Here is a 118,964-nt window from a genome sequence, read left to right as displayed (position 1 = left end):
TTTTCTTTTTTCTCCTTTCTACAAAATGGGTTCCATCATATGCAAGCATGTTTCAATTAATACTATTGTTTAGTTGCATTATTTTTCTCTAGTAAGTGCGAAGTTCATGTTCAACTCATATAGATGATGATGAGATGTTATATTTTTGTTGAGTTTGATAACATGAATAATTCATTTGATATTAATACGTAAAATCAGATGCTATAAGATTGAGGTATTGATAATAATAAAAATATTCTCTTAATCATCAGGTGATCAGAAAATGTAATCAATAACTTTGAATTCGATATCAAGAAAAACGGGTCATGAATCTTTAATTAGTAGCTGATCAAGAAAATGGAACTCCGATGGAACTACAGCTCTTGTTCTCTCACGATGGTATAACTTTCAAACCAATTTTGCCGCGTCTATAGTTTAACACCTTTTTCTTTTGTTTTTCATTTTTTATTTTATTTTGGTGTCATATCTGTAGGCCCAAATATACACCCAAGGGGAAGAGATGACCATGGGGCCCATCGGTCCCCTTCAATGAAGAAGGACCCCAAGTGCGTGGCAAAGTTTAGGCATTTTAGATACTGCTATTGAAATAGCCCCTTTAGTTATATTTTTTGCTACTCCGCTTATTTCATAAAGTATTCTATCAAGTTTAACGATAGCTACCCGATATTCAGGAGATCCTTTCCCCAAAAAGTATGTGTGTTTGGAGGTCCAAATGTTGAGCAGCTCAAGAACTGGGACGCACTTTTTTCGGCCCAAGGCACCTTATAAGTTGTAACCTATAACAGTTTGGTCATTCTCTTTCCATTAAAAATTTGCAATAAAGTCATTTAATACTACGGTCTAATGATATTCTTCTTCACTTGTAAGTGAGAGGTCTTAGGTTCGATTCTCGTCAAAGGCGAATCTGAACCACACTATTGCTAACCTATTACAAGACTAAGCCAACTCATTCTTCTTAGTGTAGATAATATTGTTCGTTAAAGAAAAAAATTGCAACAATAAAAATCCAAAAGTTTAAAGTTACTGATCAATATTATAAATTGTTTGGTCTTATCATAATTTTTGAAATTTGGAATTTTTTTTTAAGTTAAAATGCTCGAAAAATTTAATTGAGATAATTTAAACAAAAACTATTTGAATAAAAGATTAACAACAAAAGACAGAGCCTAAATTCGTGGTTTTTCGAGGGAGGGTCCTCTTTTTGCTGTGGTTGTTGTTGGACTGCGATGAGAGCGTGGGCCGGATCAATGGGCGCCCAAAGGAAGGCCCTCAGCCTCAAAGGTACATTTGGAACATATCGATCAAGTAAAATACTGAAAAGTGATCGATATTAAATTTAATAATTAGTTAGCGTAGATAAGCCAACCTTCCGACGTCAGCTGGGTACTCAAGTTGGCCTGATAAATGAGTTATGTTTATATGAATTTTGTATTGTATTTTAGTAAGTACAAGTTTGATATTGATGTGTTTTTATAAAAAAAAAGTTGAGTTCAAAAATATGTTTAGTAAACATTTAAAAACAATTTATTTTCGTAGTTTTGGATAAAAAAAAAAAAAGTTGAAAACGTGAAGTAACAAAAATGAGTTTATTCTTACAACACAACAGAAACAATTTTTTTTTTCAAAATACTGCAATACCAAACCAGCCATAAGTCATATCATGTTAAATTTGTTATTTTCTCAATTACTTAACAAGTGACATGATGATGACTCTTGTTGTTTCGAGTTGGATTAACAAATCACGCAAAACATTAGCACCCATTTTGTGAGTGACTCCTCCGTTGTCTTCGAGTGTAAGGTTTATAGCAATAAAAATTAGAATGTGTTATTAGTATTCCAAAAATCTCATTCTACACTCCTCACAATTGTATTTTTCTTTTTAAATATAGAAAGTTTGAAATGCATAATGAGAATTTGAAATGCTAATAACAATTCCCTCAAAATTTAAAAAGTTAAGTTTATTAAAATAGTGACGTCATAAAAATGCCACACAAAAAAGTGGATGCAGAAATTTCAACTCCCATTTCAGCCACAAAGCGAATATCTAATAGAAAGATCTTGAGCCTCTCGTTGAATGCTTGCCTGGAGCCGTCCACGTTCTGCGACACATGGCAGCTTGTCGAATTTACCAAAACACCCTCCAAAACTTGTGGACAAAAACGATTTACTGTTATTAGCCATGGGGATGGGGCCCAGCTACGGCCTAGAAGCATCGTTTCGCTCCTGCACACGTGCCCGCGGACAATAGAATTTGGGGCGGTCAGTGGAGATGACGTGGACAAAAGCGCATATAGAAAGAGAAAGTGCACCAAAACTCCTCAGTTTCAACCTCATCTCTTTTATTTTTATATTTTTTTATATTTCTTTATTTTTTAATTATTAATTTGGATTTTTTACGTAATCCACAACTCTTGGCCTACCTTTTTGTTTCTCTGTCCCACTCGCTTGCTATTTTGGGTGCGAGATATTTTAGCGTTTATCCCACACCACAAAATATCATTCGCAGCTTTTCTCATTTTTTTTTTATTTTTTTAATTTTAATTTTTAGCTGGAACTATCTTATTTTTTATTTTATTTTGGAAATTTTTTTTTCCTTCACATGCTGATTCATGGTTGCTCCACCTTCTTGGTGCCCGTAGTGACGTAGGGTACGTACAATTTCACACTTGAAATTCATCTTTAAGATTGATATATATCTAGATTTATGTATCCAGAACTTATGAAATGAAAAATCCGAACCACTCAATATTAATTTTAAAAACTTAAACGGCCTGAATCTCTTTATCCATCTCTTAACCATCCAAAATCCTTTTTTTTTTTTCCTTCTAGTAAGCTAGGCCTTAGTAAGCAAATCAAAGGAATTGTCAAGCTGGGGCAAGCTTAGTTGGTTTTTAGCAATATCGATAAAGCGGAAAAAACATCCTACTGTTGATAATTACTTTTTAAGTAATTTATGTGTTGTCTAAGGTTTTAAGATTTCTTGGTTTTCCTGTTTTGAACACGAGATCTCAATCCATGTTATTATAACATTCTTTTTAACCCACAACATTCTAACTTCAAACTGTTTTCCTTTATTTTAGTATAATTTAGTGTAAAAAATCGTTCGTACTTACCAAATAAAAATTGAAGAAAGATAAATGAATGATGACTTGGAATTTTTCTTTCTCAAAATTATCTAAACTGAATGATGATTTGGAAACTTTTGGAGAAAGAAGTGAGTTGGCTGATAAAGAAAGTGACGTGTGAGCCATAAAAGCGCGAGTACAGTAGCTGTAGTGTTTCCGCTGCGAGTAGAGCTTCTGGTATCTGGTGGCGTAATTATCCAGTGGTGGCTGAATTTTCTCGCACCCAGCGGAGGAAGTCAAGACAGACGCCCGCCACGTGCCGACCGCCTCCTTCATCGACAGCCACAAGATTCCATGGAATTCTCGAGCTTTCTATTTTCTCACCAAAACAAAAAAATAATTAAAATTAAAAATACATAAAACAAATCCAAAAAGAGATAAAAAACAACGACGATTCTGACGTGGCACCTCCTGGTTTCTTCTATTTTTCTCATCGCACACACTATTCACCACTCTCCCTCTAATACAGTCTCTCTCTAGAGCTTCCTCTCTCCTCCTCATTTGCCTTCTCCTTCTTTATTTTTTCAGTATTTTTATCACTTGGGTTTTTGCCGTTTCTGCCATCCAAGTGAAACCCAGTCCTTGTATCCTTTTCGGAAGCAAGAAATCGACTCCAATTTTTGAGGACCGGGGAGCTGTAGGAGGCATGGAGGGGTTTTTGTGAGAGTCAAGTTTTAAGAAATGGACCGGAGAGCTCAGAGAACCGGGTGGTTGAACCGAAAGAGTGTAGATTTATGAGTATTTTCCTGGTGTATGAGTGTGGGGAAGAAAAAGACAAGGTTTTGCTGTGGTTTTTGCAAGCTCAAGGAGTAAGGAGAAACGGTGTCGTATCGCGGAGAGTTGAGGAAGAGGTCTACTTTGCTTGGTGGGTTGCTTAATGGGATCTTCAGACATGGCTGCTCAAGTATGTATCCACATATTACTGAATTTATCTCATATTATAACCTGCGGACCCTGTTTCAGTGAAATTTTCTATGGGTCATCGAATTCCGTAGGGATTTGCCTTTTTTTATTAAAAGCGATATTATTACTTTAAGCTACGCTTACGGCAGGAGCAGGAGTTGAAATCCACCAACTGCTATTGGGATTTACTTTTAGTTTGGACTGTTAATTATGTATAAACTTAGGATTTGAATTTATGAATTTATTTGAATTTGGAGAATTTCTGGTATTTCTTTGAAGGGGGAGATGAATTGAAAGAACCCTTTTTCTGAATCTGTACGGTTCCTTGTGGAAATTTTTACTGTTGAAGTTTTTAATATTTATGGTAGATTTTTAATTATGTATTGCTTTTTATGTAGGATGAGTTTGGTACTGGTTCAGATGGTGTTGTCTCAGCTAGCAATGGGATCTTAGTGAGTGCTGGTGGGGTCCAGTTGAAGGATGATCAGTTCTCTAGTGGAAACGACTTTACTCCCAAGGTTTTAATCTTTTGCAGTCTCAATGTTTCTATTTTACTTTGTTATCTGTCTCGTAATCGCATTTTCTAACCAGCGTCCGGCCTAACCGACATCTGCAGGTTATTTTGTTGATCAAAATCATGATTAGTTGTTGTGAGACCAACTCCAATAGAGGACTTAGAATCATGAGTAATTGTTCTAAGACAAGCTTTATTCACTTGCCTTTTGTTTTTTGGATTTTAATAGGTGAGAAAACCATACACAATCACTAAACAGAGAGAGAGATGGACTGAGGAAGAGCATAAGAAATTCCTTGAAGCTTTAAAGCTCTACGGTCGTGCCTGGCGAAAGATTGAAGGTAAATTTTGTATGAAAAGCGTCAACAAGCAATTTATTACTAAGTCTCGGCCATAAAAAGTTGGATGAGATTGCATCTCACTTGTTGGTTTGAGCATATTTGATTTCTTGTTTTAAGGAACATCTATGATCTATCTGCTGTCTGCTGAAATATTCTGTTTTGATGACAGACCATGTTGTCACAAAGACTGCAGTTCAGATTCGAAGTCATGCTCAAAAATTCTTTTCTAAGGTTTATGCTCTTATACCATAATATCTATATCCCCATCGATTAATGTAAGTTCAATTTCGTTGACTCCAGGCATGTAAACCGTACTTGAAGGGTCCATGCTTTCCTGCTTGATGTTTATTCTGACTCCTCGGTTCTCTCTTGTAGGTTGCTCGTGACCCGAATGGTGGAAACACAGCCTCAGAAGAGCCCATTGACATACCTCCTCCGCGACCAAAGAGGAAGCCAATGCGTCCTTATCCCCGAAAACTTGTACACCCTCTTAATAAAGAGACCTCCACTGTAGAGCAGTCAGCAATGTCCACATCTCCAAATTTATCTGTTTTGGAGCAAGAAAACCAATCTCCAAAGTCAGTCTTATCTGTGATTGGCTCAGATGCAATGGGTTCAACTGATTCAAGTACACCTAGTGATGGTTTATCCCCTGATTCATCTGCTGCTGGTGTCAATAGTGGGAACTTAATTCCTTCTGAGCCCAACCCATCACTCGAGGAAAGCGGATCTACAATTAACAATTGCTCGCTTCCTAACAAGCAATTAAAAATGGTATATGCTTGTTCTTTGGCATATCTTTCAAATTTTCAAAAAGAATAAGCCTTTTATTTGATGTTGATACTCTACTGGTTGTGTTTGCTGAAAATGTCCAGAAGCTCGAGTTATTTGCCACGGATGATGTTGATGCTAGTGGAGGTTCAGCTGAGGAGGCATCTGCCCGAACCCTTAAGCTCTTTGGAAGGACTGTATTAGTCACAGACTCCCACAGACCATCTTCTCGAGCTGCGGGGGATTCTAAATCACTGCCTTCTGATGTGCAAGAGGAGAAACCTGTGCAGACATCATTACCATGTAACCATACAGATATGGAATCTGCATCCGGGAGTGTAGAACACGTTTGGGATAATTTTCCCTATGGCAGACATCAAGGCATCTACTTTATGCAATTTCAGAATCAAAACTCAAATGTAGTAGAATCTGGTACTAATGCTTATCCTGTACCATGGTGGAACATATGTCCGCCTTTTATTCCATTCCATATGCAGCAGCAGCCAGTGAATGAAGATGTTGATTCTAAGAAAGTTGAGAGGGAAGGTTCTTGTACCGGTTCAGATGCGGGAACAGCCAGTGATGACGAAATTCGTGACAAAGAAGTTGAGACACAGGGCGATCGACATGTTTCTGACAAAGAACGAGAGCCAAACTCGGTTCTTCAATTCAAGGTGAGTGCAAACTCCGCCTTCTCGGTATTAAGAGCAAGCACCGGAAAGTATAGAAAAGGATTTGTCCCGTACAAAAGATGTGTGGCCGAGAGAGACGCCAAGTCCTCAACAATGGCAAGTGAGGACAGGGATGGGAAAAGAGTCCGCCTTTCCTTTTAGTGCCCTCCTGCCGGTATTGGGGTTCCTTGTAGAGTTTTCTGGTGTTAGTCAAGACTCGAGGCCCTGCCCTTTTTTCACAGAACAAGTTAGGAACATGTTCGTGTGCCGTTAGCGTATGGTTGACAACGACGTTTATCGTTTTTGAGCTGCCACTGGTGGATGACTCAGATTGAATGCAGCCAGTAGTAGCTTTCATTTGGCCTTGGAAATTCTAATATGATAAGAAGTGGTGGTTTTGACCTCCCACTGTTTTAAAAGGCTACTTTGCCATTACTTGTATCTCCTTGTTTTACTGTTTACACCCAGGACTTGGTACTAAAGCTTTCATATTATTAATTCTCATTCACTTCCTTGTTTGTAACTGTGAATTTCTTTAAACGAGATTTTACATGACGCCCTTATCACCCCTCCCAAAGTCAAACGCCTAATTGACTTGCTAAGCTGAATAACGACTCAAATTAGTTAGTCACGGACATGACGCTGCTGCTTTAATGAATCGTCTTCAAGCTCATACTTGCCATATCACCGTCTTCGATTATGAGAATGTAAATGTTCAAAAGTTTATGCATAAGAGAGCATTTGACAATTCAGTCTGTCAAAAATAGCCCATTGGGCTTTTCTTGGGCCTTTTTAAGCCTCATTTCTCTTAGGTCTCACGCCTAGTGGGCTCGGGTTCAAGGGGATTGTTATTAGTACCGTGACAATTAATTAAATTAATTATAGATAATTAGTTGCAATCCCTATTTTAATAACAGAATTGTTATTAGCATTTCTCTTAGGTCTCACGCCTAGAAGTGTTTATTTAGTCAATTATCTATTAGTTTATCAAAAAAAATTAGAACGAAATGCATTACATGATGGATTTAACTGTGAGTGTAGAAAATATGTAGTAATTAATGAAAAAAAGATTAAACACACCATAATCATTTATATATAATGATTTACTACAATATTTTACACTTTATACATTGCATGGTAAGATACATGAGTGATTTAGTACCACATAAAGTTCCTATGAGGTTCAAAATTTTCACTATCTTCATCATCTCTATGTGTAGAGTAAGTTTATTGTGAAGAGTATTCATCAAATGATAAATCCCCAAAATAATTTTGCATGTAATTGTTAACATGCCACTCATATAAATATAAATATTTTAGCATATTATAACTAAAACATAAGTGATATATTGTGGTTAAGGTGTTGGAGGAGTAAAATGGGAGGGGATCAAATCACCTTTGTGTTTTTTTTCCCTCCCTTTTTTTCCCTTCCTTTACATCAATATTTTCGATATTTTAGCGATATTAAACAAATATTTTGATAAAATATTGCTGAAGTGTGAGCGAAATTATCGACATCGATATTTTCCGATATTATCGTCGATATTGTCGATATTTGTACGATATGTACATGAATATGTTCCGAAATTTCCGTGATTTGAAAAAACTGAAATATCCTCGATATTTCGTTGATATTATCGATATTTCAGACTATGCTCATATTAGTGAATTTGTGTCCTCCTCTCTGTGTAGGACATCTCTTGTAATTGCACATTCTAGTATTCCTTCCACTTGTATTTTGAATTAGTAGTATGCTATGAACATGTCATGCATCATCACTTTTAAATTGTTGGCAGTTGATTTTTATATTTGGTTAAGGTTTGTACTTGAATATTATATTGCGTGGTTAAGTGCAAAAATTATATGCATGTTTCACATGTTTTCGGCATATGCATTCATTAAATAGCTTGCGTTACCCTCAAGTGTCGACCAACACGTGACCATCTCTTTGTCCTTCAGACACCAAGATCAGAGTGTTTCAATTGCTAACCTATTGTGAGGTTAAGTCCATCTGTTCTCCACCTAAAATGAAGAATCAAAACTCTTAAACTTGGGGAATTGGATTCTTGATACTAAGGTGGTATTCAAATTCCTCATAAATGAAGCGCATCAGAAATCCAACTTTTGAACCAATATTACCCCCATTATTTTTTGCTAATTTCAAAACGCTCCTTGCAGATTTACCTACCCCAACCCCACCATTGTAAATAAATAAAAAGTTCAAAATGTCTTTTGGTATTTTGGTTTACCTGTAAGTGAGATATTTGGTGAGAATTGAACGTGTTATTACTAGCATATTATAAGATTAGCTCACATTTTAACGGTAAATAATATCATTTGAAAGAAAAAAAAAAAAAAAAAAAGAAAAAAAAGAAAAAGTTTTTATCTTTCCGTCTTTACCAGCAGCTGCAGTCACTATGTCTCTCTTTCTCTGGGTCACTCTCTTACTCACACTAATCCTTCCTTCAAGAAGAAAGCGAATTAATAACACCGACAACAAAAAGCCGACGACATTCAAACAAACAAGCCCAGAAATGTGGCCGGCAGCTCTCCCCCTGCTCCTCCTCCTCCTCCTCCCACTCGCGCTCACCTCTACCGCCCTCTCCCACTTCCACTCCTCCTCCTCTTCCTTCCCCACCGCTTCCTCCTCCCTCTACGACTGGAGCTCCGCACGCGCCACCTACTATGCCGCCTCTGACCCCCGCGACAAGGTGGGCGGCGCGTGCGGCTACGGAGACCTCGAGAAGGCCGGGTACGGGCTGGCGACGGTGGGGCTGAGCGAGGCGCTGTTCGAGCGGGGCCAGATCTGCGGCGCATGCTTCGAGGTCCGGTGCGTGGAGGACACCCGATGGTGCATTCCGGGGACGTCGATCATCGTGACGGCGACCAACTTCTGCGCACCGAATTACGGACTCATGGCGGAGGGTGGGGGCCACTGCAACTCTCCGAACAAGCACTTGGTGTTGCCCATCGAGGCCTTTGAGAAGATCGCTGTTTGGAAGGCTGGCAATATGGCCGTCCAGTATCGCAGGTTGGTCCTTCTGCTTTCACGCTTCGGCATCCATTTTTGTTGCATTCTACTTTACTCTTTTATTTTTATTTATTTATTTTTCCTATGTTGTCAAAATAGAATGCTTTTGGTGTCTTAAATGTGAATTATAATTGAAAATAATGTTTGAAAATTACAATTGAAAATGGTGAATTTGATTCAACACCAAGTTGTTGGCACATAAAAATCTATTTAAAACTATTGAAAATGGTAACCACCACCATGGGGTGATTCAGTTGTTGGCGTTTAAAAAATTTAATTATAACTACTGAAAATGGTAACCGCTGCGGGGTGGTTCAATTGTTGGGACGAATTTCAGGCTGGTATTTCACACGGTGCGTCTAGGTTTGTTTCTTGGCGTTGGTGAATCACACGATGGTGGCCAAAGGAGGCTGCCTCTGTGAGACTTCTTGGCCTCGGAATGACGAATGCCGTGGCGAATCCGCCAGCTGGTCCTCTTCTTCGAGAAAAAGAAAACGTTTGAAAATGGTAGCATTAGAATAGCAACTTGTCTCTACCATGCAAACAAGGTTTGTGCAAAGTGGTGGATAAAGTGTTCCTCGTTAACCCATTGCGTCCTGGTTCATACTCTCCCATTTCCGTTAGTATAGATTATAATAGTGATAATGCTTGTAATAAAATTAAAAATTAAAAATTAAAACAAGGTTTGTATCTAATTAAAACAGCTGAAAATGGTGATGGTATCTGCCCAATTGGTATTAATTTTGATTAACTGCTAGTAACACCGCTTCTGTGACGCAAATTTGGAATTAGCCTATAGGATACGATGCATCATTTGAAAGTTCTTTGTTTACTGTCTTTGTAGTGCATCTGTGGTGTTTTTTGGTAGTATCTTTGTAGTGCTTGAGTAGTTCATTGTTAGTGTTCTTGTAGCGCATTTTTAACAATTGAGTCTAAAGGTCCATGGAAGTTTAAAGTTCCTTATCCAATTGTTAGTGTTCTTGTAGTCCTTTTGTAGAGTTTTGGTATTTGTTTTGTAGGAACGCAGATAAAATTTAAGAGGCAGAACTTGTGATGTCCATTCTCAATGAATAAACGAGTGTATGTGTTGTGTACAAGTGCATGCATGTGCATGGTTGGATCAGCATTTGTTGCGATGCTTTGGCATTTATGTTTGAATCTCTGACCTGACTTCTGTCATTCTGAGATTTATTCCGCTTGTTCTTGATCATTTTGTTTTAAATAGGATCAAGTGTAGAAAGGAAGGAGGAATTCGTTTCACCATAGATGGTTCTAACATCTTTATATCAGTACTCATCAGCAATGTTGCTGGTGCTGGAGACATAGTTGCGGTGAAGGTCAAGGGTTCAAGAACCGGTTGGCTTCCAATGGGACGGAATTGGGGCCAAAACTGGCATGTAAGTGCTGATTTACTGAACCAACCTCTTTCTTTCGAGGTCACAAGCAGTGATGGCCGCACAATTACATCTTACAATGTTGCTCCCAAGGCTTGGAACTTTGGGCAGACCTTTGAAGGAAAGCAGTTTGAGTCTTAAAAGCACCATTTGACGAAATAGTGCAAGATCGAATAAATTAAAGAAGATCAATGGCCAAAATTAACAAGGGTGTGTAGGAAGTGAAAATGAGTGTGAATAGCACTATCCTATGTTTATTCTACTTTCTTTCAGTAGGAAAAATATAGTTAAATTGCAGATGATGTTGTACAGAGATGTGTGTCGAAGCTTAACTATCAAAAGGCCCCGGAAAGTAAACCGAGATGCTTGAGGTATAGGTTCCTTCCGGATTATGGTGTCATGCTGATGCTCAGGGCATGCTATAGAATTATTATAGTTCAATAAGTGTCGACTGGGTGTAATGATGCGAGACCAGCTAGGGACGGTGATAGGGGATTGGGCTAGAACTGCTCCGGTTGCTAGGGTAGCGGCTTGCGGGTCTCGGGAGATGAATTCAGTGGTCTGATAGCGGCAGGGTGTGCAGGCAAGAGTATATTTTGCAGTAGTGATAAATTTCTTTGTTCTGCTTATGGTCGATTGATCCATGGTTCAAATGTCTTGCGGAATTTTCCTCTTCGGGTTTAATCTAGTTTTGTTAGGCGTGTTTGCAATTGTGCTTGCTGGTCACAAGGGGTGCACCCCTAACTAACTTGTTCTCGTCGTATTCACGGCTACGTGCAATATTCGCAGAAATTTGCAGCAGCTAACTCCAACGAACGAACCTAATGACATATTCACTTACTAACCTGGAATTAGAGTGACACGAAGAGGAGTCGGAGCCGCTCCCATTTCCGGTCATCCCAAAACACATCAGTAATCATCAAACTTTGAGTCAGTTCGAATATTAAGCACCTGTACTTTAAATTCATCCACAGAACAAGAATCTTACAGAGAGTTGAAAGAACCAATTACATTGTCCAACAGATACAACACCAGAAGCAGAACATGTTACGCGCACACCAGAAAACACCACAGAATTTACTCAGCACAAGCGATGATGGACTCGTCAACAAAACTTTTGAAAAAATCTACACGAACATGTTCTCTCAATCGTAACAGACTTCAACCTGCTTGTCGTTCGCAAGGTCCTATGGTAACCAGAGATCGTCGACTGTTTTCTCTTACCGGTTTAAGAAAAAGACCCTAAATGCGAACACGTTAGGATTAACCCCTCCCCCACGCAACCCATTCTCAAAATGAAGTCCAACTACTAGGTTTCAATACAAGAATTATTCTTCGGGATGAATAGTTTTCCCCTTTGTCTTTCTGTTCTTCTCTTGATCATCCCCAATATAGAAAGGAAAAACCAAACGCTTCCTGAATGGCAATCATCATCTTTCTAACAGATTAATTTCGTAAGTTCGTTTCAACCTAGCCCGAAGAATGGGATAACATACAAGTTCCAAGCATCCAGTCATACTTGCAGGCAAGCAATCTGTCATGTTGTAGTATTTTGGGAGGTATCACTAGTGTTCTCTATATACTTATTTAGCTTGCTTACTTAGAGTACACTTTATCTAACAAGTTTCATAACTTTTCGTAAAGAGAGCAGCTACTTCTATGGATGCCTACTGCATAAACCTCGCATACAGGTAAACACTACAAGCTTCATGAGCATTGGATTCCTTAAGAATAAAAGCAGAACATAAGTAACAATCAGTAGCAGAAAGGTGAAGGGCCCATACATTCACAACTATTCAAAACATGGTGCAAAACCATAAACTCGCTCCGGGGTTAAAGCTAGCAAAGAAAGCACAATAGAAGCAAAACAACAAAAATTTTCGTGTCCACTATAATCTACAAAAAGTGTGAAAAGGAGCATGTATTTTCTATCCAGGAAGCTCCTTTTGAATGATTCAACAACGGATGTGTATTGTCTTGAGTATAGACTACACAATACGTGTAAGTAGATTCAATATTTATATAAATGCAATGAAGATACAAATGAATTTCAATCTCAATTACTATCTCACATAAACTATACTGAGTTAATCCGGGGCGAAGAGAGAAAACCTGGCAGAAACCGAAGATGCACGATAAAAGTAGGAAGCAAAGGAGCCAACCGACTTCCCCCATGAATCAAAAGCTCTCCCGTATGAAATCAAACCACCGAACCGGAACAGGACATATACCAAGAGAAAACAAAAAAGAATCAAATCAAAGCTTCTGGTGAGACTCGATGAGCAATGCATTGAGCATGATGTGCAGCACTGCTTCGTAAACAGGCATATCATAATGCATTCCATCGACCGTACATCGAACCCCGCAATTCCAACTCAGGGACTCAATGTCCAGTAACCAAAGGGGACCGCCGGCTTGCCGAATAAGCTTACTCTTTTGAAGCTCCTTATCATACTCGCCACGCATTGCATCAGTCATCCTCTCCCTCTTCTCCTCCGTATTCAACATTGAGTTTATCAACGTGGGCATGCCAACCCAGAACAAGTGCGGCCTCCGGGCCGAACCAGAGCCTGAAGCCGAGCTGGTTTCCGGCTTATTGGAGCCGGTCTCCAGCGAAACTGGCAACAAGGACGCCGCAGACCTCCTGAGTGATTGCAATTGAACACCGAAATCTGAAGCGTTGGTGAAGTGCAGCATGTGCCATAGCCCAGAACCCATCACCAACACATCGGGGAAGTTCCGATTTCGCTTGAATTTCGTCACCAGATTGGTCAAATTCACAGTGTAAGGAGCCCAGATGAAATCCAATCGCATCCCGATCTCACCCACCACAATCTGATAATCACTGTGCCTCTTGAACAGATCCTTGTTCACCATCTCCAGAGGCCCAGAATCCAGAACCAGACTCAATAGCGAAAGCGCCACCAGCCTCGCCTGAGAGTCTCCGGCCACCACGACCCACGAGCCGTTGAGCAGATCGGAGGCGTCGAAACGACCCAGCTTCTGAAACCCACATGCAGAAACGGCGGAGGAAGAAGCCCAAGCCCACGACTTGTCGTAATTGACGGTGTTGTTGTCGAGGGGGTTGAAATTGGGGGAAGGGGTTACCTCCCAAACGACGTCGTGGAGGTGGGAGAGGCAGGAGTCGCGGCGGTTCTCGAAGACAACGACGGAGGAGACGGTGGTGACGAAGTCGTTGACGGTGGGGAAGTAAGGGGTGAGGTGGACGCCGATGGCGAGAGTGATGAAGAGAGCGCCGCTGAAGAACAGCATCTTGTTGCGGCTGAGATGGTATCCGGCCATGGCCATTGGGACCAAAACGACGACGCACGCAGCCAACACCCCTAATTGCACAGCTCCTATCATACTACAGTTACTCTTCTCATCAGATCAAACATCTAATCGGACCAGAAAATATTTGAATTTTCGGTGCCTTGCGAATTAATCAATCTTGTATTTTCTGCGTATTGCTGTACAAAATTGACTGTAAATTTATCGACCGGCTCTGAGAGGAACGTTGCAGCGGCAACAAAACAGAGAGAACGAAGAAGGAGGAGGAGGTGAGTGGGTGTTGGGTTGTGTTTTGTGTGTATTTTACGGAAGAAGAATGATGTGACTCGTCTCGCTATCGAAGGGGTCGAATGTCAGACAATAAGGAGCACTGATGGTTGGGTTGGGGTGCGGGTGGGGGATGGGGGACCAAATTGAAATAGAGAAAGATTTTGTGCCTATTTCACATTTAGAGGTTTCTTAATTTTATGCTTAATGACAGGTGTGCCCACTAAAAGTGTTTTTGACGAACACAGATCCTCTCAGGATCCGTGCAACAGGAGCCCGAGGATAATTGGATTCGTCCCCATTAAAATTTGATTCAACGACTACAAACAAGGGGCTCTCCTAAAAGTTATAATAATTATAGTCGTTGAATCAAATTTCAATGGTTCGGATCTATTGATCCCCGGGCTCCGGTTGCACAGATCCGGAGAGGATCTGTGTTCGTTTTTGGGTCCTACTTTACTTCCCGAAACTTATTTTATTTCAGCTTGCCCTCTAAATCGGAAAAGGATCCTCGCCGGATCCTTTTCCTAGGGATCTGTTTGGACCCAAAATTATATCATCGGTCCAAGTAATCAAGACCATTGAGTCAGCAAAATTTTAGACCGTTGAATGACAAAGTGTTTGAAATGATTTTCAATTGTTATTGGGAAGTGTTATTGGCACTCCAAAATTCTCATTCTATACTCCTCACAAGTGTATATTGTGATTTTAATCATGATATTATCTCTTAGTAATATATTAAATTATTTAAACCTAATATTTGTCTAAATCTCGATTGATTCGTAGGATGATGGAATATAGGCATATGACCTTCATGCATGGTCACGGCTGGATAGTGGATATATTAGCATGGGGGTTGGATAGAATTGTTGGGGTGCATGGTCTTCATGCATGCAGAGTTAACTTGCAGATAGGATAAGTTCCAGTAGCAAATTGGATAAGTATATGCCTTAATTTGAAATTCATTAAACGGGATCAGGATGCATGGATGGGTGATGGAATTATGATAAGCTAAGAAGCTTAGGTAGGCTAGGTTTTTGGTCATGATGGGATAAGCTTGGATTAGGTTTTTATTTTGATTGAAAAGTCAGCCATCTGGAAGATAGGCTTTAGCCTATGCCACATATCAGTCTTTCATCCTACGAGTTTGAGTTTCAGTTGGTTTCTACGAAATTATCAGGCCGTTTCAAGCAAAAAAGTATGGATGCTATAAATACAGAGTCGTAGGCAATATTTAAAGCCCCTTCCAATTCAACACACAAATTGTCAAGTGCAAAGTTTTTCAACAACCTTTGAGATTTTGTCTTCTCCCCTTTCTTCTCACCAACACATATTCAGTTTGGATAAACAGCACTATAAAGGCAACCAACGACATCTTCAGTTTGGATAAACAACATTAGAGCCGTAGAATTAGCTGATTAAGGAGCACCTTCAGTTTGGATAAACAACACTACTTCGAGAACGACTGATTATTTATCCAAGTCTCGGTCGACAAGGATTTTCGAGTCCTTATTGGTAGATGTCATCTCATCAACCTTCTCGGCGAAGTGAGGTGTTACCAGGTTACTACGTTTGACACATTGAAAGCTGAATTTGATGTTGAACTTCGCAGAAATAGCAGCCTTGTCTCAGGCTCTAGAACCGCAGAAATAGCAGCCTTGTCTCAGGCTCTAGAACCCGACGGCCGAGACATGTTCCTTCCTCGGCTGCAGTTGCGATATTAAGAAATCAGCAACGCGCCCAAAGCCACATCAACATATTTTACTCCCTGGCAGAACTCAGCTGACGAGTTGGCACGCCCCGCACACAACCGAATGACGTAGTTAACTTATTAATTACTTGGCCTACGCGCCACATAGGCTAGGTAGTTTTAGGATCAACAGAATCCTAGGGATACCGCAATCGTGTCCATTCATCGTACATCATGCGATCAGAAATTATTTAAAATTTAAAATTCAAATATAAATAGTACCTAACGAAAATTGACCTCATAATGTACAATAAACGGATACGATTGCGAAATCCCTAAGATTCCTAGGAAAAGGATCCTCGAAGGATCCCTTTCCCTCTAAATCATATATTTGTGTGTTTAACTTTATTCTCTAACATTATTTCCGTTAATTTTTCTATTCATGTTGTGTGTGTGGCACCCACGTGGCAAAATAACACATAAAACTTTCGTCTTTTCGAGAGATTTTTCAGTGTGACCGTCACACGAGGTGATACACCACGTGTTCCTATATAAATGGTGGGTTATGTGTGTTAAAGGGTTAATAACTTAAAAATTAAAATTTTCCACCACTTGCATAAAAACACATGGTGTATCATCCGTATTCCCGTCACAACTAAAAATTTCTCCATCTTTTCACTTATCCCAGTAGGTAATTTGTGAGGAATAAATAGAGGTGCACTTGGTTTTTAATTTTACTTATTTTAGATATTATTATGTTTATTAAAATATATTTTGAAAAATAATGAACGTAATCACTTACCGTCTCAATATGTGAGTTTTTTTGTGATATATATTTTTTGAAATCTTCATGGAACAAGGATAATTTATGGGAAATGATAAAAATAAAAAATAAAAATAAAAAAACTCTCTCAAAAGTTGGCTCAATTCTCTGCCACCACACGCATACATATACACATGCTTGACCATCATCGAACTCACCATCTCAACGGACACCAGCCATTGAACCTGAGACCTAATGGAAGCAAGCTTCAGCACTTGGACACCACGCCAAGAAGAAGACCAGTGACAAGGATAATTTAGGTATTATGAAATCTTCACTCTTTTCACCGTCTCTCTTTATATACTAGCATATGACAACACATAAAGTGTGTATGATCATTTTTTATTTTCGTTCTTAAAATAGAAGGAAAGAGGAAGAGGGTGAGAGAGAACTGGGAGCGGGGAGAGCGGAGATAGGTCTATTTTTTATTTTTAATTAAATATATGTTAGAATTACAGGTACGCGAGGCTTTTAAAAATAAAAATAAAATGTTGTGTGATATTACATTTATGTCCATGTTTTTTTATTTATGTTCAGTTTTGATTAAAGATAGAATAGTAATTTTATAAGATTTTGGTTGACAATGAGAAATCTATTAATAGTGCAGATATATTGATAAATATTGTTTGTCATTTTTTTATGTTGGGCTACTTCATCTTTGGGGCCATGTTGGGCTTTTCAATCCATTATCTTCTTCTTAATTTAGTGAATTTTTAGGTCATAACTGGAGTATTCGATACGCTTCTTATTAAATACGATCGAGATCATACGTATCCCTCTTAGCTTATGTGAACATTTTATATTTTTCATACTAGCCGACCTCTAAGTTGAGTGAACTTTAAAGGAAAGAGAATCAAACTTGAAATCAAGTACAAAAGATAAATGTTTGTAATCAACTGAGTTATAAACTTTCTACAACTCGTGAGAATTTATAAATACAAGATATAACAGGCATGGAGCTATGTAGGGGGCTGAAATAATGGACTGTAACAAGAGAAAACTAGAAACCTTTTATAACTTTGTGTTCAGTTGTAACATCCATTCACATGAGCAGAGCCCAATGACAAAAGAAATGCAGCCTAAGCCCAATAACCTATACTTCAGTTTCCCCAAAAATAAAAAAATAAAAAAAAAAAAAAAAAATCCTGTACTTCATGAAGGTAGGGCCCATGATTTTTCACTTATCTTGATTTGTAAAACCACCTGGAATACTGGGATTAGCTAGATCCTAGATAGGTTATGGAAAAGAACTAGGATTCTCTTTTCTTTTTTCATCATCTTTCATCCGTTCCTCTCATATTCTCTTATTTTGTTTTTATCTTGCTATAAAAAATTAATATAAAATATTGACGTGACTTAATCGTGACCGTTCAAATAGAAGAGGAGGGAAAAAAAAGAAAAGAGAGAATCCTACTCCTATTGAAAATGGAAGCTTTTGCAGGGAATGGCTAAAAAAGGACTAGGCTTCCATTCCCTTCTCTTTCCATCTCTCTCTCTTACATTCTTTTATTTTGTCTTTCTCTTGCTATAAAAAATTAATATAAGATGTTGACGTGACTTAACTGTGACCGTTCAAATAGGAGGGAAGGGAAGGAAAAGGAAAAAAAAGAGGGGAGAGAATTCTACTCCCATAATTTGGTATGAACTAAAATGGGGTTTTCTTTACGTATTTCAGCATGACTATGAATATATCAGCAGACTTGCAGTCATTGTTTACATGGAACACAACGAGGTTTGCAATTTGACAAATTTGTGTGCAAATGTGTTTAGCAGGATTTCATGATCACATACATAATTTAAGGATGCCATGTGCGTGCTTTAAGTAGTATTTGGGTACACTGCAAGGAACTCTGATTCTGATATTGTGTATGTAGACTGTACCGATCAAATCTTTTATATGGAAAATTCTATGTAATGTTTTCAATGTAAATGGTTAATCTTCTATGACACAATCTTTTATATATCTTTTAAACATAATCCTTCATACAATTTCTAATCCCGCAGCAATATGCGGGGTATAAATTTCTAGTTAAACCTAAAGGCCTCGTTTGGCAGCTCGGACTGTACTGACTATTTTTGTCGGATAGGATAAATAGTCACCGGATAGTACTGACTAAATTAGTCGGGTGTTTGGTGCAGTATCGGACTAGTGACCGTATTATTTATACTGTGTTTGATATTATACTAGATAGGAGGCATCAAACTTTAAAATTTTTTTTTTAAAAAAAATGAAATCATTTTTTTGTTCCCAGGTCTCTCCGCACCTCCCAAACACCCTCCCTCTCTCTCCCTTCTTCTTCCCCGACGATAGAAGAATCCCAAATAATTGTTCCCCAGCTCTCTCCGCCACACCCCCCCAAACTCCCTCCCTTTCTCTCCCATATTCTTCTTCCCCGACTAAATAATCCGGACATTTTGGTTGGTTTTATTAAGCGGGTGTATACCGTATTATCCTATCCGACCGGTTAAATTAATCCGGTGCTTATTTAGTACGAGTGAACGCCAAACACCCGGGTCCATATAACTAATCCTATCCGATCCTTTATCCGATCTGCCAAACAGGGCCAAAAAACTTCCTATGAGCCGGCTTTCTAGCTACACTCCAAACTATAGGACAAGGGCTTTGTTGAAGCATAGTTAGCTCCAAATTGAAAACACCGGACGCTACTTAACATATTAAACTAACAAACTTACAAGAATGTAGCCTCTCGTTGAAGGGCAAAACAAGAACACCTCATAGCTAGGCATTAAAAACATCGAAAATTCAATCTCCTAATTGACAAGTAATTAATTAAGAACACACACACCCTATAAATTCCTCCACATCTTCCTCATTGTGTGATACCACAAACTCAAGACAATCATATACACAAGAGAGAGTCGATAAAGATGGCGACAGAAGATGTTGTTCTCTTGGACTGCTGGGCTAGCCCGTACTGCATGAGGGTGAAGATTGCCTTGGAGGAAAAGGGCATCAAATATGAAGAAAGAGCTGAGGATCTCTTTGGAGGCAAGAGTGAACTGCTGCTCACATCCAACCCAGTTTACGCCAAGGTGCCCGTGTTGCTTCACAAAGGAAAACCATTGTGTGAGTCAAGCATCATCGTCGGCTACATTGAAGAGACCTGGGCTTCCCCACCATTGCTCCCATCGTGCCCTTATGCTCGTTCTCAGGCCAAGTTCTGGGTAGACTACGTTGACAAGAAGGTTAGTATGTTTTTATGTACTTTTTTGTCATCAAATTTTAACTTTCAACTTTTGAGAGATTTGATTAGTCCTCCCCTCGATCAATTTTTTTGCTGTTATCAAAATTTTTATTGACTAAATGAACTCCCGCATTTTTTATGTATTCAACTCCCACTTTGAATCTTCTTTATTTCTAGCAGTTAGTTACACGATGATGTTATACACACACGCGCGCACACACACACACTATTGGTGAACAAAAATTAGATTTATATTCATTCAAATATGAACTTATCCTAAACTTTCTCTATTTTTAACAAGTAACATAGTAGTAATGTCATATTATTTGATGACCAAACTTGATGATCTTAATTATAGTGTGCACGTATAAATGTACTGACTTCATGATATTCTTGTATGCATGAAGCTGTTCGATGCAGGAGGCAATATATGGAGGACCAAAGGAGAAGCACAAGAGGTGGCTATAAAAGACTTCATCGAAGTCTTAAAGCAGCTAGAGAAAGTTCTTGGGGACAAAGATTTCTTCGGTGGCGATAGCTTTGGTTTCGTTGACATCATAACGATCGCTATAACGAGCTGGTTCCTTGCATTCGAAAAATTTGGAAACTTCAAGGTTGAAGACCACACACCAAAGTTATCAGCTTGGATTAATAGGTGCATGCAGAGAAAGACAGTAGCCAAAGTCATCCCAGACCCAGAAAAAATCTATGAATTCGTCATCAACCTCAAAAAAATGATGGGGATGGAATAGAGATCGAAAATCGCGACATCGTTGATGATCCGATTTACTAGTACATTGTGTACTTGGACTCTTAATTTCCGTTCCGATAATTTTAAAAATAAGGAACAAATAATAATTTTCGTTCTTCTTGATCAGTTGCTGTGATGTACGCGATAGAGTAGAGAATAGGAAAATCAGTCTTCTCCGGGCACACTTCTTGATCAATGTTCCAGTGCCTTTTCGTATAGCTTGTATTTAAAAAATGTTGCATTGTTTTTCTGTAGTTTTTTTTTTTTTTTTTTAACATGCTACAATATTTGAAGTTAGATAAGTTTGCTGTATTATTATGTTTCTTTTATACCGACATACATAACTTGAACATTTTATTCTACTTTTATTTTGTACTAGCTTCTTGTCAACCGTCTATGCGTGTGGAGTTGACTTTTTTTTTATTTTTTTATTATTGTTTTATCTAAATTACATATCAATAGGATTTTCTTTGTCAACTAAAAGTGAGTAAAAAAACTATTTAGTCTTCTATCATAATAAAAAAGTTAAGAGCAATAACGTAATTTACAAAACAAATTTTGTTGTTTTTTGTTTACTTAATTAAAAATAGTTGTTTTTTTCATTAAAATATATATTTATAAATAATGAATGTAACCGCCTATAATCCCACTACGTGAATTTATTTATTTATTTTTAAAATCTTAATGAAAGAAGGATAATTTGAATATTATGAAAGTTTCCTCCCTCCCGTCATACCCAACCTACCTCCTACTCTCAAATGGCGCTCTCTCCTTTCGGCGCCGTGACTGTCAATCGATCGAGGCTTTCATATCTCAGTATCTACAAGTTCCAAAACTTCCCAATATCAGTAGGGAAAGGTTGTCTGATAGCTATTTTATTTTGGGGTTTAAATTAAAAGGTCTTAATATAATGAAAAACACCTAATAAACTTTTATTAACAGTAAAAACAAAGCAGTGACATATTCTCGTAAATAAGTTTCTTTTGGTAGCTGGCAAGGGATGAAGCGGCCACATGTAAGGCAGCAAAGGAGGTTATAAAAGCTTTAGCGTTAAGAGTAAACTTTTGTTGCTTCTCCTAAACAATATATAAGGAAATATCATACGGTATTATATGTAATATATCTTGTATTATATTTACCTAGATAGGTTTGAGTCAAATCCCATTAAATATGGGACACTGATTCCTAGCCATTAATGTAGGGTTGATTAGGTCATCTCCAACCGAAGGAGAACCAAATGGTCATGTTTATCCCTATAGTCCTGCAAGAAATTATATTTTAATGAACAGTGTCAGATAATATTTTATACAATCTCCAACCGAGTGGGCTAAAGAGTCATAGGCCAAATATAGTCATTTGACAAAAAACTGCATCTCCAACCAAAGGGGCCAACTGGCCATAAGCCAAACATAACCCCTTCAATGAATAATTTATTATTTTAATTGAATTAATATGGTTAATCAATAATTTATTATTTTAATTGAATTAATATGATTAATTAAATTAAACAATCATATTAAAATAAAAGTTTTTGGATATATTTTGAGTGCCACTTGCCACAATAACGAAGAAAGCGTGGTATTCCTTGCACCTGCCACAAAATGAAGCTTGACATTCTAACGCTGGAGGGCTAGGCTAGAGGTTGGAAATGGCTAGTCCCCTGGCCTGATTTGGGGTTTTGGTTGATGGGGCCCACAAGCCCTTTGGCCTAATACTTGGTTGGAGACGGTTTTCGTGTTATTCCAAGCTAGTTTTAGCCCTATGGCCATTTGGTTGGATCAGTTGGAGATGACCTTAGTTGACTTAGTGGTGTATATACTGTACAATATACTTAAATGAAATATACGAAATTATTCAGTTTGCCAATTTCACGGCCTTTACAATATTCAATCATTTTAACATGGTATGCAAAGCATAAGGTTCTAGTGCTTGATTGCCTACATTTCAACCATCATCATTTCCAAACATCATGTCAAACACATTAGTTCAACCACCACAAAATAATCAAACCAATAACAATATCGACATGGATTCATCAGGTCCATACTATGTTCATCATTCAGACAACCCCTGTCATATGACCGTTTCAAAAAAATTAAATGGACCCAATTATCCATCTTGGAGTACATCTGTGATCCATGCTCTCACAGCCAAGAACAAAATTGGCTTCATCAATGGCTCTATTCAACCCCCCTCATCAATAGACCAACCAAAAGATATGCTTTCTGGAGTCAATGCAACACTATGATTTTATCATGGCTTGCTCAATCAGTTGAATCTGATTTATCTAAAAGAGTTGTTCATGACAAAAACGCCCAAAAGGTGTGAGAAGATTTCAAAGATCAATTTTCACAGAAGAATGCACCAACAATCTATCAAATTTAGAAGTCCATCGCATCTCTCTCACAAGGCTCCATGACAATCTCGACTTATTTTACAAAACTTAAAGGCCATTGGGATGAATTAGAGACATATCGACCCATTCTTACCTGCGATCAAACAAAGGCACATAATGAGCAAATAGAAGAAAATCAGATGATGCAATTTCTCATTGGCCTCAATGACGTCTACAACGGAGTTCGCAGTAACATTCTTATGATGGCACCATTACCTAAAGTTCGTCAAGCTTATTCACTTGTCATTCAAGCTAAAACACAACGACAAATGACATTGGGACTAACCGAAAATTTCTTAATCGATGCTGCAGTCCAAAGTTGATCGAACCATTCCTCTTTCAAGAATCTTTGCTGTGAATACTGTGATAAAGACGGACACACAATTGACAATTGTAGGACTCGAAAATATTATGGCAAGTTTTGTGACAAAAGAGGTCACACTGAAGACAACTGTAGAATAAAGAATAGGATTGAGGATTCTAGTTATAGGGGAAACCAAGACAAGAAACACATCAACAAGCCTCACTCACGTGGGTCTCATAGCAACAACCCACGTGCTGCCTTCCTTGCTGCAAATGTAGTTGTTGGGTCATTTTTTCTTGCTACCAACGCAACGTATGGTCATCACCTTGCTGCCAATACAGCAGTTACCCCCTTTCAATTGCACATGTCTCAATCAAATGCTTTGCAAAGACCTTTAGCAGAACAACTTCAACAGTTGGCCCACGTTGTATCCATGATAAATTTAAACCATGCCTCTGGTAATAACAATGTTTATGCAAACGCTGCAGGTCTATCCCATTTTACTGTTGCTTCTATTAATTCTATATTTACAAAGCCTTGAATTCTAGATAGCGGGGCTACCAACCACACCACCTTAGATTCTTCACTTTTCAATAAAACAAAACCTTCACAGATATCCACTGTTGAATTACCCACTGACTCTTCATCCACAATCATTTCCTTTGACACCATATCGTTCAATTCTGATATCACATTAGATAATGTTTTGTGTGTTCCTTTTTTTCACTTAAATCTCATGTTTGCTAGCCAAGTCACTGATTCTCTAAATTGTTGTGCCATTTTGTGTCTTGTAGCACTTGGCTACGAGGAAGATGATTTGATCGGGTAAGCAACGTGGTGGTCTTTATTACATGTTGTTGTTGCAACGGACGCCCGTCTCCTATCAAGTTTGCCATTCCTTCAATTTATGGCATATGCGACTTGGACATCCTTCACCTACTTGCCTTAAATTAGTATTTCCCTCATTATTTTCGAATAATATTTCTTTTGATAATAATTGTAACGCTTGTCCCATAGCCAAACAAACTAGACTTCCGTTTCCTTTAAGTTTTATATCAACTCATAATCCATTTGATTTACTCTATTATGATATCAAAGAAAATATGCATTAGATATTTTGCAGGATTCTGGGCTTACGGGGGCACATCCTGACAAATTTTCAATGGAACAAAATTTGAAACTCACTCTCACTGACAGAGCATTGTTAGATGATCCCCCCCAAGTAAAGAAGACTAGTTGGATGATTGATTTATCTTATTATCACCAGGCTGATATAGTCTTTTCAGTTTTCACATTGAGTCAATTCATGCATGAGCCTCACAAACCTCATTGGGATGCAGCTTTACAAATTCTCAGGTACATCAAAAGTACTCCTGGTCAAGGTTTGTTATTCCCTGTCTTTGATAATCTTGAGTTAAAGGCTTTTTGTGACTCCAATTAGGGGAGGTTGTCATGCCACAAGAAGGTCAGTTATAGGGTATTGTGTTTTTCTTAGAAATTCTCTCATCTCATGGAAATCCAAGAAACAAGACACTGTATATTGCAAGATTTAAAGGTTCCGCAAAAGGCTCCCACACCGTTATTTTGCGACAATCAAGTCACCTTGTATATTGTAGCTAATCTCGTTTTTCATGAGTAAATGAAGCATATTGAAATTGATTGTCACATTGTTCGAGAAAAAACTATAAGCTGGAATGATTAGTTTTTCACATGTACCTACATGTTTCCAGTTAGCAGATTTATTTACGAAGGCCTTGGCGGAGGATCAATTTGTGACACTGCGCGACAAGTTGGGACTTCATAATATTCACTCTCCAACTTGAGGGGGAGTATTAGGAAGTATTATATGGTATTATATGTAATATATCTTGTATTATATAAAAGAACAATACTTGACTACTCAAAGATGATTAGGTACTCCTACTCAAAATTTCTCAAAATTGTTCGTTGTCAATTTATAGAACTTCGTGTTTATAATCAAAACCGTTCATATTATAAATCACCTTATAAAGATTGCCTCTGCAAAATTTAAAAAAAAAAAAAACAATTAAAACTAAGGTCGTTTAGTCATTAAACTGTTTAAAAACAAATGAACAGTATTGGTAAAAGTATTATGAATCATCTATGTATTTGCTATAATAGATTGACTAAACGACCTTAGTTTTAATTTATTTTTTACATAGATGATCTTTACATTATGATTCATAATATGAACAGTTTTGATCATAAGCACAAAATACTCTTGTCAATGAAATATACGAAATCTTTCAATCTGCCAATTTCATAGCCTTTACAATATTCAGTCATTTTAACAAAATAAGGGGTTATATTTATAAGAACGCTGTTGCTGTCGTTTTTCACTCTATGACTTTTCATTTTGCTTTTGAAGGAAGTTGATGTCTGTTTCTTCTTACGACTCAAAGTTTCATTTTTATTCAAAGGACATCAAGTGAGATAGAAGAAGAGAGAGGGGGTGTTGAATAAATTAAAAGTGGCAGCAGTTAATACTGTGGTCCCAAGTCGGAGGTCACCGATGATTTAGTCCGCCAGCCATGGCGGATCGTGATTCATGGATGCGGTCACTCAGCAAATTTTCGTATTGTTTTCAGAAAACTTTTGTTGGAATGGCAATATACTTTTCAGAGTTTAAAAGAAGGTTAAGCTTATTGTACAAAATTGTGGGTGTCTAGAGAAAAAGAAAAAATAATTTTGGTTTTCAAGAAAGTAAGGGTGTTCATAGACATTTTTGGATGTACATGGAACTACTATCTTATGAGACTGTAAATTTTAAACTTTCAAATTTTCACATTGTTTGGTGTCAAGCAAGAACCATGGACCCTTTAACTGTGGGTTGAGTAATTTCTTTTGTGGCCTTCTATATATATGGCAGAAGCTTTGCTCATTCACACATTTTTTTCATTTGTGAACTTTTGATATTTAACTAAATCTCAATCGTACATACACTCGTGAATAAAAATGTGCCGGCGAGAATTTTCGTATATATGCATCTAAGAGATTCTTGGCCAGTTCACCTATAAATTTTTTCAATACAACAATATAGTTACAGAAAGATTTTGGTTGTCACACAATGGTTTAACCATAATAATTACGAAAGTCAAACTTAAGACCTCCCATTTACAAGTGGAGATGATTAATTACATACTAAACCATAGTAGTACATAACATTTATTCTAATATATTTACAAAGTTTGATTCAATAGTTAATGACTGAATTTTCTATTAGAACATGAACATCTAACCTAAATCCCTAAGACAAAGGTTCCATTTTCTCTGTGGGACAACCCGTAATACGCCTCTTTATGTGTGGTTTTACCGTCTCTTGAGATAAGTTTTTTCTCCTTTTGGTGTTGGTTTTACCGTCTTTTAGAGTCATATTCTACGCATTGGTGGATACTTGCATGCCATCTATGTAAGTTTCCCTTGGTTTCGTACCACTATTCCTCACCCTTTGTCACTTTGAGGCATTTTATAATTAGTGAACACTTACTCCTGGTAACCACGCTCAATGAGCGGAATTACGTACTTTTTTGCCACGCAGTACGAAGAACTACATACTATTTTCTGTTTCGTTAATTGTAGGGGTCAAGTCAAGTGATAAATAATTAATCTTCGACATAAGAAGAAAACAAGAAGCATGTGATATGCATAAAAGTGGAAAGCAAAAACTGTTAGTTGGGTTGGCTTATACCAATGACTAGAAAAGACAAAAGGAAGATACTGATTAATTTTGTAATCGGTTCTTATTAGGAAGAAAAAGAGATGAAGGAATGTGGGGAGAGTGGGGACGAGCATGTGAAAAGGACAGTCTTGAGTTACAACGCCGCCGAAATTCGTTTCCGCGGTTTCTCGTTAAGAAAAGATACTTGTTTGCACAAAGGGCCTGTAATGCCTCCAATAAGACACATCCACGTGGAGCAGAGGTTCCAAGAAAGGACAAGATCGAAGCATGGGATCAATGGAGGGAGAGCGACAAAGAAAAAGAAGAGAGAGAGAGAGAGAGAGAGAGAGATGGATTAAGCTTGTAAAGAACGATGAGAGGAATCATGCATGTTGATTGGTTGAGGAAAAACAAATCTGTAAAGTTAAAGTACAGAGAGATCTGGAGAGAGGAAATATAACAGGTGGGGGTGGCAGCCTCCCCATCTTTATTTGCTTGCGTTTTCCATCGTTGCCTTTTTGTTCTCTTATTAACAAAACCCCAAGCAATCCCCGCATTCCAACCGCTCTCTCTCTCTCTCTCTCTCTCAGCTTTGGATCTTCATATCTTCTTCTTCCTCCTAGCTTAGCCAAGGTTAGTTTTCGTGTATACAATCGTACGTATGATAGTATTATATGTAACACGTATATACGAGTGTTGTACCAATCATAATTTCTAATATCCTCTAATAACTAGGGTTTTGTGGCTGATTGATTATTGCAGGGTGCAATTCTTGATTTTGGTTGAGGAGGCTTGTCATCCAAGCTAGCTACTAACAGTTGTGCCCTTTTATTTTAATTAAGAGGAAGAAGAAGAAGGTCCATAGTATACATGGCTCCTGTTTCATTGCCTCCTGGTTTTAGGTTCCATCCCACAGATGAGGAATTAGTTGCTTACTACCTCAAAAGAAAGATTAATGGCCGTAAGATCGAATTAGAGGTCATCCCTGAAGTTGATCTCTACAAGTGTGAGCCATGGGACTTACCAGGTATACTCCCTCTGACCAGTATTTATAATTTGTTTTTCCAGTACTGTCTTCTTTCCCTTTCTTTCTCATTGTTTTATTAATTACTTATCTATTTATATATTTATTCTTTCCTTCGTTATTTTGTTTAAGTGTTAGCTTGTTAATTTGTTCAAGCACATCTCTTTTTATCTCTCACATTCCTCCCGTTAATTTCTGTCATTGATCTTCATTAATTCATTCAATCCGATGTTCGAAAATTGAGAGGCATGTGCGTAAGTTAACAAGAGTAGTGCTGCACCACCCCCTAATGTAATGCTTCAGATGAAATAACATCATTTTAGTCTTTAAAATTGTTAGTTCTCCTACAATCCCTTATTTATAAATTTGTTCATAGCAGTTTCGTGCCAAATTATTAACACGAACATAATTGAATAATTGATTATGACCGATGTTTTATGTAAAAAAGGAATTCGATCTTTTGCCTTCTTTGGGCACCCTTATCCTTTATTTGTGTTCAACTACGCTCGTATCGGAATACTTAACAATGAATTAAGTACATGTTTATTTATTTATTTTTTTTTTTTTTTTTGTAACTAATGATGAAATACTTGCTTTACTTTTGTGAGTCAAATATGCTGAACTTTTAACCTTTAAATATCCATTAGGGTTTTTAATAATAAAAAAAAAATTGAGTGTAAAGAATACTTAAAACCACCGACACACCGGTCCCTCGATCTTTAGGGTTCCTGTTGTGAACACCAAGTTTTGTAGTAAGACAAAGAAAGAACCAAGTCAAAAAAGCTAGCAGGGAAAAAGAAAAGGATTGCTTTTTGTGTGCGATAGGTATTGAGTTCCAAGCAATGCTTTCCATGCACTTCTTCCTTCACAACCCTTTAAATTCTTTTATTACATTATTGGTTCTTAATTAATTAAACTTGTGAGTGACGTGTTCCCAAGATTAGATTCTGGGCTACGGAGGCCTTGAAAAGAACAATCATATACAGTCTTAGTGTTATGTTAAAGCTTCCACAAAGAATGTTCTTAATTATTGATAATATTATATGTTGATAATTAAGCCATGCAACTGCTTGTATGTTTATCCACTTGCTACTCCAAATGAAAATATACGTTTTTGTCTCCAATTTATGATATGAGAAGCGTTTATTGTATGGATGCTTTATTTTTTAAACACGTAACAAACATCTATTAGTCAGGTACCGTCATTGAGACTATATCTTGATTGTAAGAGAGAATCGATCTCCTCCAAATGACAATGTTTTCTTAGTACTTTCTTATGTCGTCGTTGGTATAGTTATTATTTTTGTTGTTATTTTTTAGGGAGTAACGGTGGACAAACCACAATTTTAGACTATATTTTCCTGACACTTCATACCAAATCAGTAACCACATTGATTATGAAATGTGATCCCCTATAGTCATTCCTTTCTCTGGCTTTAATAACTTACTCACTGTAACCAATTTAAAACAAACTGAAATATTGCCGTATATAGGAAAGTCATTATTGCCTAGCAAAGATCTGGAGTGGTATTTCTTCAGTCCGCGAGATCGGAAGTACCCTAACGGATCGAGGACTAATCGTGCAACTAAAGCCGGATATTGGAAGGCGACGGGAAAGGATCGGAAGGTAAACTCTCAGACGCGTGCTGTAGGCATGAAGAAAACCCTAGTTTATTACAGAGGAAGGGCACCACATGGGATTCGAACAGATTGGGTTATGCATGAATATCGCCTCGACGAGAGGGAGTGCGAAACTGCACAAGGCTTGCAGGTTCAGGTTCTTTTCTAATTCTTTCTCAAAATTCACAGTTTGAAATTTCATGGTAATAAAAACCCTCATGCAATTAATTACAGATTTTTGAAACATATATATGCATTCGTACAGGACGCATATGCGCTATGCCGTATTTTTAAGAAGACTGCAACGGGGCCAAAGATAGGAGAGCATTATGGTAGCACAAGTACTACTAGTTACCAGCTAACCAGTGACCATTCATCTAGCGTTAATGAACTGTATTCTGATGGAGGAAGATGTGAAGATTTCGAGAGCTCAAGTTATCCGATGCAAATGAACAATGCATGCTCTTCATCACCAAACTTTGTTCATACAAACTCACTTGATGACATGGGTAGAAAAAGAGATGGAAAATGGACACAGTTCTTATCGAAAGACGCTTTTAATTGCTCGTCCTCATTTTCTCATATTTCTACTCATGGAAACATTCCCTACCCTCCATCTAAGGTATTATTAATTTTCATTTTAATATATATGAAAAGTTATATAGAGAAATTATTACACAGTTAGACAAAAGTTATGAATTACTAACTTAAAGCGTAAAAAGAAACAAATATAATGATTCTGTTTGAGAGTTCAACAAAAGATACACGCTAGTTTTTTTGGACAAATGCATTTCCTTTATTCGTTTATTTTCCTCACAACATTTTCCTACTTGCAGGTTGATATTGCATTAGAATGTGCAAGGCTGCAGCATCGACTCTCACTTCCTCCATTAGAAGTGGAGGATTTCTCTCAAGTTGGACTCACCGACTTCAAAACGATGCAATACTCAAACCCTGCACCTGACACCACAAATACTGAAACTGATGCTTTGCAGGAAATTCTCTCAGTTGCACATGTTTCTCAAGAAATGATCAATCAATCCAGTAATCTTGTGGATCAGACATGGGGTGGAAACTATGCTCCTCCAGCCAATGACTTTAGCTTTATGGTTGACCGAGATGCTCAGTATAATCAGATTACTGGTCACATGAATTCTATGAGATATGTGGATGACAAAACATGGGGAAATTCGTATACACGGTCAATCGAGATTGGAGACCTGGAGGATGATTTTAGGATGGACAATACAGCCGAGAATCTAAGATGGATAGGAATGTCAGACAAAGATCTGGAGAAGGTATATTACAATTTAACTTATCAACTTACCATCCATCATACTTGGCGCGCATAAAAACATAAAACCAGCTTCTTGAAAATGCACTTTGACTAAAATTCAATGATCTCTTGCTAACCCTAATGCTAGATTTCCATTTAAATGCATTACCTTCATTTGTTATTTCTTGATATTAATATACATTCTCCCTTGTGATATTGGATAGAGTTTCACGGAGGAACACAAGATAGTTCCAATAGAAAACATTTCATCTTTTCGTAGGGAAGAACAAGAGCAACAGTATGAGATTCAAGGTATATGCAAGATTTGTATTTCTTAATTATCTTTCAGGTTTACACTTAGGTTATTGCAATTCTTCTTTATTTTCGGCTAACAAAAGATTCAATTGCAGGAGAAACCGGGCATCATAGTGGCTTAATCAAGGAACTCAATGATAATGAGGCAAATGATGATGATTTCTCACTTAGTTTCATCAATGAAGACCCGAACGAGAACTTCCTCCATGATGGAAACATGGATGATTATTCGCCTTCTCCAAGCTTTGAAGTCATCGAAGAAATTCAAGTTAATCACGGCATGTTTGTTTCAACTCGGCAGGTGGCTGAAACATTCTTTCACCAGTTAATGCCTTCACAAACAGTTAAGGTCCATCTAAACCCAGTTTTCGGCCAGAACTTTTTTGTAGAGAGAGTTGTTGCGCAAAAAAAGTCTGAGGATAGAGGTTCTTTGTTTGAGAGGTCCAAGGAACTTGTGATGGAAAAGTTCGACGGAATTGCCAAATCAACAAGGCCATGGAGGAAAATTGCAAGCACTCTTGTTTGTGCAGTTACACTTATATTGATGCACATGATCTTCTCTCTTGGGCAACATATGGAAGATGAGAAATTGATGGATGCCTTCACCAGAACTACAACTGCAACTAGTGTGGAAGAAAACGGCAATTCTGAAATTAGCAATAAGAAGAAGGGACTTGGATTAATTAAGTGGAGCAACAAAAAAGAAAAGGTTTGCTTGGTTAATATAAGAGGTGGGAATAGTTGTAGTGTGTTTCTGAAGAAGATGGGGATTTTCCTCACAGTTTCTTTGGCTCTAGGTACCATGTGGGCTAACCACAATATAATTTCCCCTTGAACTCAACCATTTTATTTCGGTTCTAACAATAGTTTGTCGGTTTGGGAGAGGGGACAATTCAGCCTAACCCATAGCTATAAGTTCATATATATCTTCACAATTTGTATTGTAAATTGACACAAAATCAAGTAAGATTTGTTATCCATCTATACTAAGAGAGATTTCCTGGTTTCCATTTACTTTCTTAATCATGCCAGAGGGGAGCATAGTTTCTGACCGTGTAATTAAAATTCATGGTAAATTTTGAATAGTTTGCAGTGCAACTCAACAAAATTCAATGATAAACTGAGCCCCACACAAATTTTACAAATTTCCCTCGACCTCCTAGTCCCTATACTACTTTTTAAAAATTTGTTGAACACTTTAAACGGAAAAAGAAAGGCAGTTCCCATTTGGGGCATTGGGAAACTAAATATATATTTCGTTGGGTTGCTACTTGCTAGAGCACATGAACATTTTCACTATTGGAGATGGTGGAGAGAGTTGTGTAGTACAAATCTTTGCAGAGCACATGACCATGTGGATGAATATGTTGGAAGATAAAAAGAGCATGCAGCAAAAGTGATGAAAAGAAGATGACAAATATACATATGCAACAAAACAAGAAATAATGGTTCACGGGTCACTTACTATATATCCTGTCCTGTCCCTCCCAATTAACAATTGGGGTGCTACACATCCTGCCAACTCACACTCACGTTCTCAATTCAAGATAGTCATTTGAAGCCACCGCCAATCCACTATTTTCATAGTAGGTAATAGGTAGGTCATTGTTCATCCCATGACTTTCCCTCTCATGAATTGTGATGAGAGCATATTCTAAACTAGAAGGATTAATAGAACATGGAAGGGATATGAATCATTCAATTCCAGCTTACTTTTACTTATATTTATAGTTTGTAGTTTTGTAATATTTTCGTTTTAGTTTTTAGTTTTCATTTTTCAGAGATAGAGAGAAAATATATGAAGACCATTTAAAAATAAGACCCTCTCTGTAAATCCTCAAAGAGGCTTGTAATATGCGCTGGCTCTGGAATGGGGTAGCCTCTCCTCCCCTAAACGTTTTACAAAAATGATGGTACGAATGATTTGGGAGAAGAAGAATGAATGAAACAAATTTGTTATTAGTTATCATTTTATATGGTATTTGATACCCATTTCTTGTAACTCCCTCCTATCATCATTCATCCATTATTCTTCGTCCCTCCCATTTTGTCGTATATTTTCTATACTTCTCTAACACCAAAATAAAAAATAAAAACTAATATAATTATGTGGAGTCCACCTACATGAATGGGCACTTCTTGAGAGCAAGTATGTCATGCTCTAAATGACTGCTAATTCACAAGCAACCTATAGAGACTGGCTAGAGAGCTAAGCTAGTTAATTTGAAGAGACGTTTGCTTTGTTGTTTCGTTTGGTGGCCGGCAGATACATATGGCTTCATCTTCTTCTTCTTATAGTTTTAAGAGCAGTTGGGTGCAAAGGTTCGTCCCTTTCTTCGTTGCGGTCTGGCTTTTCTTTAGCTATGATTGCCATGGAATAATTGGAGCAAATGCAGCCACAGCGCCTGTGAAAGTGAATGGCAATATTTCAAAGGTGGTAGACGCAGTTAATTTCCATATATACTATGGACAGACTTTCAAAGTCATCAAGAATTCCATTGACGGCAAGAGCTACCTTCTCATCCAGGTACCTTTTTCTTCTTCATCTAAGCCTCTATACATCCCTACTACTGCACTACAGAGGGCTGCAGGTTAATTTGTCATTCTTCAGAATACATAAGAATATAATTAATTAAATAGTTTTACTTCTTGGAAATCATACTTAGAAACTCCCAAATATATTTTAGCTTCTCTATATTTGCTTAGCAAAAGAACCATGCTTTGCTGCTTAAAGAAGAGCAGCAAGTACCGTTGAAAATCTAATCAGAAATGAACAAGTGTTTAAATAATTGAAATTGGAAACCATGGTTCAACACTGATTCATTTGTGATAGAGTTTCAGCAGCACTTAGTGCTCTCATATCGTATTTTTCTATAATACAAATACTCGTATAGTTAAGAATCTACTCTAACAATATCCTTAATTTATAAAATGCAGAACAATACAAGGATGGCAGCAAGGACAAAATATTGTACCTCGAGGATCAAATCATTTGTTATCCCATTATCAAATTATTCAATCGATGCCGATTATTTTCCAGGTATTATTGATTGCTACGGACTCCGTATTTTTCCCTATCAAAGCGAAATAATATTGTGTGTACGGGAAAATTTAAAGAAAATTGTGTGTATGGGGACGCCACTTGTACTAAAGCAAGTAAAGGATGATGAAATTACTCCTAAAATTAAACTAGCACCTAACCCTTGTCTGGGTTTTTTTGTTTTTTATTTTTATTTTTTTTGTTTTTTGTTTTTTTTTGAAAAACGATATTATCTCTATTAATTAATGAAACCCTCTTTGTCAATCAAAAGAGGGTGAAAAGACAATTTAGTCTTTTATCACAAAAAAAAAAATGATCGGCAATAATGTGATTTCACAGATTTAAATTTTGCTGTTTTTTATTGAAACCTTACATACATGTGATGTTAAAATATCTCTAATATTTAAAATAAAAAAATAAAAAAACGAAAAAAAAAAAACCTTCCACTCCCCCCCCCCCACCCCCCACGTTCTCTCTCTCTCTCTCCCCCTCCCTCTCTTCTTCTCATTTTCTAAAAAAATGTGTTCAAACACATAAAGTGAGTAAGTAAATACTAATCTATATTAAGAAAGTGAGGGAGTGGGATGTGAGTTGAAAATTAACATGAGGAAGAGATTTCACCCCGTAAATCATGTTCATGCCCGGTAGAGATGACTCCTTTACCAGGCTAGTGTGTTCTCCACGTTACACGTGATGAACTCACGTAAAACGATACATTGGGCCATACAAAGCGCAAAAGTCGTGAACTAGTTGGATTCAGAAACGAGGTTAGCCATGCTGGATAAGGCAAGAGGGATAGCCATCCCAAATTCCCAATAATCATGGCTCAGACAAAGGCTATGAGCATCGATGTTGTCAAGAGTCGCCCCTAATGGGACTCCTAATTGGTGCACCTCATCACGTCTCTCATGGTCAACAGTTGGCTAAATGGGCGAGATTACGGAGGGTTTGAACCAACTACTTGGGAAGCGTAACTCGTTTCCTAATGAATCATCTTGAAAACTATGTCTACCCCTATATAAAGGCATGACCATTTCCTTGAAACCTATAATATGAGATTCTTTCTTCCTAAAGTCAAGTCTTAACTTAAGCATTGGAGAGCCTTTGGCTCACACCACATCAGTGTGACAACGTTTCATTTGTTTTTTTCTTTTTTGGTTGTAGAGACACCATAGTAGTTATACGTTTGTGTGAAATTTGTTCCCCACGGTACCAATAAACTAGTTTTTCCTACAACTCTACAGGAACCTTTTTCTGTTGCACATTTTTCTATTTTATGATCTTTTGTCCTTAATTCAAGCTAACTTTTAATCCCTTTCTAAACATCTTCTTGTAAAATTGCAGTTTCCTTTTTCGAGGTGAGGATTGCCAGCTCCAATATGGCGTAATTCACATACAATTTCTAAATATCTTGTATCAATTTCATTTTTTGTTCTTTTTGCTTTATTTTCTGTACCAATATTAATTTTGTTATGCAGCTCCTGGGATTACTAGGGAGCTTGAAGGGCATTACATCAAACTCTGTGGCTTCTCAATGTGTTTTGAAATTGTATGAAGCTGGAGAAATTGATTTGATTCCCAATGGTGAGCCAGAACAAGTAGCAAAATTTGCAGCACATTTCATTACCAACATTGACCAACCACAGGCTTGCAATTTTGCCTCTTTTGTTCCTTATGGAGAGGATAACCCTTTGCAGGTTAGCACGTCATGTATGTATGTAACATTACATGTTCAAGTTTTCCTATGATTCATATATGCTATGGTATTACTCTTCATCTTGTTAAATGAGATCCTAATTAAGTACAATTAATTCTCCCACTCGCTCAAATAGAGATGTTAAGAAAAAAACTTGCAAGAATAATAGTTGAAAAAATAGGCATTGTTATTAAGTTATATAGGAAAGGGTGAGATAATAGAAAAGCCAAAAGAAACACTAATGTTAAATAAAGCAAACATTATCAATTTATCATGGTGATTATATATCTTTTCTCAAGCATATATCATGGAAATTAGTTTGTCCTCAAAATTATATGTAATTTTGTGGTATCATTTAGAGTAATTAAGCGATATTTCATGTGTCCATATGTAATTTTTTTGGTTTTTTTAGAGTAATTAAGCGATATTTCTTTCAATCCAATAAAATTTGTAGCGAATATGAACGAGTGGGTTGGCAGGCCAATAAAACTTCATGCAGGTAAATCCACTTAAGAAAAACTCCAAGGAAGGAAAAAGAGGGCGGGCAGGCCAACATACCCAAATCAAGGAAAGAAAAGAAAGCAGTAAAATGCTAATATCTGATTTTTCTGTGTTCTTGATAGAGAGCAGAGTGGATCAAGTTCTTGGGAGTGTTTGCAAACGTTGAGAGCAGAGCAAATCAAGTATATGATGCAGTAAGTATTATAAATACCGTTCTCTTTTACAGTCAATAAGAAACCACTGTATGTACACTGCAAAAATATTTCATATCCTTTCAATTTCCTTATGTTTTTCATATTCCTTTTAAAATGATAGGTCGTTAATTTTTTACTTCTAAAAACCAAGATATTTTCTGTAAGCTCTAAACGTGCAGGAAAACCCTAAGAAGTAAAACAATGAACTTTACTAACTATATATAAGCTTAAGATATATTAGGATAAAAAAAATATAAATATTAAAATAGCTACCTTGTTACGACTTCACCCTAGTCAAAGACCCCATCATCGTATGCACCAATAGGACCACCAAAAGTCTTTGTGGCACTACACAGAAATCATGGGTGATCATTGGTCTGATGCTTCGGGTGAAACCAATTCCCAAGGTGTGTAAAGGGGATACATATTCACCGCAGCACAACTAGCGTTTTCAACTTCATGTTCCCAAGTTGCAAAGAACAATCCGAAATATGGCAACCTATTTCAGGATTCTCTCCGCCTTACAAACTTGCTTCCCATTGTAATCGTCATTATATATTAAAAGTTAATATGATGTTTACGCTTGCACTAACAAATCATTTTTTTTTTTTTTTTAAATTATGCAGGTTACACAGAATTATCAATGCTTAACCAAACTTGCGAAAAACAGGACATCTTTCAAACCAACAGTAGCATGGATGGAGTACGATAATGTTAGTCGCAAGCACACAAAATTTCAGAGAGCAATAATAATCTCTTTTTGTTCTCCAACACTATTGAAAACCTTGGTTGTTTGGGAAGAAAGAATTAAAGTCTTGCATGAGAAGATTGTCAAATTATTAATAGGGAATTTGCATACTTCTACGTATAACATTAATTAATTGGAGTTCATTTTTGCAGGATACATGGTCTTTTGCAAAGGAAACATACAAATTGAAGGTCAGTAATTTTCAAATTCTTTAAAATTCAATCTTTTTCAAGGACTAAAGTTCAAAAATCTCATAAAAATATAACCTAATGTGAATAAAAACAAAAATCATTTTATTGATCAAAGATGAAATCTAATTTTCTATTTTAATTATTTTAACTGACCTTTGTGTGTTCAACTTTGGAACATGCAGTATGTGGAAGACGCATTTGGTGAAAATGTGGATGATTCTATCAACAAGAATACCTACAACATCTCTAGTCCTGACGATTTGGATGCACTGCATGCCATCCTATGTGTGAGTTCACAGTATAAATTTAATCATGACCACTCAAGCCCTAACTAGTTACGCATGTCACAATATACTTACCTCAGTTTATTTCTTCATGTAGACCGTGGATGTGGTCATTGATGAAACATACACTTGGGATCCAGTTATGTACAATTCCTCAACGTTTCTGCAAAATATAAACGTGGAAGATCATTCTTGTTTTGCTTTCCTCTCCAACCAAAGCATTTGGAGATACGATAAAAGAGTTCAGAACTCAACTGCCCTTGGTAAGTGTTTTTATACATATATTGCGTTCTTTTTTATATTTAACGTTGATTTTTTTTTTTTAAGGCAATTAAAATTGGATAACGATTTGGTCTTAAGCAATTGAAATAGTAATTTCACCGTGTGCTTTATATTTTAATGAATTATTATTTTCTATACCTTGTTATCGTTGAAATATTATTTTTTATACTTGAAAAATAGTGCATAATTGGTATCTGTATTTACATGTAAAGACTGGTACAATGGAGCAATCTCCCAGCCTCAACTGGTCTTAGCAGATCTCCTTGAAGTACTGTTCCCTACTGGAAATTATACAACAACATACTTCAGGAATATTGCAAAGGTACGTAGATCATCGTCTGATAAAATCACATAAAACTGTTTTTTTTTTTTTTTTTTTTTTTAACTCATAGATTTAAGCATCTGAACATGCAGGATGAAGGGGTTGTAAACATAACTTCTGAAATGTGTGACAGAGATATCTCCTCTGCAATGGAGCCTACATTACCAGCTTGTGCATAACTTACTGGTTGCATTTTTCTATTTCAATTAGTGGCCGTTGAATTTTCCTTCTACAAGTTTTTTGACATTCTTCTGCTCTGTTGCTTTGTTCAATTACTTTTTTAGAAGTACAAAGGTATAGAAGGGTTAAATTTCTTGAAATATCATTGTTAAATCTGTTATTGTAACATGGCCAAAGGCCCACATAATACTAGTATTAGTTTTTCTGCAAGCACTTCGTATACGTAAAACGCTTTTTTTTTTTTTAAATCACAGCGTGCTACGAGTAAGTTACAGTTTTTAGTGCATTAATCTTTGTGGTCACTCATATTTGAAAAAAGAATAGAAATTGGTTCTATATTTTTTTTGCACACCCTCTAAATTCATTTGTTCTACTTACTATTGTAGCAAAACAAAATCTTGTCAATATTATTCTGTCTTGAAACTCAAAAGTTGTCATTTTACTCCCTGCAAAACAATTTTGACAGAATAGACAGAATCTCACAAGAAAAGGAATATGGAGTCACAATGTGCAAAGTGACGACTTTTGAATTGCAGGAGAAAAGTAAAATCAAAGTCGAGGTTCAATAGGCGTAACTAAAAATAAGCTTTTTAAATATTGGCATGAACTTTTGATCATATTATTACTTTAGTGCAGACGTGGGCATTGTCATATTAGTTACAGCGGATGTACTTCTCACTATGCACTCGAGTTCAAATCTTCCTCATTACAGTTTAGATTAGTTCGAACCTTCCATCACTATGTACTCCTCAATATATGAAGATCCTCGTAGGTTACTGATTCTCATATACTCTACATAATCAACAAGAAATTATTTTGATTTCACCTGCAAGTCTGCAACTCCTGTAAATGTCCAAATAAAAACCTACAAATAGAAACCTCCTAGTAAAACGCAATCCCAAACAAACTTCAGTAATTCGTCCAAAACGTAAAATCTATGCAATGTCATTGCTTGAAATTCATATGATACACAACTGCAATACAATATTTACACAAATTGGTCGTTTTAAAGATCTATAAATAACAAAACAAAGCAAAAGATGCAAGAAAAACATATAGAAATCTCGATCTGGCCAGCCTAATGGCTAAAAAGATTGTCCCCAAAAAGATCAAAGCAGATACTAAGATGCATGGACAGACTTCTAGTATATGTGTCCTCCTGATGCACTCCTGTTCCAAGACAAGTACGATATATCCCCAAGAGGCCTGCATAAAAAGGGCGAAACAATTTCAAGCACATCTCAGTAGTAGCTTGCACATAGATACAACACTGCCGATTGTTTTCGATATATAGGGACAGTAATCCGCTAAATATTGGTTTCGTAGAGGAATTGATCCATTTTAGCAAAAAGACCAGTGTAAATTTACCGTAATTGTCTAAAACAGAATCAAGTTCTAGTTGATCATTGCAGACTGTATGACCTGTGAAATAATTCACGTACCTTGGCTTGATCAGATAGAGAAGTAGGAAGGCTAGAGCCAAGAACAAACACAGCCCACCAACAGTAAGGTATGCCACACCTAGTAGATAATTCTTTCCGCCAATCCAGCTTGCGGTTGAAAGTACCAACTTCTTATTGCCACGGAAGCTGTAAGTGTTATAATTATTCTCTATTGTCACAGTTATTACAGCATCGGCTTCAAGGTCCACTTCTATTCTCCCGTATAGTTTTCTGAAAGTTGGCAATGCTGCAGTTCGCATCCAAACCATAAGATCTTCTTGTTCACTCAGCTGTTGATTGCAGAACAAGACAAGGATATTAATTTAAAGAAATAAAATAAGGATGGCAAGTAAGGGGAACAAAAGACAGAAAGTAGGTGAGGAGATTTACAGGTATGCTAGAATTCAGTTTTGCTCCTCCAATCAAACCCCCGCTCTGAAAATTCTTAGGATAGACGTCTGAGCCAAATTTGTTCTTTTGGTCACTTTTCCATGTGATGTCCTTTTTGCTGACTCCTAGTTGTTTGTTATTCACTGAAAACTTGTATGTGTCGTTAAACAAACTCCATGCAACGAGACCACATGGAACAATTACACCCTTTGCTGTATAGCGTTCAGGAGCACAGTCATCTGTTGTATTTTCATAGGACTTGCTCCGCAGTTGTTTGTCGCTTCTACTTTTAACATACCTGGAAACAATAATAAACATACTACATAAGAAACAGAATCATAGTATTTCAGAAATTCAGAACAAGAGGGATAAGGGGAGAGGGGGTCAGTGGGGGGTGACGTTTTATAGTGTGGCCTTTTCAAGTTCGTATTAAAGTTTTCTGAAATTCCTGTAATAGAAATGCTACACATATAAAATGCTACAGAAATGATGTCCTAGGTAAACTGACAACTTCATTTTTCCATCTAAATAAATTACTAAACAAATGTAGGCATCATCTGATTAGACAGAGTAGCACCTCGAATCAGGTGGCAGGTGAGGGTTTTAACTTGTCGAACATACCCCTCAAGAACAACCTACACTAGACAGAAATGATTTGGTTTCCTTTTAGTTTCAGATAACAATTACAGTTCATCATTCACATTTACGGGTATGTATCCACATGTTGCGGGAAAATTTGACTACCTATGGAAATTGTCCGTAAGGGGACCTTATGTTTATTTTCAGATGTTTGGTGCACAGTACTGGCAAAGAGAAACAGAGGTTTCATGCATTTCCTACCCTAAATACTTCTAGTCAAAGTCGGGATATTACTTATGCAACTCCAAGAGTGATGTTAATGTTACTTATGGGATATCTAGGCACTCAAATTTCTGAAAATAATATAAGTCCAGGGCTTCCCAGCTTGTGCTGAGTATAATTTAAGTTTCTCTATGACCATGTTAGCAAACAGAAACTAGGCCTCTTCCATGAATGTTTTATATCAAACAGCCATGTTCATGTTCATGTTCATGTTCATGTCCATGCCATATATATATTCCATAAGAAAAAAATGATAGTTGACAAGAAAATTATTACATACCGGCGATGATTCTGATAGAAGTGATCAAGCTGGTAGTAAATGTAAACAGGGATTTCATTTGTTTCGGTATCTGAAAAGCCACCAGTAAATTCACATTATCAGAAGTATGTCTTATCAGCCAAGAAAAGCAGATAAATGCAAAATTAGTCTAAACATAACACTGGCTGAGGATCGTACTTACAGTGAGTTTCCTAACGCATGTCTTGTTAGTTTTACTACTCTGAATGTATGCAAGCATATTATCTGCATATTTAAGAGGAATGCAATCTTTGTCATAGTGGTGGACGATTTCCACCACCTGCATGTTAAACAAGGCAAAGTTTAGTTTCATGCTCAAGAATAATCAGCCGCCACTGACCAAACTTCACGATAAGCACTGCATAAAGAATATGAAGATATATTACACGCTCTGATGCAAATAAGGAAGCAAGTCCAATTGGTATAAAGACAATGCCGATGGCGACAAATATTAAAATGACCTGAAATCCAAAAAGGAAACACGATTAGAAACCAAAACTCACAAAACTGAAGCAAAACCAACACCTGAAAAGAAAAATTTAACAAAATGCAATGTAACCTATACCGACGCTGGTGTTAAAATTGGTTTGCAAGCTGGAAGCTCTTGCTGTGTGAACTTGGAATCTGTAATGCATCATAGCATGCACCAAGCATATTACTTTCGTTAGAATAACGCTTTAACACTATCCGAAAAGGACTGGATTATGCACAATGAAAATCCAACTGCATCTACTTTTATCTGTTTTTATATGCTTTCATGAATATATGGAAAATATGTTGCTGGATTCCTAGAAGAAAAAGTTGTGGTTTCTTCATAAACCAAATAAATTACCCTAGTGGATAGAACCCTCCTTTTTAACCCATTGCATCCCATCTTCGTACCCTCCCACTTTCCCCTGGTTTAGATGAATTTAGTGCTAGATTATTCTATCGTTTGTCAAATAATTACCAAATAAAGCACAATGAAGAAATAAAACATCCACATTCAAGCGTCCAAATAGAAGTTAAGCCGAAAAAACGATGGGAAAATGAAAAATAAACCAAATTAACATAAACAGAGACATGCATTCATGCTACACAAAGCGAGAATGAAACAAAAGGGAGTTAGAAAACGAACATTTGGGTTTTCTGGATTTCTTTTTGGTAGAGGAGGTTGGATTTGAGGCTCCATCTTTTGCTTCCATCTCCACGATCCCCTCCCTCTACAATGCCACTATTATTCACACAACAAAATTTGATAAATTAAGGAAAATGGAAACAACCCTTTTGAATTCGACCAAAAAAACAAGAACCCTTTTGGAAATTTGGCAACTTTCTTTGCAAATTTGGAAGCATGGGAGGATCAAAGTTTTTGCTTTTTGTTCGTTAATCTGAAATCCCACTTACCCCTTTTTTTTTTGTTGTTGATATTTTTGTGCTTTTTTTGGGTTCTTGATTGGTGATTTAGTGTGGAAGGTTGTTAGGAAAGACAATGGAACGAAGGATATGTGTAGCGTGTGCGTTTTGGTTGGTTTTTGTTTGATTTGGCAGGAGCGCAACAACCGGTCTTGTAGCTCCCAAATCTCGACCTAGTCCTCCTACCAGTCGTATGTTTATTCTTAGGCACTCTTCTACCCTTTTTTTATTTAACGACAATCGGCATAGGCCCCAAGAAAAAAGAAGAAGGTCACATAAAAATATCATGATGTCACGAACTTCAACTACATCTGCAACTAGAAAAGAGTTTGCTAAAAAAAAGGCGAGACCCAAAGGATAATACTATCCCATTTACTCACTCTCTTAAGTGACCCAAAAAAATTATGACATGTGTAATATAAAATTTTGCTCAAGTTCATCATGTTCTTCCATCCAAACATACACTTCTCCCTTTAAACCTATAGCCAAACACATTTAGAGATGGGCAAAATACCCATAGGTATGGGTAACTGTTTAAACAACGGTTATTGGTATAAACCGTTATATCCGTGAAATTTTTGGATTATAGGTATTACCCACGATTATAAACGGGTACCCGTTTAACCGTTTATTGGTTCAATGAACATTTTACCCTTACCTTCACTCGCTTACATCTCATTTGTTATAATTTTGATTTGCGAACGGTTTTCGCTTACACGTTCATGGAATCAAGCCCTATCCAAATATACTTAGTGTGATCTCGAAAGATTACTTGATTTGATAAAACTTAGAGGATCAGGTAGAAAACGAAATCCGATTCATGGATATGCCGCTGAGTGCTTCCAACAAAGTCAGATGATTTGTTTAGAACTTTACTTGAATATGGGCATTATGGGAAATTTGGAAAAATAACCAAACTTTGGATCCCAAATAGAATAATAGCCATTTTTCTAAGTTTATGATAATTATAACCAAAAGTTGGTGTACAATTACTAATTTACCCTTAATGACTTTAAAAATTTCCTTTTTTCCTCTTAACCGTGAAAAAACTCGTCGGTGATGCCCACCTGCAAGCCTCCATCTACCTAAATCTCGCAGTTCTTCCTCCCTGCTACGTCGCCTACATTAAGCTGGAGAAAAACCCCTTTTTTCTTCAATTATTTCCCACCCAGCTGGAAAATTGGATTAGAATTCCTCACCCAAAATTATAAGTTATTAAAAGATTGAAAATCTTGGAGACCAAAGGAAGAAGATGATGTTGAACAAGCAAGTACAACCGCTATCCAATACTAGAAGTGATAATCAAAGATAAAACCTAGATGGAAAAATTTGAAAAACTTGGAAGAAAACTCAATACCGCTCAACAATCATTGAATTTAGAAAGGACAGAAAAAGGCAAAAACGCCTGTGTGAAGTAAATGATCACATGCTCATCTTTTCGCTCGCAACTTCCCTTCGGAGCTGAATTGGATGGAGATCGAGTACAACGAGTATTCAGGTGGGTTTAGGAAAAAAGAGGAAGTATTTAGTCATCAAGGGTATATCAGTAGTTTTATATTAACTTTTGGTTATAATTATTATAAAATTAAAGTTGTGACTATAATTCTATATAGGGTCTAAATTTTGGTTATTTTTCCAAATTTCCCATTAAACATGGTTATTACAATCCAGACAACACGCTAGGCCAATAGCACTTGACAAGAAAGTGTGACCCGCGCGTTACTACGGGAAGTATGACCTGCGTGTTGCTGCGGAATTGAAAATTTTATGACATATTATGATTAAAAGATATAAAAGATAATGCATCCAATGATTGTGGACCTAATAATCATGTAAATGTCATCAAACCAAAGTAAACTTTCATTTAACTAAGTTCTTAGCACTTCAGTTAAATCTCAAGTTTTAAGTAGCTAAATTTGACTAAAATTATACAAAGTGAGGAAAAAAGACAGAACAATCAGTTGCGGAAAGGTGCACATGACACTAATCCTGCAAGTCAAGTATGACTGCAAGTCAAATATGAAAAATGTTAAGAATGTAGAAGTTTAAATTATCCCTAGCATCAGTAGATTAACAATGAAGAAACAAAATTCATATAAGTTTATATTGATTGTTGCTTGACAATTCAGCATGGGAAAAAATGCAAGAAAAAAATATTGTTAAATATCATGTGAATAACAGTGAACATTACATATAGTATAACATGAATATGCATGTGCATAGTAAATACTACGCAAGAATATGCATAGGCAAACAGTAACTATCAATTAACCATTTTAATTAACACTTTAAAAAGGTTGTTTAAGTATAAAAAGATCTAATACAAAGAATAGTACACTGAATATTATTAAAAAAAAATCCATGTATTATACAGACACTATGATTATGAAAATATATATCATTTGACAATACAAAATAAAACAATGTCTAAATATGACAAACAAATCCCAAATAGTGTTTTTGACCAAAAAAATAAAGATCCTAGATGGTGTTTATTTCAGAAATCAGAAACGTTAGATTGTATGCATTGAAACAATTAACAAATTTTCAATGAGCAATACTAATTATTTATTACTTAAGATCATTAAGTAATGATTGCTCACCTTTTCATCAACCAGTATACAGTGCAGACCTGTATATTTATCAGCTGTCATCAGAACAGGCAAACTTTAATTTTTACTACCTTTTAATACCGTTATCAGTTCTGATCCAAGTAAACTAAAAAAAAACCAATTATAATTAAAGATTTATCAGTCATAGGCTAAATCAAACAATGACTGTATCTCAAGAAGTGAAAGATAATTAGTTGTGCCTAGTTTTATCTCAACACTTCATATTACATCCAATTTAACTATTACAACAATATAGCGACACACATAACATAAAAATCTGTAAACCATATAACAATAGTAAATCAAGTAATTTGCAAAAATTAGAAATGTACCATAAAAAGTAAATATCTCATCTCATACGTGTTAAAATGATTAACAAATTCTTAGTCAATCGTATCTTATTAAGACTCATGGCTGAGAAAATAAGAAGGGAGAAAGAAAGAAATGAAACATTACCATAACAAATGCTTGCATAAAAAATCATTTACTTTCCCTACATCTTTGTCACAAAGGAACTTGATTCTCAATTGTATCGACGATTTGATGTGAGAAATTCTTGTCTGCATTCAGCCATTGTGGAAGGCTTTGGCGAAGTATGCATCAATTACTATGATTGAGAGGGCAAAGTTTTTATTGCAACAACGTCCTCCACTATATTTCCTGCTAATGAAAACCCAGCTCAAAAGAATTGTAATTCAATTTTAGAACCCTACTAAATTTAGGGTTGGCAGATCCACTTAAATTGAAATACTCTAAGTTTTGTTAAAGTTTCCAATGTGCAGGAGTGTAGTTTTGCATAATTGTTTTTAGCATAAGAGTATTTTAATTCTCTCTCTCATTAGCAACAGAACAAACCCTTGACCTATATGTAGTGTGTTTTGCTGTGTGTTTTCAAGGTCTCTTAACTGTGCAAAACTTAAAATTCAAATAGTCAACGGCCATACTTGAAACTAATGAATCAAAAATTAATAAAACATATAAAAATCATTTAGATATAAACAGTATGCAGAATCGTGAAAAATAAAAATAGAGATGCACTAACACCATAATTCATGACTATTATCCAAAATCTCCAAAGTAAACATACAATGAAATAGATAGATCAATTAAAAAAAAAATTCTTGCTACCCAAACAGAAAATAAGATGCAGATGAAGCAACACACCTAAAATGGCGCGATTGGTTTCTGGACAACAGCCAAAAAAATCCAAAATGCCTTTTTAGACGATGGAATTGAAATTGAAACGGACAGATAGACGATGAGATAGAGAGAGCAAATGAAAAGGAAAATAGACGGAACAAAATGGAAGTCAGGAGAGAAAAAGGGTGCAAATATCTCAATTTTTAATAATTGTTTTGTCCATATATCTTTTTTTTTTATAATTTTTTAATGTGTTGTTTGCCACAAAGCATTGTAGGGTCGGCGTGGAAGACAAAAAAAAAGCAAAACCAAAAAATAAAATAATCAAAAGGCAAAGCAATGGGAGATAGGTGGGCTTCTCAAAATTTTTAATAATTATTTTGTGCATGCATCTAATTTATTTATAATTTTTTATTATGTTTTGTGCCATATGGATCAAAGGTGAGATGGCGACAGGTATTGCAGGGAAGCATGCGAGGGGAAGTCATGAGAGAAAAAGGAAACAAATACCTAATATCAAAAGGACAAAACGGCAAAGCCGAGCAACACGCGGGAAAAAAAAAAAAAAAAAAAAAAAGATAAAGGAGATGGGTAAAAACGACATTTCATGTAGCATCTTCAAAATGCCAAAAAAGTGGGCGTTAGATCAGGGGCAAAACCGGAACGGCACTGTTAATGAACAGTGCCAATCCGCTGAGCTTTAGTATATATAGAATTTCTTACTTATCTAGCAAGCCCAGCCCCAAAGTCTCTTCTCAGGGAATAGCATTTGATTTCCCAAGTATTATCTAGACCCAAATTGCATGACAAATCCAAACAAGCCAAATCATTAGTAATAAAATTGTTTTCACGAAAATATGAAAAATTTTACAAGACCAATTTTGGTGCATAAGGGCACGAAAATTCAGTACTAAACTCTCAAGAGGGTGATTATCCACTTTTGCAGTTTAAAATCAATTGTACTGTAAATGCAGAATCCGATTCTACTATAATATTATTAATTCCATTATTCTATGCAACTTGATAGGGTGAAGTTTGCTTTTCAACCCCCTTTTCATATCAATCCTTGATTTTTTAATATTTCGATAAAAATATCGACAATTTCGTAGATATTTTAAACACTGCTTATAAGTGACATTTTTTCTTGACAGAGAACACAATTTTAAACCAACAGGAGATTCTGTCACTGTAAAGTAGATGAGACAGAGAGAGAGACAGTTTCCTTCTTCTCTTGGATAAAAAGAATTAAAGGTGGAAAATAGCTGGTTATGCCAAAGTCTCTTCGTCTGGTTGGTTCGTTTATTTAGGGTTGCTGAGGATTTAAAATTGTTAGTTGGTTGAATTGGATTAAATTGTTATGGCAGATGAATTGAACAACTGAAAACGGTATAATAATTTAGTTAGAAAGTTTAATCACCATGTAATATTATTGAGTAAATTTAGATGTGGGTTACGCTAATTGAGCAGGCCAGTGTCCGTTTTCTCCGTCTCCTTCACTCGAGTTCAAATCCTGCTCCCCTAAACTAAGCTAAATAGAGAATATCGTCTTATCAAAAGAAAATATCCTGATTTCATAGTGCGTAAAATCACAAAGTGTCAATGAACCAACACCGAACGGTTGGATTGAAAAATATGAATTGAAACCCTCGCAAACTGTAAATTTGGTATAATTTTATTACATAAAAACAAACTTTCATGATTCAATAGTTACCAACAACAATTTTTCTTTGCAAATGAATAATAGGGAATTAATGTTTAAGAAACAGAAATGGCAGTAGTCGCGGTTGGGTAGCTCAAATGGCAATCCTCAATCAAGCTCTCCTTATTTGACCTTAACTTAGGCTCCAAACAACCTGCAATTATGGAGTGAAGAATTTTTTCAGTTTATGTTGGCCTTAGCGAAAAGATTGAAAACAAGCCGTTTGTGGCGATCGTACTCTCTACCTTTGCAATCGAGACTGTGAGCGCCTTGAGCTGCACATTAATTTTTTGTCGTTAGTTTTGGATGAACAGTACAATGTGATTAGAGAAATAAGAGAGGTCATGTTAACAGATGCATTTTAGAACGATAAGCATGCATTTAAGACGTGTTCATAAAGTTTCGTTGCTCAGGTTAACATGCCTTGATGTGGTCTGTGGTTTGGCAATTGACTTTGGCGCTGCTGGTTGTTCAGGTTCATCACTTGGGACAGGCACATTCTTCACCTGCAGTGCAACAATGCCGATTAAAATTAGGGAAGTCTCGAGCTTAATAGATTGAGAAATAGATATGGGATGCATCCGATGTATAAGCATAATCTGTAACATACCAAGTTCCTATATTGGAGATTAAAGAACATCTGGATGTATCTTTGCTTTGCCTGTTTCTGCTCTTTGTTCAACTGCCTCCAGAAAGTATAAGTGCTCCCCATGTTCAACACCTTGTTTGCATATATCTTCCAAGTGTAGCTACAAAGTTTCGATAACTTGTTTTAAATTCCATGGAAAAAGAGGTTGGTTTTTAAGCAAATAAGTATGGACACAGAGGTTGTGTATTTACCATTCGTATATGCGCTGCAAGCCTGCATTGGAAAAGCTGTCCCAATATGCAGCATCAGTCTTGGACTTCTCAAAGAAATCAGCGATTTTGTTGCTTGCTTCATCACCGTTGTTAGGATCAATATGGAAACCAGAGACCTCATCAACGATGATTTCAGCCGGGCCGCCTTGGTTGGTTGCAAAGGTGGGCAATCCACAGTTCATTGCCTCAATGACAGTCAGACCGAATGCTTCATACAGGGCAGGTTGCACAAAAGCTCCCCTTGTGTCGGCAATGCAACGGTAGAGCTCTCCATTTCGGTTCCTATCAGTCTGTGCTGCTATCCATCTGATCTGACCCCTGAGTTGGTACTTCTCTATCAGTGTATGCATCTTCTTTATTTCAGCGATTTCTTCTCTATCTTTTGATTTCGAAGGGTCAAAGAATCCACCAACTACCACAAGGTTAACCAAATTTCTCAGCCTCTTGTTCTTCCCATACCACTCAACCAACCCGGTAATATTTTTAACAATGTCCAGCCTTGCCATTGAGAAGATGATAGGTTTCTTCCGGTCTACTAGAAATCCACTGTTCAAGAGAATGGTTCAGGTGGATGTTAGATTACTTTTGATCAGCATTTGAATTCTAAAAGAATGATTTGCTAGTCCAGGACTTACAGATGTTCACTGTTATCCTCATTACTAAACAGTAGTTCTTCAATGGCAGGAGAGAATGAAGTGAGCCGTTTCTGCTTCTCTGAGTAGGGGAAATATACAGACTGATCCGCCCCAGGAGCGGCAATGTTGAATTTGGGGTCAAATACATTGATGCCAGAAACAACTCTACAGAGCCCCGGGAGCGTAAATGCAGTATGACTTTCGTATTGTCCTGGTCTGTCTTTGCTGCAAAACAACATCCAAGTACATTATGGTGTAAACTGTTATGTAATCATTTGGTAAGGGTGTCGAGTATATGAATGCTGGTTAATTTTGCTAACCTTCCTGCAATTTCCTGGTATGTGCTTGCAATGACAAAATCTGTAGCATTCATTGAGATTGTGTCAGCAAGAAATTGGCATGAGAAGTGATACTTGGGATCTAACTCCTTCCAGTTGATGTCTGAATCTTCGTACTTGGTCTTCTCCAAAGCATGAGCAATAGTTGCCTGGTTTTAACATGCTACAAGTTAGTAAATACAAAGCGGGAGAAAAATGTGTTACGGTTGTATCTATAAGATAAATTAACAGTGACCTGAGTTATCCCAAGTTTATTAGCCATGAGAGACGCCACCAAATTGCCATCTGTGTAGTTTCCAATAATAAGATCCGGCTTTCCTTCCATCAGGTAGAGGATTTTGGCAGTAGCATCCTAGTAGTTTGAAACAAGTGGAACAATTATTTTAGAGCAGAAAGTGCATAAGGAACAAAATCAATAATTGAGCACTCTAAAAGTATGAATTTAAATATCGACGGAAAACATGCCTGTGTAAACAACTCAAGATAGGGATAGATGTCAAAACGAGAAACCCAACGGCGCAGGATACCCTTTTCTGTCCTAAATGGCACCCTAAGGATGTTAGAGTACTTGGTGCCATTGATTTGTTCCAACTCTTGGTTGCACTTAGTTCCCCTTGCTTCGGGTATGAGTCTTGTCACCTATTGTAGCCAACAACTGTAGTTAGATAATGGTAAATAAACCGAACTACCTTCCAACTTCAAAGCAAATCGTCCATAGTTGTATGTGAAACACACCACAAGAATTTGAGGCTTCACAGTAAGTCCTTGTTGCTTAATTCTCAGAGTCAGTTCTTCCTCCATAGCTTTCACTTGATCCAGAATGTAAACCACCTGTTTTGAATAGCAGAGTTCAAAAAATTTTGTCTCAGTAACAAATTCCATTTGCAAGGAGACTTAGCATATTGGATGCAGTATTCAAATTTATACCTGCCCGCCTGTGTCTGGTAAGCCAAGAACATCTGCTTGGCCAAAGTAGCCATGGGGAGAGAATATTACAACATTGAATATTGTGGGAAGCCTACTGAAAAACCTATCCATGTTCAACGGGTCTGGAGCTTGAAGTACTTCTGAAAGTATTTTCATTGTCTCCCTTGTTCTTTCTGCAGTGTCTCCCCACCCCTTCTCAAAGCCCCACTCCTTAAACCTGTAAATGACGCTCGGTTTCAGATTGCAAGTTACATTACATGACACTGGCAGAAGAACCTGAGAGGAAGAGTCACCTTAGTTCAAAATTTTGGAATGGTGTGTCCTTAGGAAGTGTTGAGAGGTACACTTCCGTTACAATCAGAGCCGCCTGAAGCTTCAAAGCCGTGTTGAGGGTCTCATTTAGAATAAGTTGCTGTAAATTCAAAATCACATAAACTATGTTTCAGACCTTATCATTAGAATGAAATTGGAATTTCTCTGCATCCAATTTTATGTTTTGTAGAATTAAATTTCTGTGATTCCCATACTTCTCCTTGATGATTTAGTGAAAGTAAGTAATCCACAAGGGGTTGTGCATTCTCCAGTTTTCCAGCTAGCTTTGAAGTCATAAACTTGGTAACATAATGGATTCCATTTCCGATCGAGGAAGATAGAGTCAAGTGAGGAGTAGAGAAATCAATTGCTCTAAAATTCACCTCCAATGCATGTTCATCATTTGACCTGCAATGAAAAGCATATGGGGGTTAGGCCGGTTGGTGGTTAGCGAAGGTAGTGTGCTCATCATCATCCCTTGCACCCAAAATCAAATCTTGCTCCTCGTAGATTTGAGTAGTTTAGAATATTGTATTGTATAAAAGAAAAAACTTTAAGAAGGAAAAAAACATGTACCATTTATCATCATATAAAGCTTCTTTGTATTTCAAGAAGTCTCGGACAGTGATAGCCTCAACTGAGAGATCCTCAGAGCTGACCTTAACGAATTCCCAATATCCTGGATTTAGTCTTATTGAAAAGACAACATGTGGAGGAACAACAACAGCTTCCTGTGGATTATATTAAGTAAACATCTCATTAAGTCAAAAGTAAAACCAATAATTTATTGTTTAACGAAAATTCTATGATGCCTTGGAGTATCCTATACCCTTAACTTTTTAACCATTAAATTTTAGTCATTGTATTTTTAAATAACCAACGGTCTAACGGTTAATAATTCTAGTTAGTCCCCCAAAATGAAAGAACATATATATAAAAAGAAGTGTTTAATTAGAAACCTGAGTTGAACACAATATATAGCCAAGAACACCCTCCAAAACTTGGGTCATTTCAGCCTTGTCATCTATGACTGTCTCCATTTCACTCATCAAATGGTGAAGCTTCATGATCCTTCTTCCTTTCTCGATGTACTTTGCAAAGCACCGCTTCATGTGGTACCGGCTCTGTCTCAGGGCGTCCGGCATGGTATCAGCTATGGAATCGGAGCGTTTGACGGCCGCTGCAGAAGCCATTTTTGTGTAAAATATATTTGTTTTTAAATGCAAAGGTTTCAAATGCTTAGAAGATGAAGCAGTTTGAGGGTTGCTGAGCTTATGTTTCTGCATTTATAGGCGGCTTTCGGAATTCGTTACGTACGATGTATGCGATGCGGCTGGCTTGTTCATTGTTGCAGATTGCTTTTGGTTTCGTCAAGCGCTTTAGAAATCTGAATATTTTTTGCAAAAGAAAAGAATGTGATCTGTGTAAGTGAAGATATTCTTCGACACTCTCGCCCTTTTCTTTTTTTTTTTTTTTTTTTTTTTGGGTTGACAATTGGGCATACGTTTAAAAAATATTTATTATATAAGAATATAATAATACTATGAGACTTTAACTATATCTGCAACTAGGACGACAAAAAAAAGAGTTTGCTAAAAAAAGATTGGACCCAAACTGCATGACAAACCCAAACGAGCCAAATCATTATCAACAAAATTCTTTTCACGATAAATATGACAAGTTTCATAAGACCAAGTTTGGCGCATAAAGGCACGAAAATCCAATACTAAACTTTCAAGATGGTGATTATCCACTTTTGCATTTAAAATCAATTATACTATAAATGAAGAATCTGATTCTACCGTAATCTTCTAATTCCATTCTTCCATGCAAATTGCAGCCTAATAATCTGACACATATAATCTGACCTCGACCAAGATTAGAACAAAAGTCAAAAACCCATGCTGCCGACTAGTTTATGAGGACTGCATTGAGAGGTTGATCACTCTCTTTTTATCCTTTTTTTCCTCTCTTTAACTTATCACTTTTAATTTACTTTATATTTATTTTCAGTTGGATTAAACGCCAGAATGATTATTGGATTTGATTTCTGTTATTTTGATTACCAAGTATCAGATGATTCATATGTTTATTTATCATTTGATTTGATCTGTCATTGATATCAAATCAAAGGTGAGTGATCATATACTCCTTAGTCACCTAGTGAACAAAGAAACATTTTTGTTTCGTATTTTCTCTTTATTTCTTTGTACTTTTGTTATAGTTTCTAATCATAAGATTTAATAAATCAACTGCGATCAAATAACAACATATGGGAGGTGGAGGAGAAAAATTAATACAGTGAAAATCATAACCCCTATTCCACTAGTGGGACTGTCGGAGCATGACATGCTTAGCATATGATTTGAACAAGGATTATCTCCCTTCTTTTTTCCTTCTCTTCTCTCCTCTTGTTTGAACGCTCAAGATTTCATCTTTGGAGAAAGAGAAAAAAAAAATACAAAGAGAGAGAGAGAAGAAGAAAAAACTGTGAGAGGAAGTGAGGGAGGAGAGGAAGTGAGGGAGGAGAGGAAAAAGGGAGGGACAGAATCCCCGATAGTTATAGAGATTAGGGAGAGAGAGTGCTTAAAAAGAAGAGATTGTTAATTATACCTGCTTTTAATATTTAAAATTAAAATTGATCGATGTGAGCAGGACAAATTGGTATTACAATATCTCGTTATTTTTAATACACTGGTTGAATTGAATTAAATTGTTACGGCAGACGAATTGAAGAACTGAAAATGGTATAATAATTTAGTTAGAAAGTTTAATTAATCACCATGTAGTGTCATTGAGTAAATCTTAGATGTTGATTACACTAATTGAGTAGGGCAGTGTTATTTCCCTCCGTTTTTTAATTTCACCAAGTTCAAATCCTACTCCCTTTAAATTAAACTAAATTAGAAAATATCGTCTTCTAAAATAAAAAAAATATTACTAAGTTCATCGTGCATAAAATCACAAAGTGTAAATGAACTAACACCGAACCGTGAGGTTGAAAATATGAATTGAAAGCCTCACAAACTGTAAATTTGGTATAATTTTATTACATAAAAACAAACTTTCATGCTCCAATGGTTATGCAACAATAATTCTTCTTTGCAAATGAATAATAGGGAGTTAATGTATAGGAAACAGAAGAGGCAGTATAAGTATTGCAGTTGGGTAGCTCAAATGGCAATCCTCGATCAAGCTCCCTTTATTTGACCTTAATTTCCAAACAACCTGAAATTATGCGGAGAAGAATTAATTTTCAGTTTATGCTGGCTTTAGGGAAAAGATTGAAAGCAAGCCGTTTGTGGCGATCTTACTCTTTACCTTTGCAATCGAGACTGTGAGCGCCTTGAGCTGCACATCAATCATTTGTTGTTAGTTTTGGATGAACAGTACAATGTGATTAGAGAAATAAGAGAGGTCATGTTAACAGATGCATTTTAGAACGATAAGCATGCATTTAACACGTGTTCATAAAGTTTCGTTGCTCAGGTTCACATGCCTTAATGTGGTCTGTGGTTTGGCAGTTGGCTTTGGCGCAGCTGGTTGCTCAGGTTCGTCACTTGGGACAGGCACATTCTTCACCTGCAACAATGCCGATGAAAATTAGGGTCGAAGTCTCGAGCTTAATAGAATGAGAAATAGATATGGGATGCATCCTATGTATAAGCATAATCTGTAACATACCAAGTTCCTATATTGGAGATTAAAGAACATCTGGATGTATCTTTGCTTTGCCTGTTTCTGCTCTTTGTTCAACTGCCTCCAGAAAGTATAAGTGCTCCCCATGTTCAACACCTTGTTTGCATATATCTTCCAAGTGTAGCTACAAAGTTTCGATAACTTGTTTTAAATTCCATGGAAAAAGATGTTGGTTTTTAACCAAATAAGTATGGATGCAGAGGTTGTGTATTTACCATTCGTATATGCGCTGCAAGCCTGCATTGGAAAATCTGTCCCAATATGCGGCATCAGTCTTGGACTTCTCAAAGAAATCAGCGATTTTGTTGCTTGCTTCATCTCCGTTGTTAGGATCAATATGGAAACCAGAGACCTCATCAACTATGATTTCAGCCGGGCCTCCTTGGTTGGTTGCAAAGGTGGGCAATCCACAGTTCATTGCCTCAATGACAGTCAGACCGAATGCTTCATACAGGGCAGGTTGCACAAAAGCTCCCCTTGTGTCAGCAATGCAACGGTAGAGCTCTCCATTTCGGTTCCTATCAGCCTGTGCTGCTATCCATCTGATCTGACCACTGAGTTGGTACTTCTCTATCAGTGTATGCATCTTCTTTATTTCAGCAATTTCTTCTCTATCTTTTGATTTCGAAGGGTCAAAGAATCCACCAACTACCACAAGGTTAACCAAATTTCTCAGCCTCTTGTTCTTCCCGTACCACTCAACCAACCCGGTAATGTTTTTAACAATATCCAACCTTGCCATTGAGAAGATGATAGGTTTCTTCCGGTCTACTAGAAATCCACTGTTCAAGAAAATGGTTCAGGTTGACGTTAGATTACTTTTGATTAGCATTTGAATTCTTAAAGAATGATTTGCTAGTCCAGGACTTACAGATGTTCACTGTTATCCTCTTTACTAAACAGTAGTTCTTCAATGGCAGGATAGAATGAAGTGAGCCGTTTCTGCTTCTCTGAGTAGGGGAAATATACAGACTGATCCGCCCCAGGAGCAGCGATGTTGAATTTGGGGTCAAATACATTGATGCCAGAAACAACTCTACAGAGCCCTGGGAGCGTAAATGCAGTATGACTTTCGTATTGTCCTGGTCTGTCTTTGCTGCAAAACAACATCCAAGTACATTATGGTGTAAACTGTAATGTAATCATTTAGTAAGGGTGTCCGAACATATGAATGCTGGTTAATTTTGCTAACCTTCCTGCAATTTCCTGGTATGTGCTTGCAATGACAAAATCTGTAGCATTCATTGAGATTGTGTCAGCAAGAAATTGGCATGAGAAGTGATACTTGGGATCTAACTCCTTCCAGTTGATGTCTGAATCTTCGTACTTGGTCTTCTCCAAAGCATGAGCAATAGTTGCCTGGTTTTAACGCGCTACGGGTTAGTAAATACAAAGTGGGAGAAAAATGTGTTACGGTTGTATCTATAAGATAAATTAACAGTGACCTGAGTTATCCCAAGTTTATTAGCCATGAGAGACGCCACCAAATTGCCATCTGTGTAGTTTCCAATAATAAGATCCGGCTTTCCTTCCATCAGATAGAGGATTTTGGCAGTCGCATCCTAGTAGTTTGAAACAAATGGAACAATTATTTTAGAGGAGAAAGTACATAAGGAGCAAAATCAATAATTGAGCACTCTAAAAGTATGAACTTAAATATCGATGGAAAACATGCCTGTGTAAACAACTCAAGATAGGGATAGATGTCAAAACGAGAAACCCAACGGCGTAGGATCCCCTTCTCTGTCCTAAATGGCACCCTAAGGATGTTAGAGTACTTGGTGCCATTGATTGGTTCCAACTCCTGGTTGCACTTAGTTCCCCTAGCTTCTGGTATGAGTCTTGTCACCTATTGTAGCCAGTGGTTAGATAATGTTAAATAAACCGAACTACCTTCCAACTTCCAAGCAAATCGTCCATAGTTGTATATGAAACATACCACAAGAATTTGAGGCTTCACAGTAAGTCCTTGTTGCTTAATTCTCAGGGTCAATTCTTCCTCCATAGCTTTCACTTGATCCAGAATGTAAACTACCTGTTTTCGATGGCAGATTCAAAAAATTTTGTCTCAGTAACGAATTCCATTTGCAAAGAGACTTAGCATATCGGATACAGTATTCAAATTAATACCTGCCCGCCCGTGTCTGGTAAGCCAAGAACATCCGCTTGGCCAAAGTAGCCATGGGGAGAGAGTATTACAACATTGAATATTGTGGGAAGCCTACTGAGAAACCTATCCATGTTCAATGGGTCTGGAGCTTGAAGTACTTCTGAAAGTATTTTCATCGTCTCCTGTGTTCTTTCTGCAGTGTCTCCCCACCCCTTCTCAAAGCCCCACTCCTGAAACCTGTAAATGACGCTCGGTTTCAGATTGCAAGTTACTTTACATGACACCGGCAAATAGAACATGAGAGGAAGAGTCACCTTAGTTCAAAATTTTGGAATGGTGTGTCCTTAGGAAGTGCTGAGAGGTACACTTCTGTTACAATCAGAGCCGCCTGAAGCTTCGAAGCCGTGTTGAGGGTCTCATTTAGAATAAGTTGCTGTAAATTCAAAATCACATAAACTATGTTTCAAACCTTATCATTAGAATGAAATTTGAGTTTCTCTGCATCAAATTTTATTTTTTGTCAAATTAAATTGCTGTGATTCCCATACTTCTCCATGATGGTGTAGTGAAACTAAGTAATCCACAAGGGGTTGTGCATTATCCAGTTTTCCAGCTAGCTTTGAAGTGGTGAACTTGGTAACATAATCGATTCCATTTCCGATCGAGGAAGATAGAGTCAAGTGAGGAGTAGAGAAATCAATTGCTCTAAAATCCACCTCCAATACATGTTCATCATTTGACCTGCAATGAAAAGCATATGGGGGTTAGGCTGGTTGGTGATTAGCGAAGGTAGTGTGCTCATCATCATCCCTTGCACCCAAAATCAAATCTCGCTCCCCGTAGATTTGAGTAATTTAGAATATCGTGTTGTAAAAAGGAAAAAAAACATGTACCATTTCTCATCACATAAAGCTTCTTTGTATTTCAAGAATTCTCGGACAGTGATAGCCTCAACTGCGAGATCCTCAGAGCTGACCTTAACAAATTCCCAATATCCTGGATCTAGTCTTATTGAAAAGACAACATGTGGAGGAACAACAACAGCTTCCTGTGGATTATATTAAGTAAACATCTCATTAAGTCAAAGGTAAAACCAATAATTATTTGTTTAACGAAAATTCTATGATGCTCTGGAGTATCCTATACCCTTGAGTTTTTAACCATTAAATTTTAGTTATTGTATTTTTAATTAACTAACGGTCTAACAGTTAAAAATTCTAGTTAGTCCCCCAAAATGAAAGAACATATATATATATAAAGAAGTGTGTAATTAGAAACCTGAGTTGAACACAATATATAGCCAAGAACACCCCCCAAAACTTGGGTTCTTTCATCCTTGTCATCTATGACTGCCTCCATTTCACTCATCAGATGGTGAAGCTTCATGATCCTTCTTCCTTGCTCGATGTACTTTGCAAAGCACCGCTTCATGTGGTACCGGCTCTGCCTCAGGGCGTCCGGCATGGTATCAGCTATGGAATCGGAGCGTTTGATGGCTGCTGCAGAAGCCATTTTTGTGTAAAATATTTTTCTTTTTAAAGAGGCAAAGGTTTCAAATGCTTAAAAGATGAAGCAGTTTGAGGGTTGCTGAGCTTATGTTTCTGCATTTATAGGCGGCTTTCGGAATTCATTACGTACGACGTATGCGATGCGGCTGGCTTGTTCATTGTTGCAGATTGCTTTTGGTTTCGTCAAGCGCTTTAGAAATCTGAACATTTTTTGCAAAAGAAAAGAATGTGATCTCTGTAAGTGAAGATATTCTGGTTTTGAAAAGTAGTGTTCATTCTCTCCCACGCAACTTACTGGTATCATTCTTTCCTTCTTTGTTTCTTCTTGTATTGGTTGGCACAAGAAAGAATCTCGAACGATGGTGTCTCCACGATACATAAGTAACAAAATTCGTTGGTTTCTGTGTAGTATTTGTAAAGGGGCAATACTTGGGACGAGTGAATTTTTGCTCGCCACCCTCAAATCATGGTAATGTTCACCGTTCTATTTATAACCGTTAAATAAGTTTGAATTTTGAGATTTGCGCTTATCCACTATACGAATTTTGAAATTCAAAATTATCTAATGGTTATAAATATGGTGGTAAGTATACACTATAATTTATGATGGTGAGCAAAAATACTCCAATTGAAGTAAAACGCCATCTATCTATTGCGTTTCGCCACTGCAGTGAAACGCCGTTTGCAATCAAAATAATTGGGTATTACAAACGAGCCCATATGCTCAAACCTAAAAATCAATTTATTTTTTGGGCTTTTCTTTTCAAAGCCCACAGCCCGATGAAAAGGAGGAGAAAATGTGACACAAGATCGAATAGGCCGACACCGACCGCTGATGGAAAGACACAAAAGATCAGCCGTACACCTGGCATTCGCCGCTACAATAAAAACGAAATTAGGGTTTCGAAGCAGTTCGCGAGGGCCTATAAATTCCAGTCCTTCCAACGACTTATTCATCTCTCTCCGCCTTCCAGCTGCGTTGTTATTGTGAGTATGTAGGATTAATTATACATTAGGGTTAGGGTTTTTAAAAATGGGCGTCGAATAAACTGATTACCATCGCCGTCATAACATTGGGCGCTGAGTATGAGCCGACGCCATAGTCATACGGGTTCTGTGAATAGTTGAGGGCCTTCTTGTTGTTTGTTCTCTCGCAGATTCGGACAAGGTTTTCGTCTTTCTATTTATTCTTCGTTTATTTTGCGTGCTTTTCCTAATTTTGTGTTGAAATTAGGGTTTTTGATATGGGGGTGGATTTGGGATTGAAGTGATGCTACTTTCCCCATATGATCGAAGCTGATTCAAACCTGTGCTATTTTTAATTTCCAAGCCAGAACTCTGATCTTTCCCAAATCTCCAAAATCCACCATCTTTAATTTTTTTTTGTCTCTTCTAAATTTCTTCTGTGTTTTTTAATTTAGTGTATGTTTTATGATACTGTTGTTGAAAAATGAAAAAGAAAAGATGGAAGTGATGATTATTTCCCCAAATGATCGAAGCTGAAATAACTGAGCGAATTATATCTCTGTATTGCGAGACCACCAAGCCAGGTGTATCTGATCCATCTTCTTTATTTGTTCTTAAGATTTTGCTCAGTTTTTTGTCCAAAACTCGACTGATATCAGTTTTGTTTTCTGAGTTTGGTTATGTTTTCTCAATTTTCCTTTGGACCTTTTTGATGGGTTTGATTTGGTTGTAATCATGGAGACTGCAATTTGTCAACCATATCGAAAATAGTGTGTAAAATTTTAGTTTGTCAATTCGTTGAAGGCTAGTCATTTGTGATTTGCTGAGACATATTGCGCAGCTATCAACAGCTGATTACAGCAGCACACGCAAAATGCAATGCTGAGTGCCTTTTAAGTTTTTCGACCGCCATGGGATCACTTCAATCATGTTGAGGTCCGTGGTTAATCTATCATCTAATCTAACAACAAAAACACCATCTTCCAACCAAGACACCAACAGGATCCTCTTTGGATCCTTTTGGCGAGGATGATGCAACAGGATCCTCTTTGGATCCTTTTGGTGAGGATGATGGTAATTTATAAATCGTGTTCGTTTATTGGACACCGAGCGATCAGTTTTTGTCAAGTACTGTTTATGTTTAGTTTTAAATAAAAATATTTAAAATGATTTATAAACGCATAATTTACGATAAACGAACACGATTCATGAATTTCTAGATCCTCGCAAAGAGAATCGGCAAGGATCCGAACTCAACAAGACAGAACTGAAACAATTTCGAGACCTTAATAATTACCTTACAAGTAACTACTGCTGTCTTTCATGTTCACTCTTTCTTCCTGAACAAGCCAAGCATTTCCATGTTGTTACCAAAACTCGAAATGGAAATGTCTCCGGTCCTCTTTATCACTAAAATCACAAGAACAACCCAAAGCTCCACGATGAATCCGAATGTCATACTTATGTACAAACCCATCTTTCCATTGCCTTCGCCGACTTCTTCAACTTTGCGGTCCTTACTATTGGATCCCGATAAACATTGGGTTGCCAATGGAAGACCGCAAAGTCCCGGATTTCCTTCGTATATGGTAAGATCATTAACTCACTCAGCTTGGACAACACTTACAAAGCCAAAGCAGCTTGGACACATGCCTATTTTACATGATCAAGCAAAGCTCTACACTATGCCCCATGACCATGACACGGTTTAGCTCCGTAATACGAAAATGATGTTTGAATCAAGGACATAATATTGAGCAAAAACGAAATTAACGATACAAGAAGCAAAGATGGAAGTGATGGTTATTAGTAAAAGATGCACAATTTTGTAGGAAGAGAAACCGAAAACCAGAGCCTTCCTATATCACAGTACTACTTATTTGACTTCAGATTAGGATAGTTTATTTTGATGTGTTGTGCAAATACAGTACTAGCTTTCTATGTGACTAATTGTTTGAATTTGATCAACCGCTGCCTAAGGTTCTCGCCTCAAGCGTCTACCCCTTGACTCGCTATTTAGTTATTTACAAGCAAAATATTACCCAGTATTTCACCAGAATTCCCCAATCTGAATGTATTCTCTTAATCACATCAAAACAAATAAATGAAATAAAGAAAGCAGAAGATTTTCATTTTTGGACCGAGTTGTTTTCATGAAAGAGATAACTTACAGTTTCATCACAATAAGAAATGGAATCAACCAGGATCTTCTTATAACTGAGCCTCCACTCCACAGCTAATCTCCACCTCTCCCTTGACTGCATACTACTTCTTTCTCCCTTCTGCACAACATTAGATTTGAAAGCACAAATCTCATCTCTACAAGTGGATGACAACTGATTGAGCTCCAAAGGGGACTCGAGATTTTGGATTTTGTCAATGGCACTTGATAACAAACGATCTTCTTCAAAAGATGTCGGCAGACTCTTCAAAATAGTGTTGCACTTCTTCGATATCCATGTCATGACATACATCTCATTTTGAATTGAGAGTTGGAGTCCTGAATAAACAAGATGTCCAACAGACCTTCGCTGGTTCTGTGGGGTTGCCCATAATCGCAAAGCTGACAGTAGAGCAAAAGATGGTTTCCCGCTCTGATGTATATACAATGACTCTTTAGGCCATGAACAGGACGAATATATTTCAGGTTCCAAAGGAATAAAAACTTTGTCATTTGGGTTTCCATTTAAGAGAAAGCCATAGTGCTCAAGAAGCTCCAGATTCGTGTATGATTCCGTAGCTTAAAAGGGCCTGCATACAATAAAGAAGTATCGGTTAGAAAAATCCAATTCAAGAACTAAAAAAAACCCTAATGAAACCAAATGGATCCCAGTAATCCTATACAAGGAAGTCATAACAAAGTTGAAGTAATATGCACTCATACAGCTATAAACATTTTTATCTTTTTTCACAACAGCACTACATAGATTCAGAAAGATAGCCTAGTTAACCAGCTAATGCAGAACAGTACTACTATCCCAAACCATATCCTGGATATTCCAAAGCACCTGCAGCCAGACTACTACTGTAACGTATAATTGGAAATTAAAAATCTGATCAAAATGAAAACCAAACCATCCACACCAGATTCTCTATTCAACCATCACCAAAAGCATGACTGCATCTTCCAAGCTTTTCTTCTTTTTACTATTTCCATTTTCACCTTTTCTAACCATTAAACTCTGGTTTTCCATGCTAACTCCAGACCACTAGCAAACTCTGAATTTTATTTTACTTCTTTTCTCTGTGTTTGGGTGAGGGATTTCCAAACTCCAAAGGGATTGAGTCCAAGTCAGTAAGGAATGGACCACAAAATGTGTAGAGTGGAGTTAGAAATGCACTTCATGAGCATTGCAAAGGCATGTATGAGGGATTTGTAAACTAGTCCTTCCAAGTCGTCATTTACAGATTCCTCTCATATACCTTTACTGCTCATGTGGTGCATTTCTAATCCCTCCTATTAACATTTTGTGATCCGTTCCTTGCTTGGCCTCGATACCTTGGAACTTCAAAATCCCATACCCAAACATAGCCTATAGGTTCTCTGATTGCTAAATTTTTAGTTATCTTCTACATCATAACCAATGGCAACACCCACCTTATGGTCTACATCAAATCAATCATAAACGCTTTACCAAGGTGGTTCACCATCTACCACAAATACTGTAAAAGTAAATATCAAGGTTTAGCGGATATCTTGAAGAAACAAAGATAGGTTAACCTAATAAATAACCTTAAATTTGCCAGTCAAAGTCAAACTATGTCAGAAATGTAAAAATGTAAAGCACTTTAGGATTCAGAGATTAGTTGAAACTGGAAGAGAGATGTAAATATTTCAATGTAGTAAGACATAGCCCACAAAACTAGAAGACAATGAGTACCTGGAAGCTATCATGCAGCAATAAATGATATCTTTAAGAGGAGACAAAAAAGAACATATTACCTGCTCCCCTTTTTTGTAGCTTTTCTTAGCATAGAAGCAATAGGCGTCCATACCCTTCTCAAACCCTCCATCAGTTAATCTTCGTGAATCAGAAGCGTCCACGTCCAGCGTACCAGAACTATCATCGTTCACCAAGTCATGCGTTGCATGCTCCATACTTTCACAACCAGAAGGCTCTTCTCCAGGTGCAGAATAATTAAATAAGTCTCCAACAGGACATAAGCACCCAGCTGCATCCCATGGTATATGCAACGTCCTTGAGGATATCTTTAAATAAGATAACAATTTAACAATTTGAAACATTGGAATATTAATTAAAAAACCAGAAGGTCCAACCATTACATGACAGTACTACTAAACAGTTCATTAAACCAACAAAACTGTACACCGTGAAACATGTGATTTAATAATGTGGATAACTCAGTCAGTGATATATAAGTGAAACTGATTGATCTGACAAATAAGATGTCACATTGAATATTGTAAATGACATGAAACATACAGATTTCTTGTTGTGAACTGAGAGAACAGAGAAAATAAAATGAAAGAGAGGCCGAAGAAAACAAAGAAACAAAACTAGAACAGAGAGATACATAGTTTGCATTACATTTTGGATACACTAATGTCTGTGTTCTCATTGTAGAAAACTCTGAATTCCTAATACAGTTGCTCCTTTGTGCACAAATCAATTTATTTATGACATGGACAATATGCCAAGAATGTTAAATGAATTCTGAAACTAGCGACTTAGACAATGGAAATTCATATGTATAATGTACATATATATATATATATTTAATATATGCAACCCTTACATCAGCTGTGGATATTTTGAATAAGCTAGACTTCCATTTAGCAGACAGTTAGCTACATGAGTTTACTTCCAGAGTATAGAATTCACATCGAGAAAATCTAAGCCGAGCATCAGAAGGTATAAGATCCTTGGTCAATTACTTTGTGGTTGGATGCGAAAGAAGTAGCCATACAGTCCTGTTCAATGCTTCTTAGTTTAATGCACCATTAAATTGGGAAACATATGATTTCCTATTGTTCTTGTTTTGGGTTTAAAAAAAGCCAAAACTCATCGGGGAATCTGTGATTTATCAATGTGAAAGGTTCCCAAATCATATACAATAATCCAAAATGTAATCTTTGAAACCCTATTAACGTATTTCATCTTTCATTAAAAGAAAAGGTGGGCAACTTCATGTCTGTGTACTCATTTTTAGAAAACTCTGAAACCCAAATATAGTTGCTCCTTTGTACACAGGCAATTCCGAAACTATAAGATACCTAAAACAAACTTACTGATATAACAGAATGGTTAAACGGAAAATTAATTCATTCAAACAATTATCTCAAACCCTAAGCACCATGATCATTCTCAAACCCGGGAAAGAGTGTATACTCACAGTTGCAGAAGCCCAAAGCCATGCCCGAATTGTCCGAAGTTGAGGCTTGAGCTTAAGTTGTTCCATGAGCGCATTAGCTTCTTTCCAATCATCCTCAGCCTTCAATGTGGCCTTTTCAGCAGCCCATTTAGCATCATCCACCTATAAATATTGCAAAAGAAAAATGTTTTAGCTCCTAAATCCCAACAACAAAAGGAAAACACACAGAAAAGTAAGTAAGCAGAATGCAACTGAACTTGCAGAGCTTGCTTCTCAAATTCACCAAAAGTTGCTAGAATGTCGTAGCTGCGAGGCAAATTCATCAGGTAAGGGTGCCACCATGAACTCTTCCCTTTCCCCATTTCATACAGTAAACAAACAGCCAATATCTGCATAGTATGAAAACGATAAAGGACTTTAATTTCACCAAAAACAAACAATTGGGTTTTTCAATTCAGCAAAAACATACAATTGGGTTATCAAAATTCAAAAAAATGAGTTCCAAAAAAAACCTGGGTAGGGGAGAGAGAGTGATGAGCATTGAGAGCAAGAGAGAGTTTGTCATCCTTCAGTGAAAGACTTGTGCTTGTCATCAAAGCGGACTTTGGAACTTTGAGAATTAACTCTCCTTCTGTAAGATCACGAGCAGCACTCAGACCTCTCCTGCAACATTTTTTCTGTGAGTTGTTGTGAGAGTAGAAAGTTGGTGAATTTACAGAGAGGAGAGGAGAGCGTGGATGTTAGTGCAGAAATTGCATACCCGCCGGAATCAGGAAAGAAGGAGACGGCGAGAGAGTGGCCCAAACACGAAGCTTGGCAACTGGTTGAGTCTGATATTCCAATTTCTGATGCCCATTTCAAAAGCCGTTGGAGATTTCCTTCTCCTTGCTCCATCTCCCACCAGCAGCGAACTGTTGGCAAACCTCAACGCTTGCTGCAATGGATCGGAATGCGGCTGTTAAAGACATGGGCTTTTGGAAAATAAATGGAAATAAACAATACTGATTTTTTTTTTTAAAATTAAAATTAATAGCTTTTTTTTTTATATTTATTTTAGAAAACTAACGAAAATGACTTGAAAATTTAGTTTTTAACCAAAATGATAAAATAAATGTGTAAGTAAATATTACCAAGAGTGACTTTTTAGGCTAAAAATGTCATAAACAGTATCATGAGTGTTTCATTAAAACTCTCTTTTTTGTTCACTCAAATTTTTTTCTTCTACCATGTAAATCTCATGATCTAGTGAAATTACGATTTAAAAATTAATCTTAAGAAGAGAGTGTTTTTTCCTTCCAATCAAGGTTTAGTCTGGTGGTCTTGGGTGATTTCACAATTAATGACATCGAGCAAGTTCCGTTACTTTTAGTTGAGTGATTTCAAGTTATAAAAAGGGCTCCATTTGAATTTTATAAAAAGCAGTCAAATAGTGAACTTAAAAAAATAATTAATCTTAAGAAGAGAGTGTTTTCTCCTTCTAATCAATTGGCTTGGTTGTGTCGGATGATCCGACAATTAACGTCGTTGAGCGAGCTTCGTTGCTTTTAGTTGAGTGATTCTCAAGTCATAATATTGGTGTTAATAATCTAGAAAATGTAAGTAATTTCCTTATATAAAGGGCTCCTTTTGAATTTTTTTTTTTTTTAAAGCAGTCAAATAGTGAATTAAAAAAAATAATCTTAAGAAGAGAGCGTTTTCTCCTTATAATCAATTGGCTTGCTCGTGTCAGGTGATTTCACAATTAACAACGTTGAGCAAAGTTCGTTCCTCTTAGTTGATTGATTCCTATATTATCTATCTTTTGTTTCTTTGAGACTCTTGTTCATCATCATATTGGTTGGCAGGGAGAATTCTCTTAATATATAACAGCATAGATTATTATTCTTATTAATTATTGTTGTTGTTGTTGATGTAAGGTGTTCATGCAACCACATATACAATAGCCCAATATAGACTTAGCAGGCCTACAAATTTAATTAAACAAACCACCATTAACCAAAAAAAAAAAAAAAAAACTACAAATTCTCACAAAGAGAGGACACCAACAGCTTATAAAGAAAAAAGAAGACTCTCAGAGCGACCCTAGGGGGATGTTGCTTCTTGTCCCGACTTTGATGTAGCAGACCTAAATTGTTTACATTTACAAGCCTATTTGTCACCTTCGCTATTAATGTCACAATTGTTGCCGCTATCGTTAAGCTGATCTACCTAGCGTAGCTATTATATATGTAGATTCAATACATTCGTAATTTACTAAACCTAAAAATGGATTCAAATAGAAAATACGTCGATATAACAAGATAGTTTGAATTCAAAACAATGAGTAACATGAGCAAAATATAGTTGGAACTTGAAACAAATGAGTAAGAGTACTAAGAGAGAAGCACATTGTTCATTAACCCAACAATCCAAATTCTCAGACCTGCACTAAGATGTATAAATATAATTATTGTTTGCTCTGTAATAAAATGACACATGCTATCAAGATTAATATCGTAATCAACCAAACCCTAATATTTATTTGCCTACTTTTAATCTCGCCTCCCTCCTTTTTGGCTTTTTCTCTTCCAACTTGTACTACAATTTTGGATTTCATATATTCTCCACATGCATCAATCATGCAAATTAGAGGCGGCCTTGGCCAATACGTATCTCCAAAAAGTAGTCAAAATAACTTTGATTTCCTAGCACTTTAATACTTCTGTTAGACGTTGATTTTTCTTTTCAGTTTTACACCTAAATTTGACTTTTATAACACTTTAATATTTCCGTTAAACTTTTCATCATGTTCTCTGTTAAGCGATGACGTGATATAACTTTGGTTCCCTAAATCTAAGCATTGTGTCTAGCTAATTCTAAACAAATATGGTAGACTAAAGTTAGGTTATGTTATCACTTAGTGCAGAACTTACAAAAAGCCCAATAGAGATATTAAAGTGTCAAAAAATCAAAGTTTAAGAATGAAACTGAGACGAATTTTTTTTAAAAGTAGCAAAGTATTAAAGATCACGTTACTCAAAGGTGATAAAGTAAGAATTACATGAAAAAATAAAAATATGATTGATGTGTAAATCTAACATGTGCGGAGGCAGAGAGTCGGCCGTTACTTATAATTTAAAAAGAAAATCGGACAAAAATATCTGTGAATAATTTAATTAAAAAAACTCAATTAATAACAAACTTTACAATCCTTTAGGCTTATAAACATTGAACAGTTTGCGTCCAAGTTGGACGCTGCTGGATCCGAGCTTGAAGATTCAAATAATATTCGCCCAATTGGCCATTGGCCGTCGCATTGGCGATTTGGGTTGTCTTCTTTCGTCGCCTTCATCCCCCCTTGACCGAAAAGGGAATTCAGAATTCATGCCATATTAACATCTGGTTGAAAGTTTTAACTTGCCATTGTTGCAGAGAAGTGAGAGAGACGATTCTTCTTCTTCTTCTTCTTCTTCTTCTTCTTTCCGTTTCGAATTGTGATATAGAGAGAGAGAGAGAGAGAGAGAGAGAGAGAGCATATGTGACATGATAAATGACATGAGCTGGTTTGAGAAGCTGCGTTGTAGTTGTTCTTCTTCCAATCTCAGCCGCATAATTGCAGGCCTTCTAATATTCATTCTTTGTCATTCTTTCCAATTAGTCTCCAAGATTCCTATACACCCTGAAAATTGAAACCCACAATTCCAAATTCCAAATTTTGTTTGAATTAATCATTCAATTAAAATTTCAATTCAATTCAATTCTTTTCGTTTCCCAATTTTCTTTTCAATTCCAAATTTCCAATGGACCCGAAGGATCCATTCTCTGCTGTATTATTTGATGGTATGCTTTCTGTCTTTGTATAATTTGAATTTCCATTTGAAAATTTGGGTTGTTATTTTTGAAAAAGTTTGTTGCTTTTGGTCTGAAAATTGTGATATTTGTGTTGAGTAGGCTCTGTTTCGTCTCACATTGGGAGGCAACAGAATGCATGCCCTTCTGTTATTGTTATTGGTGGTGGGATATCAGGGATTGCTGCTGCACGTATTCTCCATGATGCATCTTTTAAGGTCAGTGATCTGCAACTATTAGTGTTCTCTCTCTCTCTCTCTCTCTCTCTCTCTATCTCTCTCTCTGTGTATATGTGAATATGTTTAGACCCCTCAGGAATGATTGAAAAATTGTTGTATCTTGCTTGATTTCAGCAATGTCTTAACTTTATGTCATCATTTTCTCAGGTGATTTTGCTCGAATCACGGGACAGACTTGGTGGCCGGATTCATACGGACTACTCATTTGGTTGTCCAGTCGATATGGGAGCATCATGGTAACTTCATTGCTTTTAGTTCTGAGTATTTGAGGACCTCCCTTTTTTTGGTTGTTTTTTTTATAGTTTTACATTCTTGTTACCAAATTGGTTGGTTAATATAGTTGTACATGTTAATGAACAAATTTCCTGCTGTTTGATTAGTTTAATTTGGTTCCCGTGGCATTAGTTTATGTTTCATTGTTTAATTTGTATGCTTTATGCTGTATTTGAATCCTTTCTGCTGTTTGATTGAGATTATCTCCTGTTCCATTGCATAGAATCCTATTAACATGAAAAGGGTTAGAAATAAACAATTTACACTTAATGTGGCTTTTCCTAGGTTATGAGCATTACTCTTGGAAATTAGTTCTACTTATTCTTTAAGCATAGAAGCTCGTTATTGGTGGTGGGCTGGGGCTTAGCGGCTAGGTGGGTGCCTAGGAGGACTAGAGCGGATTTAAGTAAATCTATTATATTTTTCCCTCGTCCATTGTATTCATCAGCATGAACTCTGCTTCTTTTATTATAAATTGGGTCTTGGAGTATGTATGCTTCTCTCAGTGTTGAAAGGAATCCTTTTTACTAAAAGTTATAATTAAAGGTTTTAAAATGCTGCTGTCGCTTCCAGTTGTGCATTGCATTTGAAGAACTGAAGAAGATTAACTTAGGTTGAAGCTAATAGTATAATACTGTCTTCAATTTTATTTCAGGCTACATGGTGTTTGCAACGAGAATCCTTTGGCTCCACTGATACGCCGCTTAGGACTTACTCTATACCGTACGAGTGGCGATGACTCTGTGTTGTATGACCACGATTTGGAAAGGTAATCATATCATTGATTAAGTTACTATTTTTCTGACTGGACTTTGGATTTATGCTCGTAAATGTGTTGCACACAAGTTTTAAGAGGTAGAAGTGTCTTCCTTTTATCTACTTGATATAGATTTATTTAATCATAGGATGTGTAAACCATTGGGAAAGTTCCATTTGATGTCATTAGAACTGATATAAGTACTCTCAATGTTTCACATAACTCCGTTAAATTCCTATTTTGTTTTTAGCAATTTTCATCTTTGAAGCAGCGGAAAAAATTGAATTCAGGCCTTATCTTTTGCATTCTTTAAAATTTTATCTTCCACAGAATCATGCCATGACATTTTCCTTTGTAATAATTTTAATATTGAGTCTGAACTATTGTTTTACCTTCCAGCTTTGCACTTTTTGATACGGATGGCTGCCAAGTTTCTCAAAAGATAGTCGTTGAAGTTGGTGATACTTTCACGAAAATTCTCAAAGAGGTAGAATCTTTAAACTGCAATCCGGGTGCTTTGATTTTCTGGTTAATTATGAATCTAGCTCTGATGGAATCTGCAAACAAACTTTTATCGGTTTATTTCTCTAGACTGAGAAAGTAAGGAATGAGCATACCGATGACATGTCCGTTTCTCAAGCAATTTCTGTTGTGATGGATAGGCATCCTGAATTAAGGTATTGGAAACAAAGTAAATTAGGACACATTTTATTGTATTATGCTTCATTGTTTGATCTGTTAGTCTTACTGATTTAACTCCCACCATATGTAGACAAAACGGACTTGCTCACGAAGTGTTACAATGGTACATATGTCGAATGGAAGCGTGGTTTGCTGCAGATGCAGATGTAATATCACTAAAAAACTGGGATCAGGTTAGTTCAATATCTCCTTACAAGTGATGCCTCTGTGGTAATTACCTTGCGAGAGATCTCTTTAATGGGGAATGAATTGTTTCGGCCGGGTAATCATGATGCATTTAAGTCTAGGTACCTTTGAGTTATCTATTCATGAAGGCTTACAAGTTGAGGGTACTTGTTACACAGGAGCATGTTCTATCCGGTGGTCATGGACTTATGGTGCAAGGGTATGACCCAATAATAAAGGCTCTTGCAAAAGATATTGATGTACGCTTGAATCACAGGTATGTGTGCATGTACCATAATTGACAAATGCGTTTACTTAAGTTGGCATGGGTGTATTGTGAGTCTGCAAACAAAAAAATTGGCATAATTCCCTTTGTGGTAGCAATATATATACATTTTGTTGAGGTCAAAGACATTAAATCGGATTCTGAACTTTCATCTTTGCTGTGATGTTCTTAGTTATGTTTTTCTTAACGCCCCTCCTTCCTAGATCTTTCTGCCACCATTGGTTCTCAAATTATAAAATTAGCTTGTTCATTCCTTGACAAGCTTTGTTACATGGATTAGCTTTATCATTTTGTGTGTATAGCTTCCAAGGTTTACATTAGATTTTGAATATATATAGTTTCGTTAGGGCCTACAATTCCAAAGACTCGGGCTTCTTTGAGTTTGGGTTGTACTTCAACTTTGCTCGAATTTACTGGGTGATGACTAGAATATGGTGGCTGGTTCGCTGGTTTTGCCTAATTCCACTCCATCTTCAGTCCTAACAGATACAGATAGGATATAATTTTGAAATATGCAATCTATATTATTACAGTATTGGCTCTCCAAAGAGATATTTGACACTAGAGTCTTCTATGCAAGACAATTTCTTCGATTTTTTTTATTCTACCAAATACGCCTTAAGATAAATACAACTCTTATCTCTAAGAAGAGAGCTGGTAAAACAGTCGAAACAGAAGCCTATGGCATATCAGTATGACTGCCCCAGCCTCAAAGCTCAGATGGTGTCGTACGTTGGTTATGATAGTTTTTTAAGTCTGGATGGATGAATAATACAAAAGTTTGTATTTTCTTCTCTCTTCACTTCAAGAGAATACGTTGATAGTTTGATTATTGCAATGGTTTATTTAACGACAAATTTAGGTTTCTTCTACTCAGTATTACCAATCCTTTTGTGAACGTATCCTTTTTGAGTTTAGGGTGCAACTTCTTATAATAACTTATGCTTTTTGAGTTCTCAAATGTAAGATAAGTAAATTAAGAAGTGCACACATTCTTAGGGAAGACTATGTTTTTAATTTTTGCGATTCTTGATAATCAGGGTGATAAAGATACTAAATGTGTCTAACAAGGTGATGGTCACAATTGAGGACGGAAGAAACTTCATTGCAGATGCTGCTATAATAACAGTACCCCATGGGATTCTTAAAGCCAAGTTGATTGAGTTCGTACCCCAGTTGCCTGAGTGGAAGGTTGCTGCAATTTCTGATCTCGGTGTGGGCAATGAAAACAAAGTTGCCTTACGGTTTGAGAAAGTTTTCTGGCCAAATGTAGAGCTCTTGGGCATTGTTGCACCAAATTCTTTTGCGTGTGGTTATTTTCTCAATCTTCACAAGGCCACAGGCCATCCGGTCCTCGTTTACATGGCTGCTGGAAGGTTTGCGTATGACCTTGAAAAACTAACGAATGATGCTGCCGTTAATTTTGTGATGTTGCAGCTTAAGAAGATGTTGCCTGATGCCACTGAACCGGTAAGTTCTTCGTTTCCAGATATTTCTCAGTTTTTGGTCATCTTTTTATTTTCTCAAATTTGTACCATAGGTAACTGAAAAAAAGCGACAGTCCCTAAGCAGTCAGCCAGCAGGATTAAATTTCTTCTCAATGCCGGTGCTCAGGAGTCTACTCATATGAAAATTTGTGGACTTACCTTTTACTGGTCTCTATTTAACAGGTTCAATATCTGGTATCACGATGGGGAACGGACCTGAATTCTCTTGGATGTTACTCGTTGGATTTGGTTGGAAAGCCAGGAGATATATATGAGAGGCTTCGGGCACCTTTGGGTAATCTCTTTTTCGGTGGGGAAGCTGTTAGCATGGACCACCAAGGATCTGTACACGGAGCTTACTCGGCAGGAGTTATGGCTGCTGGGAACTGTCAGCAGCATCTGTTGCAGAAACTCGGTAATTTGGAGACCCTTCAGCATGCTTACCTTATGGAAGAAGTGCTTGAAGCAGCAACAGTTCCCCTCCAAATCTCAAGGATGTGAACCATTTTCTGATACTTCAGACATGAAAGATAGGATTTACAATTTCAAAGTTGTTGATCTAATTTAATCTTTTGGATTTATCAAGGAACCCTCATTAACTTGCAATGTTTTGAGATGTTTTAGTAAACTTACAACCGGGTCAAGGAAAACCCGAAGACCCGAGCTCCGCCTCTACCTTTTCTCCTCTCTTTAACTTTTGTTTCATCACCTCACTCCTCAGTGCTGCTTTCCTCTTAACAAATGCGTGCATGTCGAGTTCGACCTCCCATGGAAGTGCGAGAACGAATGGTACATTAGTATAAAGTCATAAACGAATGGTACATTAGTATAAAGTTGTTGATATAACATGAACGATACAGTTGTTGATATGACGTCAATATTCGATATCAATATCCTTATTTACATCATTCGCATTACTGTGGGTACTCTAGTTGGGCGTTGTGACCGTTTGTAATATAAAACCAACTTTAACCTCTTTTTTTTTTTTTTTTTTAACAAGCGATATTATACTAGACTCCAAATTCTTTGGTAGCAAACATAGAGAGAAAAAGATGACACTAGTTTGAAGCCCTGGTTTACTGCTGTTGAGCGATTAGCGTACCAAATTCTTTGGTAGGCCTATATATCGTAGTTTTTGCAGTGGAACTATGTATAAAGAAAGAAGTAGATTAAATTTAAAGGGGCTTGGAGATTTTAGCCTATGAACCAAAGAGAGGCGCGATGACGTTGTTTAAAAACTGCATAGGTTTCTTTATGTGTAAGCTACAACAATGACTACAATTTTATGCTACATGTAAAGTCTCACGAGATCTCTGATCTGTTATGCACGTTAACTATTAATAACATAAAGTCTTTCATTGATTTCTAACTTCTCACTAGTTTAGCGGATGCTTTTGCTAATTTTGGTGTGATGAATAGTAATTTTACGTGGTGGGATTTTATACCAGATTTTGCTTCCATTCTTCCGTTTGAGCTCATGAGGAGTAGATTGATGAAAAGGAGGTGAATATTGGCAGTGAAATATGAGTAGCAAAAAAAATGCAAGTGATTGAAGCTGAAGAATTCTTGATCCATAAAATATGGCTTTCATTAATTGTTTTTTGCAGGTATTGGTCTAGTTCCCCTGCTTGTTTTACTTTTGTTTTTTCTTCATATTATTAATAAAATCTAGCAAAGGGGGACAAGCAGTGGGTTTTCTGGGTGCAACGGTCCTTTCTTTTTTGGGGGAGGGTTGGTGCCTCATACATAATTGTCACATCCCAACCCGGGGAGGACCACTTCCCGGGCCCGATCCACCACCATAGCACGATATTGTCCACTTTGGGCCCCGACCACGCCCTCACGGTTTTGTTTCTGGGAACTCACACGAGAACTTCCCGATGGGTCACCCATCCTGGGAGTGCTCTCGCGCGCTACTCGCTTAACTTCGAAGTTCCTACGGAACCCAAAGCCAGTGAGCTCCCAAAATGCCTCGTGCTAGGTAGGGATGTGAATATACATTTAAGGATCAGTCCCCTAGGTGATGTGGGATGTTACATAATTGTTGGCAAAGAGTTAACATTGCCTAATCCTTCTCTATACAAAAAATAATTAAAAAAAAAAAATCACTTTCCTTGAATGACATGTACAATGAAGGGCATATTGGTAACCGAATGCAAATCTGAAATGATTTGTAGAGAATTAGTCTGAGACCAACAATTAGAAAACCACGATTCAACCACCAAAGTTACATAACTATAAAACACAAAAAATCCGACATTCAGTTTATGCAACTCATTGAAGGTTGAACTGAATATAAAAACTCCCATAGTTATGAGAAGTAGTCCAACTCTTTATAAACTCAAGCAAAATCTATTCTCTCATCAATCTGGAATTCATTTTCAACAATGTTTTTATAGTTGGCAGCTAGTCGGGCATCAAACGACACCACTATGTGCAAACCAAGACGATCTACTTAATTAATATGAATGAGAAAAACAAACGATAAACATAGTGCCTATTGTAAGGGACTAATTATAAAAATAAAAAATAAAAACAAAAAAATAAAAAACTGTACAAAATAATTAATTATTAAAAAATATTGTTTATATGACAAAAATACCCCTGCATTATTTTTTGTTACTTTTGAACTTTTTTGTTTGGGGAGCATTTTTGTCCAAATATTTTTGGTGAAGCCTTGACCCCAAAGGAGTCTACTGGCTTTATATATACAGATACAGATACGTGCCATCCAATACTAGTAATACGTCTGCATAAAATCCACATTAAAAATTAAATGTGCTTAGTTCTTCAAAGTTCAAAGGAATTTCAAAGGTTTTTGGTAAGGTCAATGTTTGCTCACTCTATTTTATTAATTTGCATATGGATATCATGCATGCCGACAAGATATTGTTCTTAATCCGATTCCAATTTTTCAAATGGAGCAGATGCCAAACGTGAAGTGGTTAATTTAAACGTATAACAATCGATCAGTCAGGGGATGATTATAAGCAGACAAAACCTTGTCGTTAAAACAAATAAATAAAATAACAACTACAATCAAGTCATTTTGTTTATAATTCATATCATAGGGATTTGACGAAGAACAAAATGTTAGTTGTCAACTACATGATCCACTCCCCCTCTTCCTTTATCCATGCTTAAAGCCGAAAGCACGTAAGATAAATTTACACATGCAGAGTTTAGATAATAAAAAAGAGGAAAATAAAAAAAAATATGATCCCTAGTCAAGTGCGGAAGTCATATCAATAACTCATTCATTCTCTTTAGGCTATCTGTGATCTAATAGTTAAAAACTAAAAGTTATAAAGTTAAATTTACTCAAAGTAAAATTTAACTTCAAATGTTATGTCATCCTTGATGCACAACAAATAAGAAACAAATAAGAATCAAATAGGGTAAAGTACAAAAAACTACCTTAACTATTGCGGTCATGACAATTTCATACCTCATCTTTTAAAATTGACAATGTCATACCGCATCTTACGAATTTGTGACAATGTCATACCTCCGTCAATTTTTCTGTTAGTTTTTCTGTTAAATGCTGACGTGGCAATAGACGGGGACCACTTTCTATTAAAAAATTAATAAAATATTATTAAAAACTAAAAAAAAATATTTAATATTTTTTAAATATTAAAATAATAAATAAAAATAAAATTAAAAAAAAAGTGTAAAGTACAAAAAAACTACCTTAACTATTCGGATCACGACAGTTTCATACCTCATCTTTTAAAATTGACAATGTCATACCGTATCTTACGAATTTGTGACAATGTCATACCTCCGTCAATTTTTCTGTTAGTTTTTCTGTTAAGTGCTGACATGACTTGATTTGTGACCTACTTTCTATTAATAAATTATTAAAAACTAAAAAATAATTATTTAATATTTTTTAAATATTAAAATAATAGTAAAAGGCCGGAAAAAAAAAAAAAAAAAAAAAAAAACAAACCCTCATTTCGTCCCTCCCCTCCCCCCTCCTCTTTGTCTTCCCCCCACACTCGCACTCAATTTCCCCACACCTACACCCATACCCACACCCACACTCTTCTCCCTCCTGCAACCCAAAAAAAAAAAAAAACGGGATCTCGTCGGTGGGAAGATGGGTGCACAAAGAAGGTGGAGGATGGGTGCGGAAGAGGATGTGGAGAATGGATGAAAGTGGTGGATTTGGGGTTTGATGGGTTTTCAAAAAAATAATTTTTTTTTTCCTTCTTCTTCTTCCTTCTTCTTCCGCAGGGGAGTTGATGGTTTTTTTTAAAAAAAATAAAAAAATTTCCTTCCTCCTTTTTTTCCTCTTCTTCTTCTTCCTCCTCCTTCTCCTTCTCCTTCTCCTTCTTCTTCTTCCGCAGGGGGTGTTGATGGGTTTTCAAATTTGTTTTTTATTTTTTCTTCCTCTTCTTCTTCTTCCTCCTCCTTTTCTTCCTCTTCTTCTTCTGCCTCCTTCTCCTTCTCCCTTCTTCTTCTTCCGCACCGATAGGGGGAATTTTTTTTTTCCTTCCTTCTTTTTTGTCCTCTTCTTCTTCTTCTTCTTCCTCCTCCTCCTCCTCCTCCTCCTCCTTCTCCTTCTTGTTCTTCAGCAGGAGGTTGTTGGGTTTTCAAAATTTTTTTATTTTTTTTATTTTTTTGGGTTTGCAAGTGGGGGGAAGAAAATGAAGATGGGGAGAAGAGAGAGGAGGTGTGACATCCCACATCGCCCAGGGGAGTGATCCTTAAATGTATATTCCCATCCCTACCTAGCACGAGGCCTTTTGGGAGCTCACTGGCTTCGGGTTCCGTAGGAACTCCTAAGTTAAGCGAGTAGCGCACGAGAGCACTCCCAGGATGGGTGACCCATCGGGAAGTTCTCATGTGAGTTCCCAGAAACAAAACCGTGAGGGCGTGGTATCGTGCTACTGTGGTGGAGCGGGCCCAGGAAGTGATCCGTCCCGGGCCGGGATGTGACAATTTGGTATCAGAGCCTAACCCTGGTCGCGTGTGTGCCGACGAGGACGTCGGGCCCCTAAGGGGGGTGGATTGTGACATCCCACATCGCCCAGGGGAGTGATCCTTATATGTATATTCTCATCCCTACCTAGCACGAGGCTTTTTGGGAGCTCACTGGCTTCGGGTTCCGTAGGAACTCCGAAGTTAAGCGAGAAGGGGGTTAGAGCAATCCCATGATGAGTGACCCACTGGGAAGTTGCTCGTAAGTTCCCAAAAACAAAACCGTGAGGGAATGGTAAGCCCAAAGCGGACAATATCGTGCTACGGTGGTGGAGCAGGCCTGGGAAGTGATCCGCCCTGGGCCGGGATGTGACAGGAGGGGGGAGGGGGAAGGGAGGGACAAACTGATGGTTTTTTTTTTCTCTGCTTTTATTATTATTTTAATATTTAAAAAATATTAAATAATTGTTTTTTAGTTTTTAATAATTTTTTAATAGAAAGTATGTCCCGAATCAAGCCACGTCAGAACTTAACAGAAAAATTGACGGAGGTATGACATTGTCACAAATTTGTAAGATGCGGTATAACATTGTCAATTTTAAAAGATGAGGTATGAAACTGTCGTGACCCCAACAGTTGAGGTAGTTTTTTGTACTTTACCCTTTTTTTTTATAATTTTACTTTTATTTATTATTTTAATATTTAAAAAATATTAAATATTTTTTTTAGTTTTTAATAATATTTTATTAATTTTTTAATAGACAGTGGTCCCCGTCTATTGCCACGTCAGCATTTAACAGAAAAACTAACAGAAAAATTGACGGAGGTATGACATTGTCACAAATTCATAAGATGCGGTATGACATTGTCATTTTTAAAAGATGAGGTATGAAACTGTCATTACCGCAATAGTTGAGGTAGTTTTTTGTACTTTACCCAATCAAATATAATGTTTGAAGTTAAATACATAATCATATACGACCAAATGCCCAAAAGAGAAATCAGGAATTATTTGATGAATGGGCTAAATTAAAATAATTAAAATTTCAAGTATGAACATCCAAACAATAAACAAATAAACTCGCAGTTATTTCAAGAACTTACTAATTGATAAGAGACATCAATAAACTTGCAGATTAAGAGTCAAAGAATAAATATCTATGTCTGGGTGCCTCTTTGTCTTTGGCAAGAAGTGTAGGCTATTGTTTTTTAGACTTCAAAATGTCAAGTCATGTCTGTAACTCCGTATTGAATTAACAAACAGCTTTCATAATTTGTAAGTATGTGTATTGAGTGGTGAAATGTTACAATCTATAGAGAGCCACGTATTGCAGTAATGACAATGAAGTTTTTAACTTAATACTATAAATTTTTATTGTTGGTTAAAGTGGTTAGTTTTTTAGCATTTAAAACACTTTTATTGTTTTATATTCTCTAAAAGAAAACTAATTAGGATTCAGATTTTTCATTAGTTGGGTAGGTTAGAATCATAAAAAAATCATATAATAGCGGAACTAATTAGTATTTTTAATATTAAAACCCTCTCAACCCTCCCTACCCTAACCATGTACATGGCTCCGCCAGTGTAAATGCAGAATTAAATATTACTTCGCACTTAACTCTAAGTTCATATATGAATCCAACTGTTTAAACACGTTGGAGAGAAATTGATCTCTAGACCATTTAATTTGAGATACTTGACATTAATATTGATAATAACTCCTTAACCATCAAATTTGAAATAAAAATTTATACCTTTCAATTTTTCATGTGTATTGAAGATAGCCTTAATTCGCAATGCTCATTTTATTTGTGTAGTCTCTATCAATGTGCACTAAACCCCGCATGCTCTCATATTTATTTGTTTTTTTAATTTAATGTGACCAAAATATTTATTAGTTTAGTGTACATGTTATTTGCACCCTAATGCAAATAATATAAGTATTTGAATAACTGAATTCAACTTGTATATCATCACCAAAAGCACGAGTATGTACCAGTAGTTTTTAATTGGAAGGACCAGGGAAAAAAGGATTATTTTCAATTTACTATTTATAAGGACATCTTCATTAACGTTTTGCAAAATATTATTTATCCTTGGTTTTGTTAGAACATCGGATTGACTCCTCTGTTTTTTAAGAACAATTCTCAAAATAATAGAAAACAAAGTTAGATTTTAATAAATAAAAAAAATCATGTATACCACCACTACCGTCACCATCACCACCTTGACCACCACCACCTACACCTCCACTGCCACCATTGTCACCATCACCACCATATTATCCACCATGGTCACCCCCTGCTGTAGCCATGACCATCACCACCTCCTTCAATCACAACTACGGCTACCACTACCACCACCACCATCGCCACTGCCAACATCACCACATTCTCTACCCCATTATCCTCACCACTGCCACCACTTCAATCACCATTACTACTAACACCACTTCCGTCTCAATCACCATCTCTACAACCATGGTCACCATTATCACCAAACGCAAATTTATATGTTGTTTTGACATTTTAGATATTGGTACCAAACACGTTTTCAATGTTTTCATTCTAAAAAATCATTCTCGGATTAAACTACTAATCACATTCTCAAATAAATAAAATTGAAGAATCCTATTTGTCATTTTTGTTTTACAAAATAATTCTCCAATGTTCAGTTTACAAAACACCCGGATCGGCCCTAAGCTTTTTCATTTTCAGCTTTTAGTATTTAAGGTTTTTTTGTCTGATTTTTGTATCCAAACATTGATTTAGTATTAAGGTTTTGTCTCATCATCACCCTCGCCACCATTATCATCATCACCCCCACCGTCTCATCATCGTCACAATCGACACCACCATCACCATCTCACTATGACTAGCTCTAATACCAACACTGTCACCACCACCACCATATTATTCATTGCCGTCACCCCCACCCGCTGCCACAGGTCCACCACCCTAGTCAGTCACCATCTCCCACCATACACCGCTACAGCCACCATCACCACTGTTGCCACCTCTCACCACCATCGCCACTGCCACCATCCCCACATTCTCCACCCCATTATCCTCATCATTGCCGCCACCATCTCCACCATCTTCACCCTATTATTTTCTCGCTACTACCATCACTTCCATCACTATTGCTACAACACCACTTTCATCTCAATCACCATCTCTACTATCACCTCCGCCCTCACTAACAAAAACAAATTTATATTTTGTTTGACATTGTAGATATTGGTACTAAACACATTTTAAATACTTTCATTCTAAAAAATTATTCTTGAATTAAATTGTTCGACGTATTCTCAAATCATAAAAATACAACATCCTATTTGTCATTTTTGTTTACAAAACAGTTCAAAATTCAATTTGCAAATGGTCCGGACGGGCCCTAAGCTTTTTCATTTTCAGCTTTTTAGTATTTAAGGTTTCTTTTCTCACTTTCTTTACATTGATTTTTTTGACCACTTTCGTACATTTGTTAGTCCATCTTATCCTTCAAGTCGTCCGCGTACCAATGACGTAGTACGTCTTTGTCCCTCCTTTGTCCCTCCACATATCAAAGTCCCACTACATTATTAGCTAACAGAAAATTTGACAAAAACACTAACGGATGTATGGACAGAGAAAGAAGATTTTCTTTGGATTTACTTTATGGGAATTTTAGAGATCCTCACATTCTAGCTGTTCATTGTACATTGTGCGGTTAATTTTTGTCTAGTATTATTTGTGTTTAATTTTAAATATAAAAAAAAAATCAAATGATTTCTGACCTCACGATGCACGATGAATAGTTAAAATATGAGATTTCCACAATTTAGATCCGAATGGGATCCAAATCCTATAAAAACGACTGAAATCAACTCACATGAATAAAGTAGAAGTTACTCCCCATATATATATATGTTCTTCCACCGAAGTGCTGTCAATGCATTCTAGGTTTAGTGAATTGGATTTACTACCCTTAGATGTTTGGCACACCATGATTCGACCAAGATTCCTTGAATAATGACCTATTTTGGTATAAAGTCGTAGATCGCGTTATCAATTTTGAGTAATGCTAAGTAATTAAATTTGTAGATTACATTTGCAGATTAAATGATGTATCACTAATAAGAAATAAACACTTCAATAATAATTTAATTATCAATTTTCACGTTATTTAATTTACAAAATTTTGCTTACACATTTAGTCTCTATAAATTATTCGCTTCATGTTAGTTTACAAAATTTTACCTACATATTTAGTTACAAAGTTGTACCTACAGCACGTTAATTACTGTAGACATCGAAATTTCAGTGAAATAAATGTTAACCAAGGTATTAAAATTACAACATTTATTTATTTCACCTACATCACACACTCATTTCACCTACAACTTCCATTTACTTCACCAACCTCACACACTTACTTCACCCTACCAACTCCATTTACTTCACCCTACCAACTCCATTTACTTCACCTACAACATCCACTTACTTCACCCACCAACTCCATTTACTTCACCCTACCAACTCCATTTACTTCACCAACCTCACACACTTACTTCACCCTACCAACTCCATTTACTTCACCCACCAACTCCATTTACTTCACCCTACCAACTCCATTTACTTCACCAACCTCACACACTTACTTCACCCTACCAACTCTGTTTACTTCACCCTACCAACTCCATTTACTTCACCTACAACATCCACTCACTTCACCAAAAAAATGGATGGTGGTGATTCACTCTCAAAGCCTATAAATAGGCTTCTCCATCAAGAGGAAAAAACACCAATTCACAAATACATTTCTCTACTCCCAAATTGGAAGAGAACACACCAAAACCTTGAAGCCTTAAGTTCTAAAGCTCTCAAGAAAATCCCGAAGGATCAAGAAAGCACTTTTCGTTCTTCGTCAAATCCTCCTTCAAGATCAAGCCCCAACGGCCCTTGAAGAAAGTGTTCATTGTTCATCATCCGTTCATCCTAAGATCAAGCCCTAACGGCCCTTTGGATCAACAACATCAACAAATCCACACATCCAATCATTCTTCAAGATTAAGCCCAAAAGCCCTTGAAGATCCGCTCATCCATCAACCTTCAAGATCAAGCCCAAAAGCCCTTGAAGAAATCCACACAACCATTATTCAAGATCAAGCCCCGACGGCCCTTGAAGAAAGTGTTCATCATTCATCATCCGTTCATCCTAAGATCAAGCCCCAACGGCCCTTTGGATCAACAACATCAACAAATCCACACATCCAATCATTCTTCAAGATTAAGCCCAAAAGCCCTTGAAGATCCGCTCATCCATCAACCTTCAAGATCAAGCCCAAAAGCCCTTGAAGAAATCCACACAACCATTATTCAAGATCAAGCCCCGACGGCCCTTGAAGAAAGTGTTCATCATTCATCATCCGTTCATCCTAAGATCAAGCCCCAACGGCCCTTTGGATCAACAACCTCAACAAACTCATACACCCATTCTTCAAGATCAAGCCCAATGCCCCTTGAAGATCCATTCATCAACTGTTCATCCTTAGATCAAGCCCCGACGGCCCTTTGGATCAACAGCTCATCCACAAACCTACACCCTACGAAGATAGAATCAGAGGACCAAATTCGAGAGAGATCGTAACCCCAAAATCATTAAACACAAAAATATTATTTTTGTACACGTTATTCTTGTCTCTTGTTTTCAGGAATTTTCGTAAATTTAAAGAAGACAAGCGTGTAAAAACTCAATCATGCATGGCGATGTCCTTGCCTTTCCCCTCGCATGTCGCCTCCAAGAAATTTTTTATTATCCCGAGAATACGGATAAGTACATCAAGTATTATAATCAAGGTTTTAAAAGATGATACGCGCTAATCTGGCGGTGGGATAGGGCCTAGTGCCTAGACGGATTTAAGTAAATATATTATATTTCGTGTAAATAAGTGATCGTTTATACTTAAAATATATATAATTTCATCATAAACTACAAAATAGAATGACATATATATTATGAAGTATTCGAAAATAATGAAAATATGGAGAGCAAACATATAATATGTGTTCATTTAAATATTCAACAAGTCTCTTGCAATTTATTAAAAAATAAAATGCAAATGAAAGTTATCTATTTTCTATCTAAGTGAGTCACAACCTAGGCGAGTCTGAGAGGGCTAGGGGGTGCCTAGACGGTCTAGGCGGGTGTCTCAGCAGGTGTAGGCGCCCTTTCTTAATTTTCAAATGCCTAGACATTAATCTGGACGGTGACCAGCCGCCTAGCATTTAGGTGGCACTAGACAGGATTTTTAGAACATTGATTATAGTGCAAGTGGTTGAAAATTTGTTCAAAAAAAAGCTTCATTTTAACCCCTAAAATTTTTTCACTGTTATTATTACAAAGATAATAACACCATATGTAAGATTAAAAACTAAAAAATAGTCCTTTAATTTGTGTCCACATCAAAATATGTATTCCATATCATTTTTAATTACTTTTTTATGGATTTATTGTATTTTTAGTTTGATCATACCGAAACGATCATACCTAAATTATACAACATACCTACTTGAAATCATAACCAAATTCACCATACCGAATGAAATGGACCTAAACTACAGAACTTAACTAATTGAAATCAACCCAACTGACCGTACCAAAACGATTGGATCTAAACTAATTGTCGTACCTAAATGTAAACAGAACAAAAAAAATGCAAATTCCCCACATAGGCCTTTCAACAAACACATGGTATACATCGTAATCAAGTCTTGTTAAGACAAAAATTGGTTATGAGAGCTATCAAAGTATCGGACCTCATCGTATTCTCCACATATTATCATTATCAGTGCTTTCAAAAGCATGACAAGGAAACTGGGTATACAATATTCAAAATTTGAATAAATATCAAGAAAAAAAAACAAAATTAAAGAGCAGGGTTTTCAAAATTATATAGTTGCTATTTGAAAAACTTGAAAATTTTCATTGATTACATGTATAATTAAAGCATGCTTTCATGTCGTGTTTTCACTTTGAAAATCTTTGGTTATGTTTATGAAACTCTGGTTACGGTTCTGAAACTTTGATGGTGTATGCATAGAAATTATAGTAAAATATGTGGTGTTGTTATAAACTTATAAGTGACATGTCATGGATACATGAAAATAATAAAAAAATTAGATTAAAAACTTTTCAAATTATATTTAAAATTCATCTTATTTAAGCCTTTATCTCTCCAGCCTCTTTATTTATTTTAGGTTTTTTAACTAAAATAATTCTTGAGATTTGCATAATTTATCACTTTGGTATCTGAGATTTGAAATCAATAGAAGTAATTCCTGAGTTTGTCCACCATCAATCATTTTAACCCTTCAATGAAAAATCTCCATTAAATAAGATTAAAATGACAAAATTTCCTTCAATTTTTGTCAAATCATTAGGTTATTTGTTTATTAAATTAAGGGTATTTTTGTTATTTTGATCCTTATTTAATATAATTTTTCATGGAAAAACCAAAATGATTGATGGTGAACAAACTCGAGATCACTTCTATTGATTTCAAATCTCAAAATTCAAAATAATGAGTTATGTAAATCTCATGAATTATTATGGCTAAAAAGCTTTTATTTTATGAAAAATAGCAATATCTTTGTCGTAATGAAAAAATGTGAAAAATGAAAGGTATGGGTCCATGCATGCGATGTGAATAATGATGGGAAATATTTTATGTGTACCACAATGGACAATCCCTTTGACTTGTGCACTAACTTGGTCACGTTTCTTTCGCTGCAGATGTGTTCAATTTGAAAATGCTTTTATTTCTCGTCCTCTAGTTTATTTTGTTTAATTTTAATAAATAAATATAACGTTGCGGTTGTGTTCGATTTGAGATGCTTTTATTTCTCGTCTTTTAGCTTATTTTGTCCACAAATGTAATCATATTCACAGCATCCAAATGCTGATCATACTCTTGCAAACCTACGGTTATTATCCACACTTTTCTTATTTACGAACTACCGGTTGTGCCATTTACCAACCGAACCATCCAATAATTTTGGTTGAATCGATTTTTGACAACCGCAAGAAGACGGTTGGCTGGTGAAAACTGATTTTCAGTAATTATGTATATGTAGTTGGTAAGTGGCACAAGAAATTTGATATGGTTTGTCAACCGAACCCAGCCCTAGCTCGATTTGAGATGCTTTTATTTCTCGTCTTTTAGTTTATTTTGTTTAGTTTTAATAAATAAATATAACTATAAGGCCATTTTGTATAAAAAGTCTTGAGTTTGGTTCTTATAGATGTTGGATTTGAATTAAATTATTGGGGTTGATCTTTAGGGTTATAAAGGAAACGTATAGGTTGATAATTAAGTCACGTTTTTAATATATTCGATATTATCTATATTAAAAGTGATGAAATGTCTATTTCACAATGGGTTATTCATAATAATTTGGTTTGAATTTACTTTTAGAGAGAATCGAACCTAAGACCTCTCACTTATAAATGAAGATGAATATTACTATATCGTAGTAATAAGTGACAACTTCTTTTCTCTTAACAATAGTATAGATATACATTAACTAATCAATCGTAAGAGGAGCATAAGTTCTATTATCAGCACTACATCTCAGTGTACACTCCAAACTCCTTATATTTAAAAGGAAAAATATACTTACAAGAAGTGCAATTTTCTGAAGTGCCAATAATAGCAACCGAATAATATAATTCACGATTCGGCATTAACCAAATGATGATGCATAACAAATAGACTACAAGACCACGTTAAGCTTTTGATCAATGCACATGCTATGCATTTTAGACTAACCCAAAAGAGTTCAGAATGCTTGAGACTTTATAAAAAACTTGGAAAGGGATCCTCTTCGAATCCCTTCCACCAAGTTCTCTCCATCAAATAATCCGGGTTCTTAAAATTTGATCCAATAGCTAAAGTTATTATAACTTTTAAAGTGAGCTCCTGTTTGTAGCCGTTGAATTAAATTTCAAGGGCTCAGATTAGTTGATAAGGAGAACTTGGTGGAATGGATTCGGAGAGGATCCCATTTCCAAAAATCTCATTCTACACTCCAAACTTTCTATATTATGAAGGAAAAATACACTTGTGATGAGTGTAGAATGAGATTTTTGGAGTGCCAATAACACTTCCCATTAATATTCATGAGTAAATCCACCTTTTAGATGTGTCACTACCAAGCTAGAAAAAACTTTATAAACTGAGAAAATACGTGTGAGATACGCACAGCTCCAGATCAACGATTTTTAGCCAAGTAAGAAACTGGTTCGGCATAAATTTCTGTTTCCATTTCTGGTTTACCACATGGTAAGTTTTGAATAGGTACGAGCTAGAGTCACTTAGCATGGTCCAAATAGCAAGTTAGGTGTACCAAAATTTCTAATTTAAATTAATTTTGATGGCTTTGTGGTGGGTTCTCAGGTTGTGGGTGGATTTATCATAAGAGATTCTAATGGTTCACCTCCATTGTGGCTAGTGCCCGCAATCTTGGAGAAAGTACCATTTCTGTTGTTGAAGCTCTTGCCCTTAGTGATACTTTGAGATTTGCAAAGCTGAAGGGTTTTAGGAAGGTTTGCGTTGAAGGAGATTCCAAGCTCATCATTGATGTTATTTTAAACAAGTGCAGTACATCGTGGCGCTTAAAGACAATTATTGACAACATCAGATATCTTGCCAGTTCCTTTTCTTTTGTTTCTTGGTCTAATGTCTTGAGCGAGGTGAATTTTTTTGCTTATGTCATTACTAGTGTTTGTCAATCGATCCAAAACATTTACATTTGGAATAAACTTTTACCATTCTTGCTAAAACTACTTTTTTGTGTCATTTGCAAAGTTGGTAGTTCTCAGGGGGAGTTTAGTCAAACTCAAGAGAAATATTATGTAGTATCTCACTTGACTTTAATCTATTCTTTTTCCCTTAGATCAAGAGCACTTTTTCCCATTGAGTTTTTGCTAACATGATGAAGGTTAAATGAGACACCCACTAGGGTTGGTCATAACCTTGACGTGAGCATTTATTGCCGCTTGTTCATCTCAAGCGTCGACATTACATTAGCTCATCTTTTTATTCTTAGAATTCGGCTTTGACCTATTAGGTTTACCATAGTGAATACGGGTTTGTCCCATTGGGTTTACCATAGCCAGGTTTTGGTGAGACTATACTTTTATACGCATCCCTACTTGGAGACTCGCGTATGCATTGCATGTGCCTTGACGAGAAGGCTTCATCAATTGCTTCCACATTTGTCTAAAGACATGATGCTAATGCTTCTTTAGTTATACAAACTCGAGGAAATGTTGTCGTTATTATTTATTATTATATGAATGTGATTATGTAAATTGGAAGAGTAGGAATTCTATAGAATCTACAAGATTCTTTTCATCGTATAATTCGTATTACTTGAAAGACAAGTAAAACTCATCTAAATTGGTATCAATAAAGACACAAGACAAAAGAAAAATCAGTCAAGCTAAATACCAAATCCCTTCTTCCATCTCTCTGTGCCGTTCCAGACTTCTCTCCTTCTAAATTGTTATTTACTATAAAGTACATCATCACTATGTATACTACACATAATATTGTTGTAAATATTATTATGTGATATTTTATGAGTTTAGTTCATGTAATGTAAAGTACGGAAACTTTTACGTGACTTTACGTAACCGAATCATGTATAAAGAAGTTCCTCTCTATTCATATATATCATTTCAAACACGTTATGTTTGACTCTGTTTTGGAATAATTATTTTTATTCATACGAATATTATACATGACATGGTAAACGTGTATTAAATTTCTATATTCTTTTTGCCATCTATGAACTATCCGCCTATGGATACAATAAGCTTTGATCATTCAATGTGATTGATTTCTCTTGCATTGTCAAAGCAATATGATTGGCTATGAATCTACTTGAGCAATATGATTGGCTATGAATCTACTTGAGCAATATGATTGGCTATGAATCTACTTGAATTTTTTACCGGGACAGTCTTTTTCTCTTTGACCAGCTTAAAATTGACAAAAAAAATTTCGAGACCCATTGTATGCCACCACGCCCCCTATTCTTATTGATTGTACGTATTCTCTTCTTTAATGGATATCGTATCTTTTCTCAACAAATTAAAACAATAAACCCTTGGTGTGCTTGGGATACAGACCAAAATGAAATGGAATCAAAGATTTGAGTGGTTCACCTCTCAAAACTAGGCTACATACACTATGTTGCTCAAATTGTATTGATCTCAAGTCCATTCTCTTAGTCGTCTACCCCCTTACAAGAGGTTCATACCCCTTTATTTAGGTCCTCAATGAACCTAGAAGCCTTGTGTTAAACTTCATGTGCTTTCTGGGCATTTAATGCGCCACTTATGTAGAAATCGTCAGTGTTCAGTTCTAAAAATAATAGTAGCAACTTTTTTAAACCCACAAGAGTCTCAAACTGACTCTTTATAAACAACTTATATGAAATTTATATTAATCTTATTTTGATTCTATAAATATTTCAATAAGCATTTCAACATGAGTTTGATTTTGAATCTTCTTCAATCTAAATACTTGTCAATTCAATTCCTCTAATTTTGTTTAGTAGTTTATAAATTAGTAGATGAGCAATTCTTCTTCTCATTTTAGTTTCTCTAATTTCATTTCCAAATTTGTATACACGCCATAAATGTAGCTGAAGCTCCTGTCAAGCCCCATCACCCCAAAAATAAAAACATAACCTGACCCAACTGCCCTGGAGAGTCGAGATCAGTCGAGACTTAATCAATTCAATTTTAATTATATATTATTAATCTTCAGCATGTAAAAAAAGAGTATATATGGCTATAGTAGGCGGATGACAAATGTATTGGCTGAGCTTAGCTCTGAAATGAATTAAATAAAATTACTAAATGAGACACAAAGAAGATACATTTTATGCACGACTTTCTAGGCATTTTATGTAACCGAACTTGAATTAAGTTTATTTTAATAAAAAAAAATTATCTAATAACTTTATTTAATGTAATCGAACATGAAATTTGATTTCTCCCATCGCATGCATTCAATCCAAAAACCAGAAGCGGACGCTAAAGGAGAGAATACGCAGAGAAGCAATCTGCCGTGCTAAAAAATCTCACAAACCTCCACCATATACCATGAACTATTTTCCCTCTCGGTTTCAACAAATTTGAGTGCTGCAGGGATTTTGCAAAGAAGACTCCCTAGACATGCATGACGCTAAATCTAACGGTAATTATCTGCATAGGTCCCACAGACTCATAGTGACAAAATTATTAAAAAATAAAAGTTTGGAATTAAATTTCCTTCTTTTCTCACACCCAAAGTTAGGATTTTTTTTTAATCTGAAATCCTTTGACTATCTTTCAAAACTCGTAGATGATAGATCTTCTCGCAGAGGGACCCGGCTTCTATGCCTTCCTATTTTCTATACACTTCCATCATTTCTTATTTATACACTCATGGTTAAATCATGTTAATATTTTATATTACTATTATTTTTTATCTTATTATCTTTATAAAAAATCAATATAAAATGTTAACATGGCTTAACTGTGACCGCACAAAATAGGAGGGGATGAGAGTGTATGGGAAGTGGGAGGGCAGAGAAGCCATGTCCCTCGTGAAGAGGCATATTTAGGGCTGGTTTGGTATTGTTATGCTTTTAAAATAAGGCTGCTCCTACTGTGCTATAAGAATAAGCAGCTATGAAATAAAGCAGCAGAGTGTTTGGTAAACTTTTTTGTAAAAGTGCTTTTGAAAAATAAAAAAGCAGTATTATAGTGTTTGGTAAACTTTTATGTAAAACAGATGTGAAAAAAAAAAAGCTGATTTTTCAAATCTGGATTTTGCAGTTTCTCGTTTTTGGCTTTTTTTCACTCCAAACTGTGAAAAAAAACTGAAGCTGAAAGTTTACCAAACATAAAAACAGTTCCTAGCATTTTTTTATACCAGTTTTTTTTCAGAATCACTTCAGTACCAAACCAGGCCTTAAACCTGCTAGGCTTTTTCAAGTGATTTGCCGAGAAAAATTTAAGTTCTTCTAATCGGATAGGGATTTTTGGATATATGGTTTAAATATGAAATGAGATAGCAAAGATGAGAGGAGAGAGAGAGAGAAAAGGGCTTTCGTAAGGGGCATTAGCTGAAACAAAAATAAAAATTAATCATGAACATAGACTTGTTTTTTTATCTGTGAAGCTTTAGCTTTTTTGTCCTTATCATACTGTAATTTGTCTTTTTATTAAATTTCAGGCTCAGTAACATTAAATAAAGTTATTAGATAATTTTTTGTTAAAATAAATTTTATCCAAACTCTTTTCATTAAGGTTTTATTTTTTATTTTTTATTATTTCTTTATTCTCCTCTATTTCATCTCTTGTATATTTAACTACAAATTAGGCTACTTAGTACTACAGTCTAGTACTATTCCTCTTCACTGGTAAGTGAGAGGTTTTAGGTTCGATTTTCACCAAAGGTGAATTTGAACCACATTATTACTAACTCATTATGAGGTTAAGCCCATTCACTTCCCCTGAGTTTACATAATATCATTTGTTATAAAAAAAAAAAAAAAAAAAAAAAACTACTACAAATTGGACCCTCCAAGTTTAAGGTGGTTTTTAAAATGGGCCATGAGGTTTCACTTTTTCATATTTGTACTTCTGTCTGTTAGAACATTTATACCTCTATTAGATTGATGAGTTTTTTCTGTCAATGAGGTGCAAATTTGAGTTATATGTTAATTAAATTATGGGTTCCACACTCATCATGTCATCAATTTAATAAAATAACACCAAGGTTGTCTAGCAAAAAGAGAGCAAAAATTTAGAACCCCCAACTTGAGTTCGAACTCAAATGCACTAGCAGAGGGAAAGGTGGGGCAATGAGATCACAAGACCCCAACAACTCTATATTACTCCACAGAATTATTTATGAAAACACTATTAATCAACAGTATTTCATAGTGAGTTCAATCAATTGAAAGGATTGATCAATAATCTTTCACAAAGATCTAATATTATAATCATCATATGGTTATAACTTGGTTGTTTACGTCGAAATAAATAATGACACTGTAAATAATAATAGGGAGTTTTAATGAAAAAATCTATGGTACTGTTCACTTTAATGAAAAATCACATTTTTACACTAAAAAGTCAATCATGATACTATTCACTTTACCCTTTATTTTGTCCTTATCATTAAAACTCAAAATTTTCAAACCTTTTTCATTAGTTTTCCTATAATAATATTGTACATCGATGAGTTCAAATTATAAGAAACAGTCATGAATTATATATCTAAATAACAAAATGTTATTACATTTACTTCTTTGTTATGACCCAACTGACTTCAAATTTTGCCTCCGTCACTGCTCAAATGAATTCATTTCTTGTGGCTACCAGCTCTAATTTGACATGCCGTTTGACTTGAAGGCAAAAAGTACATCCGTCCCATGTGATATCGGTGCTGCATGGAAAAAAGAATACCTCTTACATATTAAAAAAAAGTTTAATGAATAAAATAGTTCATTGGATTTTTTTTTTTTTTTGTCAATGAAATAGTTCGTTAGATTGAATCATAAGTTAATACAATAAAAGCTACATTTTGTGACTTCATGATTTATTTTGAAAAGGAATATCCTACTGAACTGGTAGACTGTTGAATGTATATAGACCTATATTTTATTTCAAAAAAAAAAAAACATAGGAGCTTTTGGCTTTCACTCAGCAAAAACCTGTGCTATATATTTGCAGCAAAAGCTGGATACTCTGCTTGGTTACGTGCGGGGAGTAAGATTTTCTCTCCTCTTATTCTTATTTCCTTCCCTTTCCTTCTCTCATACATTTTTTTTGTCTTATTGTTTTTTTATAAAAAAATCAATATAAACGTTGACGTTGTTTAACCGTAACCATTCAAGTAGGAGGGGAGAGAAAGGTAGAAATATTAGAAGGGAGGAGAATCCTCCACCTTGTGTGCGAAGTAGGATTTGCTTCCTTCAAAGTCTCATTTTCTTTCTTGCATTTCTATTTGAAAGATCAGGATTAAACCATTTCAATATCCTGTGTTGGTTTTTCTTATAAAGAGAAAAAGAGGAAAAGAAAGTAAGAGAGTAGAGAGGAAGGAAGGGAAAATTAGAGGGAAAATTTTTTGTCCATAGTAATTTTAGTTTGAGACTTGGGATATGCTGAGAATGGAATCATTTCCGCCTTTATACGAATTGACAAGCAAATAATTAATTAGAAAGAACATGGTTGACTACAGATGATATATACGGAAAAAAGTTAATTGTGATTAAAAAGGAAGGCACAGCTCACAGAAAAGATTATTAAACACCCAGGTATCTGCAAGTCTTAAACATAAAATCCAAGTACAAATTGCTAGACCATATACAATCCTTTATTAATACTCAAATTATTAACAAAAAGACCAGACTTTTAGAGAAATTTTTAGTTGTGATGGGAATACGGATGGTATACCACGTGTTTTTGTGCAAGTGGTAGAAAATTTTAATTTTTAAATTATTAACCTTTTAACACATATAACCCACCATAGAAAGCGTGACTTTGTAGCTGATGTGATTGTGGAAGATGTTATGTAATTGTAAATGGTCTAACATTGTAATCTCCTTTTGTTCTACTTTTTGCAATGAAATGCAATACTGTCCTTTTGATAAAAAAAAAGACTTATGCATATTAGATTTGCTTACATTAACGGACTCTGAATATGAACCACGCGTAAGTACTATACCCGTGAGGGTGACACTGAAAAATCTCTCCGACTTTTGAGGTTAAATATTGATAAACAATTCAAAGACGAGACAAAGCAAGAATCTGCTGATCATCTATGTGGCGATCAACGGCGGTCTGCTGGCTTTCCGATAAGACGAATGTCTTTGCCTGATCCCTCAAAACGTTTTTGAGAACCTTGCCCATCGGATTCCTTGGCAGTTGGGGCAGAAACTCAACCTTCTTGGGCACCATGAAGTGCGGCAAGTTTTTCCGGCAGTAAGCGATGATTTCGGACTCGGTGGCGGCCCCCTCGGCGTTGCTTCTGAGAGCCACAAAAGCACACGGGCTCTCTCCCCATCGAGGGTGTGGCATTGCCACAACCGCTGCCTCTAACACCTTTGGGTGCCCGTGTAATATATTTTCCACTTCCACACTGCTAATATTTTCTCCTCCTGATATGATCACGTCTTTCAACCTGTCCTTTATCTCCATGTAGCCGTCGGGGTGTACAATCCCGACGTCTCCAGTCCAGAACCATCCTCTTTGGAACGCCTTCTCGGTCGCCTTGGGATCCTTGAAGTACCCTTTCATGACGCTACTCCCACGCAAAACAATCTCCCCCATGGTCTTTCCATCATGAGGGACACTCTCCATTGTGTCCTTGTTTTTTACATCCACGTCAGCAAGAGTCAATATGCTTATGCCTTGCCTTGCCTTGAGCTTGGCCTGATCATCCCCAGGCAGCATGTTCCACTTAGCCTGCCATTCGCAGACTAAAGCGGGCCCTGTTGCCTCGGTCAGGCCATACGCATGAGTTACTTTAAACCCTAGCGGCTCGATCTTTTTGAGGAGAGGGGCCGGAGGAGGGGCTCCACCAGTGAGTATCTGGACGGGCATTGAGATCTCGCAGCGCTCGTGGGATTTGGCCTCGAGGAGGATGTTGAAGATGATGGGGGCGCAGCACATGTGCGTCACCTTGTGGCGGTGAATGTTGCGGTAGATGTCGTAGGCGGTGGTGTTGCGGAGGCAGACGTTGGTGCCGCCGCGTGCTGCGACGCCCCACGTGAAGGTCCAGCCGTTGCAATGGAACATGGGGAGTGTCCACAAATAAACAGGCTCGCTCCCCATTTCCCAGCCCAAAACTAGGCTCAGGGTGCTCAAGTATGCGCCTCTGTGGCTGTACACAACGCCTTTGGGCTCCGACGTCGTTCCGGATGTGTAATTCAAAGCGACGGGGTCCCACTCGTCATCGACTGGAACGGAGACAAATCCGGGATTGCCCTTTTTGATGAGTTGCTCGTACTCCAACTCGCCGAGTCGAATGCCAGTGGGAGAGTCGATGTCGTCGATCACGATGACCAACGGCATGGATTTGTCGGCAGTACCGGTGGTGAGGATCCTGAGGACGTCACGTGCCAGGGGGACATATTGGTAGTCGACAAAAAAGACTTTGGCTCCCGAGTGCCGGAGAATGGAGGCGATGGTTTTGGCGTTGAGGCGTGTGTTGATGGTATTGAGCACGGCCCCGGCCATGGGCACTCCGAAATGCATTTCGTACATTGCCGGAACATTAGGAGCCAATACTGACACCTGCCGGAGAAAAAAAAAAACACCAAAAGTTAACCTTATGTTTAATATCTGTCCAACCATATTGGAGAAAAAAAGAGTTAATTAAAACTATAGGAAACTGCATTAGAAGTAAATGTTTTTAACCACTTTTGAATACGATATCCGGATAAATAACGGGACTTACCACATCGTGTTTGACGACGTTGAGGGAAACGAGGGATGAAGCGAGACGGCAGCAACGTTCGTAGGTTTGGCCCCAAGTGAAGCGAGTGCATTCATAGATGAGTGAAGTACGTTCAGCATAAAAGGCAGCAGCTCTCTTGAGAAAAGTTGTGGGAGAGAGAGCTGTGTAATTTGCATCACATTTCGGAAGCATATTCATTGATTCAAAGGCCATTTCGATCGATTTGTGGGTAATTAAGCTGCTTGATTTGGTTAATTAGAGAGAGAGAGAGTGAGGGAGGGAGGGAGACGATGTGAAGGACATGGGTGAGGGTGGATGAGTGGAGCAATATATAGCGAATTCTCAGGGTGGGAGGGTCCACGATACTTGTGGTGGGAGTGTTGGAAGTGGATCATGATGCTGCAGGATGCTGCCTGATGCTTGTGTGGAAATTACCAAGTTATTACTTAATTAGTTAGTCTGAAAGCAAGAAAATCGTTGACCTCGTTTTTATGTATGTTTTATATTTCTTTTGAAGTTCCCGTGACCATAAACTAATGGGTTTTCACACCTTCTATGCTGACCGGTATTCAATTATCGACAGATTTTTTAGTGTGGCCGAAATACGGAATGATATATCACATGTTATTATATAAATAATGAGATATATGTGTTAAAAAGTTAATAACTTAAAAAATAAAATTTCACACCACTTACAATAAAACACATAATGTCCCACCCGTCTTCCCGTCACAATAAAAAATTTCTCTCAATTATCCAAGCTGTTGTAATATTGAGTGGGTTAGTAGTGAGATTACTCACTAAAATTATATTATCCAAGCTGTTGTAATATTGAGTGGGTTAGTGGTGAGATTACTCGCTAAAATTATATTATCTCAATACTGAGAATAAGACCCATTTGGTGACATTTTTCTCGTGCATGTAATTTCTCTCTCACCAGAAAGTTGGAAATATAAAATAGAAAACGAAAGAGGAAAATGTTGTTTACCTCTTGAAATAGTACAGTATCGGCAATTTGCTCAAACAAACTTTCTTGCCAATTTATTCATTAATTTAGCAGGAATTCGAAAATTTCATCCAATTTTCGATTAATAGACATCATATGACCATGTGACTCATTTTTTACGAAAAAAACCATATTTTCATCCTTTCACAAGGGAGCATTGAAGGGCAACATCTATTTGAAATTGCTGTGCAGAGTTGAAGAGTCAAAATTTAAGGAGCCCAAGTTAGTGAAGACTTCATTTGCTCAAAAGTGAGTTACATGCCTTTCAAATGACACGAATTTTCAAACACTTGATAAAAAATTTCAAATCTAACTTTAAATTTAAAGTATTGAGAAAAAATAATAAAAGCAATAAATTGTCGAGAACAATAATTCAAGGGGTGACTTGACAATATGGAACTAACTTAGGGGATGAATGGCAATTTAGACAAAACGAAAACGTCACTAAACGATATCATAGTATATAGTTTATGTAGAAGTAGTGAAACTTCTTTCTTTTTGACACAGTGATGAAGAGAGAGAGGCTTCGAACCTACAACTTCAAGTACAAGCATAAATGTGAAATTTGGAAGTTTGATTTCTTCTCAATCAATGAATGTATTTCTCTGTACCGATACGTAACTATAAATAGCTATAGCTTTTACAATCAACGCCTATAAATTAGCTACTAATTGATAATATATAATGCAAGGTTGGAAAGTAAGCAATTACAATATGTTTGTTCCTTTACTATCGTTGATTGATTCCACTATTCTGGTAAGTATCTTCGTGATGATCAATGATTTTCTCAACAATAAATGTGTACTCTTAAGATCATAACCACATATTAAGATAGAACTCCAATAACACAAAAGTGCCCCATGATATTGGCCACTTTAGGTGACATACCTTTCTATATAAAGTTAAGGGCCCAATGAACAGTGTTTTTTGGTATCACAAGCTTTATAAAAAATAATTGAACAAAAATGTTCTTAAACAAAAAACTTCAAAAGCAACTCAAAATAATGCATCAAATGTGACTGTAGTATTTTCATCATTTTAAAAGTGTTTATTTAATAATTAAATTTTTTTGTACAATTTTTTTTTTTTAATAATTAGTACCTCACAATAGGCTAAGAATAATGTGATTCAATCAGTTGTTCATTAAATATTTTTTTCATTGTTTTTAAACACGTTCAAAACATCTTAAGAGACATGTAATGTCAGTTATAAAAAAATATCTTTCGCAAGCGGATATTATCTGCACTAAGAGGGAGGAGGTGAGCTTATTCTCACAATGAGCTAGCAATAATGTGATTCAATTAATTGTTTATTAAATATTATTTTCTCTATTCTTAATATAAATGCAATAGTAACCGATTATATTATGTGGATTCAACTACTTTAATTTGTTTATAAGGGGTTTCTTCTAGCATGATCTAAGATTATTTATTTACTTCAAATATTTGACTTTCTTTTTGTCAATTTACGCATATAAATATGTTTAAAATGTGTAAGTCACATAGCACGTCGTAATTCAAAAAATACATTTTGCACCCACTCTAGTATATATATAAGGGAGTTTTAACGAAAAACCCGCGGTACTGTTCACTTTAACGAAAAACCACATTTTTACACTAAAAAGTCAATCCTTATTCACTTTATCCTTTATTTTGTCCTTATCGTTAAAACTCAAAGTTTTCAAGCATTTTTCATTAGTTTTCCTAAATGAGCAGCACATACTATTTTGCATAGCCTATTCAGATGTGTGTGTAATGATTTGGTTGTTGGATAAATGTTCCAATTGGAGGCTAGACTTGGGATTCCAATGGTGATACATTTGACTCTCTCAAAAGTGGAACTTTCCGTCATTTTATGTTTTTAACACAATTTTTCTATAAAAATTATAAAACATTGTGTAAAAACCATGAGGTAGCTGAGAGCCCATAGAGAGTCCTTCTTTGAGAGAGTATCATTAGCATCTCTCATACATTTATGCATTAAACAGGCAGTTTGAATCAGTTGTTATCTGTTTTCGTAGAACAAGAGATTTTTCAGTGTATCCAGAATACAGAGTGGTACACCACATATAATTGTACAAGTAGTAGGACAATTAAAAACAAAAAAAAACAAAACAAAACAAAACAAAAAAAACTTCTCACCTCTTGTACAATTACATGTGGCTTAGCGCCCCTGTTCCACGCATTGAAAAATCTCTTCCTAGGAATGGATAAAAAAACAATAAATTAATGCACATGATTGTGATATTAGTCTTTTTTTTTTTTTTTTTAAAAATAAACGATATTATCTACACTAAAGAGGTAGGGGAGTGAGCTAGGCCTCATAATGATCAAGCAATAATATGGTTCAAATTCGCCTTAGGCGAAAATCGAACTTAAAACACTTCACTTGCCGGTGAATAATAGAGTATTAATACTTGTTTTTAAACCTTTTCTTTTCAAACCCATACGAAAAGAAAAGAATAGTAAGCATACGACAGATGGAGCTAAGTAAATCTTCTTTTTTACCACTCTCTTTTTCATCCATTTCCAGTAAAACACATTTTACTCTTCGGGTTTCCATGAATTTTTTTAACCTTTTTTTATATTTTAGGTTCACATCTTATAATTTCTAACAATATAAATACAGAAATTTAGAACATTGGTCCATGATTAGAGTCTTAGATTCTGATCCGCAAGTTTTGGTCCAACTTTTTACACTACGAAGTAACACTTTTTTTTGGGTAACTCTGTTAAAAATTATGTCACTTATTTGCTTGTTAAATCCTTTTATTTTGGATGGAAGTTGTAAGGGTGTTAATCAAATGGATTTTTGCCCAACATTGTGATAAATTTAGAGATCAATATTCACGAATTTTTAATTCATATGATTATCTACTGAGCAATTACATCCGGATTCTCAGGATCAAGGAATCCTAACCGTCGTAATAGATCGTGCGGTCAAAAATAAACCCTCCCCTTCCCCCTCCTCGGTAATCACCAACCTGCTTCTTCGTGCCGTATGGAAGCCGAACTCCGGTGATTCGAGACGATTCCGGCCTCGTCTTCTCCTTCCCCTTCCCCTTCAGCTTCCCCTTTCCTCTGCGATCAACAACCTCATTTTTCGAACCTTACCAAGCCGAACTCCGACGATTCCAGCCGCTCCTGATCTGGCTTCCGCTCTCGGAGACTGCGAGAGAAGCAGAGCTAGGGGATGAGTTCAGAGGTGACCGACACGACGTTGACGTGTCGCCGTCGTCGGATGGGAATCAGGTCGCCGCGGGTTCAATTTGGGTCACGATGGAGGAAAACTATCCTTCCCGATTTCAATAGATACTGTGTTGTCTTTATCCCCCATGATTAGAATCAAATTGAAGCATAAAGAAAGAGGTTGGTGATTGCAGGGAAGAGGGGAAGGGGAAGGAGCAGACGAATGAAGAGAGATTCATTTCTGGCCACACGATCTATTACGGACGGCCATGATTTATTATCCTGAGGATCCTGATGTAATTGCTCCGGAGATGATCCTAATCCCTAAAACACCCATTATTTCGATAAAAAAAAGTAAGAAACCAATACTTGTAAACACTAGAATATGGGCACACACAATATGTGAATTTTTTTATTTTTGTTTTGAAATAGAAGGAGAGTGGAAAAGAGTGATAGAGAATGTGAGAGTGGGAAGTTTTATTTTTTTATTTTTTTTATTTTTAATTAGAGATATGTTAGGATTACATGTAGGTGAGACTTTGAAAGAAAAAAAACAGAAAAATTTAGTTGTGTGAAATTACATATCTGCCCATATTTCTTATGCATGTTCTATTTTAATTAGAAAATTAAACTGGTAATTTCTTAAGATTTTGGTTGACAATAAGTGTTTTATTAATTAGTAGATATTAGTACAGATTTGATTACTGGGTCTTAAGCACTAAAAAAACTATAAACTTAAAGATTTAAAACTAAAAAAATTGAAAAACTATAGTGAAAAATTAAGTTGAAAACAAATTGATATCTGGTTATATTCGATTTAGCTTTTAAATTTATTTTTTAAGTTTTTTTTTTTTAGTATTTTTTTAAAACCAAAAACTTGTTTGATAATTGTTTTCAAATTTCATTTTTTGATGAAGATCACAAGTTGAAAATTGACCACCAGATTAAAAAAAATTAAAAAATAAACTTGCTAAAAAAACTGAATAAATTATGATAAACCCATAAACAGCAAGTATACAAAAAAATTGAGTAATGCTATATTTATTACATGTTTCATACAACCTCTTTAATAAAAATATCGCCTATCAACACTTGTGGATTTCATCTGTGATATATAAAATACAGTAAGAGTAAAATTTTTTTTTTTAAATTCACACATAACACCTGTTTCTCTTGTACGTTGTGTGAAAAAGTTAAACGACAATACTGAATATAAAAACCATTACTAGCAAGGCGCAGTCTGACTTTAGAATTATTTTGTTTTCTCCCTTGGCATGCAAGAAAAGAAAACTGTCTAACTTGAACTTGAGCATCAAGATCAATTTCGACCTAAAAGGCATGCTTGGACGACTAAAATCAGACGTAATTTACGTTAAGGGCTGGTTTGACATTACTGAATTTTTTAAAAAAAAGTAGTTTTTTAAAAAAATTAGAACTAAAATTGTGTTTAATAAATGAAAAAAATTTTTTTTTTTTTTTTTTTTCAAATCATGGTTCCAAAACAGTAGAAAACAAAAGCAGTTCTACTTCTATCTTCATTTTTTAAAACAACGCTTTTTTCACAATACAACAATCCCAAATTAGCCTTAAAACCAGTCATGGGGAAGTAGTTGGCAAGACTAGTCAACTCGCATGCTAGGACTTAGGACCCATAAGGGTAATTATGTTCCTTATCTTATTGTCTGAACATGAACCGATGAAAAATAAGTCAAATCATGGCTGCGCTTGATAGAGAGAGGTGATTCCGAACGAAAATTTAAAGAAAGCATGGATGAAAACTTTTTTTTTTTTTAATTATTATTTTTTTAAAACAAACAATAATATATTAAGGGGAAGGGGGTTAGAGTTAAGCTTAGCCTTACAATCGGTTAATAATAATATGATTCTAATTCATCTTTAGCAAGAATCGAATTTAAGACCTGGCATGGATGAAAACTTTTAAATATTATGCAAGTTGAACATAGAAAATGAAGTAGTCATAAAGAAAAGTTATATCCTTATAAACTCTAAATTTTGCAATTACAAGGTTTTTTCGTAACTAATCCATCACCTACCATGTCAATAAGATATTTTTCTGGGTCGTCCCTGCCTGGAAGTCATGTACAAAGCTTATTTCGTTATCATCCATTACTGCAGCATGCTGATAGAAACATGTATTGAGGAGGTGCAATTTAGGCTCACTTTAATTTAACGTTTATTTGATGTAATGTACATACTATCCTTTAATTTTATGTTTATTTGATAGGATAAACTGAACAAGGATGAATTAAGATTAAATGAGACTAAAATGGAAGTTTCATGGGGTAAAGTGAGACAAAATCAGTTTCAGGCAAGTAAAGTAAGACTAAATGGCTATTTCAGGAGGCAAATCAATTAATAAGCGTTTTAAAACATCAAGATGAAGTAGTCACGAAAGAAAGTTATATCCCTTCTAAACCCTATATTTTACAATTAGGAGTAAAGTTTTCTTCATAACTAATCCATCATGTACCTGTTAATAAAATACTTTTCTGGGTCGTCTCTGCCGAGAAGTCATGTACAAAGCTTATCTTGTTATCATCCATATTCAACGCAGCAAGCTGATAGAAACATGCATGAATCAGTGCTTTGTTTGCTTTCCACTAAAGACTTGAAAAATTGCTCCACTTAAAGAGCTTTTACCTGAACTCTCCAAGAAGAAACTCGTTCTTGTAGTCAAACAAAGTTAAAGAGTGCAACTTCGAAGAACTTATTTTTAGTCTTACGAGAATCTCTTTCTTCCATTTGAAAACACTAATTTATGTGTGTTTCTATCTGCTTGCTGCATTGAATGGATGACATCGAAATAAGCTTTGTACAGGACTTCTAGGCGGGGACGACCCAGAAAAATATTTTATCAACCGCTTTTTGGTATAACTGACCTCTTGGATACAACAAGAACGTAAGTTTAGTTCGATCTCCAAAATACTGTCTTCTTTGTTGTAGGTCACATCTGAATAATTTTGTCTTTAAAGAGGTTTTGAACCTCTTAGTTCAGTCGGATATATAGTTCACGAAGTATTAGCAAAATCTTCTCTGTCAATCAAAAGATGGTGAAAAAACAATTTGATCTACTATCACAAAATAAAATCATGAGAAGTAATGTAATTTTGCAAACCAATTTTTTCTTTTTTCTATGACTTACATGTTATCATAACATATCACTGATTTTGAATTTTAAAAACTACAAAATAAAAATTTAAACATCTACCACGTTCTCACTCTCCCTTTCTTTCACATCTGTCTCAAACATCTCTCTCTTCCACATAGTTTTTTTTTTCTTTTTAAAATTTTTACACACACATAGCTTTGGCTTTGTATAATAAATTATGAAATTAAGGGTTGAAAAATTGTAGCCACAATTAAAACAAAACATAACAACTATGGTACTACAAGAAAACAACCTGACCAGGGGTTGTAGGGGTTGTGGGGCTTCTTTGTTCCCTTCAAAATACTTTACAACCATGCATATAACATCAAAACTTTTAACAACCGCAAAAGTGGCTGCTTGAATAGGGTTGTTGTTGGCCTTAGATCATCTTCTATATAACACGACACACTATTATGTTGGAAATATTAGAAGGAAATTATAATAAGAGACTAGTTGGTGACTTTATTACAGTAATCTATCATTTCTAGGGTTAAAGCGACTCATAGAGGCATTTCAACATCTCCTAACCAACATGGTGTGATTCACTAATGCCATAAATCAAACCTAAAACGTTCTGTATAGAATACGAGTATGTAATTCGCCTCAACTACCAAACCATCCCGTAAAGATTAAACAAGACATGCTATTGGTTGTTGAAAGAAATCCAGTCAAAATATTGACTTTCATTTGTAAAAACATGATGACTTTGACTTGGATTCATTTCCTTCTTTGACTTGGATTCAGTTCCTTCCAAGGTATTGATGAATGGGACAAGTCATCAAGATGGTTAACAAAATGGTTGTTAGAGGAATAAGAACAAGCAAAAATAAACAGCAGAATCGATTTGGGTTGGGGTCCGTTCTCACCGAGCATAAATCTGAATATTGGGAGAAATTTTGTGGTGTGCAGAACATGGTCCTAATACTTGGATTCATTTCCTTCTTTGACTTGGATTCAGTTCCTTCCAAGGTATTGATGAATGGGACAAGTCATCAAGATGGTTAACAAAATGGTTGTTAGAGGAATAAGAACAAGCAAAAATAAACAGCAGAATCGATTTGGGTTGGGTCCGTTCTCACCGAGCATAAATCTGAATATTGGGAGAAATTTTGTGGTGTGCAGAACATGGTCCTAATACACTAAGTTGTTAATACAAGTAATTGAATTTTTTTCAAGTATCCAATCATTTATATTATAATACTGAATGTAGCAAACCGTATTTTTGACGTACTGAAAAATATCCCAAAATTGGAGGTGAAATCATTTCATTATAGAAGCACAATCAACCTGTAAAACACTAATTCCAAACTTCTACTAAGTTGATTGTGCTTCTAGAATCGAACTTTTTTTTTTTTTTTTAACACAGATTAAGCTAGTAGAGGTGTAAAGTGGTATTTACATAATTCATATACAATAACAGTCATAGCAATGGAACGAGACAAATAACCAAGTTATGACAATTTATGTGACATCCCACATCACCCAGGGGAGTGATCCTTATATGTATATTCTCATTCCTACCTAGCATGAGGCCTTTTGGGAGCTCACTGGCTTCGGGTTCCTTAGGAACTCCGAAGTTAAGCGAGAAGGGGGCTAGAGCAATCCCATGATGGGTGACCCACTGGGAAGTTGCTCGTGAGTTCCCAAAAACAAAACCGTGAGAGAATGGTAAGCCCAAAGCGGACAATATCGTGCTACGGTGGTGGAGCGGGCCCCAAGAAGTGATCCGCCCTGGGCCGGGATGTGACAATTTGGTATCAGAGCCTAACCCTGATCGCGTATGTGCCGACGAGGACGTCGGGCCCCTAAGGGGGGTGGATTGTGACATCCCACATCGCCTAGGGGAGTGATCCTTATATGTATATTCTCATCTCTACCTAGCACAAGGCCTTTTGGGAGCTCACTGGCTTCGAGTTTCGTCGGAACTCCGAAGTTAAGCGAAAAGGGGGTTAGAGCAATCCCATGATGGGTGACCCACTAGGAAGTTGCTCGTGAGTTCCCAAAAACAAAACCGTGAGGGAATGGTAAGCCCAAAGCGGATAATATCGTGCTACGGTGGTGGAGCGGACCCGGGAAGTGATCCGCCCCGGGCCGGGATGTAACAGTTTACTATAGGTAATGTTAAGGAGACAAAATTTGTAGATAAAATTCACAAATTAAATGATGTGTCACTCATAGGACACGTTTATCAACACTTAAGTAATAATTCAAGGGTAATGCTAGGGAGACTAAATTTGGAGACAAAGTTTTAGAAACTAAGAGACATAGAAGTTGATGATTGATATATTACTTAAATGTTGATAAATGTGTTTATTCTTATCGGTGACACATCATTTAGTTTACAAATTTAGTCTCTCTAGCATTACCCATAATTCAGTCATCAACTTTCATATAATTTAGTTTATAAAATTTAGTCTACAAGTTTACCTAAATTGTTTTTAATAAAAGCTAGCCAATGACATTTGAGAAGAGATACATAGATGGTCCAAGTAGTAATACACTTTTTTTCCAATTAAGGCCATCTCCAACCGAGGGCTGGACAGATGACTTGTTTTAGCCCTCTGGCCCTTTAAGATATTAATATTTTAATGAACAGTACAAGACCATATTTACCTCCGTCTCCAACCAAGGGCCAAAAGGTCATAGGGCTCGTTTTAGTCCTGTCACAAAAAACCATCTCCAACCGAGAGCTAAACATAATTTATTATTTAAATTTAGAAACTACAACAACTTAAATTCAAATCCAACAACAACTTAAATTTAAAAACTACAACAGTAACTGGCCCAAAAAAATTAGAACTTAAATTTAATGAATAGTTTAGGTATTTATAGAAAAAAAATTAGAATTTTTAAAAATTAAAAAAAAAAATTGAATACAACGGCTAGTCAGCTAGCCGTTGGATTCAACCGACATGATTTTTTGAATTTCTAGCCAGCCCCAGCAGCTGGCCCTTTGGCCTTTTCAGATTCTGTGGGGCCCACGAGCCTCTGGCCTAGCCCTCGGTTGGAAACAGTTTTCGAGCTATTTTTGGCTCTCTAACCCTTTGGATCATTTGGATGGAGATGAACTAAGTACTAATTCTATGATGACCTGAGATACTTTTAGGGGCTGTTCAAGGTCATATGACAGTCGACCCTTGAATATTCTAGGTCATGTAGTCTGGAGGAAATTAGTTTGCAGGTCTATATCACACATCGATCACACTAAAGAATCAGATATTACGAGTGGAAGAAAGAAAAAACGAATAATGAAAAAGGAGTCACTGTGTGTTCATATTAAAAAGAAAGAAAAAAAAAAAGGTCATTCCACAACTTTTGACACAATTTGTGACGCCAATTTTTTTTACACAATTTTACATAAATTTTTGTGGAACTTATTTTGTAATGTATTTATGAACCGTCTATCTTTTATAATATCATTCATTGATCATCCTTACAAAAATTAGGCAAATGTTATGATATTAATTCCATGTGATAAAAATATGACGTAAATGTTACATCTGTGATTGTATAAATTATTAATAGATTATATTATGATAGTAGAAAATCTTATTCGTTTATGATTGCATTACTTGCAAGGCATGGAATATGACGAAAATGTTACATGTGTGATTGTGTAAATTATTAATTGATTATTTTTATGATAGTAAAAAATATTATTCGTTTAGGATTGCATTACTTGCAAGGCAAGAAAATTCGCTATATTTACTATAAATAAAGACACAAGTTATGAAAAACATGCATCATCAAAATTCGTCAGCCTTATCTTTCTCTGTGCTACTGCATCCTCTCTCTCCCTTGAGTAAATAAGGCCCCAAAAAATATATTCTTGAGTTAAATAGGCATAAAAAATGTGTTTCGGAATAAACCGATCCAATTCGGAATGAACCAACCAACCTCTTAACATAAAGTTCATACGGTATTTTTTTTTTCGGTTGCACGAATGATATTATTTGGATTATAAATCTTACTTGAGGATAGACTAAGAAATAACTTCCACTAAATGAAGTGTAACTCAAGTCTCCAAGAAGAAACTAGTGTGGTACTTTCCAAGAACTTATGTTCAACTTTCCAAAAGTGTTAAGAGTTCTATTTAGTTCGTAGTTTTATGAGAATTTTCCAGGAACTTTGTTGGTGGGAAACAAATTCGATCTGCACTTGAATAATATTATTAACAACTCAATGTAAACAACTGTTTAGTCGAGAAACGTATATTAAGACTTTTTTGTTTAGGTATTTGATTATAGATTATAAGAAAAATTAACACTTTTTATTTATTTATTTCTTACGTGTTAGTACATGGGAAAGTTTAAGGGTGAACTTTTTCTCCATTCTGGTATTTTTCTAAATGCGTAAAACTAAAGAACCAAAATTATTTCAATTTTCATTTGTAAAATGCTCCAAAGGAGGGGGATTCGAACTTGATTGTAAAGGGTTAGCACGCCCATGTTTGCTTAAAAGATATGTATGTATATATATGTGTGTGTATGTATAAATATGTGTGTATGGGTATATACATACATACATATATATATGGGGCAGATCCATGACACCACTTTTTTTGCACAACTTTTGACATAAGTTTTTGTAGGGTCCATTCCGTAATATATTTTGACCATTTGAACCGTCTATCATTTAGAACATCATTCATAGATCATCTTTGCAGAAAATTAGACAAATTCAAAACTATTAAAACGTTCATTCATTTGTAGTGAAGAAATGGACTAATACGTTTCTCTAAGAAACCTTAAACCCTGATCGAACATTCATATGATTTCAAATTTGGGTGATTTGTATAATGATCTTTGAAGGACAACCTAAAAAATTAACAGTTCGCATAATTGAAATACATTACGGAATGAGCTCCAGAAAACGTATATCTTATAACAATGGCCTAATATTATTAGAACTATTCAAATCGTTAAAATACATTGAAGAATAGACCCTATAAAAATGACAATCATCTAGCATTACTGGGACCAGATCAATCTCTTTCGACCTCAACTCCTTCATTGGCTTGTTAGGCCTGGCATGGACTTTAATGAGTGTATAGAGTATCTCAGGTCATCATAGTATTAGGACTTAATTGGAAAAAACTGTATTAGTACTCGGACCATCTTTGTATCTCTTCTCAAATGTCATTGGGTAGCTTTTATTAAAAACAATTTTGGTAGATTTGTAAACTAAATTTTATAAACTAAATGATATGAAAGTTGATGATTGAATTATGGGTAATAATAGGAAGACTAAATTTGTAGACTAAATTTGCAAAGTAAATGATGTGTCACCAATAGGAATAAACACGTTTATCAATGTTTAAGTAATATACTAATCATCAACTTCCATGTCTCTTAGTTTCCAAAACTTTGTCTCCAAATTTAGTCTCCTAGCATTACCCTTGAATTATTATTTAAGCGTTGATAAAACGTGTTCTATTGATGACATATTATTTAGTTTGTAAATTTTATATACACCTTAGCATTACCTATAGTAAACTGTCATAACTTGGTTATTTGTCTCGTTCCATCGCTATGACTGTTATTGTGAATGAATTATGTAAATACCACTTTACACCTCTACTAGCTTAATTCGTGTTTAAAAAAAAAAAAAAAAGTTCGATTCTAGAAGCACAATCAACTTAGTAGAAGTTTGGAATTAGTGTTTTACAGGTTGATTGCGCTTCTATAATGAAATGATTTCACCCTCCAATTTTGAGATATTTTTTAGTACGTTAAAAATACGATTGGTACATTGAGTATTTTAATATAAGTAATTGAATACTTGAAAAAAATTTAATCACCTGGATTAAGGATAATGGACTTTCGATCATGGATTGGAAACGTAGGAGAAGCCCCAAGTTATGGGCCTCGGCTACCACGAACCTATTCACCCGGTTTTATCAAAATTGGGCCTAAAACATGTTTTAGGGATGATGACCTTTAATTATGGTATCTTTTTATGATTTAATCCCTAGTTTACTAACTACAGTAACTTTATTGAAGGGTGATTTGACGTTTCACTTAGTATTACGACAAAGTTTTATTCATATTTACTTGTAAGTAAAATAATTTAGGTTTGATTTTCGTGAATAAACACCTGACATGTGTTTCTCTAATGACTCTAAAACAAATTTTTATTCCAAATATAACCAACTTTAATTGTCAAAAAGCTAATTTTTAGTTGTCCAAAAATACTTTTAGTCGACCCGCTCATGTAATAATCGGAGTATTTATTTATCAGACTATAATGACATATCAACTTAAGCACAAATGGAGAAAATAAACTATAAGAAACCCCCAATTCTAACATAACTTATCGCTTTAGCCCCAAAATTTTTATCCCTTTTTTTTGCCACCCCGTAATTTAACATTTTCAACTACTTTACTTCTACCATCTAAATACATATTGGTGTAAGAGATTCAACTTTACAAATATAGGGCCTCATGGAAAATGCTTCTAAAAATGACTTGAAGCTTAGTTGATTAAAAAAATTCAACTTTACATTTGAAAACTCGAGTTCAAATTCTCTATCCACAATATCACGTTTATAGAATAGCAAAGTTCATTATTCGAGTCTCTAATTTTTATATAAAAGCAATGAATGAACAACCCAACTAATTTTTTTTTTTTTAAACAAACAATAGTATCTACATTAAATGGGTGGATATGTGCTTAAACTTCACAATGGGTTAGCAAGAATGTAATTCAAATTCACTTTTGACGAGAATCAAAACTAATACCTTTCATTTACAAGTGAAAACGAATACTACTAGCCTGACCAATCTTCTTAACCATGGAATGAAATAGATTCATCAAAAATGGCAAATAAAGAATACTAATTTGTTGGTTGCGGAATTCGAACCCATGACACAATCGTGAAACCAATAAACCGCGACCACTGCTGCATCTGACGAACCCTAAGTCTCTAAACCCTAATTCCTAAACCCTGATTCCTAAACCCCTCGCCCCCAATTTTTGAACTCCCTGAACCCATAGCTATATATAGTCCCCAAAATCTCAACTTTTACAGAAGAAGGATTCTCCAACTTGGACATTGCATCAGCAATGGCTATGGAGGTGGAAGAAACAGAGGGGAAGACTGTGTTGTGCCTGCTGACGGACCCAGATGGGACTCCATTAGGAAGCTCCGTCTACCTTCCTCAGAACACTGAGCCGCAACACCTTCAGCAAATTGTCAACCAGCTTCTCAAAAATGTATAATCATTTTTACTTCTTTACAAATTTTGCATCTTGCTGTTGAATTTTGTAATTCCCCTGGTTAAAGCTGTTGAATTGCAATGACTAATTTCAATTTTGTAAGAAAATTTGAATTGCAATGATTAAGTCTATGTTTTTCCAACTTTCTTATGTATGAGCAAGAAGTGATTTGTGACATTGACATTTGTTGTGGATCCTGCTTCATGTGTTGTGGCTTTCCATGCTCATATAAGTAATGATGTCTGCGTTTCGGTTTTGTTCAGGAGGAGAGGCTACCTTATGCTTTCTATATACAAGATCAGGAACTTATTGAGTCACTTGGAAAATATGCAGACAAGAAGAAAAGTGAGTTAGATAATGGCAAAAATTTTAGTCAGTATTTCAGCTGCCATGATAGTTGTGCATATATTAAACAACAGCAACTGTGAGAACTTAGGGCCGCTTTTTCATTTGCTACTCTTTTCTGGTGAAAACCTTGGCAGTTTCCGTGGAGAAGGTACTCAACATAGTTTATCAACCACAAGCTGTTTTCCGAATTCGTCCTGTTCATCGTTGCTCAGCAACAATTGCCGGTACTTTGTGTGATCAACCTTCTCTGGATTGGCTTACTGGATACCAATTTCGGTTACTTGTATGCTGTTGAGAATATAATTTAGTTTATTATTAAATCAAAGCTATGTTTTGTCACTGCAGGTCACACAGAAGCTGTACTTTCAGTTGCTTTTAGTCCTGATGGTCAACAGTTGGCTAGTGGTTCTGGTGATACAACTGTCCGACTATGGGACCTTAATACTCAGACGCCGTTGCACACATGTACAGGTTTGGAGTCTGAGTTTTATATCACATTCCTAATTTTTATACTTTTGAACATTACACTATGTTTGTACACTACGAAAAGTATTTTGAAATAGTAGATAAGCTTGCATATAAAAATAGAGAAGGAATTACAGATGATTTGGATATCTGAGAACATACCATTTCTTTTCTTGATTACTGTAGGATTAGAGATGATAATGCAATTACTTCTAAGTTAAGAGGGTAGTCATTCCTCATCACTTGTCGTAATATTATTTGCACTAACAGTGGACCTTGTTTTATTCAGGACATAAGAATTGGGTCCTTTCTATTGCATGGTCACCTGATGGTAAGCATCTTGTTAGTGGCAGCAAGTCTGGAGAACTTCAATGTTGGGATCCACAGACAGGGAATCCATCAGGCAATCCACTTATCGTAAGAATCTATACTTCAATTACTGATCTTTATAAACTTCTCTGTTGTTTGTGGCATATTGCACTTAGTTGCTTGTGATGCATGTAGAGAGAAACCTCTTCTACATTGAGGAACTTGCTATACTATAATGTTCAACAGCTGAATTAACAGGAATATGTGCCTTCCCTCTTTCTCTGTGCATGTTATTAAGTAATGAGTTCCCATTCCAATAAAGAGTAAAACAATGAGTGCTTGTATGCTTTTTAAATACGTAATAAGTCCCCATAACATATTGTTATTAATGATTTATGTGTCATGAATTTTGAAACCTTTGTAAATTGAAAGTTGATATCTTCTCCCTTGGATTTGGATGTTGAAATTTACAATTTGAAATTTTGATTACATCCACATATAAGGTTGTCTGTATTTATGTAACCTTTTTGTCCAAGTGTGATGCCCCATTTAGACTCCATCAAGATGATGCCATGATGGCTGCTATGTGAGAACAACTAAATAAAGAAGAGGGTTCCTGAAAATTGCCTTTTCCTTGACAATCCCTTACTGGGAAGCAAGTGTTTCTTTGATATTTGTTTGCTGACAATATTATTTTATTCTTTTGTTAGGGCCACAAGAAATGGATTACTGGAATCTCTTGGGAACCAGTCCACCTTAGCTCTCCGTGTCGACGCTTTGTAAGTGCTAGCAAAGATGGTGATGCACGCATATGGGATGTTACGTTGAGGAAATCTGTTATATGTCTTAGTGGCCACACACTTGCAGTAACTTGTGTAAAATGGGGTGGAGATGGTGTCATATATACAGGGTATATATAATATATTTTTTCCTATTTCTTTCAATAATAATAACATTTACTTCTGATAAGAATGTGAGGTATGTGTTAGTATGATCAACATGTTTATGTAAACTATAATTAGAGACTTTGCGGATGATAATTATGGTCATCAATTTGAATGCTCCACCTGACATCCATTTACATGTGGCTCTTATATTTTCGATATTATTGAGGTGAAGTTGACTACAGATTTATAACAAATATCTCTATCTTAACTGTCACAGCTCCCAGGATTGTACCATCAAAGTATGGGAGACCACTCAAGGAAAACTAATTCGTGAACTGAAGGTAAGTAATACGTCTATAGGGTCGTGGCTAGTTCAGAACCTTTGATTTTTGCATCATTGCTTGATTTGTAATATATAATTAAGTTATTGACATTGTGATTACCTCATTTAAATTGTCAGTTATTCGTACCCTATAACTTATTTCTATATGCTTTATTCTGTGCTGTGGATGTGTTAATTTCGTTGTTGTATTAGACATTGATAAGTGTTTTTTGACTAAATATAATTGGTTTTGTTTTATGGATCTCAATGATAATCTGCTTCCATCTCTTCTCTTAGACCTTGTTTTGTTTAATGGTATATAGACTATTCATATTCCCGATTTTTCCATCAATGGTTTTCTAGATTTCTTGTATATGGAACTTTCACCAGACTCTGTATTAGCTAGTTCAAATTTCTAATTCAACCTTATAATTTTGTAATTCAATTGTTCTGTTGTTTGTTGTTCCTTTTAAGTCATTGATGGTTAGTAATATGCTTATTTGTCTAAATTAATATGCCTTGTCCATGGAATGGCACTTGTTGACACTCATGCATCTTAATATCTGTAATTTACATTTCATGACTTTTGATATCTTACATGGTATGTTTAGGGTCATGGTCATTGGGTTAACTCTCTTACATTGAGTACTGAATATGTTCTTCGTACTGGAGCCTTTGATCACACCTGCAAGCAGTATTCGTCTCCAGAGGAAATGAAGAAGGTAATTGTTTTGTCTGCTTTGGTAGTTGCATTAGTCTTGTCTGCTTTGATAGTGTTTATTTTATTCAGGTCTCATATGTTTCATTTAAGACGAGTATTGTTTTTTCATAGCGATACTTTAGTATCAAAAGAGAAACAAATTTGGTACCCTTTTACTAGTTTTAAGGATTCAGGCCTGCCACTCAGGCATTTGTTTTTTTTTTTCTTTGAGTTTAATGTTGGGGAGGACAAGATCTATTTTCTTTTGTTTCCTTTGAATCTCTGTTATTGCATTCTATTTCAATTGGGAACTGCAAAGTCTTGACCTTTGATTGAACAATTCTTACGCTGGAATACCAGTGTTGAAGAAGTGTATATCATGAATTTTACAATGCTGATTCTTTCATAACAATTCTTACATATGCTCTCTCTCTCTCTCTCTCTCTCCACCTCTTTTTCCCATCCATGAAACTAATTATATTTTCAATGTCGGACATGTAGGCAGCTTTGGAAAGATATAACAAAATGAAAGGCAATGCCCCTGAAAGATTGGTTTCTGGATCCGATGATTTTACAATGTTTCTATGGGAACCTTTTGTCAGCAAACAACCTAAAACTCGCATGACAGGTCATCAACAGGTAAAATATTTTCTTGAACGCTACGTTCGGTTGCTAACTGTAATCCAAGTTCCTGATTATTTTTAATTGGAGTGAATGCTACCTTAATTTTCCAATTGTGTTTCTGTATCAGTGTGCTTATGAGTTATGACTTAAAATGACAAGATCTTATTTGTCAGCTTACCTAAGTTTTTTTCATTAATAAAGGCTTACTTAAGTTCCGCTCCTCTATTTGGGTTGTCAAATTTTAGCTTTAGGCATGGTCTGGTAGTGACACCTTCCTTGTTTGTAAATCATAATGGTTCATCCTCCCAACCCTCCTGTGGTGAGTTACTATACAGTCATTGAGAGTTAGCTACTCGGGCTGTGAATTTAGGCTTCCATCCTTTGAAAAGATTTAAAATGATGAACCGTCAGCTTTTAACCTCCTGAAGAAGACCATTATCCTTGATGTTCAGTGCTCCATCCCACACATGTGAAGTCGAGTCTTTGTAAGCTGCATTCTACGTGAATTTCGTAGGTTAAATGAATGGCTAATCTTAATTTGCTTGAGAGACTTTCCTGCATTACCTTGGTCTGCAGCTGTCTTACATCATTATGTTTTTAGAATTTCAAGACAGTTGTGAGAACTTTTTTTTGGGTCAAATTGTGAGAGCTTGTTTGGTAACGTATTTCTGTTTTTCTTTTTTGGGCGAACAAGTTTTTCATGATTATGGAACACAAAGCTGTTTTCTGATGAACCAAACATGCCATTTTTTTTTAATTCCTCACCGCCTCTGGCTACAACTAAAAAAAATGTCATGCCAATCAACAGACTCTTGTTTTCATCTTTAGTTCTGCAAGGTAATTCGGATTCAATTTTCAGTAAGATGTTTTATTTCATAGTAGATGAAATGAGTCAATTTTGAGTTCCCAAAATATGCACGATGCATCTTCATTGCAGCACAGGCCTTAAACTTAGAGCTCTGATTACTGCTTGCTTTTAGGGGTGCTCATGTTCATGTTTCTGATAAGATGAATTCTCAAAACCAATTTATGTAGTTGGAAGTTTTTATCATTTAAGCTTTATAATGGATTGGTGAAAATGTTTTCCTGGTAACAGCTTGTAAACCACGTCTGCTTTTCACCTGATGGGCAATGGATAGCAAGTGCCTCATTTGATCGGTCTGTCAAGTTATGGAACGGTACTACTGGAAAATTTGTTGCAGCTTTCCGGGGCCACGTTGGCCCTGTCTACCAGATCAGGTCTGAATTGAATTCAATTATCTATGTTATTCAAATTCTTATATTGTATGGCTAATTATTACGTATTGCCTCACAGCTGGTCGGCAGACAGTAGGCTGCTTGTAAGTGGCAGCAAAGATTCCACTCTCAAGGTAAACCATTAACTGGTTATGAACTTTTTATTGTTTGGTGGTGATAAGGATTCCTATCAAAGGGAGTGAGACTGTATGATTTTACATTGCATTAGAAACACATCAAGAAACATAATGTGGTCTACGTGGAGAAAATAATTGACATTGCGACTTCTTCACATTTTGATAATTCTACATGTCACAAAACGAATCATCTCAAATTTGCTAGTGGATTAAATCTCGGTTCATGTAAACTAGACATTAGTTTGATTGTTTCCATATGACGTCCTAATAATTTGAGTTTGTTTATCCTGATCTTGTTTTCATACATCTGAGAAATAAAGTGTTGTCTTTTAATTTCCGTTAATCATTTCACTACTATAAGGCGTATTTCTATCTTTGACCTGGTGTTTTGTGGTTCTGTACTTGGGTGTGCCCGTGGCATTAGCAACCATGGAAACCTTGATCTCTATTTTTAGATCCCAGATTATTGAATATTTTCATCATGTATGAACTCCAATGTTTGACCAACTAAATTCAGATTCCTTGCACTTGTTTTGTTATTGAGTTCCTTGGTTTGGGTGCTATGCCCATTTTGCTAATGGTGGAATTTCTCGGGGTTATATCCATGACCTATGGCTGGATTTTTTATTTATTTCAATCATATAGGTTTGGGATATCAGAGCACGGGCGCTAAAACAAGACCTTCCAGGCCATGCTGATGAGGTATGTTTTCGCTTCACCTCAAAGTCACTGATATACTGTTACATTTATTGAAGCATGCTTGGAGGAGGATGGAAACATAGACATATAGGAAGATTCCCAAAAACAGATACTAAATCAGCAGACCATTGCAGGCAACGCTAGCAATTTTTCAATTCTCCATTTTACTAAATGTTTTTGGATATTACTTAGAATGAAGTATCGCGTGCACCCGTGACAAGCTTTACACACGTAGTATACATGCCCTCTTTATATTGACGTATGGTGAGGCCCATTTTTTAATTTTTAATTTGTTTTTGAAAGGTTTTTGCTGTCGATTGGAGTCCAGATGGTGGGAAGGTTGCTTCGGGTGGCAAGGATAGAGTTCTGAAGCTATGGATGGGCTAAGACTAATGGTAGGCCGAAGTCCAGGCAACTAGATAACTGAAATACATCCTGATGGTAATTGAGCATTGACGTATTTGGTACGATATGATGTATACGGTACAAATTAGGAATGGTAATTCTAACCGTTAAACCCGATTACCGTGGATAATTGCCCGAATGGATTGGATTTGGATATGAAAATTCGGGTATGGTTTGGACATGGGGAAAAACCATTAACTTTATTCGGTTATGGTTTTGGATATAGTTATAGGGGTACCTAATCCATATCCGTACCCGAATCCGATCCGAATATTATATATATATATATATATATATTTGATATATATTATATTTTATTCAATTATGCCTTTCGAAGTCTTGGAATTATGCCCACAACGTATTCAATTATTCCTATCCTTGTAGTACTAATTCATTATACATGCATCAAACCCTATACTATCTTTATTATGCACCAAACATCATACATGGGGCATACCAACAACCTCATCAATTCAATACTCTTATTGTTATACTCAACCCAATTAATTCATTGAATCATTTTATATATCAATTATCAAATGTTCCAAGGTTATCAGATTCATCTCTCTTCAAAAGTCTCACTGTCAAGAAATTGGTGCATGTTGTAAGCTCAATAGGTAATCTTTCATTCTTTTTCATGTTATTTGATTCATGCAAATTATCAATTAGTGTCAGTTTTTCATTTTATTACATATGTTATGAGCCTATAGAATTATGCAAAATTAAATCAATAATTGTCTTTTGGTTTGTTGTCATATATTTAGTTTACGTGTTTTATCTTCCCTTTATATTTGTTTTTGTCCTCTTTTTCTTTTTTGTTGGACCAATTTATCATATTGGCTTATCATGAACAACTTCAAATATATATTGTTATGTTTTTTGTAATTGGATGTGGCTATTTAATGGCAAAATTAGTATCTACTAAAATTTATAGTGTGTCAATTGGATGAATATAATTTTTTTTTTTTTTTTGACGAAGATAGATATAACCGATAACCGATTGAAAATCCGTTACCCGGTGGATATGGTTATGGATAATTCCCGATGGTTATTTTGCGGTTATGGGTATGGTTAATTTTCTTGGTTATGGGGATGGATATAACAATTCCATCCCCAAACCGAACCGTTGTCATCCCTAGTACAAATACAGGGATATGAACAAGGATTGGGAATCTAAGAATCAGTCACAAGAAAGGTTGCCATGAAAAGCTCCTAAATCAGCATTAAAATTTCGATCCATTGGGGGCGAGCATTCTGCGTGGGCGAACATTCTGCGAGCTGTCTGATGTGGAATAGCAAGGCAGCCAAGTTTTCTTATTTAGAGTTGTGCCATAAGGTAGTTTGTATAATTATTTCCTGCATTAATATTTGTTTTTGGTTATATTGGAGGGAAACGAACCCTGAACTAGTCCGGAAATGTATTCCTGCAGCTGATTCCTGTCATCTGCTATCATGCCAAATTGCCAATATATGCTTATTATCTCGTTTTGTAGCTCTGAACAATACGATTCACTATTATCATATTGGATCCGATGCTCATATTTGTTGAAATATTTGGGCTTATTTATTAAAATGCCTCCTGGAACTCGATATAAATCTCATTCAGCTCTGCGCAACTGAAATTATAACACTTCCGTACCTTCCCGACCAACCCAATTGTCTCACTTTTTCCCTGTAATCAAAAGTCCGGTAACAAATCCGTTAGTTCCGGCGAGACGTTTAGTGGGTTGGTAAGGACTAAGGAGTGAAGTATAACAATTTCATACGTGATAAGCACAAGAATAGTTTCTAACATAAGGAGATTTTCTTTGACAAGAAAAAACGTAACAGATATTTTTCTTGACAAAAAGAAAAAAAACGTAAAGATATTTTAATTTAAAAATTATACTTTGTTTAGTACACATACGCCTTCTACTATAGTTTGAGTAGTGTGATATACATATAGGAATCAGACAACCTAAATTTGATACATATAACGTTACACTAGCGTGAGTTTTATAATTGTGGGAGCCATACTTTAGGACATTATTCTATAATTATTACACTCATGAGATATTGGTGTCACTGTCACTTCTTCCGGCCTAAAGCCTCATAAATGCCTATAGTGTCTAAAGCCTTAGAAAAGCTCAGAAAGCCAAAAGAAACTTTTTTTTTTAAAAAAAAAATTATCTTGTTCTTTTTTTTTTTTTTTTTAATTTTTAATTTTGTAATAAATGATATTATCTACCTTTAAGGAGTTGGAGAGTGAGCTAAGTCTCATAATATACCAACAATAATATGGTTCAAATTCGCTTTTGGCCAAAATCGAATTAACTTCTCACATACAAGTGAAGAAAAGTACCATTAAATCGTAGTACTAAATAGCTTTTTATATTGTCCTTCTAGTACTCAGATGTGTCGCCAAATTTTGCTTGATTGGAAATCGATAAGTCAAACTGATATTTTTGGTTTGGTTCTCAGTGTTCACGCTATAACTCCCCATAATCGTGGCCCCGCAAATCCACCAAGGATCGCTTATATCCAAATTCGTCCGGCAATTGAATTGCCACTGTGTATCAGTTTCCTACTCCTCGTCATCGTAAATAAAATGATAAAATATTTAGAAATAATACATTGGTATAATATATTTGTAAAACTGAAATTGAATTATTTTAAAAGAAGACTAATCAAAAGAGTTTCAAAATTTTAAATTTTAATAAAAAATCATATACTAATTTTA

The 118,964-nt window shown here is 36.1% G+C and overlaps 13 protein-coding genes, 1 non-coding gene and 1 pseudogene across 16 annotated transcripts; 9 read left to right on the top strand and 6 right to left on the bottom strand.

Moving 5' to 3' along the window:
* The first annotated feature begins 3,684 nt into the window (after window positions 1-3,684).
* Window positions 3,685-6,840, top strand: LOC103959917 (protein REVEILLE 1). Its single transcript, XM_009372296.3, has 6 exons — window positions 3,685-4,029; window positions 4,427-4,546; window positions 4,772-4,883; window positions 5,053-5,114; window positions 5,259-5,657; window positions 5,759-6,840. Exons 1-6 carry the CDS (start codon window positions 4,003-4,005, stop codon window positions 6,485-6,487), a joined length of 1,449 nt encoding a protein of 482 aa, XP_009370571.2. The 5' UTR covers window positions 3,685-4,002; the 3' UTR covers window positions 6,488-6,840.
* A 1,888-nt stretch (window positions 6,841-8,728) lies between these two features.
* Window positions 8,729-11,460, top strand: LOC103959916 (expansin-A13). Its single transcript, XM_009372295.3, has 2 exons — window positions 8,729-9,356; window positions 10,582-11,460. Exons 1-2 carry the CDS (start codon window positions 8,743-8,745, stop codon window positions 10,889-10,891), a joined length of 924 nt encoding a protein of 307 aa, XP_009370570.3. The 5' UTR covers window positions 8,729-8,742; the 3' UTR covers window positions 10,892-11,460.
* A 1,123-nt stretch (window positions 11,461-12,583) lies between these two features.
* On the bottom strand, window positions 12,584-14,396 carry LOC103959915 (protein ALTERED XYLOGLUCAN 9-like). The gene has a single exon (XM_009372294.3). It carries the CDS (start codon window positions 14,114-14,116, stop codon window positions 13,007-13,009), a length of 1,110 nt encoding a protein of 369 aa, XP_009370569.2. The 5' UTR covers window positions 14,117-14,396; the 3' UTR covers window positions 12,584-13,006.
* A 5,314-nt stretch (window positions 14,397-19,710) lies between these two features.
* On the top strand, window positions 19,711-20,779 carry LOC103959918 (probable glutathione S-transferase). The gene is made up of 2 exons (XM_009372297.2): window positions 19,711-20,028; window positions 20,435-20,779. Exons 1-2 carry the CDS (start codon window positions 19,711-19,713, stop codon window positions 20,777-20,779), a joined length of 663 nt encoding a protein of 220 aa, XP_009370572.1.
* A 6,879-nt stretch (window positions 20,780-27,658) lies between these two features.
* LOC103959919 (NAC domain-containing protein 86) lies at window positions 27,659-32,401 on the top strand. Of its 2 annotated transcripts, none has more exons than XM_048574469.1 (7): window positions 27,659-27,789; window positions 27,919-28,183; window positions 29,674-29,951; window positions 30,066-30,422; window positions 30,637-31,098; window positions 31,301-31,388; window positions 31,487-32,401. In XM_048574469.1, exons 2-7 carry the CDS (start codon window positions 28,027-28,029, stop codon window positions 32,224-32,226), a joined length of 2,082 nt encoding a protein of 693 aa, XP_048430426.1. In that variant the 5' UTR covers window positions 27,659-27,789; window positions 27,919-28,026; the 3' UTR covers window positions 32,227-32,401. The 2 variants fall into 2 exon arrangements, with proteins under 2 accessions (XP_048430426.1, XP_018506050.1); XM_018650534.2 differs by having other exon boundaries at window positions 29,674-29,957.
* A 724-nt stretch (window positions 32,402-33,125) lies between these two features.
* Window positions 33,126-39,042, top strand: LOC103959923. Its single transcript, XM_009372303.3, has 11 exons — window positions 33,126-33,918; window positions 34,329-34,431; window positions 35,776-35,789; window positions 35,910-36,128; window positions 36,751-36,822; window positions 37,449-37,535; window positions 37,723-37,761; window positions 37,944-38,048; window positions 38,143-38,308; window positions 38,540-38,649; window positions 38,742-39,042. The coding sequence occupies exons 1-11, from the start codon at window positions 33,664-33,666 to the stop codon at window positions 38,826-38,828; spliced, it is 1,257 nt and encodes a 418-aa protein (XP_009370578.1). The 5' UTR covers window positions 33,126-33,663; the 3' UTR covers window positions 38,829-39,042.
* Window positions 39,043-39,745: 703 nt separating this feature from the next.
* LOC103959922 (ALA-interacting subunit 5) lies at window positions 39,746-43,784 on the bottom strand. The gene is given in 9 exon segments (XM_009372300.3): window positions 39,746-40,035; window positions 40,272-40,561; window positions 40,662-40,959; window positions 41,803-41,854; window positions 41,857-41,872; window positions 41,984-42,100; window positions 42,207-42,281; window positions 42,386-42,444; window positions 42,938-43,784. Coding segments are annotated over 9 exon segments (1,038 nt in total). The 5' UTR covers window positions 43,005-43,784; the 3' UTR covers window positions 39,746-39,971.
* Window positions 43,785-48,567: 4,783 nt separating this feature from the next.
* LOC103959925 (sucrose synthase 5-like) lies at window positions 48,568-53,004 on the bottom strand. Of its 2 annotated transcripts, none has more exons than XM_048574471.1 (15): window positions 52,699-53,004; window positions 52,316-52,470; window positions 51,955-52,147; window positions 51,721-51,839; window positions 51,428-51,644; window positions 51,236-51,331; window positions 50,966-51,139; window positions 50,736-50,852; window positions 50,483-50,649; window positions 50,163-50,387; window positions 49,507-50,073; window positions 49,277-49,415; window positions 49,090-49,172; window positions 48,909-48,941; window positions 48,568-48,820 (listed from the first exon to the last, which is right to left on the bottom strand). In XM_048574471.1, coding segments are annotated over exons 1-15 (2,520 nt in total). In that variant the 5' UTR covers window positions 52,933-53,004; the 3' UTR covers window positions 48,568-48,819. The 2 variants fall into 2 exon arrangements, with proteins under 2 accessions (XP_048430428.1, XP_009370580.2); XM_009372305.3 differs by having other exon boundaries at window positions 48,912-48,941.
* A 1,710-nt stretch (window positions 53,005-54,714) lies between these two features.
* Window positions 54,715-59,150, bottom strand: LOC103959924 (sucrose synthase 5). The gene is made up of 15 exons (XM_009372304.3): window positions 58,827-59,150; window positions 58,442-58,596; window positions 58,097-58,289; window positions 57,863-57,981; window positions 57,569-57,785; window positions 57,378-57,473; window positions 57,114-57,287; window positions 56,884-57,000; window positions 56,631-56,797; window positions 56,310-56,534; window positions 55,654-56,220; window positions 55,424-55,562; window positions 55,239-55,321; window positions 55,061-55,090; window positions 54,715-54,967 (listed from the first exon to the last, which is right to left on the bottom strand). Exons 1-15 carry the CDS (start codon window positions 59,058-59,060, stop codon window positions 54,952-54,954), a joined length of 2,532 nt encoding a protein of 843 aa, XP_009370579.2. The 5' UTR covers window positions 59,061-59,150; the 3' UTR covers window positions 54,715-54,951.
* A 1,167-nt stretch (window positions 59,151-60,317) lies between these two features.
* Window positions 60,318-60,403, top strand: LOC125472725 (annotated as a pseudogene).
* A 117-nt stretch (window positions 60,404-60,520) lies between these two features.
* Window positions 60,521-60,621, top strand: LOC125472722. The gene has a single exon (XR_007254645.1). It is a non-coding gene; the product is annotated as a small nucleolar RNA Z103 (small nucleolar RNA).
* Window positions 60,622-62,127: 1,506 nt separating this feature from the next.
* LOC103959926 (protein SET DOMAIN GROUP 40) lies at window positions 62,128-66,317 on the bottom strand. The gene is given in 7 exon segments (XM_009372306.3): window positions 62,128-62,754; window positions 62,756-62,773; window positions 63,966-64,232; window positions 65,378-65,518; window positions 65,614-65,745; window positions 65,869-66,019; window positions 66,117-66,317. Coding segments are annotated over 7 exon segments (1,446 nt in total). The 5' UTR covers window positions 66,251-66,317; the 3' UTR covers window positions 62,128-62,151.
* Window positions 66,318-69,033: 2,716 nt separating this feature from the next.
* Window positions 69,034-73,768, top strand: LOC103959927 (probable polyamine oxidase 4). The gene is made up of 10 exons (XM_009372308.3): window positions 69,034-69,175; window positions 69,287-69,402; window positions 69,571-69,659; window positions 70,352-70,465; window positions 70,853-70,940; window positions 71,045-71,130; window positions 71,226-71,328; window positions 71,500-71,597; window positions 72,647-73,076; window positions 73,277-73,768. Exons 1-10 carry the CDS (start codon window positions 69,136-69,138, stop codon window positions 73,592-73,594), a joined length of 1,482 nt encoding a protein of 493 aa, XP_009370583.2. The 5' UTR covers window positions 69,034-69,135; the 3' UTR covers window positions 73,595-73,768.
* A 19,853-nt stretch (window positions 73,769-93,621) lies between these two features.
* On the bottom strand, window positions 93,622-95,829 carry LOC103959928 (trans-cinnamate:CoA ligase, peroxisomal). The gene is made up of 2 exons (XM_018650545.2): window positions 95,533-95,829; window positions 93,622-95,369 (listed from the first exon to the last, which is right to left on the bottom strand). Exons 1-2 carry the CDS (start codon window positions 95,743-95,745, stop codon window positions 93,858-93,860), a joined length of 1,725 nt encoding a protein of 574 aa, XP_018506061.2. The 5' UTR covers window positions 95,746-95,829; the 3' UTR covers window positions 93,622-93,857.
* Window positions 95,830-109,762: 13,933 nt separating this feature from the next.
* Window positions 109,763-116,567, top strand: LOC103959930 (notchless protein homolog). The gene is made up of 13 exons (XM_009372310.3): window positions 109,763-110,110; window positions 110,377-110,458; window positions 110,596-110,685; window positions 110,807-110,932; window positions 111,216-111,343; window positions 111,946-112,145; window positions 112,400-112,463; window positions 113,056-113,166; window positions 113,646-113,783; window positions 114,865-115,007; window positions 115,084-115,138; window positions 115,787-115,843; window positions 116,144-116,567. The coding sequence occupies exons 1-13, from the start codon at window positions 109,961-109,963 to the stop codon at window positions 116,225-116,227; spliced, it is 1,428 nt and encodes a 475-aa protein (XP_009370585.2). The 5' UTR covers window positions 109,763-109,960; the 3' UTR covers window positions 116,228-116,567.
* Window positions 116,568-118,964: the final 2,397 nt, after the last annotated feature.

This window comes from the organism of the source record quoted next, unplaced genomic scaffold, assembly GCF_019419815.1.
Source record: "Pyrus x bretschneideri cultivar Hongxiangsu unplaced genomic scaffold, Pyrus_bretschneideri_v1 Contig71, whole genome shotgun sequence".
Classification (NCBI taxonomy): Eukaryota; Viridiplantae; Streptophyta; class Magnoliopsida; order Rosales; family Rosaceae; genus Pyrus; species Pyrus x bretschneideri.
This window is presented reverse-complemented; position numbering and strand designations above follow the sequence as displayed.

Excerpts from the sequence above, each read along its gene's own strand:
- LOC103959917 (XM_009372296.3), top strand. The coding sequence starts at position 4,003 with ATGGGATCTTCAGACATGGCTGCTCAA. Across the intron at positions 4,884-5,052 it reads TGCCTGGCGAAAGATTGAAG|ACCATGTTGTCACAAAGACT; the intron begins GTAAATTTTGTA and ends TTTTGATGACAG. Across the intron at positions 5,658-5,758 it reads CTAACAAGCAATTAAAAATG|AAGCTCGAGTTATTTGCCAC; the intron begins GTATATGCTTGT and ends GAAAATGTCCAG.
- LOC103959916 (XM_009372295.3), top strand. The coding sequence starts at position 8,743 with ATGTCTCTCTTTCTCTGGGTCACTCTCTTACTCACACTAATCCTTCCT. Across the intron at positions 9,357-10,581 it reads ATGGCCGTCCAGTATCGCAG|GATCAAGTGTAGAAAGGAAG; the intron begins GTTGGTCCTTCT and ends TGTTTTAAATAG.
- LOC103959915 (XM_009372294.3), bottom strand. The coding sequence starts at position 14,116 with ATGATAGGAGCTGTGCAATTAGGGGTGTTGGCTGCGTGCGTCGTCGTT.
- LOC103959918 (XM_009372297.2), top strand. The coding sequence starts at position 19,711 with ATGGCGACAGAAGATGTTGTTCTCTTGGACTGCTGGGCTAGCCCGTAC. Across the intron at positions 20,029-20,434 it reads TAGACTACGTTGACAAGAAG|CTGTTCGATGCAGGAGGCAA; the intron begins GTTAGTATGTTT and ends GTATGCATGAAG.
- LOC103959919 (XM_018650534.2), top strand. The coding sequence starts at position 28,027 with ATGGCTCCTGTTTCATTGCCTCCTGGTTTTAGGTTCCATCCCACAGAT. Across the intron at positions 29,958-30,065 it reads CACAAGGCTTGCAGGTTCAG|GACGCATATGCGCTATGCCG; the intron begins GTTCTTTTCTAA and ends GCATTCGTACAG. Across the intron at positions 30,423-30,636 it reads TTCCCTACCCTCCATCTAAG|GTTGATATTGCATTAGAATG; the intron begins GTATTATTAATT and ends TCCTACTTGCAG.
- LOC103959923 (XM_009372303.3), top strand. The coding sequence starts at position 33,664 with ATGGCTTCATCTTCTTCTTCTTATAGTTTTAAGAGCAGTTGGGTGCAA. Across the intron at positions 38,049-38,142 it reads CACTGCATGCCATCCTATGT|ACCGTGGATGTGGTCATTGA; the intron begins GTGAGTTCACAG and ends TTCTTCATGTAG. Across the intron at positions 38,309-38,539 it reads TCAGAACTCAACTGCCCTTG|ACTGGTACAATGGAGCAATC; the intron begins GTAAGTGTTTTT and ends TTACATGTAAAG.
- LOC103959925 (XM_009372305.3), bottom strand. The coding sequence starts at position 52,932 with ATGGCTTCTGCAGCGGCCGTCAAACGCTCCGATTCCATAGCTGATACC. Across the intron at positions 51,645-51,720 it reads TTCCAAAATTTTGAACTAAG|GTTTAAGGAGTGGGGCTTTG; the intron begins GTGACTCTTCCT and ends CGTCATTTACAG. Across the intron at positions 48,942-49,089 it reads AAACCACAGACCACATCAAG|CTCAAGGCGCTCACAGTCTC; the intron begins GCATGTTAACCT and ends ATTAATGTGCAG.
- LOC103959924 (XM_009372304.3), bottom strand. The coding sequence starts at position 59,060 with ATGGCTTCTGCAGCAGCCATCAAACGCTCCGATTCCATAGCTGATACC. Across the intron at positions 57,474-57,568 it reads TACCAGACACGGGCGGGCAG|GTAGTTTACATTCTGGATCA; the intron begins GTATTAATTTGA and ends CATCGAAAACAG. Across the intron at positions 55,091-55,238 it reads AAACCACAGACCACATTAAG|CTCAAGGCGCTCACAGTCTC; the intron begins GCATGTGAACCT and ends ATTGATGTGCAG.
- LOC103959927 (XM_009372308.3), top strand. The coding sequence starts at position 69,136 with ATGGACCCGAAGGATCCATTCTCTGCTGTATTATTTGATG. Across the intron at positions 71,131-71,225 it reads GATAGGCATCCTGAATTAAG|ACAAAACGGACTTGCTCACG; the intron begins GTATTGGAAACA and ends CACCATATGTAG. Across the intron at positions 71,329-71,499 it reads CACTAAAAAACTGGGATCAG|GAGCATGTTCTATCCGGTGG; the intron begins GTTAGTTCAATA and ends CTTGTTACACAG.
- LOC103959928 (XM_018650545.2), bottom strand. The coding sequence starts at position 95,745 with ATGGCCTTTGAATCAATGAATATGCTTCCGAAATGTGATGCAAATTAC. Across the intron at positions 95,370-95,532 it reads ACGTCGTCAAACACGATGTG|GTGTCAGTATTGGCTCCTAA; the intron begins GTAAGTCCCGTT and ends TTTCTCCGGCAG.
- LOC103959930 (XM_009372310.3), top strand. The coding sequence starts at position 109,961 with ATGGCTATGGAGGTGGAAGAAACAGAGGGGAAGACTGTGTTGTGCCTG. Across the intron at positions 110,459-110,595 it reads ATATGCAGACAAGAAGAAAA|TTTCCGTGGAGAAGGTACTC; the intron begins GTGAGTTAGATA and ends AAACCTTGGCAG. Across the intron at positions 115,008-115,083 it reads GGCCCTGTCTACCAGATCAG|CTGGTCGGCAGACAGTAGGC; the intron begins GTCTGAATTGAA and ends ATTGCCTCACAG.